General features: G+C 37.0%; 20 protein-coding genes and 1 long non-coding RNA gene across 32 annotated transcripts; 12 read left to right on the top strand and 9 right to left on the bottom strand.

The window, feature by feature from the left end:
- Positions 6,794-8,590, bottom strand: LOC18787660 (cucumber peeling cupredoxin). Its single transcript, XM_007220890.2, has 2 exons — positions 7,586-8,590; positions 6,794-7,506 (listed from the first exon to the last, which is right to left on the bottom strand). The coding sequence occupies exons 1-2, from the start codon at positions 7,785-7,787 to the stop codon at positions 7,079-7,081; spliced, it is 630 nt and encodes a 209-aa protein (XP_007220952.1). The 5' UTR covers positions 7,788-8,590; the 3' UTR covers positions 6,794-7,078.
- Positions 7,362-10,349, top strand: LOC18786536 (basic blue protein). Of its 3 annotated transcripts, XM_020557871.1 has the most exons (4): positions 7,362-7,450; positions 8,616-8,687; positions 9,406-9,635; positions 9,897-10,349. In XM_020557871.1, the coding sequence occupies exons 3-4, from the start codon at positions 9,476-9,478 to the stop codon at positions 10,100-10,102; spliced, it is 366 nt and encodes a 121-aa protein (XP_020413460.1). In that variant the 5' UTR covers positions 7,362-7,450; positions 8,616-8,687; positions 9,406-9,475; the 3' UTR covers positions 10,103-10,349. The 3 variants fall into 3 exon arrangements, with proteins under 3 accessions (XP_020413460.1, XP_007221125.2, XP_020413459.1); XM_007221063.2 differs by having other exon boundaries at positions 8,616-9,635; XM_020557870.1 differs by lacking the exon at positions 7,362-7,450 and adding an exon at positions 7,997-8,076 and having other exon boundaries at positions 8,616-9,635.
- LOC18784991 (BEACH domain-containing protein C2) lies at positions 16,606-41,710 on the top strand. The gene is made up of 32 exons (XM_007220505.2): positions 16,606-16,809; positions 17,757-19,852; positions 20,566-21,359; positions 22,707-23,411; positions 23,685-23,819; positions 26,554-26,658; positions 27,007-27,120; positions 28,636-28,712; positions 29,676-29,757; positions 29,965-30,291; positions 30,725-31,290; positions 31,393-31,477; positions 31,731-31,925; positions 32,242-32,787; positions 32,869-33,012; positions 33,286-33,762; positions 33,937-34,079; positions 34,205-34,274; positions 34,420-34,503; positions 35,473-35,529; positions 35,680-35,748; positions 35,831-35,917; positions 35,997-36,113; positions 37,187-37,336; positions 37,476-37,560; positions 37,651-37,771; positions 37,964-38,060; positions 38,148-38,261; positions 38,447-38,816; positions 39,774-40,555; positions 40,846-40,968; positions 41,147-41,710. The coding sequence occupies exons 2-32, from the start codon at positions 17,800-17,802 to the stop codon at positions 41,222-41,224; spliced, it is 8,952 nt and encodes a 2,983-aa protein (XP_007220567.1). The 5' UTR covers positions 16,606-16,809; positions 17,757-17,799; the 3' UTR covers positions 41,225-41,710.
- Positions 43,164-44,885, top strand: LOC18785588. The gene is made up of 5 exons (XM_020558615.1): positions 43,164-43,392; positions 43,504-43,574; positions 43,831-44,021; positions 44,277-44,403; positions 44,482-44,885. The coding sequence occupies exons 1-5, from the start codon at positions 43,236-43,238 to the stop codon at positions 44,614-44,616; spliced, it is 681 nt and encodes a 226-aa protein (XP_020414204.1). The 5' UTR covers positions 43,164-43,235; the 3' UTR covers positions 44,617-44,885.
- Positions 44,976-47,639, bottom strand: LOC18785577 (cytochrome P450 704C1). Its single transcript, XM_007218976.2, has 6 exons — positions 47,276-47,639; positions 46,611-46,826; positions 46,235-46,528; positions 45,834-46,154; positions 45,426-45,629; positions 44,976-45,306 (listed from the first exon to the last, which is right to left on the bottom strand). Exons 1-6 carry the CDS (start codon positions 47,567-47,569, stop codon positions 45,127-45,129), a joined length of 1,509 nt encoding a protein of 502 aa, XP_007219038.1. The 5' UTR covers positions 47,570-47,639; the 3' UTR covers positions 44,976-45,126.
- LOC18784555 (cytochrome P450 704C1) lies at positions 49,403-53,022 on the bottom strand. Its single transcript, XM_007218965.2, has 5 exons — positions 51,715-53,022; positions 50,956-51,240; positions 50,479-50,817; positions 49,913-50,113; positions 49,403-49,821 (listed from the first exon to the last, which is right to left on the bottom strand). Exons 1-5 carry the CDS (start codon positions 52,225-52,227, stop codon positions 49,633-49,635), a joined length of 1,527 nt encoding a protein of 508 aa, XP_007219027.1. The 5' UTR covers positions 52,228-53,022; the 3' UTR covers positions 49,403-49,632.
- On the bottom strand, positions 53,763-56,485 carry LOC18786678 (cytochrome P450 704C1). Its single transcript, XM_020558614.1, has 5 exons — positions 55,905-56,485; positions 55,085-55,369; positions 54,609-54,947; positions 54,130-54,330; positions 53,763-54,046 (listed from the first exon to the last, which is right to left on the bottom strand). The coding sequence occupies exons 1-5, from the start codon at positions 56,415-56,417 to the stop codon at positions 53,861-53,863; spliced, it is 1,524 nt and encodes a 507-aa protein (XP_020414203.1). The 5' UTR covers positions 56,418-56,485; the 3' UTR covers positions 53,763-53,860.
- On the top strand, positions 57,440-58,565 carry LOC18785580 (cytochrome P450 704C1). Its single transcript, XM_007220067.2, is given in 5 exon segments — positions 57,440-57,443; positions 57,485-57,627; positions 57,905-58,109; positions 58,187-58,241; positions 58,243-58,565. Coding segments are annotated over 5 exon segments (525 nt in total). The 3' UTR covers positions 58,361-58,565.
- On the top strand, positions 60,064-63,084 carry LOC18787488 (cytochrome P450 704C1). Its single transcript, XM_007218968.2, has 5 exons — positions 60,064-60,821; positions 61,271-61,555; positions 61,696-62,034; positions 62,401-62,601; positions 62,692-63,084. The coding sequence occupies exons 1-5, from the start codon at positions 60,309-60,311 to the stop codon at positions 62,875-62,877; spliced, it is 1,524 nt and encodes a 507-aa protein (XP_007219030.1). The 5' UTR covers positions 60,064-60,308; the 3' UTR covers positions 62,878-63,084.
- Positions 64,557-66,993, bottom strand: LOC18785596 (cytochrome P450 704C1). Its single transcript, XM_007220887.2, has 5 exons — positions 66,340-66,993; positions 65,858-66,142; positions 65,409-65,741; positions 65,041-65,241; positions 64,557-64,947 (listed from the first exon to the last, which is right to left on the bottom strand). The coding sequence occupies exons 1-5, from the start codon at positions 66,859-66,861 to the stop codon at positions 64,759-64,761; spliced, it is 1,530 nt and encodes a 509-aa protein (XP_007220949.1). The 5' UTR covers positions 66,862-66,993; the 3' UTR covers positions 64,557-64,758.
- On the top strand, positions 69,002-74,860 carry LOC18787379 (spastin). 2 transcript variants are annotated; one of them, XM_007218985.2, is made up of 14 exons: positions 69,002-69,112; positions 69,192-69,516; positions 70,105-70,196; positions 70,316-70,335; positions 70,543-70,789; positions 70,902-70,997; positions 71,091-71,206; positions 71,308-71,388; positions 71,767-71,890; positions 72,393-72,442; positions 72,898-72,988; positions 73,345-73,380; positions 73,663-73,760; positions 74,366-74,860. In XM_007218985.2, the coding sequence occupies exons 2-14, from the start codon at positions 69,194-69,196 to the stop codon at positions 74,480-74,482; spliced, it is 1,491 nt and encodes a 496-aa protein (XP_007219047.1). In that variant the 5' UTR covers positions 69,002-69,112; positions 69,192-69,193; the 3' UTR covers positions 74,483-74,860. The 2 variants fall into 2 exon arrangements, with proteins under 2 accessions (XP_007219047.1, XP_020413819.1); XM_020558230.1 differs by having other exon boundaries at positions 69,004-69,516; positions 74,366-74,808.
- Positions 75,174-77,761, top strand: LOC18786669 (serine/threonine-protein kinase Aurora-3). The gene is made up of 6 exons (XM_020556357.1): positions 75,174-75,554; positions 75,640-75,882; positions 76,005-76,100; positions 76,850-77,064; positions 77,154-77,226; positions 77,338-77,761. Exons 1-6 carry the CDS (start codon positions 75,435-75,437, stop codon positions 77,434-77,436), a joined length of 846 nt encoding a protein of 281 aa, XP_020411946.1. The 5' UTR covers positions 75,174-75,434; the 3' UTR covers positions 77,437-77,761.
- On the bottom strand, positions 77,974-80,959 carry LOC18784885 (growth-regulating factor 9). Of its 3 annotated transcripts, none has more exons than XM_007220058.2 (4): positions 80,883-80,959; positions 80,461-80,782; positions 79,183-79,806; positions 77,974-78,831 (listed from the first exon to the last, which is right to left on the bottom strand). In XM_007220058.2, the coding sequence occupies exons 1-4, from the start codon at positions 80,940-80,942 to the stop codon at positions 78,416-78,418; spliced, it is 1,422 nt and encodes a 473-aa protein (XP_007220120.2). In that variant the 5' UTR covers positions 80,943-80,959; the 3' UTR covers positions 77,974-78,415. The 3 variants fall into 3 exon arrangements, with proteins under 3 accessions (XP_007220120.2, XP_020413420.1, XP_020413419.1); XM_020557831.1 differs by having other exon boundaries at positions 77,974-78,822; XM_020557830.1 differs by having other exon boundaries at positions 79,183-79,800.
- LOC18786079 lies at positions 81,238-84,419 on the bottom strand. 5 transcript variants are annotated; one of them, XM_020557833.1, is made up of 9 exons: positions 84,256-84,419; positions 84,051-84,143; positions 83,805-83,872; positions 83,349-83,421; positions 82,726-82,838; positions 82,521-82,625; positions 82,215-82,314; positions 81,441-81,619; positions 81,238-81,329 (listed from the first exon to the last, which is right to left on the bottom strand). In XM_020557833.1, the coding sequence occupies exons 1-8, from the start codon at positions 84,301-84,303 to the stop codon at positions 81,443-81,445; spliced, it is 777 nt and encodes a 258-aa protein (XP_020413422.1). In that variant the 5' UTR covers positions 84,304-84,419; the 3' UTR covers positions 81,238-81,329; positions 81,441-81,442. The 5 variants fall into 5 exon arrangements, with proteins under 5 accessions (XP_020413422.1, XP_020413421.1, XP_007218287.1 ...); XM_020557832.1 differs by lacking the exon at positions 81,238-81,329 and having other exon boundaries at positions 81,335-81,619; positions 84,256-84,418; XM_007218225.2 differs by lacking the exon at positions 81,238-81,329 and having other exon boundaries at positions 81,335-81,619; positions 84,051-84,151; positions 84,288-84,417.
- Positions 93,131-95,026, top strand: LOC18784672 (protein FAR1-RELATED SEQUENCE 5). The gene has a single exon (XM_020557385.1). The coding sequence runs from the start codon at positions 93,131-93,133 to the stop codon at positions 95,024-95,026; it is 1,896 nt and encodes a 631-aa protein (XP_020412974.1).
- On the bottom strand, positions 96,164-97,624 carry LOC109947032. Its single transcript, XR_002270042.1, has 2 exons — positions 97,302-97,624; positions 96,164-96,703 (listed from the first exon to the last, which is right to left on the bottom strand). It is a non-coding gene; the product is annotated as an uncharacterized LOC109947032 (long non-coding RNA).
- Positions 98,758-100,731, top strand: LOC18787439 (fasciclin-like arabinogalactan protein 8). The gene has a single exon (XM_007217990.2). It carries the CDS (start codon positions 99,056-99,058, stop codon positions 100,331-100,333), a length of 1,278 nt encoding a protein of 425 aa, XP_007218052.1. The 5' UTR covers positions 98,758-99,055; the 3' UTR covers positions 100,334-100,731.
- On the top strand, positions 104,718-108,966 carry LOC18785109 (ankyrin repeat and zinc finger domain-containing protein 1). 2 transcript variants are annotated; one of them, XM_007220838.2, is made up of 7 exons: positions 104,718-105,167; positions 105,583-105,998; positions 106,084-106,198; positions 106,350-107,024; positions 107,647-107,724; positions 108,234-108,350; positions 108,508-108,966. In XM_007220838.2, the coding sequence occupies exons 1-7, from the start codon at positions 104,826-104,828 to the stop codon at positions 108,778-108,780; spliced, it is 2,016 nt and encodes a 671-aa protein (XP_007220900.1). In that variant the 5' UTR covers positions 104,718-104,825; the 3' UTR covers positions 108,781-108,966. The 2 variants fall into 2 exon arrangements, with proteins under 2 accessions (XP_007220900.1, XP_020413522.1); XM_020557933.1 differs by lacking the exon at positions 108,508-108,966 and having other exon boundaries at positions 107,927-108,342.
- On the top strand, positions 111,174-113,239 carry LOC18786796 (peptidyl-prolyl cis-trans isomerase CYP18-1). The gene is made up of 5 exons (XM_007218470.2): positions 111,174-111,301; positions 111,426-111,500; positions 111,862-112,023; positions 112,218-112,376; positions 112,766-113,239. Exons 1-5 carry the CDS (start codon positions 111,299-111,301, stop codon positions 112,847-112,849), a joined length of 483 nt encoding a protein of 160 aa, XP_007218532.1. The 5' UTR covers positions 111,174-111,298; the 3' UTR covers positions 112,850-113,239.
- On the top strand, positions 114,500-120,681 carry LOC18785942 (kinesin-like protein K39). 2 transcript variants are annotated; one of them, XM_020557837.1, is made up of 13 exons: positions 114,500-114,914; positions 115,192-115,361; positions 115,442-115,545; positions 115,738-115,818; positions 116,553-116,656; positions 116,763-116,849; positions 116,927-117,129; positions 117,742-117,943; positions 118,038-118,088; positions 118,204-118,302; positions 118,407-118,466; positions 118,619-118,740; positions 119,128-120,681. In XM_020557837.1, exons 1-13 carry the CDS (start codon positions 114,699-114,701, stop codon positions 120,290-120,292), a joined length of 2,664 nt encoding a protein of 887 aa, XP_020413426.1. In that variant the 5' UTR covers positions 114,500-114,698; the 3' UTR covers positions 120,293-120,681. The 2 variants fall into 2 exon arrangements, with proteins under 2 accessions (XP_020413426.1, XP_020413425.1); XM_020557836.1 differs by having other exon boundaries at positions 118,616-118,740.
- LOC18785469 (4-hydroxy-tetrahydrodipicolinate synthase, chloroplastic) lies at positions 127,492-130,190 on the bottom strand. The gene is made up of 3 exons (XM_007218103.2): positions 129,563-130,190; positions 129,217-129,300; positions 127,492-128,680 (listed from the first exon to the last, which is right to left on the bottom strand). Exons 1-3 carry the CDS (start codon positions 129,646-129,648, stop codon positions 127,753-127,755), a joined length of 1,098 nt encoding a protein of 365 aa, XP_007218165.1. The 5' UTR covers positions 129,649-130,190; the 3' UTR covers positions 127,492-127,752.

The raw sequence follows: 136,898 nt of genomic DNA, 5'->3' as shown, positions 1-136,898 counted from the left end.
TATAACGTACGCTCACCGTATTGTACTCTGCCAGAAATCAGATAGGCAATTATTTGCAGCTTTGAGGTTGAACTTTTCACCGTCACGATTTTGGTTCTTGTGTAATTTAATCAGCCATTCAGCAAGTGTGTTATCAAACTTGTCATAACACAAGCTCCACCATCCCTTCACCATATTCTTTTCAGCCTCACTGGCACCCAATGATTTCTTCTGTTTGCAAAACGTATACATCCATGGGCGGAGAATCCTTTTATTACATACTCTAATGTTCAACCTAAAAATTTTTGGGACACTCAATTTAGTTCTAGCAGCATCCATATTCATAAATGTCACAGGTATTCCACCTTGTTTATTTTCCTCCAAGAACAGCTGACCATCATAATGTCGTTTCCCGCTAGCATAATCAACATCAAAATTGTAAAAGCTAATACAAGAACCCATTACAATGTATTTTAAATTATTGTCGCTCCATTGTTTTTTAATGTAATCAATGTAATTGTAGTCAATTAAATCACGATCAACCTCCATTTCCTGAAAATTTGAGATTCAAAATTATTTGATTATTTGATTTCAGTGCTCACAAAAATAAAAATATTGCCAAGACCCTTAATAATGATAATTGAAACAAAATCCTTTCAAAGATACAGCATCCTTAGAAAACACTAGAGCAGTAATACACAACTAGAACCAAAAAAAAAAAAAAAAAAAAAAAAAAAAAAAAACAAGACAATGTTCGAAATAAAATAAAACAAAAGCTCGTTTATAAATAAGAAAACAACCATGCACCAACCACGGAATTAATGAGCAACAAATTTACCAACCTATAACAACAGGTCAAAAAAGAGCAGTATCCTAAGAAAACTGAGAAGAAGAAGAAGTGCCGCGGGCCTCGGTACCGTCAACCGTTCCAATTAGACGCAAGTCTGGCTTCCTGGTTTCCTGATTTAAACTCAAAACTGGGGTTCTTTTGGCAAACCCGCGAACTGCAGCAAGAGCGTTCATGTCAGGCAAATAAATATAAGTATATAATATATTTACATTGAGGTACAGAGACGTCTCCAATTAAGAGGAAAAGAAAGGCCAAGTCTCACCACCTTGATTGCCAAAAGAATTCGAATGTTGCAACAAGTAACTCAAAATCGTGGGACCTTCCCGCTGTATCAGTTTCGTTAATCTCAATATCCATGGGTGCAGCGCAATTTAAAGAAATCAAAGGCCGTCAAGGCTCTAGTGGCGCTAGGAAATTTCAGTTCAGGAAAGATTAATAACTTACTCAAAGTTACACTTTCTTGTCTCTTCTGGAGAATTCTTAGTAGGTTTAAGATTAGTTTCCTGTTTCAGGGCAAGATTAATTAGGTGATTATATAAATACATACTTTGCATTCGGCATCCCCAAAACCCCTTCTGCCGCGGCATTCCCAAATCCTAAATTCCCTTTTGCCTCAATTTAAGCATTCCAATAGCAAAGCACATATCATGGGGGATGTAGCTCAATTTTCCGTGGCCGCCGTTGATGAGCATACCTCGGGTCAAATGGCTTGTTCATGCCAAGATGAGCTGCGGCGCAAGATATCGCAGATCGAGAAAACTATGGGCCAACTGTTGGATTGGTCGAAATCAATAACGCAGGAGTTTGGCTTACCATGCCCCGGTCCAGCCATAACTACGACCACGCCGCTTCCACCTTCCGCGGTGTTTGAGGACTGCAATTCTGACCATGAGGCTGATGATTTTTACCGAAGGTCAGTTCTGAATTCTCATCGTTGTTTTTCTTTTCTTTTTTGTTTAGTTTCTCTCCCTGCCACGCATTTTGAATAATTTCCTTGAAATATATAATAACCAGTTTCTACTAGATTTTTTGACCCGAGAAAAAAATTCTACTAGATATATTCTCTCTAGGCAGGGTAGATCTTTGAAAATTTATTAACTTGACTTGTTCTATACATCTATTTTCTCTCAGCTTGCCCGAGGATTGGGAGCAAACATCAATGACGGTAAATCAAGAGGAAGCTAAGCAAATACCAATGACAGTAAATCAAGAGGAAGCTAAGCAAACATCAATGACGGTAAATCAAGAGGAAGCTAAATCTGTATGTCTATTTGTGTCTTCTTGTGAGAACAAAGAATACACTAATACAGTTTATGAAGTGAAATTCAAACACAAAAGAGAAGCCACTCATGAACCCCCAGTAGTTAGACAAGTTGCCAAGTTCTGCGAGGGTTCTTGCCTTCACGCTGTACGGATTTTCAAACACTCAGAATTATACTGCATTGGACAAGATGGTGGATTTATTGTTGACACGAGGAGTTGGTCAAAATGTTCATCTATTCCTTCTATCCCATCCTCTAACTCACTGGAAACTATTGTGTGCGCATATCGTAAGGTTTATTATCTTGCATGTCCGTCAACATTCTCACCAGTTACGGGGCACTCCTTCGGGAGATATAATCCTGATCATAAAGTTTGGGAACAAATGACTTCTTTTCCATTTTATAATGATTATGACCACACTATGCAAATGACTGGTTATGCTGTTTGTTATGGAGTTATTTTGTTTTCATTGTCTGGAGCAAAGGACGGGAGTTTTGGTGTCGTTGCTTTTCATGTGGGTAGAAAGGACTGGAATCGAGTGAAAATTGACACTTATGCTCATTGTGCTCCTCCTTTCGAAGGGAGAGCTGTGGTTGTAAACGGGACTCTCTATGCCTTATATGGGGATGCAGGGATTAAAGCATTCTCCTTTATGGGGGAACAATGTGATGTTAATGGTATTTCATATTCCCTAAGGCAACTATTTATAGTGCAAGGCCTTGATATCGCGCGTCCGCTGCTGCCATGTCTCAATGATAGCACACAATATTTAGTTCATTTGGAAAACCATGACTTTTTCTATGTCCAGACTGGCAGGTGCGATTCACATGCTGAGATTCAATATCTTAGTATCACCATGTTTGAAATTGTTCTTGAAGAAGGAGGAAAACATATGATCAAGACCATAGATTCAATTGTTCATTCCATGGATATCAAAGACTTTGAACGGTTCAATATTGTTTTTTGTTTCACACCGTAAGTTTCCTTTACGTTTCTTATATTTTTATCAACAACATTTAATTTGTACATAGGAATTCTGGTGCATTTTGTATATAACAAGGTTTCTCATTCTTATGACTCAGTGAGTGCAAGGATTATGAACCCATTGGAGTATGAATCAACCAAAACAAGAAGAAATAAATGCCATGAAGCTTGAAGTAGAAGCCATGCATGCAGCTTGAAGAAGCCAATGATCTGCGAATCAGGATTTGTGAAATATGAAAAATCAAAAGCTTTGGATAACCACCACCTAGAATAAAAAATTTCCTATTTCCTATAACTTAGTTTGAGACATTTGAATTTGTCTTTGTTGTCTTTGGCTTAATTCTTCCGAAAGTGAGATGGAAACTATGGTGCTGTGCTAATCTTTTATGGATTATTTTTGCTAAAGCTGTGACCTGGTTCTATTTTAGCTTCTCGCTGTATCAGTTTCGTTAATCTCAATATCCATGGGTGCAGCGCAATTTAAAGAAATCAAAGACCGTCAAGGCTCCAGTGGCGCTAGGAAATTTCAGTTCAGGAAAGATTAATTAGGTGATTAATTAGGAAATTTCAGTTCAGGAAAGATTAATAACTTACTCAAAGTTACACTTTCTTGTCTCTTCTGGAGAATTCTTAGTAGGTTTAGGATTAGTTTCCTGTTTCAGGGCAAGATTAATTAGGTGATTATATAAATACATACTTTGCATTCGGCATCCCCAAAACCCCTTCTGCCGCGGCATTCCCAAACCCTAAATTCCCTTTTGCCTCAATTTAAGCATTCCAATAGCAAAGCACATATCATGGGGGATGTATCTCAATTGTCCGTGGCCGCCGTTGATGAGCATACGTCGGGTCAAATGGCTTGTTCATGCCAAGATGAGCTACGGCGCAAGATATTGCAGATCGAGAAAACTATGGGCCAACTGTTGGATTGGTCGAAATCAATAACGCAGAAGTTTGGCTTACCATGCCCCGCCATAACTACGACCACGCCGCTTCCACCTTCCGCGGTGTTTGAGGACTGCAATTCTGACCATGAGGCTGATGATTTTTACCCAAGGTCAGTTCCGAATTCTCATTGTTGTTTTTCTTTTCTTTTTTGTTTAGTTTCTCTCCCTGCATGCATTTTGAATAATTTCCTTGAAATATATAATAACCAGTTTCTATTCTACTAGATATATTCTCTCTAGGCAGGGTTGATCTTTGAAACATGATTAACTTGCTTGACTTGTTCTATACATCTATTTTCTCTCAGCTTGCCCGAGGATTGGGAGCAAACATCAATAACGGTAAATCAAGAGGAAGCTAGATCTGTATGTTTATTCGTGTCTTCTTATGAGGACAGAGAATGCACTAATACAGTCTACGAAGTGAAATTCACACACAGAGGAGAAGTCACTCATGAACCCCCAGTAGTTAAACAAGTTGCCAAGTTCCACGAGGGTTTTTGCCTTAACGCTGCACGGATTTTCAACCATTCCAAATTATACTGCATTGGACAAGATGGTGGATTTATTGTTGACACGAGGAGTTGGTCAAAATGTTCATCTCTTCCTCCTATCCCATCCCCTAACTTACTAGAAAATATTGTGTGTGCATATGGCAAGGTTTATTATTTTGCATGTTCGTCACCCTTCTCACCAGTTACGGGACACTCCTTTGGGAGATATAATTTTGATCATAAGGTTTGGGAACAAATGACTTCTTTTCCATTTTATGATGATTATGACCTCACTATGCTAATGACTGGTTATGCTGTTTGTTATGGAGTTATTTTGTTTTCATTGTCTGGCTTGAAGGACGAGAGTTTTAGTATCGTTGCTTTTCACATAGGTAGAAGGGATTGGAATCGAGTGAAAATTGACACTTCTGCTCATTGTGCTCCTCTTTTCGAAGGGAGGGCCATGGTTGTAAATGAGACTATATATGCCTTATATGGGGATGCAAAGATTAAAGCATTCTCCTTTATAGGGGAACAATGTGATGTTAATGGTATTTCATATTCCCTAAGGCAACTATTTGTAGTGCAAGGCCTTGATATCGCGCGTCCGCTGCTGCCATGGTTTAACGAAATGACACACTATTTGGTTCATTTGGGAAACCATGACTTTTTCTATGTCCAGACTGGCTGGTGCGATTCAGATCCCAAGGTTCAATATCTTAGTATCACCACGTTTGAAATTGTTCTTGGAAAAGGAGGAAAACATATGATCAAGATCATAGATTCATTTGTTCATTCTGTGGATATCAAGGGCTCTGAATGGTTCAATCTTGTTTTTTGCTTCACACCGTAAGTTTCCTTCATGTTTCTTGTGTTTTTATCAATAACATTTAATTTGCACCTAGTGCATTTTGTATATAACAATGTTTCTCATTCTTATGACTCAGTGAGTGCGAGGATTATGAACCCATTGAACTATTATGAATCAACCAAAACAAGAAGAAATAAATGTCATGAAGCTCGAAATAGAAGCCATGCATGCAGTTTGAAGAAGCCAATGATCTGCGAATCGGATATCAGAAATTGTGAAATATGAAAATTTAAAAGCCTTGGATAGCCACCACCTAGAATAAAAAATTTCCTATTTCCTATAACTTAGTTTGAGACATTTGAATTTGTCTTTGTTGACTTCCGCTTACTATAATTTTATCTTAATTCTTCCGAAAGTGAGATGGAAAGTATGGTACTGTGCTATTCTTTTATGGATTATTTTTGCTAAAGCTGCGACCTGGTTCTATTTTTGCTTCTCCTCTGCTCACTCCTATGGACCAATACTGGATCCTCTATATGTTATCTGATGTTTGGATTATTCAGTTTCTTACAAAACCTGCTGGTCATTTTGATTGAACTGGTTTGTTTGCTGGACACTTCAATGGTTTTGGGAATCTGTTTGGGACTAAGATGGGAACTGATATAGAAGCCATCACGTTTCAAATTGCTGCACTGCATAAATTATTAGCTTGCTCTGACAACGGCACAAATAAAATACAAGTATAATAGCACAATCTCGTCTCTATCCTATTCAAATATGACACGATTATAGTGTGGCTTTCTTGAAAACAGTACAAATATGACTTGTTTGTGCTTAATGATGAACAATAGGCCATAAAAATTTATTTGTGCTATTTTGCTTTATGGTCAATTTTGTAGAAGTGGTTGTGTTCGCATATGACAGATTGTATTTTCTTGATGCTGCAACAGTCTTCGCACCAGTGAAGGAGAAATTAGTGGGAGAATTGAAGGAGCTACTTCAAGGTCAATTTTAGAGTTGCCTCTAGTTACTTGGTCTAATATGATATAAACAAGAGTCTCCTCAAATTTTCAAGTAAGGAAGTACTTCCTAGTTGGGAAATTATAATCTTTAGTGCTGATTGAATAACTCTTTAGTCTTTTTCTAAGCCGTATCCAATATCCCATTGGTAGATTGTTGAAGACATTGCGCTGCAGGACGTGGTGCCAAATGACATTCAAGTTTTCTGACCCAAAACAAAAACAAACAAAAAACAAAACAAAAACCATTCAAGTTTGATGTCACTTCTTTTTTAAAATTTCTCGATTTTCATATGTATGAAGATTTCTCAACAATTGTTCAATGTATGGAATTCACTTCATTCTCATAAAGAATATTTGTTTCGAGTCGTAGAAAAGAACAATGACTTGCTTTCGAAACCCCATAGCACGAGTGTGTATGTGTAAGAAAAACTTCCTCTCTTTCTAACTTTGACAACAACAAAAAAATCAAGAATATTTATTTATTTTCTAATAAACTATAATGTTACATTGATTACCAAACCGAACCTTGCTCATCCCCAATACTGTATGAGGAAAAGCGCACAATCATAATCAAAATCTTTCATGTCGTAATTTCCAAATCCTAAACCTTATTTTGAGAGTGCTACAATAAACCTCAAGGATGTTCTTGTAAATTATCTTCAAATCCCCTCGACTAATAATCAAAATTACAAAACTACCATACAACAAGAAGCCAAATACAAATCTTATCCTCACAGCCTAAGAAGCAGCAGCAAAGCAAGAAGCCCAAATAACCCCTCGCGCATGTTAGCACCGCTTCTCATTCCTCCATTCCCCGGCGTCTGATCTCCGGCGACGGTCACAGGCGGTGACTGAGTCGAAGCACTCGGAGGCTCACTGTACGGCGGAGGCGGAGGTTGGTTGAGGATCGGCGGCAACCCGAGCCCCTTGTTGACTTGGATCGCGAAGGCCATGCCCTGCTGGCACTGCTCGCCGTCGCCGGCTCCGGAGAAGTAGTAGGCGGGACCCTCGAGGGTCAACGGTACCGCGATGGTCTGCGCCTCCCCGAACGCATTGCTGCCGCCGCCGTACTCGAACGCGTCGTCGTCCGGTGTGCAGCCACGGTATGTCGTTTCGTTGTAGGTTTCAATCACCGTCTGGTTTGTGCTTGTGTTGAAGACTACAATAAAAAATTAAAATTAATTAAATTTAAAATGTGATGATATTACATTGAGGTTTGAGATTGTTAATTAGCTCACTGAGGTAATCGCCAAGATTGAAGGTCTGGGAGGCGGCCCAAGAGGAGTAATTGGCGAAGGAAGAGTTGGTGGTGGCGTTGAAGAACCAGCCGGTGGGCCCACCGACGGTGTGGTTTGTGTATTGAGTAGCCGGAGGCGCAGCTGCTGCGGCAGCTGTGGCGGTGATGGCGATGAGAATAACAGTGACCGTCGGATTCGCCATGGCTGATCTGATGGCTCTGGTCTGGCCTCTCCGATCTGCTTTTGAAGGCTTTTAAGCAGCTGGGCTAGCTGATGAGGTGGCTGTTTGTAATTTGCTGTGATTTTGTTGGCGTTTTTTAAAATTGAAAGGGTTTTGAAAATTGAAGTGTTTAGAGAGTGGACTCGATTTTATTATTATTAAAAAGAATTCGGTGGTGTACTTGTTGTTTGGGTTCACATGCAGCGGTGGGAGTGTGGAAAGAGAGTCGAGTCTTCCCGGTTGTGGGCCATGTGAAGTGTGGGGTCCACAGGTGCCGACTCCTTTTTCTTCTATTGATTTTGCAGTGAGAATACGACGTCGTTTTAGCAATTTTGTGTTTTTGTTTTAGTAGTGTTAATTGTTGTAGGATTATATGTTGTGTTATGCAATATAAGTATGTGTTGATGCATTTTACATGTAATAAATTATGATTTCTCATCATTTTATTGAGGAAAAAGTATTAAATACCCGGTATATCTGATGGGTTACACACGCCCGATCCGGCTCATTGTCATCCCCATTTGAACCTTCTTAGGATGCAATGATAATTTCCACAGAGGTGCATGACATTGTGAACTCTGCTTAACATCATTGATTTTTCACATGAGGTGCTCAGTTTGGTTTTTTATGAGTGTTAATAGGCCACACAACAATCATGAATGCTGCTAGTTTTTTCAGTATTATAATTTTGATTATCCTGATAATCTAGATGCATACAAGACAAGAATTATTTAAGTCACAAATCTTGTCTCATGATTGGCTGAATTTTAACAATATTGTATTCTTTGCATACCTCATGTTTGCCACCAGAACCCAGGAGCCAAGTCTGAAGTTCAAAATATTCTCTTGCAGCATCAAGCATCTCTGCTGTTTGTATTACAGGTGTGATCTTAGAATTAACTATTCTTATCGTTGAAATTGCAATTTTAGTATAGAATAATACTCCTTAACAGGACGGGATGGATATATATAAATACTGATAAAGTAATGATTTCCAATTAGGATGCTCTCTAGCTGTTGTCGGAAAGTTTATTTGAACAAAATGGATTTCTGGGGCCGAACCTTTGATTGGGTTCCCGATTTCCTGGGACGGCTTGTGATTAGTCCAAGATTGAGCATCTGAATTCAGCAAGCTAAAATGACAAAAGAAATGGTTCTCATAATGATTTTTGCAAGCATGTGTTGAAGTATGGGTTCGGTTGGGATTGATTCTGGATAGGCCAAAAAACATTTCTATGGAGAATCACTTCTCCAAATAATTACTTCAAGTGGTTTTAAGTGATTTTATGGAGAAGCACATAAGAGGTGTTTATGCTCAGAATCACTTAAAATCACTTAAAGTGATTATATGGAGAAGCACATGGGAGCTGATTCTCCCCAGAAGTGATTCTGGCCTATCAAGAATCACTCCCAAATGAGCCCTAAATCAGCATGAGTTTGTATTTTACAGTTAGAGAAACATGTAATGTTGTAGCCAAAATTGATAAACATGATGACAAAGAACCTCCCAACTGTATATTCTCATGTTCTCACCACAACGGTATGACCAAAGCACTATTAACCTATCTATATGTTTATACACATATCTGTTTATGCCAAGCATGCAAGCCAGCCCTATAGAAGTGATTTCTACCTTCAAAGGGATGGACAAGATCATATCAGCTTAAAACATGGCACGAGCCATCGATCTTCTTGCGATTGCGCTTATCGTTTTTCCTAGCATGGTTTTGGCAACAGAGTATGTTGTTGGAGATGATGAAGGCTGGAATTCTGGAGTCGATTACTATGCTTGGCTTGATGGCAAAACCTTCTATGTGGGAGATGTGTTAGGTAATTAACTGATTATTAGCGTGCAGATGCAACAAATTGCTGCCTTCTCCTTGCGGCATTCAACTAGAAAAATAATCATCATAAAATTCCTTGGTTGCTGTACGAACTTCTTTGCTGCATTGATTGATCATCGTTTTTCTTTTCTTGAAACTTAAATTTTTTCCTTGGTTTGGTTCTGTTCTTACTAAGTAAGCATTTTGCTCCTCTTTGTTTGTGATAGTATAACTATAATAATTGACATCTTGGTTTTTGGTTTCCCAGTTTTCAATTACAATGCAGGTGACCACAATGTGATTGTAGTTGATGCTGACGGGTATGATAAATGCAGTGCATCTCCAAACTGGGGTTCTTATGACAGCGGCAACGACGTGATAACGTTGAGCTCTCCCAGGGACAACTATTACATATGTCAATGGCACTGTGATTACACTGACCAGAAGCTTAAGGTCAGTGTCTTACAAAACTAGATGTCCCTCATCCTCATGTATGCCTGCCTGTGTCTTCACCCAAATTAGCACCACCCTGAGAAAAGCTTGGTTGAGAATCTTGAGATTTCAGGTGATTTGGAAAGTCCAAATGGAAGGCAGAGGTTTAGATTTGGCTGCTATATGAGTGTTGTGTGATTATATAAGTTCTATGTTGGACCGACCACCTTATTGGCTGAGGTCACTTATATATATATATATATATATATATATTTTGGGTTGCTCTTTTCTTGTCAATGAAGTAAAGATAGCATGATTCTCTTCTCTCTTTACTCATGTCGCATGTTTTTTCTTTTAATCCAAAGTGATATTACCAAAGGGGAATCAGACACGCTTTAATCCAAAGTGATATGACCGAAGGAGAATCGGACACGCGATCTCGAAAATGATAAATGCATCTTAATCACTTGAGCAACAAGTGATTTATCATGTTGCATATAGTGCTTTATAGTCTAGAATGTGGCTTGACAACTCACATTCTGTTCCACATCGCACCCATAAATTGGTAAAGTTATAACAAGATTTTCAAGTAGGATGCTTTTAACGGTTGTAATTTGCATCTGACTAAAATGGCTCTCTTGGGCCAAACGAAGTTTTAATCAGGTTCCAAATTAAATTCCTTTGAGTTTTTTATTTATTTTTATAATTACATATATAGCATTATTTAACATGACAAGAACCTCCAACTGTATATTTTCATCACAACGGTGTGACCAAAGCACCATTTAACCTATATGTATATGATTGTTGTGCTAAGCACTCTTAGCATCCTATTATAGTTAGGATTATGAGGCCGACAATGCATAATACAAGTGATCAATTCAAATGGAAAATCCAGAATTAATTTGCTTAACATGGCACGAACTATCGCTCTTCTTCTGATTGCGTTCACCATTTTCTAGATCACCGCGTTGGCAAAAGAATACATTGTTAGAGATGCAGATGGCTGGAATCAAGGACGGATCTACACTTAGGCTGGAGTGGGCTCCAGCCCAGTCCTGATTTAGTAAATAAGCTTAAAAGTGCAGGCTAACTTAGGAATTTTAGAAACTAGCCTACCCTTCTACACATAAGTTTGCCTATCACTCTATATAAAAAGAAGGCTACCCACTTAGCCATCTTTAACCCCACACACAAAGAGTGGATAAGGAATCCACTAATGGTGTGTTTACTAATCAGAAATTGGAATTCTCATCAGGAATTGAATTCCACCTATGGAAAATTCCTGCGTTAACTTCACATCAAGGAATTAAAAAGTAAGTGGGGCCCACACAAAATGAGGAATTGAATTCTTGATTTTGGAGAAATTCAATTCTTGGGTAGGAGGTGGTATTCTAATTCCTGGAGAACTAACTCAATAGAAATTCATCTTTTTTACCAATTATATCCTCACACAATTTTAAAATTTTAAAATTTGTCATCTACTTTAGCCTAACAACAAAGACATTTTAGTAATTAGAACCATTCCTACCCCAATTCCACATGATTTAGTAAACAATTTCAATAGAAATCCGGAATCTAACTCCCCTCAATCCATATGGTTTAATAAACAACTTCAATAAGAATCCGGAATCTAATTCTCCTCAATCCAATTCCTCCTCAATTCAATTCCTCCTAAACTAATTATGGATAGTAAACATACCAAACAAACCAATGAAAATAATAGAACAAAAACCTCCAAATCTGACCCAAAAAAAAAAAAAACAAGCCTCCAACTAGGAAGCAAGCCAAGCCAAACAAAAAAAAATGCATAAAAGCCTAAAAGCACGAGAGAACCAAAGATGAAGTGACTCTCTTCCTCTCCAAATTGTATCAACATATCTTTAGTGGGTTCTTCAATCTTAGTAAGTTTCTCTCTTTATTTTTATCTAATTTTCAATTTTAATTGTTATTGTTAAGTTTTTATGATTTATAGTTTGTTTGTTAAATTTTGAGTTGCGCTACGGGCATGATAGGAAATTATTTTTGAAAAATTTTAAGTCGCACCATGCGTGATGGGAAAAAAGTCTCCTGCACTTGTGGCATGGATGCCGGTTGCTTTAAGAAAAAAATAAAAAATTAGTCCACCCCAGTAAAATTCCAAGATCTGTCCTTGGCTGGAATTCTGAAGTTGATTACTATGCTTGGCTTGATGGCAAGACTTTCTACGTTGGAGATGTATTAGGTGATTATTACTACTTAGCAGACAACTGCCTTTTCTTTGCTACATTCATCATGTTGCTCTTCAAATTCTCATAGATTTGGTCATTTGTAATTTATTTTGATCAAATTTATTCAACATACAACTAAACACACATTATCTTCTTGCATTTTTTTTTGACCCAACAACCAAACATCCCATTTAAATATATAAAACAATAACACGTGTAAGAATATCATTGGTTGTAAGGCATTAATTCATTAATTTGCCTTTTTTATTGATGTTTGTTTGTGGGATTAACAACATAATTCACTTCTTGGTTTTATTATGTTTCCCATAGTTTTTTTTTTTTTTTGTGAAGAAACGGGGCTAATGTCCAACAAAGAAATTAAGCAATGGCTCAAGGCCTATAGATTCTAAGTAAATCTTCACCAAGAAATGACCTAATACTGTCAGGAGGGTCTTGAAAAGTTGACAGACCCAACTCAAGACATGAACCAAATTCAGCTAGTTTATTCGCTACCATGTTGCACTCACGATATACATGATGAATACCCAATTTTTGTTTATATAATCCTGGCATCCCCGCAACATAGAAGCAAGAGGATGAAAGTCTTCCACATTTTTGTTAAGCAGGTGTACCGCAGTTGTTGAGTCAAACTCAAGCACAACTGCACTGCACCACAGAGATGACCACAATGTTATAGAAGTAAATTCCACTGGGTATGATCAATGTGTTGCATCTCCAAACAAGGGTGCCCACGACTAGGGGTGGGCATCAATCCGGCCGATCCGGTCAATCCGGCCGAACCGATTATATTGGATTGGTTTGGTTTGGTTTTGACCAAAGAAAAAGTCAACATTTTGAAAAACCAAACCGAACCGGTTTGGTTTAGTTCAGCTGTGGTTTGAGAGTTTTAAAAACTGTCCTAAACCGAACCGGACCGATTATAAATCAATTTATTATTTATTTAATTTAGTTTACATGTGGCAAGGTTTGAGTGGTTATTTAAGAGTGTACCAGGTACCCTGCAACACTTGATTGGACTCCAAAACTACAACTCATGGACACATCTAAGTTATCTAACCATTCTCTCTCCCTCAGAAGAGCCTCTCTCCTATCTCCCTTCCTTCGTCTCTTAACCCTAGCCGCAACTCCCTCTCATTATTTCTCCATCTCTCTCTGCTACCCCTCCCTCTCTCTGCTACCTCTCCCTCTCTCTTTGTCTCTCTGCTACATCTCCCTCTCCCTCTCCCTCGACGCTAACTCAAGCCAACATGATTCGAACTCGGCGAAACCCACCCATTTGTCCTCAGCGAAATCCATCTCTACAAAACCCAAGTTCCATCATCGACCACCAGGTTATGCAAGGATTGATTATGGGAATATTGTTGGTGGTGGATCGTCATCATCAGCTGGGTTTGTAAAATATGCTAGTTCTGTCTACTACTTTATTTTTTGTATTGTCTCCAATAACTGGTTATATATAAAAAGTTAGAGAGTTGAAAAATAAAATGGTATTTTCTATGAGGCCTAATTTTTCATTTTTATGGTTGTAAAATATGCTAATCTATTTTATTGTACAAAAAGACTGTAGCATACCTTGCTTTGATTTAGTTTTGTTCATAGAATAATGTATATAAAATGTTGCTTATGTGATATTAATGCTTGATGCCTGTTCACAAGAGAGAAGATCAAATGTTGTGAACAACAGAAGAGACATGCGTGGGGAGGAAACCAACAGAGGAATCTCATGCCTCCTTAGTGTTTTTAATACCACACAAAAGCTGGTGCAGCACTTGGGAAGATACAAGTGTGGAGAATTGCCACCAAACCACCAGTCCTATTTTTTCCTTTGTAATAACTATATAATTAAGCACAATAAGATTGTATTTCTTTGAGAATCATGTTCTCTAATAATTATTATTGCTTGCAGCTTCTTTTCTTTGTATGTTTTTTCTTTACCTCTTGTATGATTAGTGAATGTTTTATGCGTTTGATATTAGGAAACTTGAGAATGAACATGTTCGGTGACACAGAGAAAATGATGTTTTCTTTTATGCTAAATTGGCCGAACCAAACCGTACCGAACCGGATATGAATGGTTTGGTTTGGTTCGGTTTTCATTTTAATTTTAGCTCAAACCGAACCACACCGAACCGTAAAAGTTTAATTGGTTCAGCTGTGGTTTGAGGGTGAAACCAGACCAAACCGAACCGTGCCCACCCCTACCCACGACAGTGGAAATGACAAAATAACCTTGAAGACTCGTGGGAACAAATATTACATATGTGAATGGCACTGCAACTGCTCTAGCCAGAAGCTTAAGGTCCCTGTCTTGTCAAAGAAGTTGTGAATCATATGCCTGTCTCCCATCCACATCGCCCCGTGGGCCAAAAAAGTTTATTCAGAAAACTTGGCTCAAATTTTGGGCATGAGATGGTTCCATTCCACGGGCCCGTTTAAATAATTCCTATGTCGGTCAAATTAGCTTATAAGCTGAGGTTATATTTATTGTACCTTCTCCCTTCTTGTTTGATTTATATTGTTAATCATATCTTTTTTAGGTGTCGGATCCACCTATGTGAGCTCTTTCCCTAATAGGGCTACATTGTTTGATTTGCAATGTATAATTTGTTAATATCCTATGCCAAAATATATATCAACCACCATACACATACTTGATTAGAAGTTGCTAACTTCCATTGCAAAAAACCTAGAATTGTAATGATAAAAGCGTCTATAAGAAATAGAATATAGTAATGATGGCTTGGCCTATTATTGTGTGGTAAAACTTACCTAAAACACAGTGATGAGATATATATTCCTACAACATTCATTATGCTTTAAGATAATTGTTTTGACAACACTCATCACATAACTTGTCATTTCGAGGTATGTAAGTATTTCTCTTTAGTCGAGACTTAAAACATACTTGAATCAGAGCAATGAGACAACTAAGCCTACAACCCTCATCACATGACTTGTCACTTTGAGGTATGTCTTTGATTTGAAAGTCGAGAGGTTTTTCTGTCTTTTTTGAAAAAGCTTTAGCTTTTTCCAAAAGTGAAAGTTTTTTTATGGCTAAAACCTAAATTTATTGTAAATTTATCTCCACGCACTATCAAAGCTTGGATCGGAGGATTTGTCTATGATCTCCAAGCTTATACTATACTGGGTAAGTGCGTTGATTGTTTGGTACGCCCTTTCCATTCTTCTTCCTCTCTCTAACCCTAAAAATCAAACCAAATAAAGAAGGCTACCATGGGGCAGCGCACATCTATTCCTTCAAGTAAAAGTCTCCTATTCTTACCGCTACATATGACTTATGAAAAAAATATCTCATCCATTTGGCTTGTTAGTTTCTGTTTGTTTTGTCAAAATCTCTTGGGTTGTTACTCACAAAACCATGGTGTACCTCCTTTTATCCATGATGCAGCAGCCCTTTAGGTGGATTGTAATGGAAGATGGGCTTCCATGGCAGCCGTAGGTTTTGTCTTGTTTTTTTATTTTTAATAAAAAAATTATTTTCAAGTGTGCCCTTTTTAATAATTTTAAACATTGATTAATTGTAAAAATAAACTGTAAAAATTAATGCGGGATGGGAAAAAATAGAAAATGAAAAAAACACACTCAGAATTTTTAAGGACTTTTCACATATAGACCCATTATAACTTTACATTTTAGAAAAAAATCATTCAAGTTTAATACTTTGAAAAAAAACACAATGATGTATTTTTATTTTTGTTGAGTATAATAGATAGTCTAAGTTAGAGGGGAGGGATGTTTCTCACACACACACAACGAAGATGTCATTGGAGTTGCAATTGAGACCTCTTGTCTGCAAGTCAATGTTATTTTCTATTGGGTTAAACCCTGTACTTTAAGTAGAAAAAAATACAACACATTAAGAATAAATTATAAACTAACAAGTGTCTAGTGTCTAGTGAGTTTTTTTTTCTCCAATTGGACCCCTTGCATCCCACATGGTGCTTTAACCTAAATTGTATTTGACATGGCACAAAAATGATTATTTCTTTTGATTGCATGCCACGTGTTATTTTTCATGCATATGCTTCACCAACAAAAAAGAAAAAGAAAAAGTGGTGAACATTCTCCTCGGCTGTCAAATGGTGAAAAATAATGGTATTAAAATTTAATTATGTCTAAAACCCATTAATCCTCCTATTTTGGTATGTCTTTTCCCTATAGTTACAAAAAATTCAATATTTTTCTTTCCATTCCTCATTTTTTGCGATTTAAAAATATTTTTCCGTACCGAGAAAGTGAAAGAAATTGGAAAAGCAAGCCCATTGGGTCATATTGTTTTGATTTTTGACTGGGCAAGGCAACCAGACCTCCAGACCCACACACAAACTCTATTACCTGCGAAATCCACCATCTCTCTCGCGCCTAATTCGCCTTCTCTTTCTGAAACATCTCGCTCCTTTTCTCTGCAATTTTTTCCCTTTTCATTTTCTTTTCCAATTTTCTGGATTCTGTAATCGCTGCAACTTCATCGCCATTTTCCCGATCCTGTTTTCCAAGGTATTTAATTTAATTTCCTCCCTCGTTGACGCATTTTTTTCTTTCTAAATTTTAATTTTAATTTTGAATTTAATCACTGCTTGTGTTGTGTTTTTCAATATCAATCAATTGCCATTTCATTCTGATTTGTGCATTTTCTTTAGCTACGACAAGCTGGTATACACTCACACACAAATAGGTCAGTAGTCTGATGAACATGATCGATCCGCAGCATTCATGTAAAACCCACAATGCGCAGCGAGATCGATCTCCATTTCAATAGTTGGGAATAAGTAAATGTATATGTATATGAATACGCATGCATGAATATGTGAGTGTTTTGGTTCCTTCCTTGGATAGATCCGTGAAATCCTTGTAGTTTCTTTACTTTTTTGATTGAAACCTTCAATTCTGTTCTCTGCGTGAGTTAAAAGGGTAGTCTTTGTGAAACGATTTTTTGGCTTCCAAAAAGTGCAGGGAAATATGGACTTGGAAATTTAGAGTAAATAGTCAGTAGCTAATGTCTTGTGGACTACCATGAAATTGGGTTTACTTTAAGTGAACCCAACTCGGAGCACTAAGCAATAGACTGCTAGAAGAGTTCCAAATGGAGATTGTTTCTTCTATACAAGTTCCAGCTAGAGAAGACTATGTGGTGTGCGATAAGAGCTGTTTTGTTTAAAATTTTTTTTTTTTGGAATGAATTTTGAAGATAACATAGGAATTTTTTATTTTATTTTGTATGATCTTACCCGTGGAAAGTGTTTTCAATTTATTGTAATATCCACAAATTTATTCTTTTGTGTGGATATTGAATAATTTTGTTGAATTTACTGGTATCCCACTAAATTTTAGCTTGAAAGTTATTGACTGCCAATTATTAGCTTTATTTCCATATTGAATAATTGTTTCACAGGGTTGACTGGAATGATATGGATGCCTCATTTATTTTCATTTTTTTTTTATAGGTAACTCGGTGTATATATGAATAATTTATAGAGCTGTATTATAATGGAAGAAGAAGAGGAGAGGAATAAGGAATTTGAAAAAAATTCCAGGAAGGATTCAGATAATCATGAAGTGGGTGGTGATTTACAGGAAAATATTGATCCGTCTCATCAGGAAAATATGAAAAATACCGATGGTGATGTAGCTGATGTAGGACATGATAGCGTAACCTTGCAAGGGGTTGATTCTGCAACTACGGTTGTGGATGAAGACCAATTTGAGCAGGTTTCTTTGAAAGATCAAGATAAGATTGTTGGTGCATCTCAGGGTGGTTATGTGGACTCAAATCAGTCATCAAATTCAGATATCCCCAGAAATTCAGATACCACCAGACTATCATCTGGTCAGTTTGAAGATACCTCACAGACATTTACGGCAGAATTAAATTCTTCTGCAGTTGATGGAATGCAACATGATCAGTCTGCCTGGAGCCCAGGGCAGGACAGAAAATTTGGTCACAAGCCATCTATGTCGTCTACTAGTTTTGATTCTTCTTTTTATGGGGATGTGGGTTATTCTCCTGCTGGTTCACCCCCAAAACCAAGGCCAAAACCTGCAATGCCAAATGTATCTCCGGAGTTGTTGCATTTAGTAGATTCTGCCATCATGGGGAAGCCTGAAAGTTTAGACAAATTAAAGAATATTGTTAGTGGTGTGGAGAGTTTTGGAAGTGGGGAGGAAATGGACGGCATTGCATACTTGGTAGTTGATTCACTTATTGCGACAATGGGTGGAGTTGAAAGTTTTGAAGAAGATGAGGATAACAATCCTCCTAGTGTGATGCTGAACTCTCGGGCTGCCATTGTCTCAGGTGCGCTTATTCCTTCGCTACCTTGGGTTGGTGATAGTGATGTTATTATGTCCCCTCGGACACGAATGGTCAGGGGGTTACTTGCAATATTAAGGGCTTGTACAAGAAACAGAGCAATGTGCTCAATGGCTGGTTTATTAGGAGTTCTTTTAAGGTCAGCGGAGAAGATATTTGTGCATGATGTTGATTCGCCGCTGCAAATGAGATGGGACGGGGCTCCGTTATGTTACTGCATTCAATACTTAGCTGGGCATTCACTTAGTGTTATCGATATGCACAGATGGTTTCAAGTCATTACCAGAACACTTACTACTGTCTGGTCAACCCGCTTAATGATTGCACTGGAGAAGGCAATGGGTGGAAAGGAGTCAAGAGGACCAGCCTGTACTTTTGAGTTTGATGGTGAAAGTTCAGGTTTGCTTGGGCCAGGGGAGAGCCGTTGGCCATTTACCAATGGGTATGCATTTGCAACATGGATTTACATTGAATCATTTGCAGATACATTAAATGCAGCAACCGCTGCTGCAGCAATTGCAGCAGCTGCTGCTGCCAAATCGGGAAAATCGTCTGCCATGTCAGCTGCTGCTGCTGCCAGTGCACTTGCTGGTGAAGGCACAGCACACATGCCACGGTTGTTCAGTTTCTTATCTGCTGACAATCAGGGATTGGAGGCATACTTCCATGCACAGTTTTTGGTGGTTGAAAGTGGTAGTGGAAAGGGTAAGAAAGCTTCTTTACACTTTACTCATGCATTCAAGCCTCAGTGCTGGTACTTTATTGGGCTAGAGCATACTTGCAAGCAGGGGTTGCTTGGGAAAGCAGAGAGTGAATTAAGGCTGTATATTGATGGATCGTTGTATGAAACTCGACCGTTTGAGTTTCCTCGGATCTCTAAGCCGCTTGCATTTTGCTGCATTGGGACAAATCCTCCTCCTACAATGGCCGGTTTACAACGTCGTCGCCGTCAATGCCCTTTGTTTGCTGAGATGGGGCCTGTTTATATTTTTAAGGAACCAATTGGCCCGGAAAGGATGTCACGTTTGGCTTCTAGGGGAGGGGATGTGCTTCCTTCTTTTGGTCATGCGGCAGGGCTTCCATGGCTAGCAACAAATGTGCATGTGCAAAATATGGCAGTGGAAAGTTCACTTTTGGATGCAGAATTAGGAGGATGCATTCACCTTCTCTATCATCCCAGTTTGCTTAGCGGGAGATTTTGTCCAGATGCTTCTCCTAGTGGCGCAGCAGGTCAAGTCATTTCTATTTTCATCAATATCTTACAATGAATAATAACCAAACAAAAGCTACATTAGATGTTGGATTGGTCATGTGCAGTAAAATAGGGGCAGAATGAGGAAATAAAATAGGGGCAAATAAAATACAAGAGTTTTAACTTCCTTTTGTTTGGATGAGAGAACTTAAAAAGATAGAACTTTAAAGGAAACAATTTTCCTGTATTTGTATGAGAAGAAAAAAAAGGAAGGAAAGGAAAGCATAGAACAGAAATTTACTATTTTTCCCTTAAGTTCAATATAGTTATTGACATTATTTTTGGCTGTACGGACAAAATAGTAATTTAATAATTGAACCTTGTCTCTCCATTCTCTCTCAACTTCTGGAGAGTTTAGTTGGCCCATGGGAAAATCTTCTCCTCCCTTTTCTTGCTTTTCTACTTGCTTCCATAAAAGAGAAAACATTTTTCACCTCCACTTTTAATTCCTGTCTTTCTTTCCTCCCACTTCTGTCCTGCCAATTCCCAAACCCCCTGTAGATCTTTGTTCTTTAATTAAGTTGGGGGTTTAATGTTAAGGCCCAATATGCAGATGATTTTTGTAATGATGCCTCTTATTTATTTTATTTTTGTACCTTTGGTGGTTTTGGCCTTGTGCTTCATGGTTTGAGTACCGTGGTAGTGTGTACTTGTCTTTTCTTTATTCAGTTACCTATTACTGTTATTTCAGGCATGCTTCGAAGACCAGCTGAGGTTCTTGGGCAGGTACATATTGCTACACGAATGCGACCAGTGGCGGCATTGTGGGCCTTGGCCTATGGGGGTCCTATGTCTTTACTTCCTTTGGCAGTTAGCAGTGTGGATATAGATAGCCTGGAACCACGACAAGGGAATCCTCCTTTGTCTTTGGCTACCACTGCTCTTGCTGCCCCAATATTCCGAACTATTTGCATGGCTATTCAACACCCTAGGAACAATGAAGAGTTCTGTCGTACTAGAGGGCCAGAGGTTCTATCAAGAATTTTAAACTATCTTTTGCAAACTTTGTCTTCACTTCATGCTGGAGAGAAAAATGGTGTGGGAGATGAGGAACTTGTTGCTGCCATTTTATCCCTATGTCAATCTCAGCAGAAGAATTATGCACTCAAGGTGCAGCTTTTCAGTACATTGCTTTTGGACCTAAAAATTTGGAGCTTATGTAACTATGGGCTACAAAAGAAGCTTCTTTCATCACTTGCAGACATGGTTTTCACAGAGTCATCGGTAATGCGAGATGCTAATGCCATTCAGATGCTTCTTGACAGTTGCAGAAGATGCTATTGGACAATTCGCGAAAAGGATTCAGTGAATACTTTTTCTCTATCACTTAATGAGGCAAGACGTCCTGTTGGTGAAGTGAATGCTTTGGTTGATGAACTCTTGGTCATTATTGAACTTCTAGTAGGAGCAGCACCTCCTTCATTGGCTTCAGATGACGTTCGTTGTTTACTGGGGTTCATGGTTGACTGCCCACAACCCAATCAGGTAAAATTACTTTGCAAAAGATTGTTTTCCTAGATAGAATTTATATTATGGTGTGGCTACTTGCTCAGTACAGTTTATCTTCTCCCCTCCCCCCTCCCACTGCCCAATTCAATTGCATTGTAACTTGGCAATTGTAATATTGGAGCGTCATATACAGGACCTACTGTATTATTCTCATTCTTATAAAATGTTGGATTTGTTAGCAGCTGTGAAGTGAGACTAGATTTTTTGAATTTTGAGCTTTTTCTAACTGACTTTTTTTCCGAGTAGTCTTTTATTGTATTTTCTCTTCTCTTTAGATTGTGGATTCCTTATCCAATCTTTGTAATTAGCTTTTCTACTTTTAATAAAATTCTGTTTCTCTTAAAAGAAAAAAAGAAAAAAAGAAATGCAGGACCTATTGTAATATGGCACACATACTCTTCTTTGCTTACTCTGATGAGTTGCACCCCTAGTATGAGTTAATGAAGCTCTTGTAAGACATAGTTGCTCTATCTACTGGTTTCTTCTTTCCTATATACTTTTGCAGGCCACCTCAAATTGTCCATATGGATTAAGTAGGGCCTATGGTCCAACTGCCTAATCACCTGGCCTATGTATTGTGGCTTGGATGTGCACACCATATGATTCATACCTTACTACTGCATTGGCATTAATTTTTTTTGGTTTGACGTTTGAACACTCTGTACTAATCTTACAGGTTTATGAGACTTAAACACCCTGCCTTACTATTTTTCTGTTCTTGTTTTCCAAATTCTTAGAAATATCTTTTCAAAAAGAATTTCAAAATTCTTAGAAATATGCAAGAAAGCTCACTCAATTAAAATGGATGTTTGAGAACATGATAACCAAGGTGTTTTCTTATTTTTATTTTTGTTTGACAACCCTTTTTCTATTTTGCGAAGGAAAGAGGACAGAAACCTATAGACTTGGGCTCTTAGCGTCTTACCAAAAAAGATAACCAAGTCCTTTCTTTTGCCTCATTCAGCAATTTTCCTAAATTTGTAAACCGTGTTAGTACATTGTGAAGAAGTTTTTCTTTTTCCTGAATATTTCTGAGGAACTTAAGGGTCCTGCAACTATATGCTTCATGGAATATTTTCTGCATGAATCTTGCCTTCTCACTTTAAGTTTAGAATAATTTATTTTTTGAATAGAAACGATTATATTGATAAACAAGAGGATAAGAGCAATCCTCAAGCAAACTACAGACAGACTTAAACCACACTCCTAAGAGACAAGAAACTTTAAGTTTAGAATAATTAAGAAAAATACTAGGGCCTTTTGGATGTATAATGATTAATAGTTAATGTTGATATATGGCTCTAAAAAGTGTTCTTCTTCCAGGTTGCAAGGGTATTGCATCTGATTTACAGGTTGGTGGTACAGCCAAATGCGTCAAGAGCTCAGACGTTTGCAGAGGCATTTATAGATTGTGGTGGTATAGAGACCCTTCTTGTTTTGCTGCAACGAGAAGCCAAAGCTGGTGACTATAGTATTCCAGAATCCATGACCAAGAATGATGAAATTTTGTCAGTCCAAGGACCTGAGCCAGATAGTGGCACAGTGGTATCTGAAAAAGTTCAGGATGATGAATCATCAGAGGGAAAGGAATTTAATTTGCATGAGGAAGTTGGTGAATCTCAAACCCCTGAAGCTAGCTGTCCTGTTGCCGTTTCCCCTGATTTGAAAATAGGAAGAATGGCTTCTGCTTCAGAAAGTGCTTTTACAAAGAATCTTGGTGGTATAGATCTATCAATTAGTGCTGACAATGCAAGGAATAATGTTTACAATATCGATAAAAGTGATGGGGTGGTTGTTGGAATCATCGGGCTTCTAGGTGCTTTAGTTGCATCAGGGTATTTGAAATTTGGTTCACGTGCTCCCTCGGATATGGCAAACAGTCTTATAGGTAGTGCACTCAATGATGGAGGTGGTACCATGTTTGAAGATAAAGTTTGCCTTTTACTTTTTGCTTTACAAAAGGCTTTCCAAGCAGCACCAAACAGGCTTTTGACCAGCAATGTGTATACAGCATTGTTGGGTGCGTCGGTAAGACATACTTATTCTTCCGTGCTCATATGTTGTGATGGGTTTGTTTATTAAGGACAATTTTGTTCCTTCAAAAGAAGGGACTCCTCGTCATTTGGTTTGTTTTAATCCTGAATATGCTTTGTGTTCCTTTTTTATCAAAAGGACCTTCATTGGTGCTAAAATCCACATAAAAGTGATTTTGAAGGGGTGGATTAGTTTCATTTAATAATTTTGTGTTTTCTAAAATGGTCAACATTTAAACGTGTAAACATGTTTTTGTTTTATCTTTAGATCAATGCCTCGTCGACTGATGATGGGTTGAACTTCTACGATTCTGGTCATCAATTTGAACATTTGCAACTTCTTTTGGTTCTCCTGCGTTCACTTCCATACGCACCTAAGGCTTTGCAAAGCCGAGCGCTACAGGTATCGCTTTTTATTTTTCCCAACCTGCTGTGTGTCTATCTATTATATGTGAATTTGTTGAATGAAATTAATGTGGGAATTGGAATAAACAAAAATGCCTTTTTAGATGCAATTGTTAAGGAAGTGGCAAGAGCCATTGTATATTGTAATAATTTTAGAAATGTCTTCAAGGGTGTTCCCTTGTTTAGCTGAAGTCCTCTAAGGTGTAGGCCTTTTTGCTGAGGCATCTCTTGCATAAAATGTGTGCCAGACAGTGCATACACTCCTTTACATGGTTGCAGTTGAATCTGGGCAAGTCAGCATCAGTTACTGACTGTTGAACAGTTAACACAGTAGTGGCAATGTCTATTGAGAGACACTGTGTCCCTGACTCGAGGTTTTTAAGGGAGCCCCTTGAGGGTAGACTGGGTTTTGTATTTTTTTATATAAAGAGAAAATGTGCTGAAGAGCAATAAAATTGCGATGAACAGAAAAAGTGGACAAGGGGACTATTTCAGAAAAGTCAAAATGAAAACAAATCAAAGACTCAGCTGAAACAAGAAGACCCTCACAAATGCGCAGAACTAACAACTAGCAGCTTGCCAGTATAGTCAAATGTTTGAGAACTAAACTCTGTGAATACAGATGCCAATAGTGCTGACCAAAGCCAAATTTTTCCCATAACCCCTCAACCTCTACACCAACATAATCTTCAGAAACTGTTTTGCTTCTCTTCATCCTAACAGTTCACGGCCAGAACCATACAACCCCACATGACTTTGGTCTTCGTACCCTTGCACACCATTTTATGGCTCTTGCAGAGAAAGGAAAAGCAATCCTTTCGGATGACCCAACTTAAGTCAAAGACTCAACGTCACAGGGTAATGAAGGAAAATATGAACAACTGGTTTCAAATTCTTCTTACACAAAATACACCATTGGGGGGATTAGCAGGTATTTTGTCTCCTTTAAACCATATCACAAGTATTCACCTTTCTGTGAGCCATTAGCCATGACAGAATCTTCACCTTGGAGGGAGTTCTAGATAACCAAAGCAAACCATGGGGATTGAAGGAAGACTCTGAGCCAGAATTACTCAGGTAACAGTAATAACACTTGTTGGAGTGACTCCCCGTGGTATCTAGGCCCCATTTTCTTGAATTAATCCTGGAAGAGTGGATACAGACATTTTCAAGTAGAGACAACAAGGAAGCTATTTCTGACACCTCAGACTCATTCAAGTTTCTCCTAAAACTGGGTAGTTGGTCCGTACTTAAACCCCCACTGCAACTTATTGCTGATTGTACAAAGGGGAAGACCTTTGCATTAATGAAGTTGAGCTGTGCAGGAATAGGTGTCTCTAATCGCACGATGCCTAAGTATTTGAATGTTATAGGGAGTCTGTGGCTAGAAAACTGGATGCTTACAATTTCTCCCATATTCATTGTTAGTACTCAGTTGCTGAGACTATTATACATTTTGGGAGTTTTGCTGAATACTTAGGATTGATTGTTCTAATTGTATGAGGTTTTATTTATTGCATGATGACTTTGATGTTTGTGGTTCAGAAATTCTGTATGTTAACTTTTTTCAACTCTTTTCATATATTTTGGAATGTAAAAGCTCAAGTATGAAAAAGCTTATCCCTCAAGGCAATGCCTTGCCTCATGGGTAGTGAAGCACCTCACATATTGCCTTCGCCTCTGGAATCATTGAATGTTGGTTGAAACAGCTTAACTTTGTGAAGCATAAGAATTTTCGGCTTGCAGAAGTGGTAATACTTTTGGATATATTGGGGAATGTGAGATTATATGGTTCTAGACCGGATCGGAGATCTTGGGAGGTCGAGGAGCAGGGTTCTTTTTCCTGCAAGTCTTTCAGGTCTTTTCTTCTCTCTACCACTAGGGATGTCTTTCCCCCTTTCAGCTCAATCTGGAAGGCAAAGACTCCGCCGAAAATTCAATTTTTCGTGTGGCTGGCAGCAAATGGCAGGATTAATACTTGCGATTGCATTCAAAGGAGGCAACCAAAGATGTGCTTATCCCCCTCTTGGTGTGTTCTTTGCAAAGAGAATGCAGAAAACATTGATCACTTGTTCATTCATTGTTCGTATTCCCTAAAATTATGGTGGAGGATGTTGGGTGCTCTCGGAGTGGAGTGGGTGATTCCTAAAGGGTGTTTTGAGCTCCTTAGTATCAATCTGAGGATTTCAGGGAAGGGGAAGAGAGCTGGAATCCTTCGTGATTGTCTAGTTCATGCTATTTTCTGGAATATCTGGATGGAGCGAAATCGAAGAATTTTTCAGGGTCATATAGGAGTTAGGGTTGAGGAATTATGGGACAGAATTAAATTTTGGGCATCCCTTTGGGCTTCGGTTTCGGGGCAGTTCAAGGACTATCACTACTCTACCATCATGAGAGACATGATGGCAGTCTTAAGATGATTTTACTGAAGTTTTTGTGGTTTTCGTGTTTTTTATGCAGTTTGTTTTTCAATCTTAGTAGGTCAGACTCTTTTTTTGGTCTTCTTGTTTGATCGAGGATTTTTCCTCTTGATTATCAATACAATGTTTCTATTCAAAAAAAAAAAAAAAAGAGAATTTTCGGCTTCTCAAATTTAGTGTAGTAAGAGGCTATGACTAAAGGGCAATAATTGTTTACACATGCTGTACTTCTTGCTTATATGGGTTTCGTTGTTGAATCCTCCTTGATGTTCTGTTTCCTATTCTAAGATGCTTCTTTCTATATGATTTCAGGATCTTCTGTTTTTGGCTTGCAGTCATTCAGAAAATAGAAGCAGTCTGACACAAATGGAGGAATGGCCGGAATGGCTTCTTGAGGTTCTTATCTCTAGCTATGAGGTAACGTCTTTTAACATTATTCTAAAATATCACTTATGAGTTGTGTTAGGCATTGCAATTAAAAGTGTGATATATACCACCAGCCTCTATGGTCAGTGGTTCATCTCTTCCTTTATTAAAGGGGAATTGTTGGGTTGAAGCCATGAAGGAATGTGATGTAGGAAGAGGGAGCACTATCCCTCACTTTGTAAGCCAGCCCAAACAACTGGAATGTTTGAAATATGACATTTAGTTCGAGTAAGAGGGTTTTATGTTTCAGTGGCATGGGATCTTATCTGTTTTAATTGATTGGGACTTGAGAGCAACCCTAACTCCATGTTCGCAATATTGCATTACCTGTTTTTACAGATGGATGCAGACAAACATTCTGATTCTTCAAGCTCAGGAGATATAGAGGACCTCATACATAACTTCCTGATTATCATGTTGGAGCATTCAATGCGTCAAAAAGATGGCTGGAAGGTTAGATTTATGTGTGTATATATATACTTTCTCATCAGTTAACTTGGTTGTCCTTGTATGATTATGGCTTCTGTATATGTTGATTTTTGGTAACCTGCGTATATCTTTTAGGTTTTTGCGCATTGTATTGTATCCTAATCATGCTCTTATATTCCTCAGTTTGCCATAGTTTCTTGTGCTTGTCTGCCTATACTCAACTTTTGATTCAAGGTTTATTTGGAGTGGAGTTTTTAACCATCCCTGTATAATAGATCTGTACCTTGGAAAAATGTTGAAATGAAATATTGATTTGCATGATGGAAAAGAAAAAAAAAAATTCTTGATTTGTATGATGGAATTTTGGTGATTTCAAGCTAAGAGAAGATGATTTTTCATAAAGCTAGCAAGCACATTGATGATCTGGTTAATCCACCTACTTGCATGTATGAAATTAATATATTGCAACTCAGGCGAAAAGAAGTAATATGCTGCGAAAATGAAGTAGAGATATGAAATTATATACCTGAAATGGAAATATATGAACTCAAATAACCTCAACTAAAGAGGGCTACCTACAATTTGTTCTTAAAAAAAGAGGGCTACATATGTCCATTTTCCCAGATTACTTGGGGCCCTCTACATAAATATTTTTCTGCTTCTTGACCGTGTATAAAATGTTTTATCAACTATCTCCTAAGTTCATATCCATCTCTCTTGACTACTCTTTTCTCTTTAAGAACTCACTCTATTTCAGTGATCCATGAATCCTTTCTTGGGTCTTTGTTGCATGCTGTCACACTTCTAAGACAGTTCTAACTAGAAGGCTTATTCGGAGTGGGTGATTCCTGAAGGGTGTTTTGAGTTCCTTAGTATCAAGTTGGTGGTTTCGGGGAGGGGGAAGGGAGCTCGAATTCTACGAGATTGTCTAGTTCATGCTATCTTCTGGAATATTTGGATGGAGTGCAATTGAAGAATTTTTCAGGACATATAGGAGTAAGGGTTGAGGAATTATGGGATAGAGTTAAATTTTGGGCATCTCTTTGGGCATTGGTTTCGGGGCAGTTCAAGGATTATCATTATTCTATCATCATGAGAGATATGGTGGCAGTCTTAAGATGTTTTTACATAAGTTGTTTTCTAATTACTGATTTATTTTTGGGCATAGTAGGTTAGTTGTTTTTTATTTTAGGTATTGTGGTGCTTAATGAGTCCGAATTCCTTTTGTTGTATGATCGAGGATAATTTCTCCTCTTGATTATCAATACAAATGTTTCTATTTTAAAAAAAAAACAATTGAGCTCACTGAATTATTTACTGGTCTTTGCCAGATAGAAATGTGGTTATCCAACCTTTTGAACTTTGCTAATTTAGATATTAATGGATCATATGTATGTGCGCCTATTTAAGAGTTCTGATCTTTCTCTATATCCTGCCTGTACATATATCAATGTATGCGAAGTTTGGTGGTGCTGTTTAGAATAAGTTATTCTCTAGTTAATCAGTTCCATTCATATTGTTATCGCTTCCCTTCTACAGGATATTGAAGCTACAATTCATTGTGCAGAGTGGCTTTGTATTGTTGGTGGATCAAACACTGGAGAGCAACGGGTTAGGTATTGTTTTACATCTCTGGCTAACTCTGGGAAGTTTCCCAATGTGAATATGGATGATTTGTCAAGTCATGAAATAAATCTTTCAACTGCTGCTGTAACTTTCTCCAAACTGGATAACATGTTTTTCTGTCTTCAAATGGTTTTGTGGTATCAAGGAGTGAAATCTTATTTGTGTAAGTTGGATTCAGATTATGTTTGACCTGGTCCAAAACTGCCCTGTTACTTGTCCTACGTGTAATGCTATGTGATTTTTTTTAAAAAGAAACTTTTTTTAGAGATACTAATTTGAATGCTCGTCAACATAACATGATTTAGTGAGGTCTCTGCTTGGAAAGTTTACCTGTGTGCATTTACGAATATTTGTTCTGTGCTGCAATTATTGCCAATCTTCTACACCATGTTTTTCTATGACTTATTGCTTCAAAGCTTCTTTGTTTTTCCTAGGGTAACCTATGTTTTATCTGTTGGTAATTTGAACAATATTTTGATGGCGGTACTTTTTGTCCACATTGACTGGAATTTGATAACAAAGTGGGAAGAAGGCAAAGGTTTAATGGAGCTGTTGTGTGTTAACTTAGCAGTCTTTTGGGTGGTTTGGTAGGAAGGGAACGTTTAATTTTTGAAAGTGGACTATTTATCGGGCAATGCCAGATAGTTTGCTTGATTTGGGTGTTGGTTTCTTCTGAGTTCAGAGACTGTCCTTTCTTCGTTCTCATCTTAGATTGGGAAGTAGCTATCTATTAGGATTTTGACTTTTGATTGACATTTTGTTGCCTGGTTGTTCTGCTGGCTTTATTTTTTCAAGGTTTTCACAGCTTGCCCTGTTTGAGTGCTTTTCAGCTTACTGTACTATTGGTTCACTTTAATAAAAATAATTATTAACAGTTGGTGCTTTTTGTTCATCTTGGAATCCTAATGGTTTATTGATGACCTAAATTGGTTAATGTGCTTCATTTTTGGAAGACGTGAAGAATCGTTGCCCATTTTTAAAAGGAGGCTTTTAGGTGGTTTGCTGGACTTTGCCGCTAGAGAGCTCCAGGTTCAGGTAACCTTTGTATTTTATCCTGTTACCTTTTGCATCTTTTTTGGAGTCTGAAACCTCTCTCTCCTACTCTCTCTCACGGTGTTATCCTTGTTTACTTCCCATTTGGCACTTTTAGTTAATGCCTTGGAAGAGAAGAACTATATGCTACTTTTGATTTTGAAAGTTGACTAATTAAAAAAAAAGAAATAATCTTTTCTTTTACCACAGACTCAAGTTATTGCTGCAGCAGCTGCTAATGTGGCATCGGAGGGTTTATCACCAAATGATTCTAAGGCAGAAGCAGAGAATGCCGCTCAGCTTTCTGTAGCTTTGGTAGAGAATGCAATTGTGATACTAATGCTTGTCGAGGATCATTTACGGTTACAGAGCAAACTAGCTTGTGCTTCACGCGCTGCAGATAGTTCTCCATCACCCCTTTCTCTTGTGTCTCCCATGAATAACAACTTAAATTCGCTGAATACAGTTGGTGGAGATTCGTTCGGAGCTTTGGGTGATCGCAAGTCGTTATCTAGTGAATCTGGGCTTCCTCTTGATGTATGTCAACAGCATATGCACAAAACACATGAGCAAATGTTCACAATCTTACAGTTATTTGTTTCTAATATGATTCGTATCTTATATATTCCATTTAGTTGTGCATCTATAATGTTTGTTCTCTCCCCTCACCCCCATTAAAGAAAAGAAATGAAAAAACATATTAATATTATGTTTCCTTAATCTCGGTTCTGATATTCAAACTCGTAGCAACTGTCCCTCTCATACCTTTTGGTTTAATGTGAATTTTCTATTATTTTCTTTCCGCTGCATATTCTTAGTTAATATCTTATATTCTTGGTTACTATTCCTTTTTCTTTGCTAATTAGGCCATTTTATCAAAATTAAATTCTGTATTTCTTGTCTTATGTTCTTTTTTCTTATACAATAACATGTTTATTCATGGGGCTTACGCTTGTAAGTTTTTGATCAGCTTCTTGCGTCAATGGCTGATGCGAATGGTCAAATATCTGCAGCAGTGATGGAACGTCTTACTGCTGCTGCAGCAGCTGAGCCGTATGGTTCTGTTTCCTGTGCTTTTGTATCGTATGGAAGCTGTGCCATGGATTTAGCTGTGGGGTGGAAGTATAGGAGCAGATTGTGGTATGGTGTTGGCCTTCCTTCAACCTCAGCTGCCTTTGGTGGTGGTGGCAGTGGTTGGGAATCTTGGAAGTCTGCACTGGAGAAGGATGCAAACGGAAACTGGATTGAGCTTCCTTTGGTGAAAAAGTCTGTGGCAATGCTCCAAGCTTTGCTATTGGATGATTCGGGACTTGGCGGTGGACTTGGCATAGGTGGTGGATCAGGGACTGGAATGGGAGGGATGGCAGCACTCTACCAGTTATTGGACAGTGACCAACCATTCTTATGCATGCTTCGAATGGCTCTTCTTTCAATGAGGGAAGAAGATGATGGTGAACAGAGTCTGCTCATGAGGAATGTAAGTATAGAAGATGGGAAATCAGAAGGGAGGCAACCACGCTCAGCGTTGTTGTGGAGGTGATTTCATATCCATGATGATTCTGAATACATTTGTTTATTCCTTGTGTGCATGTTTGTCAAAATTGAGCGTTACAACTAATTCATATTAATGATTCACAGTGTGCTTTCACCTGTTCTAAACATGGCGATTTCTGATTCCAAGAGACAGAGAGTCTTGGTTGCTTCCTGTGTTCTTTATTCTGAGGTTGGTTTCCTTTTCAGTGTTATGGTGAATTGGTTATACTCGTATAAATAAATAAAAATTGGTAAATTGGTGTACATTTTACCTGTTAGCTATACTCTTATCAATTGTTAACATTCAAAGACTTTTAGACTGTATCTCAGAGTCTTGATATTTCTTCCCTTCCACGCACTCCTTGAAAATTTGGTATTATGGTTGCCTTGTTTACCAGTTATTATTTCTTGTTGAAATGTCATTGTTGCCTTGTTTCTTGCAGTTATATCATGCTGTTGGCAGGGATAAAAAGCCTCTCCGTAAACAGTACCTTGAGGCCATTGTACCACCATTTGTTGCTGTTTTGAGGAGGTGGCGGCCACTTTTGGCTGGAATTCATGAACTTGCAACTGGTGACGGTTTGAATCCTCTTATGGTTGAAGACCGTGCATTGGCTGCTGATGCCCTACCAATAGAGGTTGCCTTCTTTATTAATCTATTTATGTTCTCTGTAGAATTAATGAATTTTTCATGCACTTAGATCTTTAGTTGTTGGAATAGAAAGTTGTGGGGGCGGGGTGGTTAGTTTCGCTCTTGCATTATTGCAACTTCTCTCTTGCATACTTTAATGTGTCTCTTTGTGTAAGTTATTGCAACCATGTGGATGTCTCTCTGTGCCTCCTTGTTGCACCTGTGAATGTATAAAGCTGAAGCTATCTTCTTCTCCCTGGAGTCTATTGTCTTCAAATCTATTTCTTCACCATTTTGAGACATTTTGACGATATTTTTTTCAGGCTGCTCTTGCTATGATCTCTCCAGCTTGGGCTGCTGCTTTTGCATCACCACCTGCTGCAATGGCACTGGCAATGATAGCTGCTGGTGCCTCTGGTGCAGAAACTCCAGCTCCTACCACAAATTCTCAGCTTAGGCGTGACTCCTCATTACTTGAGCGGAAAACTGCTAAGCTTCACACATTTTCGAGCTTTCAAAAACCTTTGGAGCAGCCTAACAAATTACCGGGTCTACCCAAGGACAAAGCTGCTGCAAAAGCTGCTGCCTTGGCTGCAGCCCGTGATCTTGAACGTAATGCCAAAATTGGTTCTGGGAGGGGTCTCAGTGCTGTGGCAATGGCCACATCTGCACAGCGGAGAAGCACTGGTGACATGGAGCGTGTGAAGAGATGGAATGTTTCTGAAGCAATGGGGGTTGCCTGGATGGAATGTTTGCAGCCAGTCGATACAAAATCTGTCTATGGAAAAGATTTTAATGCTTTATCGTACAAATTTATTGCTGTTCTTGTTGCAAGTTTTGCTTTAGCAAGAAACATTCAACGATCTGAGGTTTCACCTGTACTTTTGTCCTCCTATATTTTAATACACATTGAGGTTGGATATCTGATATTTTCTTTTCTTGCTCTCCAGGTTGACAGACGTTCTCAAGTTGATCTAATAACTCGTCACCGTTTGGGCAATGGAGTTCGTGCATGGCGCAAACTGATGCATTGCTTGATTGAGATGAAGTGTCTTTTTGGGCCATCTGGAGACCAATTATGCAAGCCTGCACCTGTATGTTTTGAGATAACTAGTTCTGTTTTACTGGATTTTTCAAATTTTGCTACATTAATTCAAGTTTCTTGTGGGGCAACAATGGTGTCTGGTTTTATGCCTGGTTATATTCTCAACAATGCATGCTTTTATATTTAGCATCATCTTTGTTGCTCTTATAACTTAACACTATTTTGTATCTTTTGTGCTTTTTTTGTTTTGTTTTTGTTTTTTTTTTTTTTTTGTTTGGTATCTAAAAATATATTTTCTAAAGACATAGTAAATGTTCCGTAGGTTTTTTGGAAGCTAGACTTTATGGAAAGTTCTTCTCGGATGAGACGATGTATAAGAAGGAATTACAAAGGTTCTGATCATTTTGGTGCTGCTGCCAATTATGAGGATCATAATAAGATGAAAGAACAAGAAAATGTGATACATTCCTCAAATGCTCCGATTCTAGCAGCAGAAGCAATAGCCATGGAAGCAGTAAATGAAGACGATGAACAAGGGGAAATTGATAATTTGGAGGGAAGAGCCTCTAGTGTAGAAGAAAGTGGGGAGAATCAGCCACATCCATCTGAAACAGCCGGGCAAAGCCCGCAGGTACCTATGGAATTTGGTGATCCACATGTTGCTTGTGAACCAGACATGGGCGAAAGTTCATCAGCCGTTGCGCCTGGATATGTTCCGAGTGAACTTGATGAAAGAATCGTTCTTGAACTTCCTTCATCGATGGTTCGACCGTTGAGGGTCATACGCGGAACTTTTCAGGCAAGTCTACAAGGCTATGCTCTGACATCCTTTCTTATATATTCAGTGTCTGTTTGTTGTCATATTTGGTTCTTATATTTCAGAATTAGTTACTGAATTTTTATTCTTTTTCCTGAACTGAAACTTGTGTAATGATATATGCTAATTAGTTTTGGATTCTATGTCTTCTTTCAGGTAACAAGTAGAAGAATAAATTTTATAGTTGATAACAGTGAGCCCAATGGGGCAGTAGACATACTAGATTGCACCGAAATGAGAGACCAAGAAAAAGATCGCAGCTGGTTGATGTCTTCCCTTCATCAAATATATAGCCGAAGGTGATCCCATAGTAGATTTACATCAGTATTAATGTAATATAAAATGACATAAATGAAAATACTCATATCTCTCCTTTTTTCTTTTCTTTGTATATACTTTGTTCAATAACCTACTTTTGTCACAGATATCTCCTAAGACGAAGTGCTCTGGAGCTGTTTTTGGTTGATCGTTCAAACTTCTTCTTTGATTTTGGGGTAGCTATATTGCAAGATTTCAGATATTGCCTTTTGTTTTTTCTTTCATCATTGGAGGCATTTTTATCGTTTCTAACCCTTATAATCCACCTGCTAACCAACCCATGTTGTTGTCTTTTTCTCCTCCCAACTTTTATTTCCTTAGAGTACTGAAGGACGGAGAAATGCATACCGAGCTATTGTTCAAGCACGGCCTCCTCATTTGAATAACATATATCTAGCAACTCAGGTTTTCACCACTTTTCCTTGTCTGAGGTGGAGTTTACTTGCCGGTTTGTGTTTGTGTGTCTAGCTTAGTAACCACATTACAACTGTTTAATAATTCCATTGATCGTGTGTACCATTTGCGTACATCTGTTGCAAAATTTTGATTGGTCACCTGTTGGATTAACTTATTGAGTGGTATAAACCGATCAAGTTCTATAACTAGTCTAATTTCATTTTGGTATATAAAAGAAAATCCAGTATTACAAAATTTGAAATGTTCTGATTTCTGACTTTCCCTGTATCTGCTAACACATACGGAATAAAAAAGTATGTGGGTTCCACACTACAAAATTAATACCTGAAAAAATAGGAATTAGATTGATTATGGGGGAGTAGTTGATCTCATACCCATTCCTTCTCTCTCTTATTCCTAACTTCCCCAATTCATGACTTCCCCCAGTCTAAGTAAATAAACATGCCATAAAAGTTAAAACTAAAACACCCAAAATAATCAAAAGTTACGCACAATTAAAAGGACAAAATGGTAAGTTTGACTTTTCAAAAATAAAAAATGGACTGACTTGTGACCTAAAACTTTTATAACATAAACCACTATTGAGTAGACATAGAAAAAAATATAGGATCATTGCATTTCCAAAGTTCAAAAATATGTTGTGATGTAAACTATTATTTGATTGTGTGTGTGTGTATTTGTGGTTGTGAAATTAAGAAATTATACTTTTGGTGTATGTGGAGTTTTCCAAACTTGAATAGCACTTTTTTAGAACTTAAATTAGGTATTGTAGAGACCTGAACAACTTTATGTCTTCGTACTTATCCCAAAAAAAAAAAAAAACTGTCTTCTTAGGAATTGATATTTTATGCTTGGTGTATGCGGAGGATTTCTAAGTTGGATAGTACTAATACAAGACTTAATTCCTTATTCTGTGTTATTACATTTTAGAACTGATGAATTGATTTGTTATTGTAGAGACCCGAACAACTTCTAAAGAGAACTCAGCTTATGGAGCGTTGGGCTAGGTGGGAGGTAGGAATTCTGATTGAAGTTCTAGTTCATTAACAGTTTTTTTTTTTTTTTTTTCTTCCTAATCTTCTTTTTTCCATTTTTTTTCTTTACGAACATAAATGTGGGAAATATATGGAAAATCTAACCAGTAAAATTACAACCATTTTGCAGATCAGCAATTTTGAATACCTAATGCAGCTCAATACACTGGCTGGGCGTAGTTATAATGACATCACTCAGGTGGAATTTTGTGGATAGTTTTGTATTATATGTGAATTAATACTGTTTATATGCAGTTCACATTTCTTTTTATTTCTTTCAGTATCCTGTTTTTCCTTGGATCCTTTCTGATTACAGTTCAAAGAGGTTGGATCTTGCTGACCCTTCTTCATATCGAGATCTTTCAAAGGTGGTATCATTGAAATACAGCATCCATTTGTTTAGATTTGCTCACCCTGATGTTAATGAGCGTTTTATGTACCACACAGCCTGTTGGTGCATTGAGTGCTGATCGATTGAAAAAATTTCAAGAGAGATATTCCAGCTTTGAGGACCCAGTCATACCCAAATTCCATTATGGTTCTCATTATTCTAGCGCTGGAACAGTAGGTTCTTTCCCATTTGTCTTTCAGTTTTCATATTTTGTCGTGTATGCTAACTACGCATTTGTTGTGCTCATAATTATTGTTGAGGCACTTACTAGATGATTCTTTAAAAGATATATAAAGAGACTATCGTTCAAATGTATATATCATATATTTAACATGTCTGAATACATATTTCTTTGCTTTTTTTAATAAATATTTTGTGTTTTAATTTCGTGTTTACCAATCCCATTTTGTCCTCGGGCATAGTTCATTTGGGGAAAGAAGATGTTGATGCATGTTTATGCATGCTTATGATATTGTTGACTACATCCTCTGTGATATGCCCTCATATGACTATTTGTTTTATTTTATTTTCACCTTCTGTTATAACATTATTGGTTTCTGGTGGGACCTACTAAAAAGTAACTGCTTTGCTTCCTATCGAAAGAAAAAAGGGTAAAAGAATAATTGACCTTTCCTGATGATAGATGCTGCAGAAGTCAGCCTTTGTGGAACCTAGTGCTTGTGCATCCTGAAGATTAAATCCGGAACCCTTTTTAGATGCTAAAGTACTCAAATTCCCTTTATAGGGCTCATCCTAAGTTGTGGCTAGTCAATAAATAAATGCTAATTTGTAGAGGGGATGTTGTGGAAGAGCAGTGGGCATCTGTTTATGCAATTGTAACTCTTAATAGTATTTTATAGATTGGTAGGCATCTGTTTCCTAGAATGTTGGGAGCAGAGTGATTAGAAGGATTAGGAATGTTTAGCTGTAGTAATATATTTTGTATCACTGTGGTGGAACTCCTTGCCCACTGAGGTGTACTTTTTAGTTTTGTTAATAAAATGTTCCTTTACTCTCAGAGAAAAACAGATGCTAATTTACATTACATTACCTAACCTGGTACACAGGACTATCTACTCTTTTGAAGAAAGCCCTTCAATGCAATTTTGACATCATATTATTATGTTATTGGGTAACATGGAAGCCAATATGTGATACTCTTTTTAGCTAGATGAATTAGATTGGTGAGATAATTCTTCTCCATGATTTCTGGTGTTTTATTTATTTATTTATTATTTTATTACAGGTGCTATATTATCTTGTTAGAGTTGAACCGTTTACAACTCTGTCAATACAACTGCAAGGTGGAAAATTCGATCATGCAGATCGAATGTTTTCAGATATTCCAGGTACTTGGAATGGAGTCATTGAGGACATGAGTGATGTGAAGGAATTGGTATGGTCTCACCATTTTCGTAAAAGCTTCATTTTATCTAATAATATGCAAAGATTTTTTTTTATTTCATTTACACAATGATTGCTTGCAGGGGCTAATAAGACAATATTTTGGTTATTAATTCATTTAAATATCTTAGGTTCCTGAGTTATTCTACCTCCCTGAGATGTTAACCAATGAAAATTCAATCGATTTTGGTACTACACAAACAGGTGGACAACTTGGTAGGTTCGAGTACACTGTACTAGTGGAACTAGTTGATTGTTGTCAACTAAACTGAGTTTGATTGTTCTGCTTTTCTACTTACATGTCAGATTCTGTCAAACTTCCACCTTGGGCTGAAAACCCAATTGATTTCATCCATAAGCATCGGAAGGCTCTTGAAAGTGAGCATGTATCTGCACATTTGCATGAATGGATTGATCTCATATTCGGGTAGGTTTCTGTTTGGAGATTTATTTTTACCAAAATTATTTATAAATTATTTGTTTTCTTCACCTTGTTTAGTTTTGCCTTTTTTGTCATCTTTTATAAGTTGGTGACAACTCTAGAATTTGTCTGTATATATCAACTTTGAGAGTTTTCTTTTTGAAACTGTTATTTTCATTAATGAATTGGAATATTCAGGTATAAGCAACGTGGCAAAGAAGCTATATTGGCAAATAATGTCTTCTTTTACATTACCTATGAAGGGACTGTTGATATTGATAAGATCTCAGACCCAGTAAGTCTAGTTTCCTTTGGCATCTGTTTGATTTTATCCATAATTGGTTGATTCATAATTTCCTTTTCCCTCAATCTGCCAAAACAGGTACAACAGCGTGCAACACAGGACCAGATTGCATACTTTGGGCAAACACCATCCCAACTGCTTACGATTCCTCACTTGAAGAAGCTGCCGTTGGCAGATGTTCTTCATTTGCAGGTAACTTTATCTTGTGAAAAACAAGAAACTTAACTGAATAATACGTCTGTCACTGTATAAGACATTTTGGATAACTGATACGGATTTGATTTTTTTATGAAAATATTTCTGGTATTGGATTATCATGCATTACGTGTAGATTACCTTTATATGAAACATTTTCGTGATTGATTTTTGGATGTCAGACTATCTTTCGAAACCCAAAAGAAGTCAAACCATATGCTGTTCCTGCTCCTGAGCGCTGCAATCTTCCTGCAGCAGCCATTCATGCTTCGTCAGATGCTATCATTATTGCTAATATAAATGCACCAGCAGCAAATGTTGCAGAGCACAAGTGGCAGCCAAACACACCCGATGGCCAGGGTATGCCTTTCCTCTTTCAACATGGAAAGGCTACAGCAAGCTCCACTGGTGGAACGTTTATCCGTATGTTCAAAGGGCCAGCTGGATCTGGTTCTGATGAATGGCATTTTCCCCAAGCGCTTGCATTTGCTACATCTGGAATTACAAGCTCAGCTATAGTATCCATAACATGTGATAAAGAAATAATCACCGGTATGTGTTCACTTCCTTACCTCAGTTTCCTCTGCTTTGTTCTATTATGTAAAAAATATTTTGTTAATGTTTGATAATATTTATGTTTTTGGTTTTTAGTTTTTTTTCTCCTTTTCAAAATTAAAGAGGGAAAATGTGTCCCAAAGGCTAGAGGATTTGTTGTAGATCTCAGTCATGATAAATAATGAGAAGAGAATATATAAAACTAAAACTGTTTTAAAAAAATTTGGTTTTCTAGTTTATATTTTATGAATCATTCTCTATACATTTTCTCATCCCTCCCTCACATCTATCATCTCTCTTCTCACTATTCTCTCATTTTTCCTTCTCTAATTTAAAATAAAAACCAAAATCGAAAATGTTACCAAATAGGTGATTAGCAATTTAGAGTAAGATTAAAGCAGTAAAATGATGGAAGTACAAGAGAAATTAATAGGAAACCTTATCATAACTTTGTGTTAATAAGAAACTTTGACTGTGGAACAATTTTCTTCTGGGTATTTGCATTTTATTATGACAACATTATTCCTCCATTTATGCATCATTTTAAAATGTTTTATGTATAACTGCAGGTGGTAGAGCCTTTGCCATTCAATAAATGTGTGAATTTCTTTTTTAATATAGTCAATAGTCTGTTTGATGTTAGAGAATATGAGGGCACTTACTTGAAGACGCGACTAAGGAAATTTGGAATTTTCCCTTCTCATTTGTGTGCTCATGTGTTTTTTAAATTGACAGTTATTCAACCTATGCAGTATGTAAAAAGCTGTCAGTGTTCCTAAGAATAAAATTGATAAACCAGTGTTAAGTGTTTACCTCATTTTGTTTATTCAGAAAATATCATGTGATACTATTTGGCTCGTAACTAGCTGGGCATGTATTATATCTTGTTCTAACTGTCTCATATCATTTTTAAATAAATTGGAATCTGAGTGCTAGTTTCTGGCTTGTAACTAGGTGGGCATGTGGATAGCAGTATCAAGATAATATCATCAGATGGAGCAAAAACATTAGAGACAGCCTTTGGCCATTGTGCTCCAGTGACTTGCCTTGGACTTTCACCTGATAGCAACTACCTTGTGACAGGATCCCGAGACACCACTGTTTTACTTTGGAGAATACATAGGGCATTTACCTCTCGCTCTAGTAGTGTATCAGAGCCTTCCGGTGGGACAGATATACCGCGCACAACCAGTGGTAGTAATTTATCACACATATTAGCAGACAAAAGCAGGAGGCGTCGTATTGAAGGTCCCATACATGTTCTTCGAGGCCACCAGAGGGAAATACTCTGTTGTTGTGTCAGCTCAGATCTTGGCATTGTCGTTTCATGCTCCGATTCATCAGATGTTCTCTTGCACTCTATAAGAAGAGGTCGGTTGATCAGAAGGCTACCTGGTGTGGAGGCGCATGCTGTCTGCCTATCATCTGAGGGAATTGTATTGACTTGGAATAAAACACTCAATACTCTGAATACCTTTACTCTTAATGGGGTTCTGATTGGCAGAGCTCAGATACCTTTCTCTGGTAGCATCAGTTGTATGGAAATTTCTGTTGATGGATGGAGTGCTTTGATTGGAATAAACTCATCTATGGAAATTGATAGAGGCAGCTGGGATTTGAAACTGAATAACACAGAATTTGGGGATCTTAACCAGGAGCCAGATAAAACTGACGAAAACAACAGATTGGACGTTACATTGCCTTCAATTTGCTTTCTGGATCTTCATACACTAAAGGTATGAGAAATGCAAATTAGGGTGCTTTTCCTTCTAGGTTAGCCATATGTTTTTTTTTGACTTTTTTGTTGGTTAAATTTCCTACGTTGGAACAATCTGACTTGTTTGACAATTGGGGATCTTGCTTTCCACATGCTAAAAAATTCTGCAATAGGGGCTTTCATTCATTCTTGTCTTTTCTGATGTGTCTTCCCGGGTTGGATCATACCCATTTGATGTAATGCATGTCTGGTTTCGTAAGTGAACTGGTTCCTTTCTTGTTAACAAGCCTGTGGTACTTTCCGCTGCAGGTTTTTCATGTATTGAAGTTGGGAGAAGGACAGGATATCATATCTCTAGCACAAAACGCAGATAACACAAACCTTTTGGTGTCAACTGCAGATAAACAGTTGATAATTTTCACGGATCCTGCTGTAAGTCAAAAATTTGTTTTCCTCATTTAATTTTTATTAGAGTTGATTTTGTGATTTTATCCAACTTGATACTGGGGTTCCAGTCTGGTTGGAGGAACCTCCTGTGACTTTAATGTGTGTAATAATTATAAAATTCACTTTCCTATAACATTGTAAATCTGCTGCTTATTGCTTGCAGTTGAGCTTGAAAGTGGTGGATCACATGCTCAAGCTTGGTTGGGAAGGCGATGGGCTAAGTCCCCTCATTAAATCATAGTTTTAGGACATGCTGGAAAAGGAAAAGGATACAGAAATACCCAATACAATTTACCACCAAGGCAAGAACTGCAAGGGCATGCCAGCGGCTCCCCCTGTTTGTTAATCGAGCCAATTCATTCAGTTTTGAGCTGTGTTTTGAGTGTAACATATGTGTATTAGGTAAGCAGAAAAACCCTATCTTTATACCTAGAGTTACAGGTTATTAGAGTTGCTGCGAGGGTTTTTTTTGACTCAATTCGGTTGTAAGTATGTACATTGAGACGATGAGTTCAAGTCTATCGGGGCCTCGAGCTGTTCATTTTTGTCCATTGATTTTTTATAAATTAATTTTAGTGAATGAAAATATAGAAGCTATTCATTCTTGTAAAGTACTGGATTTGGCTGCCAGGACTGTTCATTAAGAGCGATTGATTGAAACTTGGTTTCCTTGTGCCAAACTGAACTGAATCAGTCGAAATTTCCACTGGAAGTAGTTGTTACGTTATTATGGTTTACAATTTGTCTGCATTTTTATCCCAACCCCAAATTTAAGTTATTATTTTGTCTACTTAAGATGATACCAGACTTTTTCAGACCCCGAAAAAAAAAAAAAAAAAAAAAAAAAGGTGATACAGGACGTCCTATATGTAACAAATTGACAAAATCAATCTTAAAGTTACAAAATCGGTTTGACCGCACATGACACTGGTGAGCCTAATTTCTGTTCACAATGGATGCTAATTGATGCTATACAAAAACAGGTGTCTTCTTCTGCCCACATTAGTAGAATTGGAAGAGTTCAACTAACTGAGTTATACCCATTAGCGTTGTCCGCATATATTAGTTTCCTTTATTTAAAAGGCCTCAAACCTTTTAAGATATAAAGAGTTGAAAAATTGTCTACACTACACATCATCAATTTAGTGTAAATGTAAGTGAAAATACGGTCACCCACTTGAAAAAAATAGTGGTTAGTTTCAATGTAGTGTAACAGTCCGTAACTTCAATTTGTTTGTTAAGTTTGAAAAAGAAAGTTTTTGGGTGACTGATACTAATTAAATTACATGAGTGCTAATTGTAATCGACACTCTTAAAATTTAGGTAAATTCACACTAAAAGTATGGGACGCAGATTACAATTTTTTTTCTTTCTCTATAAAACTACCTAAGAGCAAGTTTGGAGTTGTTCTTTTTTTATTTTTCTTGAAAAATAAATTAATAAATTCAGGCTAAAATTAGGACTTAGGATTAGAGAGTATTTTGGTGAATCTATATATATCTATATATATAAAGCAAAAGGCAGAGAATGGTGAAACATTCAAAATACCAGAAAATGCCCTTTGTTAATTCAAACATTAAGAATTGAAATTATTAATTAAATGAGGATAATATGGTAAATTCACATTTTTTAATATTAAAAAAATTAAAATTAAAAACAAAATAAGATAATAGGTCCTACTTTTATGGAACACTAGCCTCTCTGCACGCGCTTCCGCGCATGCGAGAGGTTTTTTTTAAAAAAAATTTAAATTTATTTTAGAATTAAAAAAGATAATGGATATTTGTGTTCCATAAAAATAGGACCCATTATCTGAATTTTCTTTTAATTTTAATTTTTTTAATACGAAAAATTGTGAATTTACCATATTATCCTCATTTAATTAATAATTTCAATTCTTAATGTTTGCATTAACCAAGGGCATTTTCTGGTATTTTGAATGTTTCACCATTCTCTGCCTTTTGCTTTATATATATAGATAACTACCCTGTTATCTTTTATTAATTCTAAAAATAAAATAAAAAAGAAAAAGAAAACCAATTGGCACATACGTGAGCATGTGTCAAGGGGCTAGTATTCATGAAAGATAAGCTGAGATTTTATATTTCCTTGAAATAATTTTTACCGGGTCAAGAAAAGAGAAGATGGGTAGGAGGATGGGCCTCAAATAAGCCCAAAAAGCCACAGCCACCTAATTACAGTGATTTAGGGTTTAGAGAGAGAGAGAGAGAGAGAGAGAGAGAGAGAGAGATATGGGAGGTAAAGGAAGGAGACGAAGAGAGAAGAACTACAATGCAGCGCACGGAGGCTACACAAGGCTGCCGCCACCACCTGATTATTCCCAAGCCGACGCTTTGCCCTCTAAACTTCGCAAACTCCTCGCCTTCACTAAATCTCATGACCCTCAAGGTTTCTTCTTCACTTATTGTTTTCTTTTTTTCGAAAGAAAAAATATTTTTACTTAATTTTCTCCCTGTTTAAACTTACTGTTGTCAATTGTTTGTTATCGATGGGTTTCAGACTCTTCTTTCAAGGTCGTAAAAGCTGCTGAACGAAAAAAGAGGGAAAATGGAGTTGATGCTGCTGAACCAGTAAGTGCTTGCCTTGTCGTTGCACTTATGTTACAAAAGTTATATATGCATATGTTTTTGAAATTGTGGGTTTTGGCTTCGGGTCTGGTTTGGACAGTTTGATTGAAACTTGAGGCAAGTTTTTTGTGCAAAAATTGCAATTCAATGTTATTGAGGCTTAGTTTAATTATTACTGATGATTGCTCACATTGAATTTGAGTTGGTGACATTGGCATGTTGTATAACAAAGTAAAAAAAACAATGGTTATGTGAACAGAAACCCACGGATGAAGTGGACTTCGAGACTGGTTTTGAAGATGAGGGTGATGCTGGGAATTTGGAACCTCAACATACAGATGAGAAGAGAAAGAAGAAAAGAAAGAGAAAGCAAGTGCATGACCTTCGGTTTGAAACAGAAGCATCGAAGCAATCAGAAACTCGTCTAAAAAGAAAGGAGCGCAAGAAAAGGTACGTATTTTAACACCTTTTTCGAATGAAAGTATTGAATGTTTAGCTCCCTGGAAGTGGAATGCTGCATAGATAATATAGCAGGGTCAGAATGACTGCCTTATGTTCTTGTATCAGAATGCTTGTAAATGAATCATCTGGAAAAGTGAACAAATTGCAATTTTCTTGGGTTATTGTATCATTGCGGTGATCAAATGAATCAAGCTTACCCATCTTCTACTGATTGGTAACAACTGAGAAGCTTTTTATAATCAGGTACTTGGAAGCAAAGAAAAACAAAAAGAGAAAGGGCAAGAAAGAAGAGAATATAGACTTTCCTGGACGTGAGGAAATCAAATTTGGAGACGTAGTTCAAGCTCCTCCAAAGTTGGTTGTGCCTAAGGTAGCAAAATACATTCTTTATGATACAGTACAGATTAAAGTTCTTCAGTTAATTATAAACTTCCCCTGTTTTGTGAAGGCATTGAAGAATGTACAAGATGCTTCTAAGGAGAGGGTTCGAGTCAAGGCAATCGAGGCGTATAGGCAACGGAAAGGATGGAATGCAAGGCCAGGAATTCAGCTTCCTCCTCCTGTGACCTCAACAGCATTGTAATTGGTGAAACCATTATGGATACTTATCTTTTTGCCTCTCTTTCTACTTGCCTGGTAGATACATGTCTTGAAGTTTGTGACTCTATATCAGGGGGTACTATGCCTCTGCAATTTTGTAATTTATGCAGCGAGTTCATTTGCTACAGTCTAGGAATTTGTAAGTGCTGGTTAAATTTGTAATGTATGGAAAGAGGATGGAGTATTTTTGTTGTTGATATCTTTGAAGCTCTTTGTTGAATTCAGTTTGACCCAGTTTTCTGGGATACATGATCAGTATCATACCAAGGCAAATGACTAAAATCAGAGATTCCTGAAAAAGTTGTTTATTGATTATAACTTGTTTGTATATAGGGTCATTTATAGTGGAACATTTGCATTGTGAATCTATTATCAAAATACTAATAAAAATACAAAGTCTTAATATTCTAGTTCAATCCTTTCAAGGGACATGTTGTGGGTTGCCTTTGAAGTATAAATGATGTTACATAATTTGTGACATTACCAATCTAAATTATCTGTGGAAGGCACGAACTTCCAGACCCCCAAGAATGTGAAGATTAATCATTGTCCTGTAAGTGACAACTTTGTTCTCATCACTTATTTTGAACATAAAACAGCTTAACAAAACGGCTGAGAAGATCTTCATTTGTCTATAAGCAAACTCCTTTCCAAGACATATTCGCGGTCCGGCCTGTCAACCATCACATACATTATACAAAGAAATTAGGGACATTTTGGTTGCTTCAGTAATGAAGTTAACCAGAAGAGTTAGATATGTCTAGGATAAAGATGAGCTTCAACAGAAAAAACCTGAAAGGCTGAAAACTTGAAAGGGCTCTCTGGCTGGAAGACTCCATTCTCGTTGAGCCATCTCTCCGGCCTGAACTTTTCTGCATCATCTCCCCATATGACTTTCATCCTGCCCATTGCATAAGGTTGGTATGCTATCATATCTCCTTTCCTCACACTGTACCCATCTGGCAGAGTATCATCAGAAAAGCATATCTTTGCATCCTGCAATCAAAGCAGAATGGATGTTTGAAATGTTGGGAAGTTAAAAAACTTTTCCAGGATATCACACTAAAGTAGAAATTCATTGCAGCTAGAAAGAAAAGTAATAAGAACACAACACAAGGTTTTACGTAGTTAGTCCTTTGATTTTTATATTCTTTGCCTATGGGCCGAGATGAAGAGAAAATTCATTATAATTTTCCTTACTTCTGGAACTGCAGGATAGATTCTGAGAGTTTCAGTGATTGCAGCATGGAGATACTGCATCTTTTCCAGAGCATCTTCACTCACACCAGATGCAAACTCGGAAAAGTTGGTGATCTTTTTCATGCCGGTTGCTTGCTTCACTTCTTGTACAATTTTTTCTTGTACAGAAGGATGCTTGCACAGCAGGTAAAAGAACCACGCAAGTGTGGTTGCTGTTGTGTCTTTACCAGCTATAATGAAATTGAGAATTATATCTCGCAAGTATATGGGATCAGTCCCAGTCACTTGCAAAAATCTTGATAAAATGTCTTCTCTGTCCACCTGCATCGAGTGTAAAACAAGTTTGTATCATGGTTCTAAACTGAATCAGAGACAGAAACTTGTAGGTAAGTGTCACTCACAGTCGCCGGACAGTTATCCTTTTTCTGCATTTGCTCAATTTTGTTGTGGATTAGCTTAAACACAAAATCATTAACAATTTTGGTATTTTTCCTTAAGGCAGCTTCTGATCCCAAGTTGAGAAACTTCTTGATCCTCCAGAAAACATCAACGTAACGCCAGAGGGTCAATGCGCTTGAATTATCAAAAGCATCACCAAAACTCTTGCCTTCTTCATTTGATCCACACATGTTGTCTAATTCAATACCAAACGCTACTTGGAAAATCGAGTCCAAGGATGATTTCATAAATAGATCCTACATTAATACCATAGATAGTTGATTAGGATCATCAAATTGGCTTGGTTTCTTTTTGAATAAATGAGTTTTGCAAACTCACTTGAATATCAATTGCCTGGTTGGAAGTTGCGATTTCCGACACCTTATCAGCAAGTTTTGCTGCATTTTTCCGGAATATTACACTGCTGAAATCCCTCAACATCTTCGTCGAAAAGTCATGGCTCGATATCTTTCTCTGCTGGCGCCACTTTTCACCATCAACTGCAAAAATTCCCTCACCCAGAAGATCCTTCAGAATATTGTAGTTATACCATCCCTGCACAAGAGCAAGTTAGACCCTGCCTTAATACCAAGAATTCACCTGAGTCCGAAAAAAAAAAAAAAAAATCACCAAAAATTCAAAACTTAGGTTCCATCCTGGTGGCATTCAAGATAACTTGTCCTGGGCTCCTAGCAAGATTGTGATCTTATCATAAAATTATCAGCTTTAATCCTTAATATCTTGACAGTAAATTTACACAAGAACAGAAAAATTCGAAATGACCGTGTATTGTCATTATTTCTATTTATGGGGGGTGTATGCATCTTGAAAGTTAGTTGAATCGGACCAAGGACTTGGTAGAAATATCACGATTCTTTCTGCAAACCCAGATTTTGATGAAACTTGATTGCAACCCATGAAACTATAAACATCTTGTAACATAAGAACATTTTCCCATTGATGATTTTCTAGTTAATTAACCGGAGATGGATTTGGAAACATACCTTGCCATAATTATCAAAGTTTGTCTTGAGTATGTACTCAACATTTGCTGGGTTGGAGGTGTAAATCTCATTCCTGAAGAGGCCGAGCAGCCTGTAAGTCCCGTGTTTCCCAGCAAGATCAGTCATGTAATCATGTACCCTGTTGAAGTTAAGTAGCTGATGGAGCACTGTGCCAGCAATAGGTGGGTGCTTCTTCTTTGCCTTGGTCAGTTTCCCTGCAAGGATTTGAGCAGTGAAAATGGATAAGGCTAGAACCAGAGCTGTGAGGAAGATGGGGTTTGAAAGAAAGTCCATGACTGATTCTGACAGTAATCTGTAGTGTTTTTTGTTTATATTTCACTGTTTTTATAGAGAGAAGAAAGAGTCCTTGTTAATGTTATTTATTTATTTATTTATTTATAACTTCTGCCAAACTTAACGGTTAACTTAATGAATAATAATGTCACATTCTGTTGGACGTTTCGTGCATGTGGGAATTGGGATGGTCCAAAATTTTAAAATAGGTCTTCTTACTTTATATGCAAACTGATGTCATGCTTGCCATGAATTGTTAGGATTAGCATTGCAAAAGTTCATGGGTCTCTTTCTACTTCTAGTTGGGTGGGCATCAAAATGGTCTAAAATATCGATGATATCAGAAATATTAGTAGTCTAAAAATATGAAAATTTAGATGAAAATATCGGGATATTATTGATATCGATTAAAATTGAATAAAAACCACGGAAATTGTAAGAAAAACTTGGGAATTTTTATTGAAACTTTGGAGAAAATTTATTTAGTCAATTATCTATTAGTTTATCAAAAAAAATTAGAAGGAAATGCATTACATGATAGATTTAACTGATTTAAGTTGATTATACAGCGAGCTGACAAACACTATGAGTGTAGAAAATATGTAGTAATTAATGAAAACAAGATTAAACACACCATAATCATTTATATATAATGATTTACTACAATATTTTACACTTTATACATTGTATGGCAAGATACATGAGTGACTTAATACCACATAGAGTTCCTATGAGGTTCAAAATTTTCACTATCTTCATCATCTCTATGTGTATAGTAAGTTTATTGTGAAGAGTAATCATCAAATGATAAATCCCCAAAATAATTTTGCATATAACTGTTAACATGTCACCCATATAAATATAAATATTTTAGCATATTATCATTGAAACATAAGTGATATATGGTGGTTAAGGTGTTGGAGGAGTAAAATGGGAGGGGTTCAAATCCCCTTTGTGTTTTTTTGTCTCCTTTTTTAAACTTTTTTTTCCTTTTTTTTTTCCTATACATCGATATTTTTGATATTTTAGCAATATTACACCGATATTTTGACAAAATATTGCTGAAGTGTGAGCGAAATTATCGACATCGATATTTTCTGATATTATCGTCGATATTTGTATGATATGTACATGGATATGTTCTGAAATATCCGTAATTCGAAAAAACTGAAATATCCTCGATATTTCGTCGATATTATCGATATTTCATACTATGGCATCAATATGGCCAAACCAACTACACTTGTCGGTTCAAAATATTTATTTGGTTTAGTTTTAATAAAGGAAAAGTCAAACGGTTAAAAAATAAAACCAAATAGTATATAATTTAGTTTTTAGTTTTTATAAATCAGTCTAAATTGAATCAGACTATATACTTATATATATTTTTTATTTTACACGTGTAATACTATAATTAGATTATAATTAGGAGTGGATATTGAATTTGAAGTTTGAAGGACCTTTGGAGTTATTGATATTTAAATCATAGCTATATTAGTTATTGAAATTTGAAGTTTTATGGCATGTTGAGTTTTAGAATTGTTAGATACGCTAGAAAATGAAAAAATTATGTAGCAAGTTGTGAATTATTTTATTGTAATTGGGTTAATTATGTTGAAAAATGGAAAAGGAAAGAGAATTGTTTTAGGCTTGAGGTTTCCTTTTTAAATTGGTTTGGTTTGGTTTGGTTTCTTCCGTGATTTTTGTCAAAACCAAATCAAACCAAACCGTTATATTGTAATTGATTCAGTCATGGTTTAGAGATAAAAAGGATCCAATCTGGATTGTGCCCACCCTTACTTTCTAGACTACTTGTTTGTGTGGGCAAAAACGAAAAGAAACGACATCAAATCTTTGCTGAGGTTCTTCCAAGATTGCAGAGAGTTTCTTGGGGTGATGAAAGTCATGGTTTTACATATTTGCTAATTTACATATATTTACAAGGTTGTTTCCATTATCTACAAATTACAAACAGAATACAGAGCAAAAACCTGCAAATATCATAACAATATCATAATATGTGATAACCTTGAACATTAAATTTTCTTCAGATATAGGAAATTTTATGAGGTTGCCCTTGGAACTGCAAGCATAGGGAGGCTGCCATCTATGTGAAGGGTGAACATGGTCCTATATGTTACAGCTTTTGTTTCATCAGACAATTTGAAGCGGAAGAAGCAAAGAAGAGCCGTTGCTACTATCTTCATCTGCCGGTAAGCAAAGTCCTTCCCTAGACAGATCCGAGGACCTGCCTGCAAGTAGCACCAATTCAGTGAAACAACTATTAGTGAACATTAGGATGATTAAGCTATGTGACAAATAAAAAGAAATTAAATTACTCACGTGAAATGTGACAAATTTGAAGGGTGATTCAGGCTGAAAAATTCCGTTGTTGAGCCATCTTTCAGGCCGGAAATCGTCAGCATCTTTTCCCCAAACATAAGGCATTCTGCCCATGGCATAGGCCATGTAGTTTACTCCATCTCCTTTTCTCACTCTAAAGCCATCAGGAAGAATGTCATCTACCTCTGCACATCTCCCATCCTTAGAGGAAAGCCAAAGACACAAAGAAGTCAATATTTTCAGTGCTTATGCATTTGGCCTTAACTTTAGTATATGAAAATTTCACCCTAATGTACAGAACCATAGATATTAAACTCATTTCCCTAATGGAAACTGAAGAATAATTAGGCTTAAACACCTTTGGTTTGATAATGGCCAACATAATAGGGACTCTCAAGGAATATTTATCTAGTGGCGTTGGTTTTGATATATTTAGCACAGATTTTATCAAGGCTTTGGCACTGTCCTGTTTAGGTTCTCACAAACAACTATAACAAATAACAATATCTCATTCAAAAACTATCCATAAAGAAAAGTAATACAGGGTTATTGGAGTATATACATACAATGGGAACTGCAGGGTATAGCCTCAATGTTTTTGTCAATGCTGCGTGAAGATAATGCATTTGTTCAAGAGTTCCATCAGTAATGTTCTCCACAAATTCATCGATTTTTGCTTCACCGACCTGATTACCAACAACATCCCTCACTTCTTGCACAACTTTTTCCTGTATTAGAGGGTTCTTGCTGAGCAGGTAAAAGAACCATGAGAGTGTATTTGCACTGGTGTCTTTGCCAGCAATCATAAAATTCAGAATGATATCCCTTAGATATTTGTCATTCATTTCCTCTGGATCCTTCTTGCTCTCCAATAGAAACCTTGATAGTATGTCTTCCTTGTCATTCTTTGAAACATAACATAAAATTCAAAGTTTCATTAATAAAACTGATGCTATAAAATGGAAACTTCAATGCAGAATCAAAAGAAAAAAAATATATATACGAACATGCAAAGCCACTACACAAGTGTAAAATTCACTTACAACATCCTTTTGCTCCTCCAGAAATTTCCTCTTGCTCCTGATGACTTGGTGCACAAAATCATCAATGACTTTGACATACTTTTTAAGGGAGGCCTCGGAACCAAGGTTGAGAAATCTTTTCAGTTTCCAGAATGGATCAACATAGCGGAAATAGGTTAAAGCAGTTGATTCATCAAAGGCCTTCATAAATGCAGTCCCTTCTTTGCTTGACCCCTCCAAGCAATTCAGGTCTATTCCAAACCCAACTTCGAATATGGAGTCCAAGGTACATCTCATGAGCAAATCCTACAAAAAGAATCATAAACAAAAAAAGGTAAATAACAACTTATATCATTACATCAGCTGTTATGAAATCAGATTCATCTTCTATCTTCCAACTTACTTACAAAATAGATAGAAAATCCTGAACTTTGGGAGTTTACAAAATAGATAGAAAATCCTGAACTTCTATCAGTACTTTTATGGTATGATACATCCCCTAATTTCACAGATCATGATTTCTTCTCTCTACTCTTTTGTACCAAAAACCAGCCAAATTAAAGTTGACCTTAGCTCAGCCCTCTAAATTGATTAATGTTTTATCAAACCAACTTGATCAAGGGGACACTAAACAAGTTTATACCAGCCAGTTATATATTATCTGTATGTCAAATGTCAAATTTAGTTCTGCTATTATTAAATAACTCTATGTGATTTAAACAAGACCACAAGACAAGTTACACACAAGAAAAGATATGTTGGCGTTTTCAGATTACTGACTTGCATATCAAAAACCCTCCTGGCAACTGAAATCTCAAAAATAACTTTAACCAGTTTGGCAGCGTTTCTTCTAAACACAGAGCAGCTAACATCTCTAAGAACTCTCGTGGAGAACTCAAAGCTCGCGAGCTTCCTCTGCTGCTTCCACTTTTCTCCATCAACAACAAATATCCCTTGGCCAAAAACATCAGACAGAATAGCTTGGTTATACTCCCCTTTCGAATAGCTGCCAAAGTTGGTTTTCAGAACATGCTCAATGTTTCGCGTGTCAGTTGTGTATATTGCGCTGTGTTCCGGGGCCAGAAGCCTGTAAGTTGTGTGCTCTTTGGCAACTTCAGTTTGGTAGTCATAGAGTCTGTTGAAGTATAAGAGCTGGTGGAGGACAGTGCCTTTTACAGGTGGGTAGTTCGGGTTTCTGATGGACTTGCCTGTGAAGATTCTAAGTATGAAGAGGGATACGGTTAGGAAGAGAAAGAACAATATGAAGGTGAAGATGATATAGAAAATACCCATCTTTCTTTTAGCTAACTAGAGACCTTACAGAGTAGTAGATAGTCTAGAGAGAGAGAGAGAGAGAGAGAGAGAGAGAATTTTGGCCTCTTAACTAAGGTTGCAAACTGAAAATGAAATGAAGAGAAGACAGAAATGCAACCAGACAGCACTCTACGCCAATTTGTATTTTAATTCTTCAATTAAATTATTTCCTCAAATGATTCACTAATTCTTTATTATTTGACAAATTGATCCACCGTCTAATTTTCTGTCAGATTTAACTAAATTTTAAAGTGAATATGACTTTTCAAATAAACAAATTAAAATAAATACAAAATTAGAAAAAATTGAAGAAAAAGAGAAAAAAAATCATAAGACCCAAACCCAGCGCCCATCCCTCCGATTCCTTCTCCCCCATTCCCCCACAGACTCCTCCCCTCTTCTGTTTTCCCCCTCTCTCTCTCTCTCCCATTCGCCCCCCTCTTGGCAACAGACCCCTCCTCCTTTCCCCACACCCGCAAAACCAATATATATATATATATATATAGAGAGAGAGAGAGAGAGAGAGCGCAATGAGATTTAGAATTGTGTATGAGTTGCTGTTTCTGTCGTTCTCGTGCGCCTGCATCAAGCTCATCCACCTTATGCTCCACTCAGTATTCTAGTACAACACCTGAGGGCTGATGGGAAGAGCTAAAGCTCCACCAGGTCAAATGTTGACCAAAAAGAAGAAGGAACAAAGGGTTAGCCACAAAATTGGTATTTTGGTTTTTATTTTATTTTTATTTAATGTATAATTCAATCGGATTTGTATTTGTAGAGAGAGAGAGTAAAATCTTTTTATTTTATTTTTTAGTATTTATTTATTTATAAATTTCATTTTCAATATTTATTTATTTATAAATTTTATTTTTCAGTATTTATTTATTCTTAAATTTCATTTTTCTGTATTTATTTATTTATTACATATGAAATAACTAATTTGCCCTCATATTTAACGGAAATATTGACAGAATGTAACGGTGAACCAATTTGCTGAATAATATAGAATTGATAGATCATTTGAGTGAATAATTTAATTGAGGGACCAAAATGCAAATTAAATATAAATTTGAAGATTATTTGAATAAATAACCAATAATATAATGTTATTTATTTTTCCTTGTCGATTTAAATTAATTAAAAGAACTTGAGTGGTAGGCCTCATGAACTTGATAGAGTTGGACATTGTTACGAGCATTATTGGTTTGGATATGAAAAAGTCAATGGTTTTTTATGAGCAATATTGGATTGGAAGGTTCATGACATATTACAACAAGGTTGTTTCTATTTAAATATAACATATCACATGCTATCGTGTCATTTAATTGTATACAGTCCTGATCTCTTGGACTACAGGGGTCCAAGAAATTTGTGATCACTCACCGTTGGATGTAAGTTCAACGGTTCACTCACTCTTGCACTCCTTTTAAAAAACTTTTTGAACCATTGGATTAATATCCAATGGTAGGTGACCACAACCTCTTGGACTCCTGTGGTCCAAGAGATCGGGACTGTAATTGTATATACATAAAGAAAGTGTTCACACTCCAATATCACAAGAGTTCATCAAAGTGAACATTGTTTTGCTTCAGCTTCACATAGAGGAAGTTTATCAGGCTGTCCTTGGAACTGCAATCATAGGGAGACTGCCATCTATGTGCAGGGTGAACATGGTCCTATATGTTACACTTCTCGTTTCATCAGCCAATTTAAAGCGGAAGAAGCAAAGAAGAGCAATCGCTACTATCTTCATCTGCCGGTAAGCAAAGTCCTTCCCTAGACAAATTCGAGGACCTGCCTGCAAATAGCACAAGTAGAACTGTGAGTGAACACTTGGATGACTAACCTGTGTGATAAAGAAAAAGGAAATAAGGTACTAACATGAAATGCGACGAATTTGAAGGGTGATTCGGGCTGGAAAATTCCATTGTTGAGCCATCTTTCAGGTCGGAAATCGTCAGCATCTTTTCCCCAAATATAAGGCATTCTGCCCATGGCATAGGTCATGTAGTTTACTCCATCTCCTTTTCTCACTCTAAAGCCATCAGGAAGAATGTCATCTACCTCTGCATATCTCCCATCCTTAGAGGAAAGCCAAACACACAAAGATGTCAATATTTTCAGTGCTTATAAATTTGGCCATAATGGAAACTGACAAACAGTTAGACCTCTCTTCTTTCACAATAGCCAACACTACATGGTGTTGGTTTTTATAAAATTAGCACAAGATTTTATCAACGCTTGGACACTGTCCTGTTTAGATTCTCATAAAAAACTAGAACAAGTATAACGAATAGCAAGCATCTCATTCAGAAAATCATAAAGCAAACTAATACAGGGTTATTGGAGTATACACATACAATGGGAACTGCAGGGTATAGCCTCAACGTCTCTGTCAGTGCCGCGTGAAGATAATGCATTTGTTCAAGAGTTGCATCAGTTATGTTCGCCACAAATTCATCGATTTTCGCTTTACCAATTTGATTGCCAACGACATCCCTCACTTCTTGTACAACTTTTTCCTGTATTAGAGGGTTCTTGCTGAGCAGGTAGAAGAACCATGAGAGGGTATTTGCACTGGTGTCCTTGCCAGCAATCATAAAATTCAGAATGATGTCCCTTAGATATTTGTCATTCATTTCTTCTGGATCCTTCTCGCTCTCCAGTAGAAACCTCGATAGTATGTCCTCCTTGTCATTCTTTGAAGCATAACATAAAGTTCAAATTTTAGAATTAGAAACTTCAAAGAAAATTTTTATAGGAGTACTTTCAGTAACACACACAAACAGAGGAAGATGACAATGAAAGATAATGTACAAGTGCAAAGTTAACTTACAACATCCTTTTGCTCCTCTAGCAATTTCCTCTTGCTCCTGATAACTTGGTGCACAAAATCATCAATGACTTTGATATACTTTTTAAGGGAGGCCTCGGAACCAAGGTTGAGAAATCTTTTCAGTTTCCAGAATGGATCAACGTAGCGAAAGTAGGACAGAGCAGTTGATTCATCAAAGGCCTTCATAAATGCAGTCCCTTCTTTGCTTGACCCCTCCAAGCAATTCAGGTCTATTCCAAACCCAACTTTGAATATGGAATCCAAGGTACATCTCATAAGCAAGTCCTACAAAAATAATCATATGTAAGAAAATGTAAATAATAACTTACACCATAAAGCTGTTAGTTAAAAATAAGATAATGTTCAGAAACAATGTGCCTACGTTTTCTAATTGATCTTACTTTCAAAGATATTTAGAATAGATGGGAAGTACTAAAACTTTGGAGTTTACAATCTGAAATATATGGTCTGGTATTTAGAAATGATTTTGATTATGAGCAATTTTGTTTGATCAGAATGAGTTCAGCTTGCAATTTTCCAATTTCACAGGTAAAGTTTTCCTCTCATAATAGTTCCAAGAACCAGCCCAAATTAAAGTTGACTTTAGGATACCGCCCCAATTTTATAAACATAGCTCAGAGTTGAGCTTTTATGAAACCAATCTAATGAAGCAACACTGAACAAGTTTTTTCATAGCCTGCAGACTGAACCAATAACCACTATGTGATCTGAACAAAACCAGAAGACAAGTTGTGAAATTTTTTAGGGAAAAAAATAGAAATAAAGAGAGACAGAGAGATGTAGGTTTCAGATTACTCACTTGCATATCAAAAACCCCATTGGAACCTGAAATCTCAAAAACAACTTTAACCAGCTTGGCAGCATTTCTTCTAAACACAGAGCAGCTAACGTCTCTAAGAACTCTCGTCGAGAACTCGAAGCTTGCAAGCTTCCTCTGCTGCTTCCACTTTTCTCCATCCACAACAAATATCCCTTGGCCAAAAACATCAGACAGAATAGCTTGCGTATACGCCCCTTTCGAATAGCTGGCAAAGTTGGTTTTCAGAACATGCTCAACGTTTCGTGCATCAGTCGTGTATAATTCGCTGTGGTGCGGGGCTAGAAGCCTGTAAGTTGACTCTGTTTTGGCAACTTCTGTTTGGTAGTCATAGAGTCTGTTCAAGTATAAGAACTGGTGGTAGACAGTACCTTTTACAGGTGGGTAGTTTGGGTTTCTGATGGACTTGCCGGTGAAGATTCTAAGTATGAAGAGGGACAAGGTTAGGAAGAAAAAGAGCAACATGAAAGTGAAGACGATAACAAGAAAACCCATCTTGATTTTCTTTAAGATAATAAGAGGCAGAGAAATTAATATATATATATATAGAGAGAGAGAGAGAGAGAGAGAGAGAGAGAGAGAGAGAGAGAGAGTGGACACACAGTATAATCTTGTTCATCCTACTTCGTTATGCCTTGACGCGTGTCAAATGGCGTGTCAAATGTTGAGAACCTTGGGTTCCTAAAACTTAAAATGCTCTCTCAACCTTTGTGGCTTTCTCTTTTGTTTTATAGATAAGTGAACCTGTGGGTGGACAGACCAAGAGTTTGTCGTTCGTTTTTTCGACCAAAAAAAAGAAGAGTTTGTCGTTCATGGCAAAAAGTTTGTGGGGGTGATGAACAAAAATCGTAAAACTATTAGTATTATATTAGGAATCCATTTCTTGTTCTTGTTTTTTTTGGTTGTCACAATCCATGTCTAGAATAGAAGTGCGACTCATTTGTATAAATGTGTCGCGTATCTATTAGAAATATAGTACAACGTAGACTCTAAACAAAATACATGTAGGGACCACACCAAGAACATTGTTTTGCTTCAAATGTAAGTTGTTTATGAGGTTATAGTTTTTGTTTCATCTGCCAATTTGAAGCGGAAGAAGGAAAGAAGAGCCGTCGATACTATCTTCATCTGTCGATAAGCAAAGTCTTTTCTTAGACATATCCGAGGACCTACCTGTAAGTAACACAAGTGAAACCATTGGTGTAAGTTCAGATTAGATTAATTCATGAACATATGTGATAAAGAAATAGAAAATATGATGCTAACGTGAAACGAGACAAATTTGAACGGCGATTCAGGCTGGAAAACTCCATTCTTGAGCCATCTTTCAGGCCGGAAATCCTCAGCATCTTCTCCCCAAATATAAGACATTCTGCCCATGGCATAGGCCATGTAGTATATTCCATCTCCTTTTTTCAATCTAAAGCCATCAGGAAGAATGTCATCTATCTCTGCACATCTCCCATCCTAAGAGGAAGCCAAAGACATAAAGAAAAGTTTAGGGATGAAGTGAAACGATGGGTCAAAGTTCCTGTGGCATTGCTAAATTTTTGTACAAGAAGTGAGGGATGTCGTTGGCAATCAAATCGGTAAAGCGAAAATCGATGAATTTGTGGCGAACATAACTGATGCAACTCTTGAACAAATGCATTATCTTCACGCGGCACTGACAGAGACGTTGAGGCTATACCCTGCAGTTCCCATTGTATGTATATACTCCAATAACCCTGTATTAGTTTGCTTTATGATTTTCTGAATGAGATGCTTGTTATTCGTTATACTTGTTCTAGTTTTTTAGAGAATCTAAACAGGACAGTGTCCAAGCGTTGATAAAATCTTGTGCTAATTTTATAAAAACCAACACCATGTAGCGTTGGCTATTGTGAAAGAAGAGAGGTCTAATTGTTTGTCAGTTTCCATTATGGCCAAATTTATAAGCACTGAAAATATTGACATCTTTGTGTGTTTGGCTTTCCTCTAAGGATGGGAGACATGCAGAGGTAGATGACATTCTTCCTGATGGCTTTACAGTGAGAAAAGGAGATGGAGTAAACTACATGACCTATGCCATGGGCAGAATGCCTTATATTTGGGGAAAAGATGCTGACGATTTTCGACCTGAAAGATGGCTCAACAATGGAATTTTCCAGCCTGAATCACCCTTCAAATTCGTTGCATTTCACTTTAGTACCTTATTTCCTTTTTCTCACAAGTTAATCATCCTAGTGTTCACTCACAGTTTTACTTGTGCTATTTGCAGGCAGGTCCTCGGATTTGTCTAGGGAAGGACTTTGCTTACCAGCAGATGAAGATAGTAGCGATTGCTCTTCTTCCGCTTTAAATTGGCTGATGAAACGAGAAGTGTAACATATAGGACCATGTTCACCCTGCACATAGATGGCAGTCTCCCTATGATTGCAGTTCCAAGGACAGCCTGATAAACTCCCTCTATGTGAAGCTGAAGCAAAACAATGTTCACTTTGATGAACTCTTGTGATATTGGAGTGTGAACACTTTCTTTATGTATATACAATTAAATGACACGATAGCATGTGATATGTTATATTTAAATAGAAACAACCTTGTTGTAATATGTCATGAACCTTCCAATCCAATATTGCTCATAAAAAACCATTGACTTTTTCATATCCAAACCAATAATGCTCATAACAAGGTCCAACTCTACCAAGTTCATGAGGCCTACCACTCAACTTCTTTTAATTAATTTAAATCGACAAGGACAAATAAATAACATTATATTATTAGTTATTTACTTAAATGGTCTTTAAATTTATACCCGATTTGCATTGTGGTCTCTCAATTAAATTATTCACTCAAATGATCCATCAATTCTATATTATTCAGCAAATTGGTTCACCGTTACATTCTGTCAATATTTCTGTTAAATACGAGGACAAATTAGTCATTTCATATATAATAAAAAATAAAAAAATATAAACCAAAATACCAATTTTGTGGCTAACCCTTTTTTACTTCTTCTTTTTGGTCAACATTTGACCTAGTGGAGCTTTAGCTCTTCCCATCAGCCCTCAGGTGTTGTACTAGAATACTGAGTGGAGCATAAGGTGGATGAGCTTGATGCAGGCGCACGAGAACGACAGAAACAGCAACTCATACACAATTCTAAATCTCGTTTCCGTGTTCTAAACCTATTGCTCTCTCTCTCTCTATATTGGTTTTGCGGGTGTTGGGGGAGGAGGAGGGGTCTGTTGCCAAGAGGGGGGGCGAATGGGAGAGAGAGAAAGAGAGGGGGAAAACATAAGGGGTGAGGACTGTGGGGAGACGGGGGAGAAGAAATCGGAGGGATGGGGGCTGGGTTTGGGTCTTATGATTTTTTTCCTCTTTTTCTTCAATTTTTTCAATTTTTGTATTTATTTTAATTTGTTTATTTGAAAAGTCATATTCACTTTTTTTTTTTTTTGAGAAATTTTATGATTGCATTTATGATTCAGTTAAAAAAGTCACTAATCACAAAGGGCCAATACAAACTAGCCACAAAAGGGTCATTACAATAACATAGCGGTCTAATATCAAAATTAAGAAAATCAGGTATGTCTCCATCAACGATCATGCAAGATCGAAGAAACTTTGGTATAGGCATCCCAACTAAGATTGCAAACTTAGAATAATAAAAAAGAGATAAAGCTTGAAAAAACCAAGTTATAACAATACAAAGAAAACTCTTACCAAAGAGAGATGAAAAGCTCTCACAAAGGAAAGATGAAAAACTCTCACAAAAGGAGATGTGAAAACTACACAGAGAACCCAAAGAGTCTCTGCAACTTATTCCAAACATAAAGAAATTGCAAAAAAAATGGTAGTGGAGATCCGACGTCGAAATGCAGGTGAAGATCCGACGCTGAGCCGCAGCCGCCAATAATGGTTGGATGAAAATCATAACAAAACTAAGACAAATAAGAAAAACCCTTTGTCTTTGAAAATGGAAAAAGAGGTGAAAGGAGGAAGAGAGGAAGAGAAGAGAGGAGAGAGGAGAGGGGGGAAGAACAATGGCTTCTTCCCCCCTCAAAGTGGAAAAGGCTCTAAGAGTGTTTTGTGGGAGAAAAAGGGCTAGGGTTTTTAGGGTGAGATCAATTTGTCGAATAATAAAGAGTTAGTAGATCATTTAATTTAATTGAAGAATTAAAATACAAATTGGGTATAAGTTTGAGTACCATTTAAGTAAATATCCTTTATATTATAGATCGGCGTAGAGTGCTGTCTGCTTGCATTTCTGTCTTCTCTTCATTTCATTTTCAGTTTGCAACCTTAGCTAAGAGGCCAAAATTCTCTCTCTCTCTCTCTCTCTCTCTCTCTCTCTCGAGACTATCTACTACTCTGTAAGGCCTCTAGTTAGCTAAAAGAAAGATGGGTATTTTCTATATCATCTTCACCTTCATATTGTTCTTTCTCTTCCTAACCTTATCCCTCTTCATACTTAGAATCTTCACAGGCAAGTCCATCAGAAACCCGAACTACCCACCTGTAAAAGGCACTGTCCTCCACCAGCTCTTATACTTCAACAGACTCTATGACTACCAAACTGAAGTTGCCAAAGAACACACAACTTACAGGCTTCTGGCCCCGGAACACAGCGCAATATACACAACTGACACGCGAAACATTGAGCATGTTCTGAAGACCAACTTTGGCAGCTATTCGAAAGGGGAGTATAACCAAGCTATTCTGTCTGATGTTTTTGGCCAAGGGATATTTATTGTTGATGGAGAAAAGTGGAAGCAGCAGAGGAAGCTCGCGAGCTTTGAGTTCTCCACGAGAGTTCTTAGAGATGTTAGCTGCTCTGTGTTTAGAAGAAACGCTGCCAAACTGGTTAAAGTTATTTCTGAGATTTCAGTTTCCAGGAGGGTTTTTGATATGCAAGTCAGTAATCTGAAAACGCCAACATATCTTTTCTTGTTTGTAACTTGTCTTGTGGTCTTGTTTAAATCACATAGAGTTATTTAATAATAGCAGAACTAAATTTGACATTTGACATACAGATAATATATAACTGGCTGGTATAAACTTGTTTAGTGTCCCCTTGATCAAGTTGGTTTGATAAAACATTAATCAATTTAGAGGGCTGAGCTAGGTCAACTTTAATTTGGCTGGTTTTTGGTACAAAAGAGTAGAGAGAAGAAATCATGATCTGTGAAATTAGGGGATGTATCATACCATAAAAGTACTCAGCTTGTAAACTCCCAAAGTTCAGGATTTTCTATCTATTTTGTAAGTAACTTGGAAGATAGAAGATGAATCTGATTTCATAACAGCTGATGTAATGATATAAGTTGTTATTTACCTTTTTTTGTTTATGATTCTTTTTGTAGGATTTGCTCATGAGATGTACCTTGGACTCCATATTCAAAGTTGGGTTTGGAATAGACCTGAATTGCTTGGAGGGGTCAAGCAAAGAAGGGACTGCATTTATGAAGGCCTTTGATGAATCAACTGCTTTAACCTGTTTCCGCTATGTTGATCCATTCTGGAAACTGAAAAGATTTCTCAACCTTGGTTCCGAGGCCTCCCTTAAAAAGTATGTCAAAGTCATTGATGATTTTGTGCACCAAGTTATCAGGAGCAAGAGGAAATTTCTGGAGGAGCAAAAGGATGTTGTAAGTGAATTTTACCCTTGTGTAGTGGCTTTGCATGTTCGTATATCATTTTTTTTCTTCTTTTGATTCTGCATTGAAGTTTCCGTTTTATAGCATCAGTTTTATTAATGAAACTTTGAATTTTATTTTATGTTTCAAAGAATGACAAGGAAGACATACTATCAAGGTTTCTATTGGAGAGCAAGAAGGATCCAGAGGAAATGAATGACAAATATCTTAGGGACATCATTCTGAATTTTATGATTGCTGGCAAAGACACCAGTGCAAATACACTCTCGTGGTTCTTTTACCTGCTCAGCAAGAACCCTCTAATACAGGAAAAAATTGTACAAGAAGTGAGGGATGTTGTTGGTAATCAGGTCGGTGAAGCGAAAATCGATGAATTTGTGGAGAACATTACTGATGGAACTCTTGAACAAATGCATTATCTTCACGCGGCATTGACAGAAACATTGAGGCTATACCCTGCAGTTCCCATTGTATGTATATACTCCAATAACCCTGTATTAATTTCCTTTATGGATAGTTTTTGAATGAGATATTGTTATTTGTTATAGTTGTTTGTGAGAACCTAAACAGGACAGTGCCAAAGCCTTGATAAAATCTGTGCTAAATATATCAAAACCAACGCCACAAGACAAATATTCCTTGAGAGTACCCCATTGTGTTGGCTATTATCAAACCAAAGATGTTTAAGCCTAATTATTCTTCAGTTTCCATTAGGGAAATGAGTTTAATATCTATGGTTCTGTACATTAGGGTGAAATTTTCATATACTAAAGTTAAAGCCAAATGCATAAGCACTGAAAATATTGACTTCTTTGTGTCTTTGGCTTTCCTTTAAGGATGGGAGATGTGCAGAGGTAGATGACATTCTTCCTGATGGCTTTAGAGTGAGAAAAGGAGATATTGTAAACTACACGGCCTATGCCATGGGCAGAATGCCTTATATTTGGGGAAAAGATGCTGAAGATTTCCGGCCTGAAAGATGGCTCAGCAACGGAATTTTTCAGCCTGAATCACCCTTTAAATTTGTCACATTTCACGTGAGTAACTTATTTATTTCTATTTGTCACATAGCTTAATCATCCTAATGTTCACTAATAGTTGTTTCACTGAATTGGTGCTACTTGCAGGCAGGTCCTCGGATCTGTCTAGGGAAGGACTTTGCTTACCGGCAGATGAAGATAGTAGCAATGGCTCTTCTTTGCTTCTTCCGCTTCAAATTGGCTGATGAAACAAAAGCTGTAACATATAGGACCATGTTCACCCTTCACATAGATGGCAGCCTCCCTATGCTTGCAGTTCCAAGGGCAACCTGATAAAATTTCCTATATCTGAAGAAAATCAATGTTCAAGGTTATCACATATTATGATATTGTTATGATATTTGCGGGCTTTTGCTCTGTATTCTGTTTGTAATTTGTAGATAATGGAAGCAACCTTGTAAATATATGTAAATTAGCAAATATGTAAAACCATGACTTTCATCACCCCAAGAAACTCTCTGCAATCTTGGAAGAACCTCGGCAAAGATTTGATGTCATTTCTTTTCGTTTTTGCCCACACAAACAAGCAGTCTAGAAAGTAGGGGTGGGCACAATCCAGATTCGATCGTTTTTATCTTAAAACCACGGCTGAATCAATTACAATATAACGGTTTGATTTGATTGTTTTTGACAAAAATCACGGAGGAAACCAAACCAAAACAAACCAATTTAAAACGGAAACCCAAAGCCTAAAACAATTCTCTTTCCTTTTCCATTTTCAACGTAATTACCCCCAAAAAAAAATAGGTATTAGACATAAGTAACTTTACTAATTAGAGTATTTGAGACATTGAGTATTTTTATTTGGGTTTTAATACCTAGGAAAGAATTGTTATTTTGGATTAGGCCGAACAGGAGGCCCAAATTCGTTGGGCTAGCTTAAAATAATAACTAAAAAGACAATGCAATCCTTTTTCTTAAAAAATCAGGCCCAACTTAAATTATATTATGATAAAAGCAAATACTATATTTTGGCTTTTAACTTTATCCAAATTAGAAATTGAATTCCTGTTTACCTAAATACTGAACTATATTGTGTGAAAACTACAGCTCCCAAAATGCTCTCCCAACCTTTGTGGCTTTCTCTTTTGTTTTATAGACAAGTGAGCTGTGGGTGGACAGACCAAGAGTTTGTCGTTCATGGCAAAAGTTTGTGGGGGTGATGAACAAAAATCATAAAACTATTAGTATTATATTAGGAATCCATTTCTTGTTTTTGATTTTTTTGGTTGTTAATATCGCGATATGAACTTTCAAAAATTAAATAATTTAAACTCTTGCACACAGTGGGATTCGAACCCCTCTCCACTCCAAAATTTTGCAGCCACTTAACAACCATGCTGCTCATAACTCTGTGATTATAAACTATGGAATCTAGTATATATATTACTTACGAGACTTTCAAAAATTAAACAATTTAAACTCACTCACTCTCTCGCACACAATAGGGTTCGAACCCCTCTACACTCCGAAATTTGCAGGCACTTAACCACCATGCTGCTCATAACTTTGTGAATATAAACTATGGAATCTAGTGTATATAATACTTGCGAGCTGCTTTTCATGTTTCAACTTCTTTCATTAATTACTACATATTTTCAAAATTTACAGGCATTTAACCACCACGCTGCTCCTATATATATGTAAAATATTGTAGTAAATCATTATATATAAATGATTGTGGTGTGTTTAATCTTCTTTCATTAATTACTACATATTTTCTATACTCACAATGTTTGTCAGCTCGTTGTATAATCAACTTAAATTAGTTAAATCCATCATGCAATGCATTTTCTTCCAATTTTTTGTAATAAACTAATAGATAATTGACTAAATAAGCATCCTCCAAAGTTTCAATAAAAATTTCCAAGTTTTTCTTACAATTTTCGTGGTTTTTATTCAATTTTTATCGATATCGATAATATCCCGATATTTCCATCGAAATTTCCGTATTTTTGAACTATCGATATTTTCGATGTCACCGATATTTTAGACCCTGCTCACAATCCATGTCTCCAATAGAAGTGTGACTCATTTGTATAGATGTGTCGCGTATCTATTAGAAATATAGTACAATGTAGAATGCATTACTCTAAACAAAATACATGTAGGGACCACACCAAGAACATTATTTTGCTTCGAATGTTGAGAAGTTTATGAGGCTGTCCTTGCAACTGCACGCAGAGGGAGACCTCCATCCATGTGAAGGGTGAACATGGTCTTATAGGTTACAGTTTTTGTTTCATCGGCCAATTTGAAGCGGAAGAAGGAAAGAAGAGCCGTCGATACTATCTTCATCTGCCGGTAAGCAAAGTCTTTCCCTAGACATATCCGAGGACCTGCCTGTAAGTAACATAAGTGAAACCATTAGTGTAAGTTCAGATTAGATTAATTCATGAACATATGTGATAAAGAAACAGAAAATATGATACTAACGTGAAATGCGACAAATTTGAACGGCGATTCAGGCTGGAAAACTCCATTCTTGAGCCATCTTTCAGGCCGGAAATCCTCAGCATCTTCTCCCCAAATATAAGGCATTCTGCCCATGGCATAGGCCATGTAGTATATTCCATCTCCTTTTTTCAATCTAAAGCCATCAGGAAGAATGTCATCTATCTCTGCACATCTCCCATCCTAAGAGGAAGCCGAAGACATAAAGAAAAGTTTAGAGATGAAGTGAAACGATGGGTCAAAGTTCATGCGGCATTGCTAAATTTTTCCCTAAAGATTAAATAAGTTAACCAGCATCTCAGTGGGAAATTGTCATAAAAATATATACGAGGTTATTTGAGTATACATACCACAGGAACTGCAGGGTATAGCCTCAAAGTTTCTGTTATTGCCGCATGAAGATAATGCATTTTTTCAAGAGCTGCATCAGTTATATTGGCCACAAGTTCATCAGGGTCACCAACCTGACCACCAACGACATCCCTCACTTCTTGTGCAACTTTTTCTTGTATCAGAGGGTTCTTGCAGAGCATGTACAAGAACCATGAGAGTGTATTTGCACTGGTATCTTTGCCAGCAATCATAAAATTCAGAATTATATCCCTTAGATATGTGTCATTCATTTCTTCTGGATCCTTTTCACCCTCCAACAGAAACCTCGACAGTATGTCCTCCTTGTCGTTCTTCGAAACATAAAATAAAATTCAAGATTTCATTAACAAAGTTGAAATGAAATCATGTAAGAAACATAGAGAATTGTTTTTGCTTTTTTGGAGAACAAGAATGTAAAATCACTTACAGGATCCTTTTGCCCTGCTAGCAATTTCCTCTTGCTCCTGATAAGTTGGTGGACAAAATCATCAATGACTTTGACATTTTTTCTAAGCGCGGCTTCGGAACCGATGTTAAGAAACCTTTTCAATTTCCAGAATGGATCAACATAGCGCCAATAGGCCAGAGCAGTTGAATCATCAAAGGCCTTCATAAATGCAGTCCCTTCTTTGCTTGACCCCTCCAAGCAATTCAGGTCTATTCCAAACCCAACTTTGAATATAGAATCTAAGGTACATCTCATAAGAATATCCTGCAAACAAATCATATGCCAGAAAAAGAAGATCATATGCAAACAATACAGAACAACTCACACATACTCAAGCAAACAGTTATTAACTGCATGTCAAACAATTTGGTTCTTCTGATTATAAAATAGCTAATATTCTAATCTGAACAAGAGCAGAAGGCAATTTACAGAAAAACATTTATTTGTTTCAGATTACTCACTTGCATATCAAAACTTTTAGTGGCACCTGAAATCTCAAACACAGCTCTAACCAGTTTAGCAGCATTTCTTCTAAACACAGAACAGCTGAAATCTCTAAGAACTCTTGTCGAAAACTCAAAGCTCGCCAGCTTCCTCTGTTGCTTCCACTTTTCTCCATCAACAACAAATATCCCTTGGCCAAAAATATCAGACACAATATCTTGGTTATACTTCCCTTTCGAGTACTTGGAAAAGTTGGTTTTCAGAACATGCTCAATGTTTCTTGTGTTAGTAGTATATACTTCACTTTGCTCAGGGGCAAGAAGCCGAACAGTTGGGTGTTCTTTGGCCATTTCCGTTTGGTAGTCATAGAGCCTGTTGAAGTAGAAGAGCTGGTCGAAGACGGTGCCTTTTACAGGAGGGTAAATTGGGTTTCTGATGGACTTGCCTGTGAAGATTCTAAGTATGAGAAAACAGAAGGTTAGGAAGAGAAAGAGTACTGAGAATGATATGAAGGTGAGTATGATATAGAGAATACTCATCTTTCTTGGTTAGTTAAAGAGGCAAAGACAGCAATATATATATATATAGTTAAAGAGGTTAAATATTAGCTTAAATTAATAGTCTAATCAAATAACATATTAAACTGTTTGGCAAAAGAGAAAATGATCTATATATGTAAGACAGAGGAAGCTTTATTCTCATAGGTTGCATCTATCTATGAAAGTGAAATGAAGAGAAAAAAACAACTGCTAGCTGAGGAACTTCCACGTTTGTTTATTATTTATATGGTTTGATTGTCAAAAGAAGAAAACAGAAAAAGGATATCAATCCATGAGATTGGATGGTGCAAATTCTTTCTTATCTTTTTTTTCTTGGGGCGAAGACATTCTTGTAGGAGTGTTGACGTGGTTGTTCTGTGTTCCCCATGGCCATGGCTGATCAGGACCATCAATCTGCTAGCGGGTGCGCATTCTGATCTTGATTTGTTTGAAAGATCAGATTGAAACACCGGTTATAATGTTCTAGTTATGGCAATTGATTCCTAGTCAGGAGACTAGGAGAGTGTACCTAACCAGCTCCGAAACTCTCTTACTGATGAAGGTTTTTCAGTCATTCTTGCCTGTTAAGGATTGGACTCTTTCTTCTAATTTCCCATACTCATTTTCCGCTTGATGATCAAAATGTGTCAAAATTTCTAACAAATGTGCATGGACTTATATCGTATGCTGGGATGCGTAGAGTCTTACCTGTTAAGGATTGGACTATTTCTTCTAATTCCAACTCATTTTCCACTTCACCAAGAATATGTCAACACTTCTACAACAATCTAAGATGTGTAGCCATGGTCTCACCTAACCATAAAACCACCATTTTCCATGATGTTGAGAGCTACACAAGGTTTCCATACTCAACCCAATAAGTCATGTTCATTCCTCTTCTGCTGGTGCTGAAGGCTGATTGCATTTTCTCTAGGCTTGCTAGCTTTTGGAGCATTCTCTTTGTGGTTTGCAATAAATTTTATTTACCAAAACCAAAAAACAACAAACAAAAAAGAGTGGAAGGGAACAAAGATTAAGGGGGAAAAGAGAGAAAAGTTGAAGAAAAGCATAAACCCATCAGCAACCAACAATTAGTAAGTGGCTCAAAAGTAGGACCCCTTTGATTTTGAAACAAGACACATAGGCTCAACATGTTACATGCTAGTTATTAAGTAATTTATGAAATTAGTTATTAAGAATAATTTAAAAATAATTAATTACTAGTTATTAAGTAATTTATGAACTTAAAAATATTTAAATACTAAATATTCACTAAAGACATAATAATTAAAATTTAATTACTGATTAAAGTAATTGAAAAAGACTTAAGATATATTACTTAAAAAAATTGTCGAAAAGATATTACTTAATTATATACTTTTAAAATATTCGTGTGCCAGTATAGCCGCACGGCTATACTGTTAAAATGTTCATATATATATATTCACAGCGTATAGCCGAGCGGCTTTACCTTTAAAATCTTCGTATATGTTTACATAGTATAGCCGTGCGGCTGTACATTTAAAATGTTCGAAAATAATTAAAGAGTATAGCCGCCCGGCTATACGTTTAAAATTTTCATACAAAGTATAGCCGTGCGGATATGGGCTTTAAATATTAATATATTTTAAGCGTATTGCCGTGCGGCTCTACTCTTAAAATATTCGTATATATTTACGGAGTATAGCCGCGCGGCATTACTTTTAAAATATTCGTTTACATTTATAGAGTATAACCGCGCGGCTATACCTTAAAAATAGTTGTATGCATTTATAGAGTATACCCGCCCTGCTATATGTTTAAAGTATTCATATATGTTTACAGAGTATAGCCGCCTGCTATACTCTTAGAATATTCTTTTATATTTACATAATATAGCCGCGCGGCGATACCCTTAAATATTGTAAAAACATATTTTCCACTTATTTTTATTTGCTTTCATAAACTTTTGATAAAGTATTGAAAACCATCCAATAAAATTAATTAAAATACCTAAATACTTTTTCTTTTTAAATTTTTTTTTTTTTTTTACTCACATGCAAATAGGTAAAATGACATGTGTTAATAACAGTAGTTAAATTATTAATTTTGATTTCACAGATTTGCCGATATGTTATATATTTCTCAGAGTCATAAATACTTTGGCCATTTAAAATTAAATGCTCAATTTCTTCTGTACGCTGGAGTCTGGAAAAGCTAAGCTCCATAAAGAATGACTTTCCCGGAAAGTTTACTCAATTTCCCGGAAATGGTAAGAAAACCCTCTTTCTCTCTCTAAGCTCTCTCTCCTCGTCGTCCTCATCCCAATAATCGGCATGCATTTGTTCCAGACATGAGTTTCCTCAAAGGGATCATCGATTCTTTTGGTTCGGTCTTCTCCGCCGCCTCCTCCTCATACGAGTCTCACCCAAACTCTGATTCTCCCCCAAATTCGTCAACCATGGAAGGCGTAGCTGGACCTGGAGCTTCGGTCTCCAACGAGCGTGTTGCGTACAAGCTTAGGGGGTACTTCGATTTGGCAAAGGATGAGATCGCCAAGGCTGTTAGGGCTGAAGAGTGGGGCTTAGTCGACGACGCCATTGCTCACTATAACAACGCCCAGAGAGTTCTCGTTGAAGCAACGTCCACTCCCGTGCCTTCCTATATCAGCCACAGGTTATCAATTTTTCAGCTTAGTTTCTGATTCTTGTAATTGTTTTCTTCTTTGATTATTGTTGAAGTATTGCTGAAGTTGCTAGTCTGAAAGAAATGGTGGGTAGTCTCTAAATTTCCGTCTAGGTGATATGTTTGTGACTTTATATTTTGTAGAAATAAGAGTTTGACCATTTATATGTTAGATACAAAATTATATCTTGAATTGAAAAAGTACCAGTTTTTCTGAGTAAGTGTGATTAATGTTGTAGCATATGAACTTTACTTTTGAAAGTCTTTTGTGTAAGTTGTGAAGTAAAAGTGGCATGAGTATTTGTATTTGGTTAATGACTTCAGTGACAAATAACGATTTTAGTGATTCCAGCGTGAAGAGCTTCATCTCTTAGAATAGGAGGCAAAGCATGACTTTGGTTTGTTGGCTGATTTTTCCCTCTCAAAGGATGGTTTTGCATGTCCTAAAGAAAATGAATTGCATTCCTGCAAATTCGTTAGAGAGAGCAAACACAAATTCATTATCAAGTCAACCATGATGATCGATTCTGAGATGCTCTTCCATTGTTATCATAATGAAATGTCTGTTCTTTGTGGCAGTGAGCGAGAGAAGGTCAAATCTTATCGCCAAAAAATATCAAAATGGCAGGGTGAAGTTTCTGAAAGGTTACAGGCCTTAAGTAGGCGAGCAGGTAATATCTCCTACTGATTCAACTTAATTGAGCACTGTCTCCAAACTAACATAGATACATTCAACTCAACTTCTGACTTTTCTTTCTTTGCATTTGTTTCTCCCTGTCCTCATTTTCAGGTGGCACGTCTGTAAGCAATGTATGGTTTGGTCTGACTAAAGAGTTCTGCATATTTGTTTTTTTTTTTTTTTTTTTTCAATTGAAACTTTCTTTAGACTTATGCACAATAGTATTATCTCAAGCATCTAATGTGTATTCACAAATGCATGGGAAGAATTGAGCGTTTGATAAGATTCAAGATTACTATATACTGTTTATCTAAAAATCAAAATCAAAATCTTTGCAGAGTACCTTAGCTCATGCGCAGACTGCTGTAGTTAGACCAACGACATCAAATGCCAGAAAGCATGTGTTACCCAAGTCTCCTCGTCCCACTACAAACAGACCCGAAACGAGGAATCAGATTCAGACCAATAATATTGTAAGCTCAAAACCTGTGCAAGAGACTGGTGGTGGTTATGATGCAAAATTGGTGGAAATGATAAATAGTGCTATAGTGGATAGAAGCCCTTCAGTTAAGTGGGAAGATGTAGGTGAGGAATTTATCACATACTCACTATTCTTGTCTATATATTTCTTTTTCTTTTATTTTTGGTTGCTGTGTTTGTTGAGATTACCAAGTTACTCATTTCAGTTTCTCTGCAGCCGGTCTTGAGAAGGTTAAGAAAACTTTGATGGAGATGGTTATTTTACCAACTAAGAGAAGAGACTTGTTCACTGGTCTTCGAAGGCCAGCTAGAGGTAATGCTTTGTAAGACTGTAACATCCATATTGATACCAGTGAAGCAGAAAAAAGAACTTGTTTCATAAAAAAAGTTTGTCTTTGTCTTTCAGGTCTGCTTTTGTTCGGTCCACCTGGTAATGGGAAGACCATGCTTGCTAAGGCAGTTGCTTCAGAGTCCGAGGCAACATTTTTTAATGTATCTGCTTCTTCACTGACATCAAAATGGGTGTGTCTCTGTCCTTGGTGCTGCACTTTCTTTTTCTTATATTTCTAATTTTTTTTTTTTCCTTATAAGAATTATAATAAGTTTTACTTGCACTGAAATAGGTAGGAGAGGCTGAAAAGCTTGTGCGAACCCTTTTCATGGTTGCTATATCCAAACAGCCGTCAGTAATTTTCATGGATGAAGTATGCTACTTTTCCTGCAAACTAGTAACTATACGTTCAATTTCAAAAAGCACCAGCTTCACCTGTTTCATCTTATTGATGGTGTTATGAAGTATGCTATTTCATGCTTGTACTTGAGGACTGTATAGTTGAGTTGGAAGACTGGATGAATGATCAGAGATTAGTATGTGGTCATTATCTCTATTTGCATTTGTTGTTGTTAAATGTCATTGGTATCTCACAATATCTAGTGTTACAGCTTTTTTTTATTTATTTTTTATATCAGTTTCTTAGTTATCTCGAGGGTGTATAGCTGTTATAGGTGACTACAGTTTGATGCTTTTACTGTTCAACAATATATCAGCGATGTAATTGTGTCTGTTTTTTGTGTGCTTACAGATTGATAGTATCATGTCAACAAGGCTTGCAAATGAACATGATGCAAGCAGAAGGCTGAAGTCAGAGTTTTTAATACAGTTTGATGGGGTGACATCTAATCCTAATGATCTGGTAATTGTGATTGGTAAGCTTTATATCTCTTCTCTTTTTCTTTTTTTGAAAACTTTATATCTCAATTCAACCAAAGCCCACCCCAAATGGTAAAGGCCGTTCCTTTTATTAAATTGTACGTCAGTGTTGATGAAAGTCTTGGCTACCCTGCCTGATTCACAATGCCAACTTGATATACATTACCCTTCTTATATGTTATCATTAGAGTCTGCTGCCCCTAAGGGACCTTGATCAAGGTAAGTAACGTTAAATTTGGATGTTAATTCATTGGAAATTAGTAATAAAATTTCTTGATCCCTTCAAACAATAAAATTAAACAGGTTGGAAGAAGGGAGGGACCTAGTAAACTTCTGAACTATTTTCTTTTGTCTCAACATAGATCCTCACTTTTTTTTTTTAATCTCGTTATCTTCTTGAAGTCCGTTTTTGGTACTGTTTCAATTTTGCATTTTAACACACTTAGACCTGAATAAATTATAGTACATCCCTTGATATCTTTTTTTATGTGCTTGCAGGTGCTACTAATAAGCCACAAGAACTGGATGATGCGGTTCTTAGAAGACTGGTTAGTAGTATTTTTTTTCTTCTTTTGGTTTTCTCTTTCAATATTCTGAGACATGATTTTTCTAGGGACTTTGAAAGTTTGAATTGCTAATAAAATTAATTCCCCAGATTACTATCTTATGAATCAATACTTATCCAGTATTTGAAGCATATTTATCTGATAAAAAAATGTGTACATGTCTGTGTGCTCGTGCACGCACGTCTAATGCTTATCCAGTATTTGAAGCATATTTATCTGATATTTATACCTGAAAGATTTAATCAAAGAAACAAAAAGTACATGGGGTACAATTTGGTCAAAACATTCAGAAGTATCCTTCTCATCTTTTTCCCCTGTTGGAAACTTTATAAATTGTTGAAATCCATTCTTTTTACTTCTAATTGCTTTTTTTGGTAACAACTTGATCAATACATTCAGAAGTATCCTTCTCACTGTAATATGAAACCCTGAACCAGGTGAAGAGAGTGTACATACCTTTACCAGATTTAACAGCAAGGAGACTGCTTCTAAGGCACAAACTCAAGGGCCAAGCGTTTTCCTTACCAAGTAAGAATATGTTCTTATCTCGTAACCTTCTTGTGGGATATTTTTCTGTTAAAGATTGATGATCCCATATTTTGTGGTTAGTATGATGTACACAATGTTGTAGTTGACTACTTTTAATTGGTGTACTGATTTTTGGTATCTTCATTGGTATCTCTTATTACAGTGGAGATATGTCATTTTGTAGTAACTTAAAGATAAAAGTGTTCATGATGGGAAACGTTTTTGGAACTTTTTTTTATAAATATTATTTATTCCAAGAAGACAAATAATAACCAAAGTGAGTGAACTAAGCAAGCATCCTTTTGTGCCTTGTGGTTAATCTTCTTACGAAATTTACTTCTTATTGCTTGTATTAGGTGGAGATCTTGAAAGACTTGCAAGAGAGACAGAAGGTAAGAACATTTTCCCTGTTATACCCTTCCGAAGTGCTTTTCAGATAGCAGTGCTATAATAAGTCAATTCATTTTGCAAAACTAATTTGAGCAAAGTTGAGTCACTGGGTGCTACCAATCTCAGTTACACTCAGCTAGTGGTTGACAGTTTACAGCTGGTTGCACTCACCTAGTGGTTGCTGGTTTACAGCCGGTGTTGTGATGGAATCGAACCTTAGTCAAAATCCTCACCAAATATTTATCATTCTGATCAAATTATTCAGTTGTTACTTTTATATACAGGATATTCAGGAAGTGATCTGCAAGCGCTGTGTGAAGAAGCTGCAATGATGCCTATTAGGGAACTGGGTGAAAACATTCTCACCGTCAAGGCAAATCAGGTATTGTGCCAACAACATGGCCTCAAATAAATTGGTTGTACAGCAGTCTATAAATGTTAATTAATTTTTGGTCTATGCTTTAGTAGATATAGAAGTAAATTTGCCTCAAAACACATCTTTACTTTGATGATCTGATTCATTTTGTGGAAGTCTTTTTGCTGAGAATATGGTTCATTGAAAATATTTTTTCCAATTCTGGTTTCCTTGGAGGCTGGGAAAAAAATTATGAGAGCTTGATCTGATAAATGAAGAACTGGATCTTGGATCTGAATTCTTCATGCTTGAAACTGATTTCTTAATAGGAAAAGCTTATGGGCCATAGAAAATGTAATGCAAAATGCATCATTCTCTGGATTACATGACACATTTACAACAAAAATAAATTGGCAGTGAAGAGAAAAATTTATGCAAAATGCATCGTTCTCTGAATTCTTCCTATTCTGTTTCACTTAAATTGAAGTAATTTAAGTGATAATCTTCTTTTTTTTTTTTTTTTTTTTTTGTTGTTATTGTTTATGGAAGTACTTTATTTGCAGAAGTTTCTATAAAAGAATTTCCTCATTCCAGTCCAGTCTCATGTGTTCATGTCGTTATTTGTTTACCAGGTAAGACCACTAAGATATGAAGATTTTGAGAAGGCAATGACCGTAATCAGGCCAAGCTTAAGCAAAAGCAAGTGGGAAGAGCTTGAACAGTGGAACAAGGACTTCGGCTCTAATTGAATGCCTATAACAGCACTCTCTGTGATTTATATGATCAAAGCAGCCTTGTTTATATGCCGCCACTGGTACAAAGAATGATGCTGAAAAAAGCCAGGAGGTGGGATGTGAAAACCCAAAAGAAGGAAAAAGCACCTCTAATTGTGTACATGGCACACACCTTGCCTCAAACTGGTCTCTGCCTGCTCTTTATTCTTTGTATTCTTTTGTGTAAGGTGTACTATATATATTGTATATTATAATCATAGTTGGGTTTTCCACGCCGGAAGGCCATTGTAGATGCATTGACAAAATCTTTAATGCACCAAGAAATTGTAAAATTTCCAATATTTTTAGCTCCGACTGCCAATGAAGAAGTTGATATTCAGATGATAATTGCAAGCGAGTGATCATATGAACTTTCAATAATGTTAAAGAGTTACCAAATTCGTTATAAATGATGTGTAACATTTCGGAATTTTATCTATCAAAATAGGGATGTGCAAAAAGCTGCCCTAATATTTTGGTTTTCAAAGGTTTTTAACTATAAAAAAAAAATGCAGTAATAATAGCAAGGAGTCACTGGAGAGCAAATCTAGTTAGACAACTAGAAATAGATGTGAGTTAGGCTAGTTAGTTAAGGTATGAGAAATCAAATTAAAAAAGACGATAAGAGATAGCCTTGAGTTAGGCTAGTTAAGCAAGACATCATATATGTGCAGTGCGGTCCTTACCCAAGTTCGAGTCTTTAATCCCTTTTTTGGGTTGTCGACTCGGAAGAGTCTGTAATCTGTTGAGTATAGTACTTTAGACAGAGTATCATTTTGTCCCAAAATTTTAAAATAAAATAAAAAATTTATATTTTCATGGGCTCCCTAGAAAAATCAACAGAGTCTCAGCAGTGGCGCTAAAAGGAAAATTCAAATTTTCCACATAGTGGTCGTCTCTCTCTCTCTCTGTGGAAAAATCATAAGAAATGGAAACTCAGAAAGGGCAAGAAAGCCGAAGGAGAGAATGGTCCTTGCGAGACTTCGAGATCGGAAAACCCCTGGGCAAAGGGAAATTCGGGAGAGTCTACGTTGCCAGAGAAGCCAAGGTATCGAATTTTTCAATCGAATTAAACCGAAAACAATTTAGAATTTGAAATGATTGATTTTTGGGTAAAAAATTTTTGGGGGCAGAGCAAGTATATAGTGGCATTGAAGGTGATATTCAAGGAGCAAATCGAGAAGTATAAGATTCAACATCAGCTGAGGAGAGAGATGGAGATTCAGACCAGTCTCAGGCACCCCAACATTCTTCGCCTCTACGGTTGGTTCCACGACGACGAACGCATCTTCTTGATCCTCGAGTATGCCCATGGCGGTGAGCTTTATGGGCTTCTCAGGAAAACTAATTACCTCTCTGAGGAACAAGCCGCCACTGTAATTCTCTCTCTCTCTCTCTCTCTCTCTCTCTCTCTCTCTCTCTCTCTCTCTCTCTCTCTCTCTCTCTCTCTCTCTCTCTCTGTGGTTTAGAAATTAATCAAATTTCATATGATTATCAGTACATTCTGAGCTTGACGCAAGCTTTGGCGTATTGTCACGAGAAGAATGTCATTCATAGGGATATAAAGCCTGAAAATTTGCTTCTGGATCATGAGGTATATATATGCTACAACCTCTCCAATTTTTTGCCTATGCCATGGTTGTTTGGGTTCTGGGTTTAGAACAGATGGGAAATCTGGCTCCTAATCCCTTAATTTCTGCCAAATGTTTAGAAGTCGATTAACGTTATACATCTTCTTATCCCAAACAGTAACAATCATAGCATTTTCACTTGTTCAGTGTTGAAGTTTTTTCCCCTACTTATATAGAAAAAGTGAAAATAGGTCAGTTATTTTGGTTTCAGGGTTAACCTTTTAGGGATGTGGTTTTCTTTATGCAATTTTAGGAGAAATTGCAACCAGGGTTGGTTTACCTGTATATATGTACAGATTGGGGGGAATCTCATTGTTGGCATTGGTAGTTCCTTTTTGTGTTCAAGAAATAGTTTGAGCAAAACCCTGGCTGCTGGTGCCCGACTTCAAATTCCAAATTCCACTGCTATTGTGCAATAATGATATGTGATTAATATTTTCAAGAAGATTGAGCACAAATATGAGTTCTTATCCCGATGCAACTATTCTATACTTTGATTCAATAACTGGAAGCTATGTTTTTATGTCTGCACTTAGGTAACGTATTGTCATTGAACAAGTTGAGGAACTATGTTTGATTACTTGATTACGATTCTATACTTTGATTCAATAACTGGAAGCTATGTTTTTTATGTCTGCACTTAGGTAACGTATTGTCATTGAACAAGTTGAGGAACTGTGTTTGATTACTTGATTGCATTATATTTTCGTAGGGTCGACTGAAAATTGCAGACTTTGGATGGTCCGTACAGTCCAGAAGCAAGAGACAGACCATGTGTGGAACTTTAGATTATTTAGCACCAGAAATGGTGGAGAACAGACCTCATGATTATGCAGTTGACAACTGGACTCTGGGCATTCTTTGCTATGAGTTCCTCTATGGTATTCCTCCCTTTGAGGCAGAAAGTCAAACGGATACGTTCAAAAGGTATGAATGAGTGTTTTGTATGCTTCCACCCATGTGATTCCGTAACATGAGCTGAACCCAAGTGAATGATAACTTGAGTTTTTATACAGGATAATAAAGGTTGACCTAAACTTCCCTTCTGCACCTCAAACTTCTGCAGAAGCTAAACATCTCATTACCCGGGTAAGTTTGACCATGATTTTGTTCTTAATGTTAGGTGGGGGTAAATAAAACTCCAGTAGTTGTTGGTATCAGTATCCATTACCTAATTGAAATAAGTTGAACTTTGTGCAGCTTCTTGTCAAAGACTCCTCAAAAAGGCTTTCTCTTCAGAGGATCATGGAACACCCTTGGATAGTCAAGAACGCCGATCCATCGGGTATCTGCAAATAGCTAGCTTTTCTAACTGTCATCATGCTCTAATCATGGCTGTGAGGAGCTGGCACAGCTGAGTTTGGTATATGTAGGGGGAATATTTTGGTCAAAATCTCATCAGCACCAAGAGACAATTAACTTATCTACTATGTTCACCACCCTTGAGTTTCATGTACCATGTTTTGTGTGAAGGAAATCTTGTATCTCGTCAACTTCTGGATTGCCTATAATTACATCAGTTGCTTGCTGAGTATGCTTAATTTACGTCGAAGTTCTCATTGTAGCCACTAAACAGTAACCATTTTTTAAAAATTTATGATTGTATATTTTGGTTTGTGTAAAATTTAGATTGCATGAGTTGAATTAATAAATAAACGCTTAAGCAAGATATAGGAGCAAGCTAGCAACTAGATACATAAACTTTCTTGGAAAAATCTGTTATATGTTTGTGACAATGTTAAGGGAAATTGATAAGGGAAAAATGTTTCGTAATTAAAGAAGGCCACTTTTTATGTTGAATGGTTTGGAAAATGGGATTTGATGTTTCAATGGCACTTGAAAAACATTTAAACATGTTTAGCTATTTTTGAAGAACTATGCTTATGGAAGTTAAGAAATATCAAGATACAACATTAATTTGGCATCCATGTTTACCTTGTACAAGATTTAAAAAGGGAGGGTTGACCTACGTGCCTTCAAGAGCAAATCAAACCCCAGTTGAGGTCTCCGAAAACTAACGAGAAATACAATTTCTTTCTTCTTTCTGCTGAGATGAAAAGACATCCCATAACGTGAAATCTGAATATTTCCCTAAACAGAAGGCATTTCTTATCCCCTACGTAATGCATGAACAGAGGATGTTGGTATTTCCTCACAAAACAAGCGGCCTTTCTTTTCCTTTTTCTGTTGATATATATATCCATGAGGATGCCAGTTGCAGGAAAAACCAAAAAATTCACAATTTCGGATACCTCAAAATGCTGGAAAGGGTAGTCTTCTAAGAAGAAACATGACTACTGTCACAAGCAGTAAGGCTGGTATCTGTAAGAGTCGTGTCACTATCGCTGCTAGAATTGATTCTTTCATCATTTCGTCCCGGTGGGGGATTTGCTGGGATGGAGATGCTGAGATTTGTATTAGGGATTGCGCAATTAGTTTTTCTGCATATGGCTGTTGTCCGAGAGAGCCGAGTGGTATTCATGGCAGCAGCTGAAGAAGAAGGAACAGCAACAGGTTGGACATCTTTCATTTGCCTCTTTGCCCCTCTGTGGATATGCTGGCCACAATACTTCTGATCAGGAAGAACATCCCTTCTGCACCGCCACTTCTTTCCATCCGTTCTCCTACACCTCCCTGGTTCAAGTTCTACTCCACTTCCGTTGTCGAAGTATAAGCCATTGCAACCTAGAAGAGCTGAAAACAGTGAAATAAATACACAAATGATCCTTTTGATTGCAAAGACAAGCTACAGAGGAATTTCCAGTACTTCAACCCATTTTTATCCTTTAATTTTTTTTTTAATAGGACATTCTTATCCTATATGATTCCAACTTTGGGGCACTGTTGGCCTCTCTTGTTAAGGCCCCAGTCGAATTCATAGGTAAGAAGTCAGATAGTTTGGTACCACGAATCAACACCATGTTCAACATTCTCTTGTGTGGAAAGCTTTTCAAGACCAGTGGTTATGCTTATCAATCCATATACATTTTGGGAGAAAAAAAAGCATTTTATAGCACAAAGGTTCAATCTTACTCATGCATCTACCTTGGAGAACGCTCTTCGGGGAGAAGCCCAATCCTGGTGATATATTAACAACATTCATGCTGCTTCCTCTGATCATGCAATTGCCACCAGCATGGTTGCTACTATTGTATTTTACACCAATATTGAGGCTATTTTCATTGGTACTGCTGTTGGTGGTGGTGGTTGGTCCAGCAATGGTGGTAGTGGCTACAGCAGCAGGGTTGGTACTAGTAGCAGATCTGTTGGCAGGTATATTGGCAATGGATGTAGTTGTAACAGGTCTTATGTTTTTCTTACATTCATGATAGCCACTTGAGGCCATGGTTGTACCTTGGCTAACACTAACATAATTGTAGGATTGTGCCATAAGTTGAAGGCCTTTCGGGGTTGAAATCTGAAGGTTTGTCTTTGAGTTCCCTAACTCAATTTCTGAATTCTTGGGTGTTTTAGTGCTGGAAGGAGAAGCAACTTCAGAATTTTCCACAGGCTTTCTTGAACGCTGGCGGCCTCTGTGCATGTGTTGCTGACAGTATTTCTGATCAGGAACTACATTCTTATTGCACCTCCATTTCTTTCCATCAGTTCTTCTGCACCTCCCTGGTTCATGATCCCTATAGTCAAAGCCCGTTGCACTGAACCCTACAACTGAAACAATCAGTTGAAATAAACAGTATCAAATTCAACTGAATAAGCAGGGGACCCATTTCAAATTTCATGCAAAAGAAAAGCAATCAACAAAGAAATATCCTTCAAAAAGTCAAGTTATCTAACCATAAGTCCACAGAAACAATATTTAGAGAACATTAATCTATTACATTCAAGTTCAAATTCATGAAACTATCTCAATGAACAAAACTCTAAATTCAGGGGATGAAGCGATATAAAAAAACACTAATTTACTCAATGCATATCTCAAATTTGAAGCCTAATACACAGACAGAAACATCTGTAAGGGGGAAAACATAACATGTTGCAGTAAAATTAACAGAAACAAACATGATGTCTTGACTAACTCAATCCCATGAAAATCTCAGGTCAAGTGAACCTTGGCCTATCTAAATTTGAAGCAAAATAGGACCCCTTTTAAGAACCCAATCAAACAAAGTCAGATCCATGTAGTCCTCATAAACCCAAGTCAAGTTAAAATGTCTTAAAAGTCTCTCCCTCCCCCCCTTTCTTATAACTACCCCATAAGCATGCATTTAGTTGTTACCCAAAAATAACAAATTTTTTTTGTGTTGCTTGTGTGTCAGTTTGTGTAAAAATTGAAACTCATTAAGGGAAAGAGATTTGACTTACAACTGGGGTATTGTCTGTTGATAGCAGCAGCATTTGAGGAGCCAAAAGAGGCAGCCACACTCTTCCAAATGGGAAGCACAAGGTGAAAAGGAACAGGAAGGTTAGCAGCGAAGTGCTTGTAGATAAGCGCTTGTTGCTCCAGCTCATGCAACTGAGAAGCTGTCAACCCACCACCACCATACTTCTTCTTCTTCTTCCCAACAACAACTTCTTCAGTCCCATTATGATCATCACCATAACAATCAACCCCAATCCCAAGACCAAGCTTCACCTTACCACCACCCTCCTCCTCCATTGTCATCACAAGCACATCAAACTGTTTCTTCAACAGAGGTGCAGAGAGAAAACCCAATTCAATTTGACTATCAAGTCTCAATATTTAAGGCAAAAACAAGAAAAGCAAAGCTGCACAAGAGGCATACGACTGAATTGATGAACTGGGTCTGGATGTATTGCAATGTGTCTAAGCGAAATGAAACCATATCTGCTTTGCTTTGCTTTGTTTTGGCTTTTGTTTAAAGTTGGGCGTGAGAGAGAGAGAGAGGCTGACAATCCCTGTGTCTCTGTTTCAGCCTTTTCAGTGTCCGCAGGCAAAAGTTTTCAGACCAACTTCGCTTCCTTTCTTGGGTTCTTTAAACTGCGGCGCGTGTGTCTCACGCTCCAATGGGTGGGATGCTTCGTGCTTTGGAGATTTGCTCCACGCGCCTCTGAGCCAGGACGACTGCTTGTTTGGCAGTAGTGGAAGCCCCGCAGGTCGACACGTCATCCGGTTTTCTGTTGGGTGGGCCCCGCGTGTGGGTTGGGTTAGATTGGACTGGGCTGGGCTGGGCTAAAAGCCCAAATTCGTAACAATAGCCTCAAAGCTCACACTGCATGATATCAAATTGTAAACCATGTCACTGCTCAACTCAGCAAATTATATATACATAACAATTGTGGGAGGAAAAGGAAAGATGAATTTTCCTAACTCAACAACATACCCTTAAGTGACACGAATTAAAAGTACAACCATGATGAATACACATGTCATTACAAACATTACAAGCCATGTGAAACATGTAGTTTTGGACGTCTTCGAGTATATATTGGTCGCCCGTGTATTGGCATGGCCAGTGCTTGCCAAGCTACTTTCAACAGCCTTCTCTGTAGAATCAAGTATCTGCACATAAGCCATCCCTTAAGTTATGAGATCGACAGATATGACATTCCATCAGCTATGAATTTACATCAAAGGCACACCAGAGAGTAAGTTTTTATCACAACAATCAAGTTGTGAAGTAACACAAGATGTTACATTATTCCTTTGTACATTTTTCCTTAATTTTGATATGTCTGATGATCAATGTTTTCTCTGAGGTTTTCTCTTATTCTTCAACATCTTCCTTTCTTTTAATTATCTGAACATGGAAAACTCAGACCAAATATCATCTTGCAGACCTCCCCAAACCACTTTACTTTAAACTCTTTCTAAACAAAAAATTATATTTACTCTCCTATTACATCCTAAACTCCTCTGCAAATCCATTGGTTTTAGCCTAAGAATCTCAGGGACTCTTTACAACCCCAACCTTGGTTTCTTTGTTTCACATTTCTCTTTCCAAGCATTTCTCCTGATTCTCGCACCTTAAATTCAAAACACTCTTTCAACTTATCTTCCCTTCAAAAAGACTTCACCCTGGTCGGTGTCACCCCTAAACACAAATCAAACCACAGCCAGCTAAATATAAAAAGTGTTGAGATTATAAAAATCTTACTTTTTCAGTGTCTTGCAGCGAGTGATTCATCATGAGACTACTCTCTTTGAGTTGCCTTGCCAATCCAACCATTTCATCAGTCAAATCCTCTTGAAGCTTTCTGTCCCATGAGAGAAAAATTTATAAGAATCTTAAACAGAATGTGGAAAGCAAATATAATCAACATCTGAAGTTTTAACAGTAAAGATAGCCTCTGCTCTGGTGACTGCTCTGATGAGTTATCTGGTTTCAATTTCATCCAGAGTCTAGTTACTCCAGTTTAATAGGAGAACTCGAGAAAGTATGAAAGTTAATACGACAAAACACCTATGTTTTTCAATGTGTGCTTGGGCTGCAGCATCCAGTTTGACAGGCGCTGAAGAATCAACACTAAGAATCTCACGAGTTCCATCTTCGGAATTTGAGGTAAGCCTATTTAACAAACAAAACCAGTTAAAATCATGTGATAGCATACGAAAGATCACTAAGAAGGAGCTAAACGAAACCATGATCCTAACTATTGTTCACTTACCCAAATCTCCTTCTCAGACCTGGAGAAGGGGGAATCTGATTGTCTCCTGTATCAGAAGAGTTTGCTTTGACAGAAATTCTTGCAAGGGGCTCCTTGGGTGCTTGAATATCAGGCTGGGAGTTTGCCAAAGAAAACACAGTTAGGAGCAATTAACTCCATAAATTGCATACATATGTATGTATATATATATATATAATATTCTCTTCCCAGACTGTTAATCTGGACCATTGATCAGGTGGATTCCTGCTTTCATATATGGTGCCAGATTCACAATCTGCCATATAACATGTCAGAAATCTAGCAAGAGAACACAATCGATATATTAAAGATTCTCTTTAGATATGATGACATAAACTGATACAACCAATTACATGTACTGATGCATTAAAGGATAAATTCTAAGTATTTTGTTAAGCATGAAATACCAATTTGGATCAGCCTAACAATATTTTTCTTTCTCAGTCGTTATAATTTCCAGACCCTCATACTAAACCTATTATCAGTAAATTAATTATAAATGATACATAACACTAAAAAATTTCAGAAAAGTGAACTGGTTAAGTACATAAAATCAACAATTCAACAAAAGTGACATGTATGCTTTCTAGATCATGTGTACGCACCGGCGGAGCAGCTAATTTGGAAGCAATTGCTTCGATCTTCTCTGAATAGTCGCTCAAAACAGCCTTTGAAACTCTGAACATAGAACCATAAATAATCATTCCAATTAGTAAATTAAGAAATTTACAAGCTCTTAAGACAGAGTATCAAGAAAATACATATAAATAATAACTCAAATCATCATTTGGATAAAACTCTTTCCATCCAAAATCCCTAAAACAACGAAAGTATGCTAATGATATGAGAAAATGTCTCTAGAACTTAATATGAGTACCATGCCTACCAAAACCCTTGGATTGATTAGAATGTTAATCAATATTTCCATCATATCATGCCTACCAAAACCCTTGGATTGATTTGTAAAGTAGAAGAAAGGAAGCATATTGGAACATGCATCAAATTATTGAAAAAATCAAAGTTAAAGTAAATCAAGGGGGAAAATTAAAACAAATACCAACCTTGGTAAGCCTTCTGGAGTTCTCTCCTCAGCTAGTTGTTCTACCTGTTCTCGTAAAGTAGCAACATACTGCAAAATTCCAGTACTTATATCATCCATAAAGGCTATATATCCCAAAAACACCCAAAAGAAAAAGAGAAGCTAGAACACAGATCAATTTTATGAAAATGAATAAAAGCATGTAACCTGTAATTCTAATAACAACATCCATATCAGAGGTGAGAGAGAAGACAAGGATCATACATACATGTACAAGTTTTGACTGGTTTTGTTGCTGAGGAGCAGCTGCAAGCAGCCTCCTCAAGTTCACCTCTGTTTTACTGATGCTCATCCCAAAATCCTACACCACTGAACAAAAAAAGTTCAAATCTCATGATCTTTTGATGGCCAAGAAGTAAATTAGAAATCCCATGAAAATTGAAAAAGTAAAATTCATTTTGTGAGAAAATTACCACCCAAAGGAGAAGAAGTTGTTTTTCATTACCAAACTGGGAGCGCATGTAGAACAGAATTTGAGAATTTCTTTAAGCCTCTTCTTTCTTCTTCTTCTTCCTTATGGTGCCGCCGAAACCACTGCGGTGGAAAACCCTCGCCTCTGTCGGGAAGAAGAGGCTGGGTCTTTACAAATAAATTTTGCAAAATTTTTGTTTTGACCACCCATTTTCTATATTTTTCAAAAAGACCACAAACTTTTCCAGATATTTTCAAGCATGTGCCGGGTTCTTTCTTTCGGTTTTGGGTAACAGTTACTCGATTGTAACTTACTCAGAAATTTGATCTCAAACCGTCCATATTAATCTAACGGCTCAATAAATATAATGTATATAAATAGTATAGCCGCACGGCTCTACTGTTCTTACATGTGGCACCTATCACCGCTTTAAATATAGGGAGACTTTGGAAAAACCCAAAGGAGAGAGAAATTTTTTAAAAGAAGTTAAAATGGACAAAGTTGCCCTTATTTATTTTTGGATTTCTTAATGAATCATTTACATTTGCATGTCTTTAATTTGAAAGTCGAGAGGTTTTTCTGTCTTTTTTGAAAAAGCTTTGGCTTTTTCCAAAAGTGAAAGTTTTTTTATGGCTAAAACCTAAATTTACTTTAAAGGTAAAGATAATGTATTTAAATAGTATAGCCGGACGGCTATACTACGATTTTCCTTTAAAAAGCCATAGCCGTACGGCTATATTATTTTTTACACGTGGCACCTTTTTAAAAAAAGTACAGCCGTACGGCTATAATGGATGTGTTTAATTTTTTTTAAAAAATAGTATAGCCGCACGGCTATACTGATTTTGACACATGACACCTAGACACTGTACGGCAGCTGTGCTTGAGTATAGCAGCACGGCCAAACTCGGTGTGTGGGTGTCTGTGAGAAATCTCTCTCCTCCATTTTAGACTATCGCTTGTACCCAAGAAAAAAAGGGGAAAGGAATCTCTCTCTCATGTTAATTTGATACTTCAAACCATATGGGTTTTGTTCACCCATCAAACACGCTGCACATATGGACCAAGAAGATTGAATTAAAATTGTCTTCTCAAATCCCATAGAATGCTAGTGTACATGCCCATAAGTACTTTAAGAATAGTTAGTTTTAACAAAGTAACAAACAAGTAATACAGCGGGTTATGTGAGATAGGCTTGAGCTCCCAGTAGATTGCCCACAGATAATCCTACTCCATAAATACCCACTTTCAGAATTCATATGAAACTTAACTCTCTCACGTGTATCCAGGCAAGGCAACTTCAATATGACAGAAAAAGAGAAATTACTTTGCCATGTGGATAACACAATGCAAACACTTCCCTTCTCTCATGAGATTGAAAGCTTTGTTGACATCTTCAAATGGCAGGTTATGTGTTATGTACTCGTCGACTTGGATTTCCTGCAGGTAGATTTTTTGGAATTCAAACAGGCTGTGCATTTTATTCTGTGGATTGAAAAATATAACAAGTAAATATTTTTTTCTTAAACTAGAAGAATAATCATGATCGGTCAATAGGAACATGTCAGCTGTTTAAAACAGAGATCAACTGTTAACATGAAATAAAACAAAAGAATTTAGCATCATTCCGGCTGCAAATTGTCATGCTTTCTTAGCATACACACCTCTAAAGCTGAAGAAAGAAATAGTTTAACACAGAAGAAATAACAGTGAGAAGGATTAGGAGGAACTTGTTCTAGATGGTTTATAAATTCAACCTACTACTTCAAACAAGATGATTTGATAAGTTTGTACATTAGACATTTATCAAACTAAGACATGATAAATTGTTCGGGCATGCCCTATCGCATTTTTGTAACCAGGACTAAACATTGTCAGTAGATTTTCCAGCTACATGAGGACACACTAAATTTTACAACAATGGGAAGGAAAAGGACACTTAATATTAGAAGAGCAACAGTTCAGTATAGCATGGCCTGATTGTATCACTCCTAGAACAATGCTTGGCTCTTCACCAGTGTGGATGAAGGTAATCACCAATTTAAAAGCATGAATTGTTGAAAATGGTGGGGAGTACCAAATTAAAATTAACTAAGAAATTGACTAAACAATTTTATGGCCTGATAATTGGAAACCACTTGTGCATTATGCTATAGTTTCTCAGCCTTACATAAGATAGCTAGTGCTATAATACAAATATAAGTAGATGAAAAAAATAGGGAAATAACTTACCCTGTTGTTTCATGGCCAAATATTCAAGGAAAAATAGCATGCAAAATAACAGGGGGAAATGGAGTAGGATGAAATACCAGTATTCTCATGAATAAATTCAAACCCTTTTTCTTAAGTTGTTATCAAGGGAAGTATAACTGCATTGTTTTACAAGAAAATTAATCTATCCGGAAAGAAGAAAGCATATCTGGCAGTGGCACAAACAAAGTTTTAATTTTTCTTGGTCAGACAGAAACCATAAGTAATAGTTAAACGAATTTTCCTAGATGTTCAATAAGTAGGAAACAAGAAAAAAATAATTGAAGGAAAAGTAATATTGTTTTATCTCTATTTGTGTTGAAAAGAAGAAGAAAAGAAAGGGGGAAAAGAGGAGAGAAGAGGAGAGTAACTGAGACTCTCAGGCAGTGATGTCACTGCGACAGAGAGAGGTGCAGACGACTTTGATCCTCATCTCCATTGCCTGAGGTGGATTCACATTCACTTCCTCTATCACCAAAGGCTTTCCAGCTCCCCATGCCACCGCAGCTTTTACAATTTTTTTTTAAAAACAAAATAATACATGATTAATAACTATAATTAGAAGCAAATTCCATATTCATACTGTGAATGTGAAGATTGCAGCAAGCATGCATTGTAGAAATAACATACATACCTTTGCAGGTGATGACATCGGGTGGAGGTTCTGTCAGTTCCAGGTCAGGATCATCTCCCCATATGAATCAGACCCACCCTGGCATGCAGACCCTAAACCTTAAAGAACTAGACCCACCCTAGCATCCAGATCCGCCTAGCGCCGCCTAGACCAGCCTAGCGCCGCCTAGGGCCACCCAGGCCCGCCTAGGGCCGCCCAGACCCGCCTAGCGCCTCCCAGACCCTCCCAGTGCCGCCTGGACCAGCCCTGCAGTGCATAAGTTTCAAAAATCACTAGGCAATGGGCTTAAAGAACAAAAGATTTAAAGAAAATAACCAGACCCACCATGGCACCCAGATCCGCCTAGTGCCGCCTAGGTCCACCTAGCGCCGCCCAGACCCTCCTAGCGCCACCCAGACCCTCCCAACGCCGCCTAGACCAGCCCTGCAGTACATAAGTTTGAAAAATTGCTAGGCAGTGGGCTTAAAGAACAAAAGAAAAGAACCAGACCCACCCCTGGCACTCAGAACCGCCTAGCGCCGCCTAGACCCGCCTAGTGCCGCCCAGACCCGCCCAGGCCGCCCAGACCTGCCCATGCAGCCTAGGCTGATTTTTTGTAATGCAGAGTATGGATTGGAAGGAATGGTTTCAACATGAGGGGATATTTGCTTCCAAGGTTGGTAAAGTATGCAGATTCTGTTGCCCTCAGTGTAGGACATTAAGCATATCCATAGTCGCATAGGGTTTTTTTTTTCTTCTTCTATATACGTAGGAAACGAAAAAATTTGTAGAAATAGGGAAACAAGCACAGTAGACATTTGTGAGAACCAACCAACCCTAGTCTGCAATCTGCATTAAGTCCAAACAGGGTTAAGCCTGTCTGAAAAAATTTGTGTTTCATTGACATTTTGTTTGATCTGTTTGATGATTTTTGCTCCCTTATATATCTATGATGAACCTTCCAACCACTAGAAAACTGGCTTTGAAGAATACGGTTGTTTTTGGTATTGGTGGATTACTGGTGTGCTCCAACTGTAACGGCAAATATGGCATTTGTGAGAGCAATTTCACAAACTGGGATGTACTTGTTTACCACTGAGCACAGACCTCGGGCTTTGACTGGTGATTAGTTCTATGTTGTCCTCAGATTAAGAGGTGAAGCATGCTCCTCCCATGGGTGGTGATATCAGGTGTAGTTAATGCACGTTAACAATTGAAGTGATTGAATTTGTATCTACATTCATTAATAGCAACCTTTACACTTATAGAGAAACAAGCAAACACGTTGTCCATTCTAACTGTTACATCAAATGTGTGTTGAAACTGATTATAGGAATATCCTCTAAATAAATGTACATATAGAGTTTTGTGAGAGTAATGGTTAGTTGGTTGCAAGGGTATGCAACTTTTGATGACTTGTTTCCTTCAGTCTGCAAAGTGGCTGAATTTAATTTCACACATAATTGTGGCTTCTAGTAGTAAACAGATTCTTGAAGAAATGAAAGGTAAATGCCATATATTATTTTCTAATCCTTCTGATTATTTCCTAGGCCAATTTAGCTTGAAGTGATTTTCTTAATAGATGCCCTTTACATGCATGTTTTTTTTGTTTTTTTGTTTTTTTTTCTTTCCTGCGGTGGCAGTTAATTTCGTACGATTTGGAATTAAGGGAAGTTCAAGAAATCGGAGTCCTGCAAATGATACAACGAAGAACCCAAGTTTCATATGGGAATGGGCTATGGTTTATGGAATGACTGAGTGGCTACTTCTTGCTATATTGGGGTTTGATCTATGATGAGCTATTCCAGAGAGAATGTAAAAAAGAAAATTCATTATTTCCTCTGCAGGTCATTGAGGGGTTTGAAGATCTGCTTGAATTTGGGGGGTGACATTTTTGTCAAATGGGACCTGCTGGATCAGCTGAGACCTGAACTGATCAGAACGCCTGGTGGTTTGTGGCGCCCTTATGTTCCAGTCATTTGGGTACATCTAGGAGACTGTGTGTTCTCTGATCTTTCTAGTTATAAAACTCAAATTATTGACGGACATGCCACTGTCATTTAAACCCTATAATAATGTAGGTTTGTAAAACAGTTTTTATGTGTGTTTCTTTAGCCTAAAATTAACTGGGTACATCTTACTACAAAAGTATTTATTGAATTACTGATTTACCCTAATATAAAATGACCAAAAAAAATATATGGAATTGTGAAACAAATATAATTTTAATAAGTACACCCTATTAACCATATTCAACCTTAATCAAGAGATTGCTTGGTGCCCATCTTTGTGATCCACGAGTCAGAATGGCTTCTTGGGGTTCCTCTTCTTTATTGTGCTGCTGATTCCGCTTCTGATACGAAGTTCCTTATGCTCTAGCGCGGCTTGGAGTAGATCCGCCTAGTGTCGCCTACACCAGCCTAGGGCCTCCTAGACCCGCCTAGACCATATCTTCCAGCTAACCTATGTAGGTGGGGTGGCCTTTGGTTTTTCTCTATGATTGAGAGAAAGTAAGAGGGTTAAATCGGGTTAGAAAGGAGATGAAGGAGGAGCTGGGATAAGCACAGAAGGTCTGAGTCAAAAAGGAGATTAAGGAATTTTGAGATAGAGTTGAGTGCCTTGAAAATATCTATTTTTTCTTTTTCTTTTTAGGTTTTGTGCATAAAAATGAATAGGCAACAATACCAATTGTTATTTTAATTAGATTCCTTGGTTTTATTAAAACACAAGGAAACCAATTCCTTGCCTTATGTATGTGACACGTTGTTGCGCTTTCTTTCTATGTCATCTCCTTATAATTTTAGCAATGATAAACAATTGTTGCCCATAGCTATATGCAAGCACACATGTAGTCGTTGCCTATTACATTTTCATTCTGGTGGCAAATTTCCCCCTCCATGAAATTGGCAACAAAATGAAATTAATAAGCGAGGATCTAAGTTTCCCGCTTTCACATATGTCAGATTACGCAAGGACTTTTAAAAGTTGTTGCCTATTGTTGTTATAGGCAAGGAGATTTTAGTCGTTGCCTAATGTTTAGTTGCCGAATTCATGTTTTCTTGTTGTGACCCTATTAACCATATTCAACCCTAATCAAGAGATTGCTTGGTGCCCATCTTTGTGATCCATGAGTCATAATGGCTTCTTGGGGTTCCTTCTTTTTTATTGTGCTGTTGATTCCGCTTCTGATACGAAGTTCCTTATGCTCTAGCGCGGCTTGGAGCAGATGAAGCCTTCTTTCTTTCTTCTCGGAACTATTTCTTGGCAACTTACCCAAGTCTCTATTGTCCCAGTTTAATTTTTTACTTTTTCAAAGTTATTACCCGTATAAAGAATTTAGTACTTTCACACGTTTAATACTCTATGATATCATGTCATTCAAAGCCTATTCTCAAACCTCCTCAAGATTCCACGAGCATTGCTCAAATCCATTCCTTTATTTATTTATTAGAATATATGCTTTACTAAAACACTATAAGATTATATATTGGAGAGGATTAAAACATTCAAAACCCAACGTGACACTGACAGCCAAGAATAAACAAGAGTTGGATTTTAAAAAGATTCGCGTTTGAAACAATCACGATGAAACGAAAAAACAAAAAAGAACACTACTGCCCAAAAATCAAATAAATGAATCTGTGATTAAGCAATTATGGCCTCGTTACTCAAATCCATTATGATCCTTATTGTGGTTAAAATTCTAAAAATATAAAATAAACTAAATATTTAAATAAATAAACAAAAGTCAAGCTAAAGTCTTTTATATGTTTAAAATTTGATATCTTCTAATATGGTGGAAAATAGCCTTAATTCTCATATCAGTGGTTGCAAATTAGAACCTGATAAATAAAAATGTAAGGTACAAATTCCATATGGACAATATATAACTTACAAATCTATAGGATATTCGAATTGACATGGTTGCAGAGCACAACATCAGGTAGTAGCCCTCCATTTGGAAGCGACACACCTTCTTTATCATTGTTCTAAGTTTTTAACCTAATTGCCAAAATTCCATTTCAGTATTTGGCCATTGATTGTTCACCACAAATTACTAGAGGCCAACAGCTAGGGGGCCGTATATGTGCTTCATTTGTTAATGGAGGGGCACAGAGTCACATGGCAGCCAATTGGGAAGCAATGCCACACATTTTAGACCATTTATTTATTTATTTTAATTTGTTTATTTTTGTTGCTTTATGCATGTGGTTGCTGCAATTGTTGCCGACAATATCCTCTGCATACCAACAACTATAGTGGGCCCCCAACTCTAAAGTCCAAAATTGAATATATAGAGATTTTATTTGTAATTTTGTAGCACTAAATTCCCATATGGGGTTGTCTTCCTTTTGCTCTATGTGTTTCGAAAATTATTTAATTTAACAAAGCATATGAAAACAATGCCAAGATTTTTTTTGCAGAATACTAAATAACTTTGTTATATGGAAGTCAAAACCTAGAAGAAGAATAAGAAGAAGAAAATATATGATCTTGTCGCATTATTGTTTATGCTTGTCATTGAGACAACTTGTCTAATCGAAACTTGTACACAAAGAAATTCGCATGCTTTCTCACTAACGTTTTTCTAGTGTTTTTTCTCTTCTTAATTTGCTGTCTCAATGTTGATAATGGATTTTACATCTTGTTCATGTTATAATGTCATAATCAGTGATTGGAAATTTGCTATTTGTCCAAACTCTCATTCACAATCTTTGATATTGCATCATTACATTTTCACATTTGGTTCAATAATATATATATATATATTAATTCAACGATGTAGTGCACATATTAAGTATCACATAAAATGAGGAATATTCTATAACAAATTGGATTCAGCCTTCTTTTATAAATGTTGGGAGAAAATTTGTTGGCATTAAGCATTACCAAATGCAAGAATACCCTGATTGTATGACGATGTGTATGGAAATCATGACGTGGTTAAAGATTCTTGTTTTTATACGTTATTATCTTGCCATGTGGTAGTGTTATGACTTTGTCAAGGTATATATGAAAAAGAAAATGAAAAAAGAAAATGAAAAGGAACTTAATGTCTCATTTGCTATAAGAAAGTCATGCTCTTGCTTCCAATTGAAGGAGAAATTATACTGTGATACGGTATTACCACGTGGCAGTGCCATGTGGTAGTACGGACTAATAAAATTATGACATCTGGCATTACTGTTGTTAGAGAGAGAGAGGAGTTTCATTAGAACACTGTTAACGCCGTTTACTCTATTCCTCTCTTTTTTATTTTATTTTTATATTTCTTTCAAAGTAAATAACCCTAACACGTGAATTGTCATTGGAGTCTGCACCAACATTCATAAAATACTTCTGCAGCCAAGAAAAGGAGCCGCCCCAAAAAAATAAAGGACTAGACTCTGCCAAAAATGGATAATGGTAAATCAAATCAATCAAACAATCCTTTACTTTATACAGCTTTTTTTTCCCCCTTATTTCTGCATGTTGTTTCCGATTGCAGGCTATAATTTTTTTTCTCAATTTATGTAGATTGTTCTTTTTAGTATTCCGATAAAGTGAAACTAGATTCACACATAGTTAGTTGCACATATATAGTTTAATTACTTTTTGCATAGCTATTTCGTTAACTTGGCTGTTTGCATGATTTTTTTTTTTTTTAAACAAAAAAAGTAGCACGCAGATGTACTTGTCAATAAGTATTTTATCAACAATTATACTCTTAATTTTTGTTTGTTTTGTTTTTAAAATGATGTTGTGGCGTGTGCAAGCAGTTATTGATATTGAAAGTGAAGAAGAAAATCCAATGATTGTCAATCGTACGGAAAATTTTGAAGAGGATTTGCTTGGAAAAGTTGTGTCCACTGAAGAGGAAGCTTATAATCTCTACAACAGTTATGCTACGAGAACTGGATTTAGTGTTCGGAGGGGACAAAAGAGATATAATACAAAAAAAGTTTTGAGGCAATTTAGTTATTTTTGTTCAAAAGAAGGTTTTCGACTAGATAGTGACCCTTCAGAAGTGAGCATGGCTAACAAATTAGAGACGAGAACAGGTTGCGAAGCTAGAATTCGATTTGCCTTCCAGAATGACAATGGTATGTGGAAAGTTTCTCATTTTGTTTACGAACATAACCATGAACTTGCTATGCCAGAAGAGAGGCAATTTTTGAGATCAAATAGAAAAGTGTCAGAAGCGCATTTGGGTGTCATTAAAACCATGGTGGATGCAGGAATAAGGACCACAAATACATACTCTTATTTATCAGAAGAAGTTGGTGGGTCTCAAAATGTTGGTTTTACAAAAAGAGATTGCTACAATGTTGTCAATAAGGAGAAAATGGTCATGATTGAAGCAGGTGATGCTCAAAGCTTGATAAACCTTTTCAAGCGCAAACAAGCTGAAGATCCTATGTTCTTTTACACAGTGCAAGTGGATCAAGAAAACCGAATGACAAACTTCTTTTGGAGAGATGGAAGGTCACGAATTGACTATGATTGTTTTGGGGATGTGGTAGTATTTGATACTACATATCGAACTAATAGGTATAACATGATATGTGCTCCTTTTGTTGGCGTCAACCACCATTGGAAAAACGTACTATTCGGTTGTGCTTTTTTATTGGATGAGAAAATTGATTCATTTATTTGGTTATTTGAGACATTTTTAGAATCAATGGGAGGTCGAAAACCGAAGACTATTTTTACTGATCAATGTCAGGCAATGGCAAATGGCATTGAAAAAGTTTTTCCTGGGGTATGTCATCATTTATGCTCGTGGCATATATCTCAAAATGCTGCAAGAAATTTGGGAAGTTATTATGGGAATCCTGAGTTTAAGCATATGTTCAACAAGTGTCTTCAAGGATATTGTGAGACAGAATTGGAATTTCAGTCTACTTGGGATGACTTATTGGCAAAATTCAACCTTACAGGCAACCTGTGGTTGAAGACATTGTATGGTCTTCGTGCGAAATGGTGTCCAGTATTTAGCCAACATATTTTCACTGCTAAGATAAAATCTTCACAAAGAAGTGAGAGCACAAATAATGTTTTTCATCAGATGTCTACTAAGACAATGAGTCTTACTCAATTTGTGCATCACTATGATAAACAAGCAGAAAAAATGCGTTCAAGTGAATTAGAAGAATCTTTTCGTTGCAATCAAGGACTCTCTTCTAGAATTGCCAAAAGCAGTGGCCTTATGAATCATGCTGCTACTATCTACACAAGAAAAATATTCAAATTATTTGAAAAGGAGTTTGTAGATAGTCTGGGAGTGATGATGCATGAAGTTGGAAGTGATGGTACAATACACTCATTTGAACTGAATGAAGAAGGTCATAAAAGAGTTTACATTGTCCAACTAAATTCATTGAATTGCAGTATTTCATGTAGCTGCAAAATGTTCGAGTCTATGGGTTTATTGTGTCGTCACACTCTAAGGGTACTAAATGTGAAATGTTGGAGTCAAATACCAAAACAATATATATTGAAGCGATGGACAAAAGATGCAAATAAAGGATTGGAGGCAAGTGAGCATGGTGAATTATTACAAACAAAGGGTAAATCATCGGTCACATTGCGACGAAATACTTTGATGCGAACAGCTTATGATGTATTGACTAAGGCATCAGAGACAGAAAATACTACTAGAATTGCTCTGCAAAAATTGAGAGAGATAGCAGGATTGATTGAAAAAGAAATGATAAAGTCAAAGGGAGAAGTTAATGCAAAAATTCATGATAGTCTTGATGATTGTAATGCAACCACATTTGATGAGACGCCAGTACGAAATCCCTCTTGTGTAAGGCCAAAAGGCATAAGCAATGCCAGATTGAAAAGTGTTATGGAGAAACGAAGAAGAAAGACATCAAAAGATATTGTTTCATCTAGTAAGAAAGTTTCATATTTTGCTTATTAATACTCACTAGTATTCATATTTTTATTTGATTTATATAAAATCCCACTAGTCTCTTCTTATTAATACTCCACAATGTTGCTTATTATTATTTTTTTTGTTTTTTTTGCAGGAAAAACCAAGCAACCAAGCAGTATAGGCCCTTCATATAACTCATCCCATGCACCACTCAGTTCAAATTTTCTTCATCCAGATGGTGTACCCATGAGTACAAATATTAACAATCATGTATGTTTTAAGATTCTTGAAATTATCTTATTATTTACAGTAAATTCGACTAATCATATATATGTTATGTTACCACTGTTATATAGGTCTATCCAGCTATAAGCTTGTTAACTACCAACGGTCATGCATATTTGCCTCCATCTAACCAAGTAATCCAATTTGTTAGTTTAAACATCAAGTTTTGTGTTTTCATTTATGAACCTAGAAAATTTAATGGTGAAATATATATATTTTTTCTTTTAGGATTACAATTCTACAGGGACATTATATCAATCCAATTTTTCTTTCACAAGTATGCTACAAAGTAGTGATTTGATGACACAGCTGAATAAGGTAATGATTCAATCGTGATTATATATCTATAGCTTATGCCTTATGCCTACTTAGGAGTATTTGGTTGATGAAGCTATATGTAATGCAGGATTCACATTCTTATGGTTATGAGCAGCAACATAATCTACATAAGTAATGCCTCCTCATATTTTATAAGGTATTGCGTAAGAACAAATAGTTATAATTATTATTTACTCAATATAAGTAATGCCTCCTTATATTTTAAGTTATCTAATTCGTTGACTCAACTTTGTGTATAATTTTGGGTGCAGGTGCAAGAGCTGTTTATGCTTGGAAATCTAGACTCATTTTGATTTAAACTCGAATATACTCTATTGGTGTTTTTTCTATTGTACAACTTGCAATGAACTATTATGATCATATTTTTGTTCTACAATCACTGGAAGCAGAATTTTTTTTTCTTCTTATTTTTACTAGTCTTTACAAAATTTCTCATTTAGATTTTAGTAGAGTATGGGTCTAAACCATATAAATTGAAAAGCGTACCCAAAAAAATACCCATCAAGCTTTGGTATGCCAAAAGAATGTGGTAATGATATGCTGGGCAACTTTCACCAATGAGATGAAATGGTATAACATTGAAAAAAGAAAATAGATGGGCAATCAATTACAAATTTAGTGAAGTGTTTACACAAACCCAATAACTTTTTGAAATGAATGAAATTTTCGTCCGTACAAGGTACAAACAGATGACAAGAAGTCCCAATTAAGTTCGTCTTCTAATCTCATACACGTGAAAAACACTCTCACCCAAGAGATATACCTTCCCTTGAACCTTTGATGAACCCAGCTAACTTCCACCTGAAACATCCTCCTCAAGTTCGTGGGACTGCTTGCTTGCGTCTCACAAGCAGTCCACTCCCTCACATTTCTCTTCTCTCTGCCGTGCTCTCTCTCTTTCTCTCTTTGGTGCGACACAAGCACACACACGTGCACACAGTGCACATCGAAAACACAAGGCAGCTGAAAGCACAAGCCATCCATAAAGCTAATTGATATTGTCAATCACAACAGCAACTAGAGAAGAATTATTGCTACCAATCAACACCAGCTACACCTTTTCACTCCACTAACGAGGGATATCCAACAGTTTGCACCCTAAAAACATTAGAGAAACAAGCTCAATTAAGCAGTAATATGCTCGAATTGTTTGTAAGGTACAACAAAATAGCAACAGAACAGAGAAAGGGTTGCTCTTGCTACCCAAATTGTTTGTGTTTGAATAAACAGAGCAATTACTCAAATCATATGAAAGAAAAAAAAAATCTGTTAGGACATATAGAATTAACCAAATCGTTCCATTAACAACATACCCAAACCAAATTAACTCACTCATCACCTTGGAAACTGAGAAATAAAATCATGTATCAGTTGCAATAAGGAAATGCAAGAAAAATAAAACCCCAATAGTGCCAGATCATTTTTCAATCTGCAGGTTATGCTATGAAAAACAAATCTAAATTAAACTCCTTCCATCTCACAAATCAAGACATTCCAAATAAAAATTGAAACAAAACCAAAACCCCAAAAGTGAAGCAAACCATGCCAAACATATAAAACAAAAAATTGCAGTAAGATTCTAATTCGAAAAAAATTTGAAGAAACTTAAACCAAAAGACTACAAGAAATAAATGAATACAGAGAGTCTAGTTGGAAATCTGGTGAGAAAATCTTATGAAATGGAAGGTAGCCTTACTTTCAAACTTGGAGAAGAGGAGTTGGAGCGTGGGATGAGATCTCCCATAATTCTTCGTCCAAAACAAAATCGAGGAACTAACGAGCCCCAAAAAAAAAGGAAACAGAGTGCAAAAAATTGGAAAAAAAGAAGAAAAGATCTGCAAAAATGGGGAAACAAAATCAGCAGAGATCCTAAGAAAAAGAGATCCATAGTTTTCTGGCTGAAAAAGGTATTCTTTTTTTCAGAAGTATTTTATGAATGTTGGTGCAGACTCCAATGACAATTCACGGGTTACTTTGCTTTGAAAGAAACAGAAAAAAAAATTAAAAAAAGAGGAAGAGAGTAAACGGCGTTAACAGTCGTTCTCATGAAACTCTTCTCTCTCTCTCTAACAACAGTAATGCCAGATGTCATAATTTTATTAGTCCGTACTACCACATGGCACTGCCACGTGGTAGTACCGTATCACAGTATAATTTCTCCAATTGAAGGAGACCTACTGCTTGGCAAAACTTTGTACAATGCATTCCACTTTTACCTTTCTTCTTTCCCTTTTTAACACAATATATTTGTCTTGAACTCGAACGTTTCAAGGAAAAAGAAATTCACTTCTTAATTGTAGGGTTTCTTCAAGGGACTTTTTTTTTTTTTGCACGCCATTAAAGTTGGTTATATATTGATAAATAAATCACATTTAAAAATATTTTAAAAAAAGTTGGTCGTATATAATGCCTTGCATTTATTTGAAGATTTCCATTTGGAAAGCAGTTACAGCTGTGTTTTGGAGGACAGCCTCACAAGTCAGAACCAAAACGTAAAGAGGATCAAAAATGGGTGGGGGTTTATGGTTAGCCACTGACTCAAATCTTTCCTAATAATTTAGGGCACCCCTAAAAGCCTTGGTCCAGAACAATATTCTTTGCCTTTGAACAATCATTATATATACATACATGGAGGACTGACATTACGCAATTTACTTATATGGAAAACGATGATAAGACAATGCAGTGTTGGTACCAAACACACTAACATGCATATGGACCATCCTTTTTTAACAAGTACAACACTAGCAAGAAAGTAAAATGCTAAAGATAGTGGCGCGTAATTGACGTATTGTTGCGAGTGAAATTCATGTTATGTAAGCGATTGATGCATTGTGACACAAATAACTCAGTTGTATTAACGGTTTACAATCACTCACACAAATCATAAGAAAATCCCCAATACAAGGTTCGAAAGTAACACGAACTGAAGCATGCATTGACCTTTGGTTGAAGAACCCCAACCCTCCCAACCTAGGAGACCAAACCCAAGGTTTCTCAACTTATCACCTGGGGTTTAGAGCCGTTACCCAAGAACCCATTTTGACAATTTCCATCCATCATTTCATTTCCCATAATAATCACGTCCACTTCATCCACTTTTACCTTTTGTTGCTACAAGCCCACAACATAATCACAAATCATCCTTATCCCAACGGAAACCCACCAAGAGGATAAGGACATTCAAGTAATTTCATCCAAAAGAAACAGAATATAAGAAGCACCAAGCAACCCATCTCTGCCACATAACACAAAACCCATGCTTTCCATTTCCAGCTGTGAAGAAAAGCACTTTGCCTCCCTCCACATGGCCCTTCCTAAACCTAACCACTGTTAAACCCAACCAAAACCCCCTTAACCGTAGTTAACTCCCCAAAACCCATCTCTTTTAACTCATAAAACTCTCTCTCTCTCCCTCCCTCTCTCTCACTCACTCACTCAAAACCAAAAATGGCCTCACTGAGCAGAGCTCTCTTCCTCCTCTCTCTCTTGGCCCTCACCGCCACAATCTCATCAGCCCACAACATCACTGAAATTCTCTCCGCCTTCCCAGACTACAGCCAATATAACAGCTTCTTGACCCAAACAAAGCTAGCTGACGAGATCAACACCCGCCAAACAATCACTATCCTTGTCCTGAACAACGCCGCCATCTCCGCCCTCGCAGCCAAACATCCCCTCTCCGTCGTCAAGAATGCCCTCAGCCTACACGTCCTCCTGGACTACTACGACCCCACGAAGCTCCACCAAATCTCCAAGGGCTCCACCCTCAGCACCACCCTCTACCAGACCACCGGCCACGCCCCGGGAAATCTCGGCTTCGTCAACATCACCGACCTCCAAGGCGGCAAGGTTGGCTTCGGCTCCGCGGCTCCCGGCTCCAAGCTCGACTCCAGCTATACCAAATCTGTCAAGCAGATTCCGTACAACATCTCAATTTTGGAAATCAACGCTCCGATCATCGCTCCCGGGATCTTGACGGCGCCGGCTCCTTCCGCCTCCGACGTCAACATAACGGCGCTGCTCGAGAAAGCCGGCGCCAAGACGTTTGCGTCACTGATCATATCGAGCGGCGTCATCAAGACGTACCAATCGGCGGCCGAGAAAGGCTTGACGATCTTCGCTCCCAACGACGAGGCGTTTAAGGCGAAGGGCGTGCCGGATCTGAGCAAGCTCACCAATGCGGAGGTGGTCTCCATCTTACAGTTTCATGCCGTTGCTGGTTACACTCCGATCGGCACATTGAAGACCTCCAAGTCTCCGATTAGCACTCTGGCGACGAACGGAGCCGGGAAGTTCGATCTGACCACGACGACAGCCGGCGACCAGGTCACGCTTCACACCGGAGTCGACTCGTCCCGAGTGGCCGACACGGTTCTCGACGCGACTCCCCTCGCCATCTTCACCATCGACAATGTGCTTCTTCCACTCGAGCTGTTCGGAAAATCTCCGTCGCCGGCTCCGGGGCTAGAGCCATCCGCCGCCCCGTCGCCGGCCCCAGTACTCGCTCCGACTCCCTCTACCGTTGAAACGCCATCGCCTTTGCCCGCTTCACCGCCTGCACCGCCATTGGAGACGCCGGAGGGAGCGCCGTCTGAGGCTCCGTCTGCTGAGTCGGAGAACAGTACATCGGGTGACGGAGCTGGTCACGTGGCCTCGCCTGCATTGATGATGACTGTACTGGTCACTGTCTGTGCCACTGTTATTTCCTCCGTTGTCTTGTCCTGAACGGTATTTTCACGTGTCTGTTAATTTATTTTGTTTTATCTTTTTTTTTTTTTTTTTTTTTACTTCTTAATTATTTTGTTACTTTGTAGTGGTTTGAGGTTTTATTGTTATTATTTTACTCCGTTGTTACCGGTTAGAGACCATAGAGGCTTTTTATTTGTTAATTTTGTTTTTATTTATTGATATTTTTAATTTATGGGTATCTGCGCATTTTAGCAGTTGTGCTGGGAGAAGTAATCGTGTGTGTTGCGTCTATTATTATTAATATGGTGATTTGATGATATGTTCACGATTGTAAAATCCAAGCGCATGGATTGGTGTATCTGACAGTGAGCCAACATGCGTCCACAGTGCTCGTGGCACTGTGTATTAATTTAATATACTATTCGAAATTTGTAGAGACCGCTTTATTTACAGTAAAATTCGTTCACTTATTTAATTTTTCGGCCAAGTATTTGTTCGTTCCTTCCAAAACTGAAGGTCAGGCTGTTTTCTTTAAAACCTATGCCATGGAAAAGTAGGGTGAATAAATGGGTCAAATAATTGAATAAATATGTGGATTAGATCAGTTGGACTGTCGAGCTCGCTGAAATTCGATTCTCTTTTCCGTTTATTAGAGTAGTTAGAACGGTTATGCATAACACTACACCTGGATGAGTAAATACTCTGGACCAACTCCAAACACTACATTTTCTATACTTTCACTTCTTATGTATTTGAAATTGAAAGCAGCCTAACAGTGGGTTCCAGCAAATTCAAAAATCAAACATTGAATTTGAAACCAAGTAGACGGTATGACCTAAAAAAAAGAAGAAAGAAAGCAAGTAGACCAAGAATAACATAATCACCACCAATCATGGGCCAAGAGAGGCCCACCAAGAGGTAGGGCCTTCTTGACATCCTCCTCCTTGCATTATACTCCAAGGGGTCGTTTGGTACGGCGGACTGTCATGGACTGGACTAAATTCTAGGACTGTCTTGGATTAGTTCGGATTGGCCTAAGCTGGATTAAGTACTGAGCTACGTTTGGTACTGCGTCGGACTAAAGAGCTGGATTGTAAAAATAGTGAAGACCTATGTTTGGTGCTGTGTCGGACTAAAAAATAATTTTGTTATTAATTTATCTCTTTTTCTGTTTTTAGTTTTTTTTTCTAGCCTTTTCTTCTTCTCTTCTCTCTCTCTCTCTCTCTCTCTCTCTCTCTCTCTCTCTCTCTCTCTCTCTCTCTCTTTTCTTTTTGTTATTTTCTTCTTCTTTTTACCTTCCTATTTCATTCAAAAATATATATTTTTTCTACTTACCTTTCTTTTTCCACTGTGACCACCCCAAAAAAAAAACAAAAAAAACCTCTCTTTTTCCAACAAAAAAGCCCCCAAACCATTCAAAAACACTTTTTCTTTCTTTATCTCTCGAAACCACCATATTTCTCCAGACTAACCCAAAACCTTCATCTCCTTGCTGCAGAAAAAATAAGGAAGCTTGCTACAGAAAAAATAAGGAAGCTTGCTTCCTTGGCCTCCCTAGTTTTGATTTCGGGTCTTTCAATTGGCCTTTGGGCTAGCTAGATCTGCTTCCGCATCTCCTTCTATTGTTGGAGGTCTTTATTGGCAGAGGCTTGCTAGATGACAGAGCCAACTCATTGATTTGAGCTCTTTCTCTGTCTCTTGAATTCCACCAGGAAAACTTTTCCTCCTTCCCTTTCAATTTGGCCAATGGTTCAATCATATTATTGGATATTGAACTTTTTGGTTTTGTTAGTTTCCTGAGTTTATGTCTATATATCAATCTGCCTTTTGACTAGCCCAAGCCAACTTGGAACGGCAACTATAGCTAATTGAGACTCATCAGCAAGTTTCGATTGGAACTGTAGTTGTGGGGTTTTGAATTTGATTCAAGCAGTTCGGACTCGCGTGTTCAAAATAGCGCTCTCGCTATTTTGCGAACCACATTTCGGCATCGCTATGTTAGACAAGCGAGTCCGGGGTTTTTAACATTGATGGACTATACAATCCCATTTAACTTAATCCTTTTCTTTACCAAACATGGGTTTTAAGTATTATATAGCACAGTCCAGTCCAGTGAGGCATAGTGAGGCATACCAAACATGGCCCAAAAGAGTAATGCTAGGCTTACCATATTTTTATACCACATTGTGTATCACCTCTCTAATAGAGATGGAGTCCACAAATACAATGAGGCTCACCTCTATTAGAGAGGTAGTACACAATGTGGTATGAAAAATATGGTAAGCCTAGCATTTTCCTACCCGAAAAACCATAACGCCTCATTTCTGATATAAAGAGCCTCTATAGTCTCTAATGAAAATAAATAGAAAAAAGATAACCAACACACAAAGGTCAAGAGGTAAAGCTCTCCGCACAAAACCAAGATATAGTTATGGGAATCCCATGAAGTCCTTATATTTTCTCCTCTAGGTCTAGGAACCAAACCATAATTGAAATCGCCATTCTAATTTCGAAAGCTATAACATTCCAACGACATTCAATATTCCATTTAAAACGACAAACTAACAATCTAGTGAGAAAATCTCAATGTAAGGGATAAAAAATATAATAAAAAATAGTGATAATTAATAAGAAATGATCAAGTATTTTTTTTAAGTACAAGTGACAATTTAAACTAGAGGAGAGGGAGATTTCACACACACACACGCACACACACACAAATGATGTCATGGGGGTTTGAACCTCAGACCTCTTGTCTACAAATCAATGCTCTTTTCTACTGGGTTAGACATCGTTGGCAGAAATGATCAATTAAGAACATTTACTTAGACGGTTTGATTCAATTTTGACGATTTTCAATTAGACCGAACCAAATCAAATCAAATCTAATCTAATATGCCGAACAAGTTAAGATATGATCCAATTCAATTCAAACTACATTTATTTTTTTATACAAGTCGTATTGGAGGAGGTAGAAATCAAACCTAGACCTGGACGAGTAAATACTCTTACCAATTGAGCTACGTCGATAACTTTTCCACCCATCCGTACATAAATAATTAGAATTTTTGTAGAAATGTCACATAAACTTATACCTCAGTTTCAATTAGTCACTTTAAAGAAAAATTTAGGAGAAATATCACCTTAAAATTTCAAAATCCATGATTTGTCATATGACTTTAACACAATCCAATTTTTCATCCATTTTAAGGGTATTTTAGTCTTTCTATTTTCAAAGAAAAAAAGAGACATCTCTCTCTCTTTCTCCCTCACCCCAACCCAACCTGCCCCCAAAACACATCACATGAGACCTCCTCCCTTCCCGTCTCTCTCTCTCTCTCTCTCTCTACAACTTTTCAGTATGCAAATGGAAAAATACCAAAAATAAAAAAGAAGAAGAAAAAGGTGGATTCAGTTTGGGTAGGTTGAGGGCCGGTGAGGTTTTTTTTAAATACAATTTTTTTATTTTTAAAATATCCTTGAAAATGGAAAGACTAAAATATCCTTTAAAATGGATGAAAAATTAGATGGTGTTAAAGTGAGATGACAAATCTTGGATTTTGAAAATTTAAGGTGATATTTCTCTTAAATTTTTCTTTAAGGTGACAAATTGAAACTGATGTATAAGTTCAGGTGACATTTCTACAAAAATCCTAAATAATTTGATGGCTTATTTACTGTTTCACCCCTGGAACAGACACTTGGTCTCACTTTACCTCCTCAAACTGAAATTTTCTCATTTAACCCAATGAATCTCTAAAAATTGCTAAAATTTTCTCACTTTACCACTTTCATCCATTTTCATTCACAAAATCGTTAAATGTAATGACGTGACATAGACATTCTAGTAATTTTAGCTCCTTATTATCTTATCTCTTCTATCTCTCCCTCTATCCCTCTGCCTCTCTCTTCTCTCCTTGCCAAACCCAACCCCCACCCCAGACCTAACCCTCCATGGAATTACTCAACACACCCAAACCACCACCACCAGCAGTCAAATTTTTTTTTAAAATCCTCAATAGAGAGGCAGAGAGAGTGAGAAAGACAAAGAAGCACAAGGAAGAGAGAAGATAGAAGAAGAGGAAGGGTGAGGTGGGGTGCGATGAGGGTTGGGTGAGAGAGAGAGAGAGAGAGAGGCATATATAAGAGATAAGATAGCTAAAATTACTACAATGCCTATACCACATCGACATCCTTAATGGTTTTATAGATGGAAATGGTAAAGTGAAAAAATTTCAACAATTTTTAGAGATTATAGGGGTTAATTTAAAATTTTAGTTTAAAAGGATAAGATGAGACCGAGTGTTCATGTTTCGGGAGTAAAACAATAAATAAGCTTAGGTGTGAAACAGTAAATAAACCTAATTTAATTGATCGGTTACATTTTCTCTTTTTAGTGACAACATTACTTGCAGAAAAAATCGCCAAGGTTGAAGTCAAAGCGGTGCCGTCTCGGATGATACGTTCACACTTCACATACAAACAATAGATAACCGTAAACAAGAAAGGCGCAACCCAATCTGCTACGATGGCGGCCGAGCCTCCTCGCACCGCCACAACCACAGCAACTCACGCGACGGCCAAAACACAAGTGAAACGACCCCGTTCCATTTTCGACGTCCCCGCCAACTTCTTCGACTCCTGCGAGCTCCTTCAATCTTCCAGCCTCTCTACTGTTTCAACCTCCGAGACCTCTACCTACAACTCCGCCGTCGAAACCCTAGACGACTCCGAGCCTGAGCGCAATGAAGAAATCCGCTCCCAAAACGCCGTCGGAGCACCTCGGTGGACCTGCAACACTTGCAAAGCCGAGTTCGATTCCCTCGAAGACCAGCGCGCGCACTTCAAGTCCGATATTCACCGATTCAACGTAAATTAATTGTTCAATTTTACTTTCTTATTCTCGAATTGTTTATTTATTTAGTTATTATTTTTGTTGGAGGCTCGCTTTGGTTTATGCAATGAACATTTGTAAATGAGGAAAAAGCGAAGTTCTTGGGGTTTGATACATTGTTTTGTTAGCATTTTGGATGTGCTTATATTGATTTTGCGTAAATTTTGAATTTCTTATCACATTTTTGTTTGTTAAATGGGAATGCTCGAACTTACAGCGTTACTACTTTCAAATTGCTAATCAGCTGTTTGATGTGTGGGATGAGTAGAGTTATTGAACTTTTTTTTCCGATCTTTTTGTTACTCACTAAGTGAACTAATTCCTCAGCTGTAATGTGTATGCGTGCGTGTTTTGGGGCATGCAGTAATTATTTCGTTATATATGATGATAGGTGAAGCTAAGTGTTGCTGGGAAGAGTATTGTGAAGGAGGAGGACTTTGATGAATTAACATCTGATTCTTTTAAAGACTATGATGTCTCGAGTATATCGGGGTCGGAGGAAGATGAGCCTGAAAAGGGATTTGGCTCTTTGAAGTTTTCTAGGGCAAGTGCAAGTATTAGGCAGCAGAAGTTATTTATCTACCTTCAGACGGGTGAGCGAGTTTCTGTTTCGAAGTGTTTAATTACAAATGAGTCCGGACCTGAAAGTACTTTGTCATGTGAGGAAGTGATAGAGAGATTGAAAACGTTGGTTCATGAGCCTAGAGATAAGACTCATCTTAGAATTGTGTTGCTTGCAAGTGGTGGGCATTTTGCTGGTTGTGTTTTTGATGGTAACTTGATTGTGGCTCACAAGACCTTCCACAGGTTGGCTTATTATTTGTATTTACATTTCTTTATAATTTTTCTTTTTGTATTTATGATATTCAGAATTCTTTATTTTGTGGTGCAGATATGTTGTAAGGGCCAAAGCTGGAAAAAAACAGTCATCGAAAGATGCAAGTGGAAGGGCTGCACATTCTGCCGGTGCTTCTCTTCGACGTCATAATGAACTTGCTTTGAAAAAGGTATTTGACTTGGTGACATCTCTAATTGATTCGGTGACATTTCTAATTGATTTGGTGACAACCATACGTGAAAATAGATTGCCACTCCTTTATGATGGATATTCTAGTTAATCTTGTAAAAGTTAACTGATTTATAAGTCTTTCATTCTAGGAAATTCAAGAGCTACTTGCTGCTTGGAAGCCATATTTTGATGCTTCATCTTGCGTTTTTGTTTCTGCTCCTTCTAGCAATCATCAACTGCTTTTTAATGGAGAGAAACCAATTTTTAGTCATCAGCATTGTCTTGTTCGAAATGTTCCAATGACTGTTCGGAGACCTACTTATAAGGAAGCTCGGCGTATATATGAGCAATTGACCCAAGTTGCTTACGAACTAGATGTGAATGAAGCTCCTTCAAGTTCCAAAGAGGACCCACCATATAGTTCAGGTATTGACCGCAACATCATACCAAGAATGGAAGAAGTCGACATTGTTGACAGTTTTGATTGTACGGAAAAAAATGAAGCTTTCCCAAATTATGGGAAGTCCGTCGAACTTCCTATATCAAGTGACAGTGATGGTGAGGAAATATGTTCATCAACACCTTTGCATGAAGCAGCACAGTCTGGAGATACTCATAAAGTGTTGGAACTATTGGAACAGGGTCTGGATCCTTGCATCAAAGATGAAAGGGGACAGACTCCATACATGCTGGCAAGTGAAAAGGAGGTCAGAAATACATTTAGACGGTTCATGGCCTCAAACCCTGATAAGTGGGATTGGCATGCTGCTAAGGTACCTAGTGCATTGACAAAAGAGATGGAGGAATCTCAAGCTGCTAAGCAGGTAAGTGTTTGCAGAACTTCACCTGGTTTCTGTGGATGGTTTGATGCATTGGCCAACTCATGTGAAATAGGACAAAAAACACATTTGTGTTCAGGAGTTTAAATATCTGGGGTGACTATTTAAACCCAAAAATTCCCCCACTTAGCCTGTCTCTGCCCCCCCACCCCAATATTTTTTCCTCTAATTTTACCCCTAAAAAATCAAACATGAAAATTATTATAAAAGAAATCCTCCAACCTTCTGATTTTGCCACTGATTTTGGAAAATTTAATAATGCGGATCTTATGGGTCAATCATATTGGCCACTCCTCAATTAACTGGTTCAATTGGTCGACCTGGTCTGGTTTTGAGAATACTCTATTTTAGTGCGAAGAAAATGAGAAAGATCATAATTGCAGGCATTTTAACTATAATCCTGCAGCTCATACTGAGATTTAAGAGTTTGGATATTTATGGTTGTCATTTATTGTAATTGGAACACAACCAATACTTTCTTGGGGCAGTGCCTGCACATTTCACCATTTAAAACCTTATCTTTTAGGCCTCTTTCAAATTGTGTTTTGTTACGCATTGATACTTGACAATGAATGAATACGATCTGCTTTCATTTTTGGTTGTTTAGGCTGAAAAAGATGCCAAAAAGAAGGCAAGGGCAAAAGAATTGAAGAAATTACGAAAAGAAAAGGAAAAGAAAGCTCAGGTGCATATTTTGCTTATATTTGGTCCTTTTTCTGTTCCTCAAGATGTATTGGTGGAGATTATCCTCTTTTTCCTGGTGACTTGGTTTTGATTCTAGTTTTTCTGAAGAATCTTTTAGAATGCCATTTTTAATGGTGTGATTGATGCACTTGCATTGGTTGTCCATAGCCTTCATGCAGTGATTCAATGAAATTGATTTGTAGGTTGCATCCGTTGATTCACACCTCCCCCAGCATTGGTCGATTGGTGGCATTGGAAAGAGAGAATTGCTAATTTCATTTTCTATTTTGGCTCTTTTTCTGTTGTCTTCTAAAAAATGAAAAGTAGAGTAAAATTTTGAAATAATTTATGTGAGGATTTCTTTGCGGAGTTGTGAGAAAGGTCTTGTTGATTGTAATTCAAAAGGAACAATTGACATCATTGTGTCAGCCGTGTATAGTATTTCTATTTTTCCTCCATCTATATCTTCTTAGTTCAATCTTTCTACATCATCGTGATGTAAATATGCAGGCTCAGGCTGCTGTTTCCCAAAATGCTTCAACGGATTTACGAAACCAAGGACCCTCTACATCTTCTATTCTTAAGGGAAAGCCTCAATCTAGCTCTGGATCACAGATCTCTAAAGAGGTCAGTTAGATTTTCGATGTCTGCTTATATTACTGCTTATATTAAGCCTTTGAAACTAGGCTGGCTCATGTTCGCAATAGCTTCTTACTTTACTTTCCACTCTTCGTTCATCTTGATTAAAGTTTGCATTCTTTCCCCCTTTTTGATTCCAAATCAGGAGGAACTAAAAAGGGCACAGGCAGCTGAGAGGGAGAAAAGGGCAGCTGCTGCTGAGAGGAGAAGAGCAGCAGCTGAAGCTCTTAGTGCTCAAGGCAACAGCACTGCCACTGCACCGAGCACCGCCCAACCCAAAAGTGGGGTAGCTGGCGAAATTAACTGCTCCTGTTGTAATGTATCACTGGCTGGTAAAGTCCCTTTTCATAGGTATAATTACAAATACTGCAGCACATCATGCATGCATGTGCACAGAGAGATTCTTGAAGATGGATAACTTAAAAAACTGCTTGTCTTACTTTACTTTCTTCTTGTTATCTCATTTGCAAAGCATTCCGTTCGGTTCTTCTGTATCATCTTTGTTCTGTCATTCTACAATATTGAAGTAATTGAAGCCTTTCAACGATTTAAAAGCAAACAGCTTAACAGTTGCTTTTGTAACAACCACGGGTTATTTTTGAAAGATTTCAGCTGGTGTGAATGAATTTCTTTTTGGGATATATTTTCAGTGGGACACGATTTACTTGCAGAGAAAAAAGAAATATATAGCAGCAGTGCGATTAGCTGCTTCATTAACTTGACAGTGGCCCAGTGTTACATGCTGTTACTAATTCATGTGTTATAATATAATTGTGGTTATAGTATTAATAAATAATTACATTTGTTGTAACACGAGTGAATTAGTAATACCATGTAGCGGTGTAATGGCCATATTGAAGAATTTCTTCATTTCATGCTTGATTTTTTCTTGACATCAAAATTACTGACTAGATTTTAGGTCAATAAATTTGACATCGTGTGAATTACAAATTACATTTTAGTAAATTTAGGTTTTACCCATAAAAAAACTTTCACTTTTGGAAAAAGCCAAAGCTTTTTCAAAAAAGACAGAATAACCTCTCAACTTTCAAACCAAAGACATGCAAATGTAAAGGATTTCTTAGGAAATTAAAAAATAAATAAGGGTAATTTTGTCCATTTTTACTTCTTTTAAAAATTTTCTCTCTCCTTTGGGTTTTTCCAAAGTCTCCCGTTGGCCAAGGTAGTGAGTCTGTCCTCTTGCATCCAAGTTCGAGCTCTCTTCTTGTAGATTAGATTAATTTAGAGTAATTTCAATTTTTGTTTGTATCAAAAAAACTTATAAAAAGAAAATTAATTGAATTCTATTTTGTAGTTTTTCCTTTTAATCTAAAGAACTTTTTATGACAAAATAACAATCTTCCTTTCTCAACGATATTGGGCATCCATGGCTCGAAATCCTTTTTTCGTGTCCAAGAAAAGAAAGTCTCAAAATGGTCCATTCACAGAGTATATTGGCTACTCTTAAGCTTAACAGATAATTCAAACCCAACCCAGAATTTCCATAAGATCAAAACTGACGTTCGTAACGTTCCAGAAGATTAAAAAGGACCCCGGTACAGCCGCACGGCTATACTCTTGTTATTTTTTACAATCCGGAGTATCGCCGAGCGGCTATACTATTTATAAAAAAATTTAAAAGGACCCCCGTAAATCCGCACGGCTAGACTCAAGACTAATACTATTATATAAAAAATAAATAAAAAGAGGTACCGCCCAATGAGATTCGCCCCCAGTGTATTTAAAAGGAGTATAGCCGCCCGGCTATACATTTTATAAAAAAGGAGGACCGTCTTGGCAATTCGCCCACTACGTTTAAAACAGTATAGCCGCGCTGCTATACTATTTTTATAATAAAAATCGTAACATAGCCGCTCCGCGCGGCCGTACTCTTTATTATAGCCGCACGGCTATATTATTTATTAATAAAAAAATAAAAGAAAAATACCCTTCTAGTTGCATTAGTTTATATTAACATTGTTCGTTATGTTTGTATATTGCTTTTATTTAAATTTCGAATTTCTGTTTGTCAAATGGGGGATGCTTGAATTCACACAAGCCTTTTGTCCAACTTTCAAATTGCTAATCAACTCGCAGGTTAGTTAAGATATAGAAAGTTGTATCATTCCAAGCTGTAGTCTAAACTGCTTTAAATTACGAAAGTGAATAGTCGAACTTAGATATAAAAAGAACGGATACACTATCCTAACTAATTTGTTTAACCCACATATTCATTTGTTTTTAGTAAGACATTGTGATACCTTCTTTGCATTCATTTGTAACCAAAATTTATTAATTAGCAGCGGCTCCTGAAAATTTTATTAAAGGAAAAAAAATACCAATGTTTTAATGTGAATTTAAGCTTTCTTTAACAATTTTTTTGAAACTGTCAATTTTAAGGTTGGGTTTGTTTTAAGAAATCAATGGCAGTTTTTTAATTTAAAAGAAGTTAAAAGCCTTTTTGTTATGTTGTAACTGAGCTTTGGGTGTGTTTTTAAAGTTCATTTCATATAGAGTTTTTTTTATAATTTGAACTCCTACATTGGATATAATAGTGAATCTCCTTTTTTTTGGGGGGAGAGGGGGGTGGGGTGGTGTTGGTGGGGTTGGGGGTGTGGGTGTCGTAGGAAGTAGAATGAAAATTTAATGACCATCATTTCTATGTGTGCAAGTTGAGGTAAAATTAAAAAGAAAAAACAAATGAGTTAATATCTATTTATTTACTTTGTTGTTTTTTTCTAATAAAAGTCTCATGAGAATAAATATGCACAACCCCTTGATGCTTAAAAGCAATGTACAACCGATACTGCAACCCCTTCGGCAGATATAAATAAAGCCCTCGAGCGCACTGACTGACTAACAGACCAGACCTGCCCATAGCGCGAAAGCTCTACTAAAATTGTGAAGCCCGAGCAGCACAAACTCGTCTTACGCAAATGGTTAGTACTTCTCTCTGTAATTTCGTCGAACACTTTTGCTTCCATAAAATTTCAACTTTGAAGCAGCTCACCTTCTTCGATTTGATCCTTTTCTTTCTGTTATTTGATTTTGTGGGTGTTTCAGTCAGTCACTCTGCACACAAATCTGGGCGACATCAAATGCGAGATTTTTTGCGACGAGGTCCCCAAAACCGCCGAGGTCAGTAAACTCAGTTACCTGAAGATTCTCTCTCTCTCTCTCTGTTTGTTTCCCGATAAAATTCTTTCTGCGCCTTCTTTGATTGTAATTATTAGGTCACGCTTGGGACAGCTACCATAGAAATTACTTACGCCTGAAATTCTTTGTTAAATTTGTTGGGAACTCTATTTTATTTGATTCAAACATTATCCTTTGTCAAAAATCCTCACTATTTTTTCAGTTTTCAACCATTCCATGCAAGACCTGTCCGATTCTCTGTTCTCAGTGCAGTAAATTGTAGAGTCAACTGAGATTATTAGTACTGATGTTTTGTTCATGGCGATAGTTTTGTCACTCATTCTCATGTTTAATTTCACTACAGAATTTTTTGGCACTATGTGCCAGCGGTTATTATGATGGAACCATATTTCATAGAAATATCAAAGGGTTTATGATACAAGGTGGAGACCCAACAGGTACAGGCAAGGGTGGAACTAGTATATGGGGCAAGAAGTTCAATGATGAGATAAGAGAGTCTCTAAAGGTAATGATGATCTTGCTCTGTGCCGGTAACATATTTTAAAGCTTGAGCTTGCTGGGTTAAGCTCGGTTTTGTTATGTTATTTCCCAAGCATAGATCTTATTATATCATGTATACTAGAAGGTTTGGTAGTTTTCTGTATTGAGCATTATTTTCATGTCTAAATTGCTACAATTTCCCCCCTTTGTTTTTTGCAGCACAATGCTAGGGGAATGCTATCAATGGCAAATAGTGGTCCAAATACAAATGGAAGCCAGTTCTTCATTAATTATGCGAAGCAGCCTCATCTAAATGGATTGTACACTGTGTTTGGCAAAGTGATCCATGGGTTTGAAGTTCTTGATATCATGGAAAAGGTTTTGTGCTAACTAAGCCAAGTATCCCTTTATGTCAATAAAGTGAATTATTCCCTGATGATGTATGATAATTTGTGCTTATTTGCAACATATCTGGATGTGCATACTCTATTGGTTCATTCATTTCAGCTGATGTTAATCTATTTTTCTGTACCACAATTGTCTTTCCCTGATGTATGGAAAAGATATAATGAAATATGATTTGTTCTGATGGAAATAGTAGTGGTCGTGATCAGACCGGTAAAGGACTTTAGCCCTATCGATGAACTATATATTATTACACAGAGATAATATTGAGTTGGTTTGGCAATGTTTGATTAAAGTTGTTCATTTTCTTTGGTGTTCTTTGTTTAAAAATGGTTTTATCTAATGTGTTTGGTTTTGTGCAGACTCCAACTGGACCTGGGGATCGACCTCTTGCTGAGATCAGGCTCAATCGAGTGACCATTCATGCTAACCCGCTTGCTGGGTAACCTGGAATGTTTGACTAGTGGCCATGACCTTTTTTGGAGGTCTTGTATTCAGGATTGTACGCTAGCAATGAGTTGCAGTATGCGTTTCTCGTGTGCTGTTATCACCGGCAGAATATGTATAGCCCATTCTGGTCACTTTGTAATGTGACTTTTGGATCTGGAATTTTAGATTTATAGTTCTGGAGGGATGCTATTTGATGACATGATAATATCACTCAAATTAACAAAACTTGTATTTTCTGTGCGTGTTTGTTTCTTTTTGGCCTGAGCTTTTGGGTTTCTATACCTTTCCTGCTCATAATGAGCATAATTTGTTATCTGGCAAATACGTGAACAAGTTTTTGGTTCATGTTTTATCGTTTCAAAATATTATTTGCGTAAGTGTTGATATTTCGACCCAGTGATCTTATTTTCTCACTCATTTTCAATTAGAAGTATTAGTATTTAAAATTACATAAAAAAAAAACATCTTGTTTATCTTGAAGAAACATACCTAATTTCGGAAAAAAAAAAAAGAAGAAGAAGAGAAGATAAGACAACAAGGAATGAAATTAGTATCTAAGAGCATTTCCACGTGTTTGTCATGGCAAAAGGCAAGGGGAGTCAATGGTCGTTACTATTCACATGAATAGTTGAATAGTGTCTGTCCTAGCAATTTTTTTGTTGGTTTTCCACCCATTGTCATGGCAACCTAAGGGCAAACACTATTCACATGAGATATGAGAAGATGAATTTGTATAGAGTTTTGATGTGGGAAGTGAAGAATATGGCTAGGCATTTATAAATATATATTGAAAATTTTTGTTTTTTTGTTTTTGGAATTTTTTTTAAAAAATTTCGTCGTTGATGTCATCATTGACGTCATAGCCCTCAGGCAATAGCTCGGGTTGTTCTTACATTCGGGCCTACCAGGGCTTGGTGGAGCCCACACCTTGCCTGGACTGTTTTGTATCGCTGGAAACGGTTTCAAGGGCCTGGGTCCCCTTTTGTTTGGACTAGAGGGGTGCGGTGGAAATGCTCTACCAGTGCGTTTTGATGAAGAAATTTAAAAGTACAAAGAATTTCTTAAATGACGGAAATTAATGTTTTAGTATTTGTAAAGTTTCTTGTTTGGGTGATGGATTTAAAACACGGAATTTAATCTTTATTTGTAAAGTTATCTTTTTAAAAAACTTAATCTCTCTTGAAATTTTAGAAATGACGACTTTTAGATATAATTTAAAGTTGGGATTTATAATCTCCAAATTCCATGTTTTTTCTCACGTGGAATTTCTAAATTTTTATGTTTTTTTTAATTAAAACACGGGAGTTGGTTCATGTCAATTTAGAAATTATGAGTTCTGTCAAAATCTCAAGTTTATTTCCTTCATTCAAACGCACCGTAACAGGTAATAGATTCTACAATGAGAATCACAATCAAGGTTGTCTATCACTTTCGTACCTTCGTTATTATGATCTTGAGATCGTACCCTATGACCCTATCACTTTTGTATCTTCGTTACCATGACCCTATCACTTTTGTGTCTTCGTTACCATGATCTTATCGAAAAGACTAAAATACCCAACACATGATCTTTTTGGCGTTTAATATTACTTTGACATGTATGCTGCTGACATGGTGCATTATACTGCGGCTTCTCCAACAATTTTCCCAAACCTAATGTCCCTCACCCCCCACCCCCCCACCACAGTGAGAAATTGAGTATTGCCAATCATAAGAAGACCCAAATCCCAACTGCCAACTCACTGTCCCAGTCAGTGTCCAACCAGTGTCACTTCTTCCCCAAATTGTTGATAATTAGGGTTTCAAAAAAGACCTCTGCTAATTGCTTTCCTTCTCCGTCCTTCAATGTCTGCCGTAGGCGAAAGCGATGTGCCCTCAAATCCCACTCCAACAAAACCCAATGGCGCTGTGAGCACTACACCTCCACAAGCCAACCAATGCACCAGGCAGTTCATGACCTCCGTGGCGTCCAAGATCGCCTCCCAGCCTCTCCAGAATTACGATCCTGGAGTCTGGGGCGTCCTCACCGCCATTTCCGACCAGGCCCGTAAACGCAGCCAGGTAACCACCTCGTAAATTACGTTCTTCTCTTTCTCTGTTCAAATCATGTGCTGTATTTACTGACTGCAACGAACGTGGGTTTTGTTGTTTTTGTTGAAACTGTTTTGTACTGGGGCTCAAAATCCGACCTTTGTACAAATTTTCTAAGTTTTATGTATTGCTTATCAAATAATTGACGTTCTTCAGGCTATATTTTTACTTGTTTTATGTTGTTTTGATGCAGTCGTTGTGAGTTTGTACTAATTTTTAAAAGCATTAATAAAAATTTGCGAACCAGGGTATAAATATCCTTTTGACTGCTGATGAGCATTACATTGGCCGAACCGTGGCTGATGTGCGTTTCCAGATCGAATCCACTGCGGTTAGTGCAAGACATTGCAAGATATACAGGAAGATGGTTGCTAATGGAGACACGAAGCATCCATCGGTATTTTTGAAAGATATGAGGTTGTGTACTGTTCTTCTTAGAGATTTTTCAGCTTCATATTCCAATTATCACGTATTTGATTGAATTGGGACTTTTGCAGCACAAATGGGACATATGTCAACTGGAAGAAGTTGACAAAAGGTGGCCCTGAAGCTGAAGTACGCCATGGAGATATTATATCTCCTTCTGCACCTCCTCAGCATGGTAATTATTAATAATCGAGATGCTGAGATTAAGTAGGCTTCTTAAAGTATAATTTGAGAGGTGTTAATTCTAAGGGTTTGTGTTGAGATTCCTTTATTTTATTTTTTATTTTTTTTATTTTATAGTTTGTGATAAGCCATAGTCTCGTTTACAGAAAGTTATTGACCTTTTTTATCTGTCATATAATTACAGATGTTGCATTTGCATTCGTATACAGAGAAGTTTTAGTGTCCAATACCAGTACAGATGGTACATTTGCAAAAAGAAAAGCAGGTATTCATGACAATGTTAGTATGGTAGTTGTTAATCCACTTTATATAGTTTTCTTCGTGTGTGCTCATGCTGCTCTCATATTGGAGTCAACATTAGATGGTGAGTACATGTGGTGTTCCTACAATTGTTAAAAATCAGAAATGGGGCTAAACCACATCTTTCTTGTGGTTGTGGCAACCATGAAAGCATTCAAGTCTTTCGGTGGAAACTGCTGATTGGGAAGTGCCACTGTACATAACTATTTTACTCAGGTCATAATAGATTCGTAGAGATTTGATCAAAACAAATGTTCCGTTGTCGATTAGAAATTTGTAGTACTTAAGCTATGTCAAATGCTACTAATGAGGATAAAAATTTGATGGCTAAGCCCTAGAGGTGATCAACTTCTGGAGAACCTGAAACTAGAAATTTTTTTTGGAGTTGGCAGTGAAATAACACTGTTGTCGGCCTAGCATTTAAAGGTGTCTTGTGGGGTTTAAGGTTTCATTTCTTGAAATTTCCAAAACGAGAAAAAAAATTAGAAAGAGAATTGGAGAAATAAGACGAATGAAGAAAAAAAATGAAAACTAGAGAATGTAGGGATACTGTGCCTCATTCTATTTCTTGTGTTTCTAGGTAGATCAAATGGTCTGCATGACTGTGGATGTAGCTCTGGCGGAGTAGTTAATATTACTTGTTCTTGTATGTGACATAGTTTTCATTATTTTTTGACGTCTTTTCTCTTTTTAATACAGAGGATTTTGTTTCTGATACGAAGAGACTAAAAGGTATTGGCATTGGTGCTCCGGAGGGTCCTATATCTCTTGATGATTTTCGAAGTCTTCAACGGTCAAACACGGTATCTCATTTTGATGATATTACGGTAGTGGTTGCTGACGTATAGGACTTTTGTTAATTGTTCATGGACAGTCAATATAATTAACTTTGAAAACTCCCGTATTCAGGAATTGAGGAAGCAATTAGAAACTCAAGTTGTTACAATTGATACATTGCGCAATGAGAATCGTCTGGCTGTTGAGCGTCATGAAAATGTATGCTGCTGTTGACTTGTGATCTCTCTCGCTCACAACAGTCTGCTTATAGATGAAAGGTGTTGTTCAATTTGCAGGAAAAGAAAGAATTGAAAGAATCAGTTGCAAGACCTTACCTTGATCAACTCAGTGAGTTGCATCACACTCTGGAGATTAAACAGAAGGATCTGGTAGATGCCAGTAGAATATCTGCAGAAACAAAACATGCTATCGAAGACCTCAATGAAAGGCTCAGTGCTGCTATGCAGTCATGTTCTGAAGCAAATGAAATAGTCAATAGGTAAAGCACATATTATTTGGTCATGTGTTTTCTAATATAATTATTCTTCTCAATAGAGTCAACTTATAGTATTACCAATAAGAAATAACACAATATTGTTTGAATAGCTGGCCCCATTTTTTTCTGGCTAGGAGTTCAAGTTGCTTCCCGTTATACCCGATTTTATGTCGTGCACAAATCTAGAGTTCCAAATTTTCTGATCCATGGCCTGGGAAGAACATGGACACCATTTTGTTTGGGGGCAACTTTTTTGAATCAGAGAGTTGTGGTGATTGGTAAAAGCATTGCAGGAACCCGGCATTAACAATACATTCAAATAAAATTTACAATAATTTTTATTTCTTTTTACCATTTTTTTTTTCCATTTAGAAGTGATGGAAAGCAGTGTAACAAATGGCTATAGCTGGGATGACTTGTGCTATTTTTTGGTAATATTGATTTACACATTAACTACTTGTTTATCTTGCTTCATTTGAGCATGCTGATGCTAGCATGGCTTGTTTTGTCTAGAACAGTGGTGCCTTGCCTGTCTCTTCCCACCTTAGTCAGAAAGCTAGAGCAAGTTTTATTTGTGTTGCAAAATATTGTGATAGTCTTATTTCTTGTTTGTAGTCAGAAAGCATCTATAGCTGAACTCAAGGCACAACTGGATGAAGAGCGCAATCAGAGAAGAGAAGAACGAGAAAAGGCTGCAGCAGATCTAAAAGCAGCAGTGCAGAAAGCTCAACTAGAGGCTGAAGAGGAAATAAAACGATTTTCAGATGCTGCCACGAGACGACAGAGAGAGCAACAAGAAGTAATTAATAAGCTTCAGGTCTGGATGCTTTTACAGTTCATTATTTCATAGGTGGATGCTTATAATATTTTGGTGGTATTGAGGAATGATATATTGACATTTGTGGTCTCAGGAATCAGAGAGAGAAACATGTTTACTATTAGAAACCTTGAGAACCAAATTGGTAATGTTGGCAGTACCTTTATATATATATATATATAAAATATTTCATGTTGTGTAATTAAATACTTCGTTTGAACCATTGGAGGTCTTTATCTTGACTCCCCTGTGTGCTGCAGGAAGACACTAGGCAAAAGTTGGTTATCTCTGACTATAAAGTTCGCCAGCTTGAAACCCAACTTTCTGAAGAGCAGTCAACCTCCGAAAGTCGAAAAATAGTAATATGCCCCTTTGTGCCTACTTAGATATCATTATAGTTTATCTTCATTTGCAAATAGCTGTTGTAGCTAAGTTCCTTACCACATTTTGGATATTTGGGCAGAGAGTAGAAGAACTTGAACATGAGATGAGAGGACTGCGGAAAGAGCTTGAGAGTGAAAAGGTAGAAATGCAAGTTTTTATTTTGCCTTCTACGGTGTTGTAAATGGTATAATGTGCTAACCATGTTGTCTTGTAGGTAGAAGCAGAAAGAAATTTATTGTATGTATTTATAGTTACTTCTTTAGCTGATGTATTTTTTGCTGTTGGTAGCAGGCGGCTCGAGAAGAAGCATGGGCCAAAGTTTCTGCCCTTGAACTAGAGATAAATGCTGCTATGCGAGATCTTGATTTTGAGAGACGGAGACTTAAAGCTGCCAGAGAAAGAATTATGCTTAGGTAAAGATTCCTGAAGGATTATATAATGTAATTTTATTACCGCTGCATAGGGCTTGAGTAAACTGTTTTTCTCATATCTGCAATTTTGTGGCTATATTCTTTATTTATTTATTTTATGTTTCTCCGATCCCTCATTTCCCTGTTATGTCATTGCTGAGTTTGTGAAACTCTTTCTGTTGAAGTGTTTTTGTGGATTATTCATGATCAGACCCCCCCAAGTTTTTGGATTGTACAAATTTTTGTACTCTTAACAATCGAGTTTTTTTTGGGGGAGCGGGGGGGTTGTAATTTGCCACTATGCCTTTTCTTTTTTCTTTTTTTAACGCTGGATTTGCACCATTTCAAGGAGTCATTTACTTAAACGGTGAACATATGGTTTCTATGCAGGGAGACACAGCTAAGAGCATTTTATTCCACAACCGAGGAGATTTCTGTACTTTTTGCTAAACAGCAGGAACAGTTGAAATCAATGCAGAGGACGCTGGAAGATGAGGAAAATTATGATAACACATCAGTTGATATTGACCTCAATGTGACTGTTGGTGATATAAGTGGAACTGAAGGCAGAGGAAATGAAGCAATCGGATATCATAATAACATTACTGGTAAAGCAGGGTCAGCTACAACACTGCAGAGGTCTGACAGAAATCAAGTTGTAACTTCTAGTGATGAAGTTAGTGTTACAGAGAAGCATGACTGTGATATCAGAAGCCAAGAAGGTCAACATACCGAAGAGGTAGAATTTACAAGTGCAGACCATGGGGTCAAGGGTGGCTTTGGTTCTGAGATTGATGGTGTTGGCACAGCACCAATTATGGAGGGAGATGGCATTGAGACTGAGCAAGTTCCTGAAACTGAAAGCCCTGGAATCAACGGCGAGCAGAATATTGATCTGAATAAGATTGTCACTTTTGATGGGGATACGATGCAACTTGATGATGAAGCCAACATACAAGAAAACGATGAGCAGGTACCAATGATTTGTCAGGAGCGTCACTCTCAATCAAATAGCCCCCGTGAAACTCTAAAAGATATGGGAGATACGGAAGGCTGTGGCGCAATCAGGACAGCAGACCTTATAGCTTCTGAAGTTATTGGTAGCTGGGCTTGCAGCACAGCCCCTTCTCTCGGTGGAGATAATGAATCTCAAAGAAGTAGAGACAACAATGAGGAAGGTGCTGCCGGGCCACACGACTCCACTGATCAGGTGGCTGAGAGCCAAAGTAATCCCTCTTCTGATGCTGCTGCCAGAAGACAGAATCGCGAACGTCAAGCACTGAGTGAAATGATTGGGATTGTTGCTCCAGACTTAAAAGGGCAGTTCGGTGGAACTGTGGATGATAGTGATGATCACGGGAGAGAAAAAGAGGGTACTGCATCCGACTCAGATACTGAGAGTTGTTCGAACAATGAAGAAGATAACAGAACTGATGCTGAAGGTGGATCAATTTCGGATTCAGAGACTGAGGGCAGTGATCAGGTTGCTGAAGATAAAAAATTGGGTGATGCAATGGATGAAGATGAACAAGATACAGAAGATTCTCTTGGATAATAGGCGTGTAAGGAATGCACTAACTACTCTAATACTTATCTGGTTTGGACACGAATGGACCTGTAAATACGCAAGACATGTCTGGATTTCGCGTCTCCGTGCAGTTGACAGTTATGGTGTATATATTTAGCTTTTTCTATACCCTTTTCACCAGGGAATTAAATTTTTTGTTTTGTTTTTGACTGGCGAGGGCAGGCAATGATCAAATGCCATGGGGTGATGATCTAGGATGTTGAACCTAGGTAGTAACTTGGCATGCCTCTAGGATGTTGAACCTAGGTAGTAACTTGGCATGCCTAAATTTGCCACCTCAAAAATGGGATCTGAGTAAGGTATGGTATTTTGAAATTTTTGAAGAGTAGATTTGTCTTAGTATTAATTTTTTGAGTACATGTTGCTCCACTCTCCCCTCCCCTTCCCCTCCCCTCCTTGTCATTCTTATAATTAGGACTTGATGTTCATTGAGGCTTAAGAGTCCCCTTCCCCATCTACGGTCGAAAGTTTGAGCACTGGTGACATTCTATCTTTGCAAATGTGTCTGCCCTGGTGAAAATGTGCATTGGAGACTCGATCATACTGGGGAAACATGTAACATGTGTCAACCCTTTAGCACATGAAAGATACACCCATTACGTGTAAGTTTTTCTCCGGGAGGAGAAGAGTTCATGGTCTAAGAATCCTTTTTTCTCCAAAGCAAAGGCATACCATGTCATTTAGAAAGTCAAATTTTAGTTGTTGGATTATGATCTCAAAGTAATGAGCACTTTTGGCTTACAAGTCAGAATCAGTGAGTTTTGTCAACCAAGTGGATAATTTAGGAAGTCAAAATTGTCAAGGCAGCAATCAATATACTTAATTCGTTCCAACACTCGAACGCTCTTCCTTCTTGCCTTTAGAAAAGAAAGCATCATGGTCTGTGTCGTGGCATCTTTCTTATGAACTGAGATAAATTGTAATGAGAAAGTCCATGTTTAGAATCCCTTCCAAATACGTAACTTATAAATAATAATAATAAATAAAGAAAGAAAGAAATAAAATAACAAAAATTGTTAGGATGAGGATGCGTGCCAATCTTAAGGGCAATCGATGGCAGTAGGCAAATTGAGTGGCAGATGGATGGATAATTGGTGTTGGTGATGGTGATGTGGACCACCATTGGTTGATGGTGAAAGGTGCATGAGCAGTCATAATAAGGAAAAGGTTCATGTGAAATTACATTACACTGAATTAAAATTAAGGTTAATCATTTTACCAATTTTTGAATTTAGACTCGATTTGCATTTGAGTCTTTCAATTTTCAAAATCGTTTCCGTGGCCCTTTTACTTCACTTTCGTTATGACAAATGGTCCTACCGTCAATTTTGTTAAAATTTTCTATTAAACACAGGAGCAAAATGGTATTTTTATATTAAAACCAAAAAAATAAATAAAAAATTATATCTTTAAAATAACAATAAAATAAAAAACCAACCAAAAAAAAATTTAAAAGTTCGGGGGGAGTAGAAATCGGGATAGAGGGAGAGAGAGAGAGTTTATTTTAATTTTTTATTCATATTTTAATCAATTTAATACAAAAATATCATTTTGCCCCTGCATTTAACAAACAAGTTAACAAAATTGACGGTATGACCATTTGTCCGAACAAAACTGAAGTTGAAGGACCACGGGAATGATTTTGGAAATTGAATGACTCAAATGCAAATCGAGTCTAAATTCAACGACTAATAAAACGATTAACCCTTAAAATTACAATAAGTTCAAAAGAAAACACAAATTCGATTAGAATTCCCATAGACTTTGAATTTAAAGGAGTTCAGAAGAAAAAATGTTTTAAAACCCAACTTTTTGTTCTAACTTCGTTTTTCCTCTACTCTTGATCACATAAAGGATTATTGGAAGGCCCATAGAGGATCCACTTGTTATGAATGAGAGAATTGAGAAAAAAGGGAAATATAAATTTGAGAAGAGAGTTGGGTTTGTGGTATCCTCCATAAGAAGTTCTAGGTACCCCTTTTCTATTGTGACCTTCGTTAATTACTAAGTGCCCTAAACTATTCTCAGTAGTGGAACCATGTGTAGCAAAAGTATATATTTATTGAAGGTGATGAATTGAAATACGAAAATTGTAGGGGAGCATTAATATTTGTTATCACACACAATTTTTGTGTGTGTTAAAGTTTGGAAATGAAAAGAGAGATGTGCTATTAGGATTCGAATATGAGATTATATGCAGGTAAATACTTTTATTTTTAAGCCATGAGGCCGTCGGCTTATCACACACACTTCAAATGTATTTATCATGTTCTTCTCCCAAAAACAGTTGTACAGAAAACAAGAAAAGATTCGAAAGTTGTAAGCAAAAAACCAAAGTGAAAGCAATGAGATCATTTTTGAAAATGGTAGGAGCTTCATTTGTTTGTTGACTTCCTTCATCTCCCTCATGGGTAGTATATAAGTACTGAGGAGATAGTATCACAAGAAATGAGTGAAGCCTGCTCTGGTCGTAGCCCTAATTATCAAACAGCCAAACATCCATCCCATGTCCAAAAGGGCATGATGAGGGACTATAGTCCAGTTCTATGCCCACTCTAATACATGCCTATAATCACAGTGTATACCACCTACTACACTAAGTATGTCATCATATAGTACACCATCTTTTTTCTGGTCGGCGGTTTTATTTTAGGTGTTTTAGGATAATGTTCTATTGCTAGACTTATATTGTCAGATAAATGTTTATATTGACACGTATTATGAATATGAACCACACATTTTGACAAAAGCAAAAGTCAACAATATCTTATGTTGTGAGTTAGCGTAACATGAAGAATATGTAATGACATCATCTATCCTTAGTATTTTTGCGAAAAGAAAAGAAAAGCATTTCATTTTATCCACCGAACCTATTTAGCTCCTTGTAGGTAGCAAATCATAAGGCTTGTGACAAAAATGTGAAAATTTGGTCCCCAATTGTATTATGGGGCTGGCAAGTTAAGTGTCCAACCAGCTAGAGTTAAGGGACCATGTGAAGTGGCTGAGCTGAATTTGGACAAAATACGATTGCCACTACCATCATAATGATGATATTACCATCCAATGGCAATGGGTGAGAGAGAGAAAGAGATGGTGGTGATGATGATGGTGAAGAAGAAGATGAAGCCAAAATGGGGTTCATTTTCCAAATAAATGAGTATGGCTTTGGCACTCAATTACACCAAGAAAAGAGACAAAAGGAGAGGACCTAACAACATTGACTACTCCCTCTTCATCCTCCATACTTAGCATCCCTTCCAATAAACTACTCATTTCCCTTGGCTTCTCGCAAGGCCCTACCCCAAAATGCCCACGTGAATTGCACGTGACATTACACGTGAACCTTTTTCCTTCATAAGTTTAGACAAACTAACCTAATTAAAATAAATCATAACACATATAATATTTTTATACAAACGATAATTAATCTAAATTACGAGGAGGAGGATTCGAATTCAAGTGCAAAATGAGAAGTGGGGAGCACATCTGCTCTAACCAACTTGGGTATTCATAACATATATATATATATATATATATTCACATTGGAAGTCTTGTTACAACTATCTAACGAAATATTTACACTATTGAATTGTTAATTTCAACTATTCGTACTTATCTTTCAAGAAAAAGAACCGTACATCTAGTAAATTAATATGGTACCTCAGCCAACGCTAACAAGGATAAAGAATGTTCTTGGTTGGTAAGCATCTTTAAATTGTGCTTAGAGGAAATGATTACATCTATAAGTTCTGAGTTTACACGTTATGAATCTTGACCATATGACATATATAAACGTTTTCTCATGTAAAAGCAAAAGAGGGTTCCAAAGGGTTTGCGTCTACTTTTCAAACACGAGCCTTATAAAAACAGATTGCTTAAGATAAGAACTAACTAAAAGTTCAAAAACAAACACCCACTTTTTGACAATATGCCCCATTTTGCCTCCATATATCTTCTCCAGCTAATTATCTGCCATAATTTCACGTGGAATTTCAGAATCAACCCCATTCATATAATCCTCACACCCCATTAGTCATTGACTTAATTAAAGTAATTGTTTATTAACTAATTAATTAATATATTTAAAACAAAATCTGTTTAGCTTTAGGAAATATGCATCCAAATGTTTTCTGAGTATTCAAACTAGATTTCTACAGTAATGATTTGGTTGATTGATTGCAGCACATGATCATGGAAATAAGTCATTTTCCACATTGAGGGCTCTGCAGAAAAGAAACCCAACCCTATTAATTGAAATGAAACTCAAAGGGGGGAAGTTCTAAAATTCAACAAAGTGGCTCTACCAAGTTGGGATATTGTCACTTTCCATGTGCCGCAACAAAACCCAAGTGCGACTGCCCCCTCTCAACACTCAATCCTCCTTAGGAGTTAGGGGGACTGTATGTTATAGGAAATTAATCATAGCATTTTCTTGTTACCGACAAATAACAGTTTGAGACATATGGGAACAATTTTCCTTCTGTGTACAAATAACAGTTTGACATTTATGGGAACAATTTTCCTTCTGTGTTTTTGACGCGTTCGTTAAGTTATATGTGGAAAAGATGCCAAAAGGAATAAGGGAACCCTCTAATATTTATTTATTTTTCTAGCTTCTTTTCCTCTGCAATTAATTTCATCCCCTACTGGCCTTTGTAATGATGACCCTTTGCGCCATCATTGCTATGAAAAGCCCTCTCTCTCTCTCTCTCTCTCTCTCTCTCTCTCTCTCTCTCACCAAGGGAGACAGATACAAACACAAAACAATAGTTATGTGGCTCACCTTTTTCTCCTGGGTTCTGCCAAGTGACCTCTGCTATTTAAAGTCCAAGAACATTTTTCACAACCCACATTTTTGTTAGCTTTCTCTTCTCCAGGTTTACACACATTTAACTCTCTCTCTCTCTCTCTCTCTCTCTCTCTCTCAGAGAAAAGCAGCAACTGAATTGTAGAGGAAAACAATGTGTATGAACTCCTCAGAAATGACTCCATGCAGTCCTCAATACTCTGCTTTTCGCCTTCGAAGGCCATCAAACCAACATAACTTTCGAGTTCACCGCTTAATCAACAGGTCTTGTTCCTTCACAGTCTATATATCTCTCTCTCTCTCCATTTATCTATATATCTATCAATCAATCAATCTATCTATCTATCTATCTCTCTGTTTGTCTTCTTCGGTTTTTTACTTTTTATCTAAGAGATTTGTTATATGTATGCTAACAGGAAGAGGAAAACAGCAAAAGAACCAAAAGGGGCAGAGATAGGAGGTGCAAAGGTAGAGATGGAAATCAAGAACCTGAAGCTATACATGGAGAATCAGAGCATTATAGAAGAGAACAAGAAGCTGAGGAGAAAAGCACTTCTTCTTGTCCAAGAGAACCAAGCCTTGTTTTCACAGCTCCAACAGAAGAAGCTCTCTCCCAACAAATGAAACAGTACCAATATATGCATGTAAACATATATTTAATTTAATGCTTTGCAATTTTCATAAAATTATTATTAGAAAAAAAAAGTTAACAAGGAGTAGTTCTACTGGGGGCCCCTCTTAGTCTTGATTTGTTTTTTCATCTCCTTGTTGGGGAAGTTCTAAATTCTAATGTCTCATCTTCCCCCGCACCTCACTTAGTTTGTGGGCTAATTTTGGTTAATTATGGATGATTTACCTTTTATGTGTGTCATGTAGATTAGTATGTGCAATCCTTTTACATATTCTTCTGTAACTTCACTTTCCTTTTTTTCTTGTTTGTTTTTTGCCTGTGTGAGAGAGCAAAAAAACTTGCATATCCCAAGTTTCATACATCTTTCTCTTTGTCTCTCTTATCACGTGACGAGAGAAATATAGAAAAAGGTGTGTGAAACATGTTACATGCAAGTTTTACTCAAGTTTTACTCGTGTGTGAGACAAGGCATGTGGCAAAAGAAGATATTACCCAGATGTGTCCTCTCAGGGACAGTGTTTACTGTGACGGTGTGTACATGTAATGTAAAGGTTAAGAAGTCTTTCAGATTGAGATTCTGTGATGCATGTCTCTGTCTGTCTCCTCAAAACCCAGGTGACCCCCCCAAATTTGTTAAGAGTCTCAGGTCCCCCAAAAAAATAAAATAAAAAAATAAATAGATAAGGAAAATCATCCTCATGTCCATAAATGTACATATATCTTAAACAATGCTTGACAGATAGCCGTCCAATTTGGGGGACAAGTATATTTCATTTAATACTTTATATAAATCTCTTCTGATATTTGAAGGGTGTGTGATTATACCTCTATCAATCTATGCCCAGACTTTGGAATGTTCTTAACACCCCTCACATGATCATGCTTCTAATCTTACTTCTTAGTGATGCAAAATGCTACAACCAACCACAGGAAGAAAATTGAGGAAACCAATTATTTGTATTCAAAGCTAAGTCAAAATTATGTGTAGGCAGAGGAGGCCTCTTCTCCTCAAATAAATCAAAAGGAGCAGGAAACAGAAAACTAGTTCATGTTCGTTAGAACTCAGATCAGGATGAAACCGAAATCGTATGTTGCGAATCTGATCATAAACGGGTAAGTCGGTTAAGCCAAGGAAGGAAGATGTTTTGATGAACAATGAATCAAAAGCCATGTGAGGGGCTTAGGCATTGAACTGATAAAAATACAAAATAACAATTTAAAAACGGACAATTTAACAAAGAAAAAGGGTTTGCAGATATTCAGTAGTTTAATTTTCTAAATTCAGGTTTTCACTTCGTCAAATTTGGATGATCATGAAATCTGTTAACGAACTGAACTCTCATATGAGATGGCTAACCTTTCTTTCCCGTCATTTCGGCTCAAGTGGGCTGGGCTGCCACGTCACCTGAGTCTATGATGATTGTGGGAGCCCAACGAAGCCCAAGGTCTGATGGGCTTTGTTTGCTGATGGTTTACTTATTTTCCTAAATGATATAGTTTATTAAATAGCTGCTTCTGTTGTTGGTCCTCACCTTTGATTATCTTCACTGAGACTTCCTTTCATGAAGCAGAGGGTAAGATAGACATTTCAAATTTCATCTACAAGCATTATTAGAGGATTGAAAGATGAGAGACTTCTCGAAGCTTCACACTTTCAGGTCAACAAAAGTTAAAAACAACAATCATGTGAATCTGAGAGCATCAAGATAGGGTTACTGGCATGTGAAGGACAAAGTAACAGCTTTAACTTTATATAATCACAGGTTCAGCAAGTAATGCAACTGCTCCAGCCAAGGGTAGATGTGATAAACAAGAAACAACACTTTTTGATAATCACATTCAAACATGCTGAAGTTATTGACACACACAACCACTACAGAAAATAGCATCCCGAAAACATCAATATATGTAAATTAAAACAGCATTTATGAATTCTAAAGGAAGTAACTCAGACAACCAAAAGACAGAAGTCCTAAACATGAAAACTATCTAATACCGACTCACTAAGACGAAATCATCGTCATCGAGAACTTTCACATCCTTTTCTCCGACAAAATTCTCCCGCCCAATTTGCTCAACCAAATTCACAAATTCTACCCTCTTTGCAAGAGGAAGAGGTACATATGGCAGCCTGAAGACCGGCCTCACAACACCAAGTTGGGCAAGTGCTGTGTTTAAGCCAATGGGGTTTGGCTCTTGGAAAAGCCACTCAACCAGAGGCATTATCTTTGCATTAAGAGAAGGGTTCTTCCCCCCAAACATCAATTCTCGCATTAAACCTGGAACCAGATTACTAGTAACAGATATAACTCCAGTAGCTCCATGGTTCCACCTAGAATCATGGCACTCATCATCATTCCCACTCCAAACCACAATTCCCTTGTCGGTATACTGATCAACACGATCATTTCCAACACACTCCTTGACACCTGCGAAGTTAGAGCTCTGAGCCAACCTGTGAATCACACGTGGGGGGATATCTTGGCCAGTTCGTGATGGCACATTGTATACAATAGTGGGTCCCATTGACATGACACTATCAAGGTGCGAAACCAATCCCTCCAAGGAGGTTTTTCCATAATAAGGATTGATGTGAAGGGCAGCATGCATTCCAACAGCAAAACCCTGTTCAGTAGCATGAATTGCTTCTCTAGTAGAATTGCTTCCAGTGTTCCCTATTACCTTAATTGATCCTCCATAACAGTTGATTGTGTGGCCAATGAGCATTATGTGTTCATCCCAGCTCATCAATTGGCCTTCACCAGTTGTGCCACCAACAATCACACCTTCGGCTCCATTTTCAATCTGCATATTAACCAAAGCATCATATGCTTCAAGGTCAAATCTGCCGTCTGGTAGATATGGGGTTTTGATGGCTGTTATCAATCTAAGTGACTTTATATCGTCCACTGATGTCCTGAAAACATAGAGCATGCTTAGCATAAAGAACAATTTGCTCAAATGGAGCATTTACACTTCTAACAAGCTTTCACATACACATGTAGCACTTCATGCATACACAGTAGTTTTCCAAAGCACATGCTTTCTTATCAGCCACAGTACAGAAGCAACATAACAACACTAAATAACCATCTCTAATAGTGGATAAACATATATAGCTTGACACAACATTAAAATAGTTGTTCAAGATATTTCGTCTAGATTCAGTTAGTCATCTGGATTGCAGGGACCTAGCAATATGAATGATGTTCATGTTGTTCCGGAGTCTAAAGGCATATCCCACTACTAAAGAACCGAAACATCAGATTTTACTGGAAAACCAAAAATACAGAAAGCAATGATCTATTCTCACGTAATCTATATATGTTCAACTGTGCACGCATTTTGATCTTCTAATCCTAAACAAGCTAAGAAAAAATGAAGCCACCAAACATCCTAGAACCAAATTCAATATGAAATTCATCACCCCACATAATTATACATACAAATTACCTGTTTTTCACTTCAAAACTACGCATTGGAAGATGAAAATTGGGGATTACAGCTGCTCGCGGACACTTCCATTTTGCAGTCCTACTGCTTCGAATCAATACAAAAATTAAATAAATAAATCAAACAACAAAACAATGAAATTGATAAACTAATTAATCAGTTGATGAATTTTGTATTCTGTTTTTCTTTAGCATACAGATTTAATTAATTAAAGTGTAGTCTAATTTAATAACTAAAATACAAATCTCTAATGGAGAACAAAATTAAAAGACAAATATGAGTGAATTTAAATTTTAATTAATTAAATACAAAATAATATAATATAATATAAGAGAATGAGATAAACCTCCTGTAGTTATCGGTAAGATGGTGACGCGGAAGCTGGAGAGCAGACTCTCTCAAGCACACTCTACAGCTCTGGAGCGTAGCCATTACCAAGACACAGCGCGAACCCGATTGCGATTCTTACAGGGACCCGACCCGAAATAGAGAGTGAATTCGAAAGCCTGAAGCTTGAAGGAGAAATGGAAGCAGTGGCAGAGTTGAAATTTCAGTGAATGCTGGTGGCGTTAGTGGAAATGGAAATAGTCATGAGAATCATGGTGGAAGGAGTTCGGGGAAGAGAAATGCAGAGATGGTCGGAGCTCCGATTGGATTGGCGGGCCATGTAATCCGGGAACGGGTCAATAAGCGGACGACGGAGGCTGCGAGCGAGAGTGTATATCTGTTCTGTGTGTGCGTTGTTTATTAGGGTTTTGTACAGTGGCGGCGAGTGTCTATGGCTGACTCGGATGCTGACACGTGTGGATTTTTTTTCCTGAGTTTTTATTATTTTGGAGATTCTTTTTATGACATTTTAGTTTTTCTTTTGGAGTAAGCTAAATTTGGTCCACTTTGATGTCTCTTTGTACTATTATTAGTCAATTTACAGGTTGGAAATATTGTTTTTGGTTAAGAAAATAACTTTTTTTTAATGAAATAAAGTTTTTTTTGGTCAATTATGAAATAAAGTATGGGTGATAGATGTCTTGGCTACTATGGACCAAAGATGTTGATGGCTAACTATCATTGGATAAAAGTTCAATGGTTGGGATCTAAATTTAGTTCAGATATTTGTGTCATAATGACATGTTTACTAATTCGCAATTGGATTAGGAGGAATTGTGTGTTTACTAATCATGAATTGAATTCCACCTATGGAGGATTCTTGTGTTTACTTCAAATTAAGGAATTGAAAAATAAGTGGGGCCCACACAAAATTAGGAATTGAATTCCTGATTTTGGAGAAATTCAATTCTTGAGTGAGATGTGGTATTCTAATTCCTGAAGAATTAACCTATAAGGAATTCATCTTTTTTACCCATTATATCCTCAAACAATTTTTAAAATTTCAAATTTGTCATCTATTTTAACCAAATAACGAGGACATTTTAGTAATTAAAACCACTCATACTCAAATTCCATATCGTTTAGTAAACAACTTCAATAGGAATTTGGAATCTAACTCTTCTCAATCCATATGGTTTAGTAAACAACTTCATTAGGAATATGGAATCTAATTCTCCTCAATCCAACTCCTCAATTCAATTCATCCTAATCCAATTACGGATTAGTAAACATGCTAATTAGATTCCGAATTTTTATTGAAGTTGTTTACTAAATCATATTGATTGAGGACAGTTAGATTTCAGATTCCTATTGAAGTTGTTTATTAAACTATATGGAATTAGGGTGTGAGTGGTTCTAATTACTAAAATGTTTTCATTATTAGGTTAAAGTATATTGCAAATTTGAAATTTTAAAAATTGTGTGAAGATATAATGGGTAAAAAAGATGAATTCCTAATGGGTTAGTTCTCCAATAATTAGAATACCACCTCCCACCCAAGAATTGAATTTCTCCAAAATCAGGAATTCAATTCCTAATTTTGTATTCAATTCTTGATTAGTAAACACACCATTAATGTTTTGAGTATACATCTGTATAATGTATGTGAGTTTAATATATTATCGCCATTCTTAATAAAAAAAGGTTTTAAAAAACTTAAATGTTTTGATAAAAGAAATTATTTGAGTTTTGTTTCTTCACAAAATAGCCCATCTACATATTCCTCATTAGAAAAACAACTATTTCCATAATTAAACCAAAATGAAGTACCCAAAAAAAAGCATGATATGAAGCCAAACTTTTATTCAATTATTTTTCCTTTTCTTTTTATTTTGTTGTTTTGGGCCAGAGAATCCGGTCATATCATGCATAATAGAAACATGTTATGGGAAAAGGAAGTGATAAAAGAAAAACTTGAACACATTTAATAAGAGTGAAATTATTGGTCAAAGGATGACCCTACAATGTCAAGTCATTCCATGTGATTTGCTGGCCCTTTTGTCTCCTACTTTGCTTACATGGGCATTGCAATTGCAAAATCAAACGTGGCATGGCATGTGGGTCACTTTGGCACTTGCTGCTAATCATTTGATTAGGCTCTTTTTAGGTAGTTTACTTGAGATTTTTTTTATAGTTATTTGTATTTTTTCTGGAGCATCCCCAAAGTTGAGCCACTTTTCTGGTTTAAAGGCACCCACTCACCTTTCAAGCATTTGTATTTTTGTGTGGGAATTCCTTAAACTCGAGCCACTATCGTTCATTCGCATGCAAGCTTTTTTGCATTAAAAGCAATGAAAGCGCGCGCCCCCTTTCACCACGGCCTAGTTGCCATCATTTCTTATCAGGAAATGAAAAGAAAATATTTCTGCCAAATATTTTGATTGGGAGGCATTTTAAGTACCAAAATCCAAAAATCACTACAAAAAACACCACAAAATTTGATAACAAAAAAGTCTGTTTTTTCAAAAAGCAATTTGCTGCATCCCTCTCTCTCCATCTCTCTCTTCGTTCTCTCTCTTCGACCCTCTCTCCCTAAACATTTTAGATTTTTCTTATGACTTTCTCATCTTTTAAGAATTACAGATTAGTAAACAAGTTAGCCCACCTTATGAAATGGGGTGAGGTGAGAGGTTAATATGATCACATCTTTCATTTCTTATCTTTTTTCTTGTACACTAAGTCACGTAATTGACTACTCTACTTCTTAAAAGTCAATAAGATACGTCCTGATCGATCAATAAATAAATAAAACGACATGCAAAGTATTAATCATCGCAATAATTTTCATCTCCTTCTCCCCCTCTTTGCTTTGCGCTTCGTTCTCTTCACATAAGCCAAATTGTACACCAGTTGCCTTGACTCAACTAGTTTCAATTTTGCATTTTGTTGATTTCTTCATGTAATATCTCGACTTCGCTTGTTGTTTATGAAAATTAAGTTAATTTAGTTGGTGTTTATCAATAACCATAGTACTTCTTGGATGTAAATATAATATGAGATTAGCAAAAAATTAAAATGTGAACGAAATTATAATGATTTATGTTTAAAAAATGCTATTTTGATATATGACCAATTTCATGCAACCCCAACACAATGATTCATTTTTTTCATTTGTTTTGTGTGCTTAATGATCAAGAAAGCAAAATCTATATAAGAAGAGTAGGAACAGTTTTCATGAATTGAACAAAAAAATCGTTTTCAAGAATTCAACCAAACGAGTCTTCAAACTTTTAAGATTTAGAAATAGTTTTCAAGTTAGATACCTAACAAGTTTTTGAATCTTAAAAAATAAATTTTAGAACACTTTATTTTTAAGAAAAATCCAAAATTTTGAGTTCCATACTCTAATAGGATACCAAACACCCACTAAATTTATTTATTTAGGATTAAAAAAAAGAAAATAATGATTTGCCACTAAACAACCGACAACCAAAGTCAACTGATTGCGGAGACCACAAGTGGAGCCAAAGACTTAATGACATGTTTACTAATCTATAATCGAATTATGAGGAATTGAATTGGGGAGGAGTTAGATTGAGGAGAGTTAGAATCCAGATTCTTATTGAAGTTATTTACTAAACCATATGGAATTTGGGGTAGGAGTGATACTAATTCCCTACAAGTTTACTAAATTTCCATGAATTGAAATTGAAACCAAATTGATTACTAAAATGCCCTCGTTGCTGAGTTAAAGTATATGACAAATTTGAAATTTTAAACAGGGTGTTGATTTCTCCACTCCCCTTTTGTCCACTTAAGCTCTATTTTATTTTTTAAAAATACTTTTTACTATAACAAAAAAGGGAGTGTAAGTATAGAATAAGCAATCCCACATAATTATTAAGAGTCAATAAGATTTAAACTCTTAATTAAAAAAAGATAGAGAACACTTTAGATCTGGGGATTTTCCCTCGGATCTCATCAGATCTTCATTGCTTTTCGACTTCTGGTGGACCTAGCTATGTCGATCTTCTCTTCTTTTGGTTGATCTATTGTCTCAGTTCTGGACTGGCTTTGGTTGTGCCTCATCTTGCGAGGCTACTCTTTGAGATGTTGCGGCTTTCATGGTAGATCCATTGCTTATTGGTGCGTTAAGGCCTTGGAGTAACTAGTTGACGCTCTTTATGTCATTTCTCGAAGGAAGATTAGCGGCAGTTGTTTTTCCTTTTGTCGACATTATTTTAGTTTTTTTTATTTTGGTTTATTTTGTTCAAAAAAGTCCATAAACTCAATGAGTTTTCTATGTTTTTTCTCTCATGATTCTAGAAACTTAGTTGAGTTTATTGGGTAATCTTATTCTCTTTAAGAGAGTCATGCCGGTTAGTGGCTAGTTTTTATTTTTGAAGTCATTGGACTATATTCGGGGAAATTATGGCTGTTGAAAGGGGTTTAGAAAAGTTATTTTCAAGTTTGATTCTCTCTAGATTGTTTCATTTTTTCGGCTGGCTCAGGTCACTGGGGAAGTTTTACCCATGTTTGCCATATTGTTATTGGGATGTCTCCCTTTACTGTATCTTTTGTACTCTTTATTCTATTGATCTAATAAAATTCTATTGCCTTTTATAATAAAATAAAAAAGAAGGGAGTGTAAGTGGACAAAAAGAGGAGGAGGAACATACAATTTTCAACAAAAGGAGTGTAAGTGAACAAAATAGGAGTGGGAAAATAAAATCCCTTTTAAAAATTATGTGAGGATATAATGCGTAAAAAAAATGGATTCCTAATAGGTTAGTCTACAAGAATTATAGTACCACCTCCTACTTAAGAGTCTAATTCCTCCAAAATGAGGAGTTGAATTCTTGATTTTGTGTATGCCCCCTTCTCATTTTCATTTCACCATGTGAAGTAAACACATGAGTATCTGTAATAGGAATTCAACTCTTTATTTTGATTTTAATTACGGATTAGTAAACATGCCACAAATAGAAAGCGGTGCGTAATAAAGGACGAAATAAACTTGCATGTGCCAGAGTTTTGAGCATGTGTGGTGTTCTTATACATTAATGACCATTTTATTTTATTTTTCACAAATTCAAGAACACGCTATGTTCTCCCTTGTTTTTTTTTCAAATCTTCTCTCTAGTCTATTTCACAAATTCAATAACAACTATCTTTTTTCTTTCTTGTTTATTCAAACTTGCTTATTACTCATCATTCACCAACACGCTCTATTCTCTATTTGCCTTCTTCAAAAATTATCTTTTTGTCTTCTTCAACCACTCTTTCTTTGTCTCAATCTGAATCTTTCCAATTCGTCAATCTTTCTCCCCTCCCTAGATCAAGAAGCAATTCTCTTCTCCCTTGTATGCATCAAATCTTTCCGATTCGTCATATCTTTAATCCAATGAAAATCAAAAGTTCTTTTCTTTGACACCATGTCCAAGATAATCCCAAGAAAAATGCGTACTCTTGACTGTATTTTTGAAAAGGAAGAGGAACCACAACAACCTATCGTTTAGTCTCAGAAGAAAAGGGCAATGACTTTTCACCATATGTTATATATCTATCCCGAGAATCCAAAGTGTGCCTCTTTCATTTTGAAGATGAAAGAGGATGAGATCCATCCGGAGGACATCACAACCGCTCCCAACTACCATATGACCGTCTCAATATCATAGGGTAGTCAAGGGGATTGATATGCAAAACACATCAGGAAATGAGCTTTATATTTGGAATGTTTCCTAAGAAAGGCTTGGGCAAAGGATAAACATCTTTGGTCTTCTTATAGGTTTAGGCTCCTCTGGCTTTGGCCATTCAAGGGATGGGAAGCAGTTGAGGATCCTCAAGCTCTTATCACCATTGATTCTAGCAAGGGCCAAGGCCATGGAAATCGAAGAGCGACATAAAATTGAAGTTGTCTCTTTGGACAAGATCCAAGCATTGTGATATTTGATTCATTCCCTCCAGTCTTAGCATCTTTATTAACGATGGCCGGATGTATTGAAAGACATTCTCTCTTACCAAAGGCAAGATAATTGCCCAAAACATGGAAACACCTAATTTAATTGGCTTCCACCTCTACCTAGTAAACTGAATCTTGAAAACATAAGAGTTGAACTTGGTTTCCTGAAGCAGTTAGCCATTTGTGGCTATCGGAAAACTGCTACATACTATTTGGATGTATTGCTTTTTGTGCAAAAAGAACACCTGAGGTGGGAATAGACCCCATATACAACTTAAGGTTGCAAAAGTTGAGTGTATTTCACTCGTGTTCTTTGGGAATAATAACAGCAACCTTCAAGACTGTATAAAGGGTTTAATCCCACCTCATGTGTTCTCTTTGCATAAGAAGCAGCACATTTAAATCGTCTGTCACTATTTTAAGAAAGCCACGAATGGCTAGGTGCTTTTGGATACCAAGGCTAACTTTTATGCTTCTAAGATTCAGTTAACTATGTAGAGGTGGTAGCCAATAAAAGCTGGATGCTTCCATGTCTTGAGCAATTATCTTGTCTTTGGTAACAAATGAGTCTTCCAATACATCCAGCCATCCTTAATAAAAGATGTTAAGACCAGTAGGAATAAACGAAGTATTGCAATGGTTAGATCTTGTTTAAGATCCACCTTCATAAGAGACAACTTCAATATTTTGTTGCTCTTCGATTCCCTTGCCTTCTACCCTTACTACAATCAAGGGTGGTATGAGTTTGAGGATCCTCAGCTGGTTTCCATCCTTTGAATGGCCAAACACATATGAGCCAAAACCTTGAAGAAGACTAGAGTTTTCTATCATTTGTTCAAGTTTCTCTTGGGTAACATTCCAAATATAAAGCTCATTTCTTGATGTGTTTTCAAAACACATCAATCCTCTTGACTGATCTATGATATTGAAGAGGTCATCAAGGTAGTTGGGAGAGGCTTTGTTGTCCTCCAAATGGCTCCCATCTCTTTCACCTTCAAAATGAAAGGCACACACTTGGGATTCTCGGGATAGACATACACCATTTAGTGAAAAGCCATTGCTATTTTCTTCTTAGACTGTATGTTGTTCTGGTCCCTCTTTCTCCACTGGGATACAGTTGAGAAAACGCATTTTCTTTCGGATTATCTTGGACATGGTGTCAAAAAAAAAGAACTTTTGATTTGCAAAGGATTAAAGATACGACGAATTGGAAATATTTGATGGATACAAGTGATAAGAGAATTGCTTCTTGATTTGTGGAGGGGAGAAAGATTGACGAATTTGAGAGAGTGGTTGAAGAAGATAAAGAGATAATTTTTGAAGAAGACAAATAGCGTGTTTGTGAATGATGAATAACAAGCAAATTTGAATAAACAAGAAGAAAAAATGATTG

Source organism: Prunus persica, chromosome G2, assembly GCF_000346465.2.
Source record: "Prunus persica cultivar Lovell chromosome G2, Prunus_persica_NCBIv2, whole genome shotgun sequence".
Taxonomy (NCBI): domain Eukaryota; kingdom Viridiplantae; phylum Streptophyta; class Magnoliopsida; order Rosales; family Rosaceae; genus Prunus; species Prunus persica.
This window is presented reverse-complemented; position numbering and strand designations above follow the sequence as displayed.

Excerpts from the sequence above, each read along its gene's own strand:
- LOC18787660 (XM_007220890.2), bottom strand. The coding sequence starts at position 7,787 with ATGGCGAATCCGACGGTCACTGTTATTCTCATCGCCATCACCGCCACA. Across the intron at positions 7,507-7,585 it reads CAATCTTGGCGATTACCTCA|TCTTCAACACAAGCACAAAC; the intron begins GTGAGCTAATTA and ends TTTTTATTGTAG.
- LOC18786536 (XM_020557871.1), top strand. The coding sequence starts at position 9,476 with ATGGCACGAGCCATCGATCTTCTTGCGATTGCGCTTATCGTTTTTCCT. Across the intron at positions 9,636-9,896 it reads CTATGTGGGAGATGTGTTAG|TTTTCAATTACAATGCAGGT; the intron begins GTAATTAACTGA and ends TTGGTTTCCCAG.
- LOC18784991 (XM_007220505.2), top strand. The coding sequence starts at position 17,800 with ATGGAAGAAGAAGAGGAGAGGAATAAGGAATTTGAAAAAAATTCCAGG. Across the intron at positions 35,918-35,996 it reads CATATCGAGATCTTTCAAAG|CCTGTTGGTGCATTGAGTGC; the intron begins GTGGTATCATTG and ends TGTACCACACAG. Across the intron at positions 40,556-40,845 it reads TGGATCTTCATACACTAAAG|GTTTTTCATGTATTGAAGTT; the intron begins GTATGAGAAATG and ends TTTCCGCTGCAG.
- LOC18785588 (XM_020558615.1), top strand. The coding sequence starts at position 43,236 with ATGGGAGGTAAAGGAAGGAGACGAAGAGAGAAGAACTACAATGCAGCG. Across the intron at positions 43,393-43,503 it reads TAAATCTCATGACCCTCAAG|ACTCTTCTTTCAAGGTCGTA; the intron begins GTTTCTTCTTCA and ends GATGGGTTTCAG. Across the intron at positions 44,022-44,276 it reads AGAAAGGAGCGCAAGAAAAG|GTACTTGGAAGCAAAGAAAA; the intron begins GTACGTATTTTA and ends TTTTATAATCAG.
- LOC18785577 (XM_007218976.2), bottom strand. The coding sequence starts at position 47,569 with ATGGACTTTCTTTCAAACCCCATCTTCCTCACAGCTCTGGTTCTAGCC. Across the intron at positions 46,529-46,610 it reads ACCAGGCAATTGATATTCAA|GATCTATTTATGAAATCATC; the intron begins GTGAGTTTGCAA and ends GTATTAATGTAG. Across the intron at positions 46,155-46,234 it reads AGGATAACTGTCCGGCGACT|GTGGACAGAGAAGACATTTT; the intron begins GTGAGTGACACT and ends CACTCGATGCAG.
- LOC18784555 (XM_007218965.2), bottom strand. The coding sequence starts at position 52,227 with ATGGGTATTTTCTATATCATCTTCACCTTCATATTGTTCTTTCTCTTC. Across the intron at positions 51,241-51,714 it reads GGAGGGTTTTTGATATGCAA|GATTTGCTCATGAGATGTAC; the intron begins GTCAGTAATCTG and ends TTCTTTTTGTAG. Across the intron at positions 50,114-50,478 it reads TATACCCTGCAGTTCCCATT|GATGGGAGATGTGCAGAGGT; the intron begins GTATGTATATAC and ends CTTTCCTCTAAG.
- LOC18786678 (XM_020558614.1), bottom strand. The coding sequence starts at position 56,417 with ATGGGTTTTCTTGTTATCGTCTTCACTTTCATGTTGCTCTTTTTCTTC. Across the intron at positions 55,370-55,904 it reads ATGGGGTTTTTGATATGCAA|GACTTGCTTATGAGATGTAC; the intron begins GTGAGTAATCTG and ends TTATTTTTGTAG. Across the intron at positions 54,948-55,084 it reads TAGAGGAGCAAAAGGATGTT|AATGACAAGGAGGACATACT; the intron begins GTAAGTTAACTT and ends TATGCTTCAAAG.
- LOC18787488 (XM_007218968.2), top strand. The coding sequence starts at position 60,309 with ATGGGTATTTTCTATATCATCTTCACCTTCATATTGTTCTTTCTCTTC. Across the intron at positions 60,822-61,270 it reads GGAGGGTTTTTGATATGCAA|GATTTGCTCATGAGATGTAC; the intron begins GTCAGTAATCTG and ends TTCTTTTTGTAG. Across the intron at positions 62,602-62,691 it reads TTAAATTTGTCACATTTCAC|GCAGGTCCTCGGATCTGTCT; the intron begins GTGAGTAACTTA and ends TGCTACTTGCAG.
- LOC18785596 (XM_007220887.2), bottom strand. The coding sequence starts at position 66,861 with ATGAGTATTCTCTATATCATACTCACCTTCATATCATTCTCAGTACTC. Across the intron at positions 65,742-65,857 it reads TAGCAGGGCAAAAGGATCCT|AACGACAAGGAGGACATACT; the intron begins GTAAGTGATTTT and ends TATGTTTCGAAG. Across the intron at positions 65,242-65,408 it reads TATACCCTGCAGTTCCTGTG|GATGGGAGATGTGCAGAGAT; the intron begins GTATGTATACTC and ends GCTTCCTCTTAG.
- LOC18787379 (XM_007218985.2), top strand. The coding sequence starts at position 69,194 with ATGAGTTTCCTCAAAGGGATCATCGATTCTTTTGGTTCGGTCTTCTCC. Across the intron at positions 70,336-70,542 it reads GTGGCACGTCTGTAAGCAAT|AGTACCTTAGCTCATGCGCA; the intron begins GTATGGTTTGGT and ends AAATCTTTGCAG. Across the intron at positions 71,389-71,766 it reads CAGTAATTTTCATGGATGAA|ATTGATAGTATCATGTCAAC; the intron begins GTATGCTACTTT and ends GTGTGCTTACAG.
- LOC18786669 (XM_020556357.1), top strand. The coding sequence starts at position 75,435 with ATGGAAACTCAGAAAGGGCAAGAAAGCCGAAGGAGAGAATGGTCCTTG. Across the intron at positions 76,101-76,849 it reads ATTTGCTTCTGGATCATGAG|GGTCGACTGAAAATTGCAGA; the intron begins GTATATATATGC and ends ATATTTTCGTAG. Across the intron at positions 77,227-77,337 it reads CTAAACATCTCATTACCCGG|CTTCTTGTCAAAGACTCCTC; the intron begins GTAAGTTTGACC and ends AACTTTGTGCAG.
- LOC18784885 (XM_007220058.2), bottom strand. The coding sequence starts at position 80,942 with ATGGTTTCATTTCGCTTAGACACATTGCAATACATCCAGACCCAGTTC. Across the intron at positions 79,807-80,460 it reads CAACAGACAATACCCCAGTT|TTGTAGGGTTCAGTGCAACG; the intron begins GTAAGTCAAATC and ends TGATTGTTTCAG. Across the intron at positions 78,832-79,182 it reads CCCGAAGAGCGTTCTCCAAG|CTCTTCTAGGTTGCAATGGC; the intron begins GTAGATGCATGA and ends CACTGTTTTCAG.
- LOC18786079 (XM_020557833.1), bottom strand. The coding sequence starts at position 84,303 with ATGCGCTCCCAGTTTGGTAATGAAAAACAACTTCTTCTCCTTTGGGTG. Across the intron at positions 84,144-84,255 it reads AACTTCTTCTCCTTTGGGTG|GATTTTGGGATGAGCATCAG; the intron begins GTAATTTTCTCA and ends TCAGTGGTGTAG. Across the intron at positions 83,873-84,050 it reads ACCAGTCAAAACTTGTACAT|TATGTTGCTACTTTACGAGA; the intron begins GTATGTATGATC and ends GGAATTTTGCAG.
- LOC18784672 (XM_020557385.1), top strand. The coding sequence starts at position 93,131 with ATGGCTAACAAATTAGAGACGAGAACAGGTTGCGAAGCTAGAATTCGA.
- LOC18787439 (XM_007217990.2), top strand. The coding sequence starts at position 99,056 with ATGGCCTCACTGAGCAGAGCTCTCTTCCTCCTCTCTCTCTTGGCCCTC.
- LOC18785109 (XM_007220838.2), top strand. The coding sequence starts at position 104,826 with ATGGCGGCCGAGCCTCCTCGCACCGCCACAACCACAGCAACTCACGCG. Across the intron at positions 105,999-106,083 it reads GCTCACAAGACCTTCCACAG|ATATGTTGTAAGGGCCAAAG; the intron begins GTTGGCTTATTA and ends TTTGTGGTGCAG. Across the intron at positions 107,025-107,646 it reads AATCTCAAGCTGCTAAGCAG|GCTGAAAAAGATGCCAAAAA; the intron begins GTAAGTGTTTGC and ends TTGGTTGTTTAG.
- LOC18786796 (XM_007218470.2), top strand. Across the intron at positions 111,501-111,861 it reads AGGTCCCCAAAACCGCCGAG|AATTTTTTGGCACTATGTGC; the intron begins GTCAGTAAACTC and ends ATTTCACTACAG. Across the intron at positions 112,377-112,765 it reads TTCTTGATATCATGGAAAAG|ACTCCAACTGGACCTGGGGA; the intron begins GTTTTGTGCTAA and ends GGTTTTGTGCAG.
- LOC18785942 (XM_020557836.1), top strand. The coding sequence starts at position 114,699 with ATGTCTGCCGTAGGCGAAAGCGATGTGCCCTCAAATCCCACTCCAACA. Across the intron at positions 115,362-115,441 it reads GTATTTTTGAAAGATATGAG|CACAAATGGGACATATGTCA; the intron begins GTTGTGTACTGT and ends GGACTTTTGCAG. Across the intron at positions 115,819-116,552 it reads ATTTGCAAAAAGAAAAGCAG|AGGATTTTGTTTCTGATACG; the intron begins GTATTCATGACA and ends TTTTTAATACAG.
- LOC18785469 (XM_007218103.2), bottom strand. The coding sequence starts at position 129,648 with ATGGCTACGCTCCAGAGCTGTAGAGTGTGCTTGAGAGAGTCTGCTCTC. Across the intron at positions 129,301-129,562 it reads CTTACCGATAACTACAGGAG|TAGGACTGCAAAATGGAAGT; the intron begins GTTTATCTCATT and ends GATTCGAAGCAG. Across the intron at positions 128,681-129,216 it reads AGTTTTGAAGTGAAAAACAG|GACATCAGTGGACGATATAA; the intron begins GTAATTTGTATG and ends CTATGTTTTCAG.